The sequence below is a fragment of the Sebastes umbrosus genome, chromosome 8 (genome assembly GCF_015220745.1).
Source record: "Sebastes umbrosus isolate fSebUmb1 chromosome 8, fSebUmb1.pri, whole genome shotgun sequence".
Classification (NCBI taxonomy): domain Eukaryota; kingdom Metazoa; phylum Chordata; class Actinopteri; order Perciformes; family Sebastidae; genus Sebastes; species Sebastes umbrosus.
The window spans coordinates 22271652-22413361 of NC_051276.1; the positions used below are offsets into that span (position 1 = coordinate 22271652).

A 141710-nucleotide genomic window follows, 5' to 3' on the forward strand; every position below is an offset into this window, starting at 1 on the left:
AATTACCTTTTTTGTCCATCTGCCACTGTGGCTGGTGGATTCCTAAACCTACCAGCCACTCAATAGATGACCATTGTCTTTTTGGCCGGTGCAGCAAATCTAGCAGCCACTTGCATATTTTACCAGCATTTGGCTGGTGCTAATTTCCAACCCTGCTACAAAGTGACAATGGTATATATGAACAGAGTGTCATTATATGTGAACTAGAATGTCACGACTCACTGTCTAATGAGACAAAAGGAAGGGGGTTGTCTATTTTGAATCGGCAGTAGCAGGAAGGCAACACATTTTTTTCTTCTTTTTGTTAATTAACAGGATGGTTGAGGCTCACCACACCAGAAAACTACAGGTGGTGTCAAGTAAGTTCATCATGCAAAAGTAAACTACAGTTTCATGTACAGCTCTGTGACTTACTTTATTGATTCCTGAGTTTAAAGGTCAAAGTTCATTGCAAAACACAAGTATTACAAGTTTTTAACTGCTGTTTCAGCCTCCTACTGCTGATCTCGGTACCGATCCACGCCATGTCAGCAGTGTGTGACGCAGTTGACCTGTAAAGATGAAACCCAAACAGAAACGGCATGCAGAGAAAGTCTGGTTTGTAAACAAATAGCTGTGTTAATGGAAGTGGACTGAAACTGTTTAGGCTTGCATAATAACCAAACAGTTGCAGCGTGTGTGTGCCAGATTAGTGCAGTGAAGAGAGCCAGGTTATATCATTATACTTTGTGTCGCTTTGGTTGAATAATTGCTCAGTACAAACCAAACATCTATGCAAAAAGTTAAAGAATAAAGTCAGAGAAATGACAGTGGTAAAATAAATAAAGTAGCTTATAGTTGAGTCTCCTAATAAACTGCAAAATGTCAAAACATCCTGCTGTTAGATGATTTATCAACTGATAAGAGAGAATCTGATGATATTTGAGGATCGATCTTTCTATCTCAACTGAATTTTATTTAGCACTTTTCATACAAACATGCAGCCCAAAGTGCTTCACATAAAAAACAATAAAGTAAATAAAACATTTTTTTCTTTTACAATTTTTGCAAGACAAAAAAAGTACATCAATACAATTTAAAAAATCAGTAAATAAAAACCAAGAAAATAAAATAAAATAAACACCAGGGGTAAAAAAAAGAAGGTAAAAAACGATTAAAACTTAAAAACTAAGGCTACAACATTACTCCAAATTAAAAGTCACTAAATATTTATTTTTGAGTTTGCCATTCAAATATCGAGAGGCAGTGCGTTTCACAGTTTCAGGGCATAAAAACAGAAGGCACTCGCCGGTAGCTACTTTTATAAGAAACATAAGGAACATTTAAAAGAAAAGCGGTGGAGCTGCAACAAAAAAAATGAAAGAAAATCAATTCTAATAAGATACAGGTAACCGGTACAGTGTCTTAATCTCCATCATGCAAAGGTTCAGGCAGTTTTCAGCTCAAGGCCTTACTGAGAAAAAACTACCTTTCACCCGTATCGGAGTCCAAAAAGTCAAGACCGTCCAGCCAGCACAATAAGAGCTCCATAAATGATGATTGATAAGGAGTCAATCATAAAGAGGGGAAAGTGTGTATTATCTGGAGGTGAGATCAGCAAGCTCTCCGAGAAAAACTGGTCTAGAGAAGTACTTTTTTAGACACGCTGTACGTTGGAGGATAGACAGCAAGAGATTGTCTACAGCTCTCTCTGAAAAAGAGAGATTTCTCTTTTTATATCGATCATGAAACTGAGGCTCTTGAGCCTGAACCCAAAGCACAATGATGCAGTTCATATTTGTCACCAATTATTCCTGCATAAGCCTGCATGATTATATAAAGACTATATTAAATACATCAGACCATGCAGCATAGTAATGACAGTGTTTGTAACTTCAGTCAGCATTTTTTAATTTTCAAGATCTTTTTTTAGATGAAGTAGTATAGTTTATATAATATTAGATGTTATGTTTCAATCTTTTTCATTTGCAGGTCACCACAGAAGGAAAACGTTACACCCATATTCATATTCATCCTTTATGCAATTTGACAAAAGAAAATGCTAAACAGTATCAGCACTTATTGTGTGAAGTGATCTCTTTCCCTTTCAGTTATAAAAAAACGCACACACACAACAATAAACAAATACAAACTGTAATATTTACTGTAATGATGCTGGTGATGGTAGCTTAAATTAACAACGGTATCATGTTTTATGAAATATAAGTTTTCCATTTAAAACCTTATTCTATTCAATTTTAGCTATAAGATAAATATAGAGCAGTATATAAGTATAACGGTTTCCAAAAAATGGAAATATTCCTCCAAACATGATCAATTAATTAAAACTGTACTGTCTTTAATCCATTTACAACACACACAAAGGGAGAGCGACTTCATTCTCTGCTCAGGTAGACATTACTCCTCTATATCTTTATATAGTAAATAGTTGTTTGCTGCTGTTGTCTGTTGTTGAATACTTAATTATTCTTCATAAAATGTAGACTTATTTATGTACATTTAAAACCATTGCATAGAGTGGTCGGGAATGAGTCCTAGCATTAGTTTATAGCACTTCATGTTCCCTCATCTGGAAGTCAATGTGTTTTTAGTCAGATGCCTAAAATAAGGTCTGTGGTTAACACAAGCTTTTAAGAGATTTTAACGTTTTGTTCTACTGTTATACTGAAGCCTAAAATATAGCCGCACACATTCAAATCCAGCCGCCGTCCTTTGAATTTTTAGATTTTCAAGGAAGTAACGTCTTCCAGAAATGCAGATGCTTATTGAATTTCTTAAAAAGACTTTATGAATGGGCAGAGTCCCTTGTGTAGGTGGAGATAGGCACTCATAAAGAATGGGTACCAGTACACTGTGCACCTCTCAAGGCGATAATAACACAGTGGGAATAAAATAGTTCCGATTCCAATAAGCGATAACGAATATAAATGAATTAAAACACTGTAAATGGTAAAATAATTTTTCAGATGAATGTGACTTGTAATAATTTCAGCGCTGCACAGCAACTGTTACAGTAGATAAATAGTCACATGAATTTACCTTTTGATTTGAATAGTGGGCTATTTTTTGGTATGTTGGCAAAGTTACAAAATCCTACGTGTTGTCGTGACTTGTCAGCATAAGAAAGAACAAAGAACATCACCCTATCTGCCCCATTTCTCCTTGTCTTTTTAACCATCTCTGTTTATCACAAATTGAAATGCTTATGCACCTTCGCCCTGATAGCTCCGATGCACCTGTGGCATGATCGCGCAGCCTTGGTTGAAGGTCTTATCTCAGCCACAACCTTGACATGCGATAACAATGTAATTACAAAGTGGATCTGATATTGTAGGATGTGATCCAGAAAGTGATTAGTCATGGGTGTCACTGGGTTTGATGTAAGACTGTTATACAAAAAGTGATTTAAAAAAAAAAAAGATTTTGTTGGGACATTAGCAGATATAGTGCTCTCTCTCTGTACAATACAGATCAGTTAGCCTGCACACAGCAGTGTCACTTAGTTGATGGTCTAAAGGTCATGTTCAAGAATGGCATGTGATCTGTTTTAGTTCAACCAATGTGTTTATGTGTCTTCAATAGGATCACCATATGATTCGAAGAACTGGGTGCAGTTGTTATTTCGGATTCTCCTAGTTTCTACTAGCCAGCCTATCGAAAACTCCCCCATGGCACTTATCAGACAGAGGAATTGGTCATCCACGGCTGCGATTGGCCAGCCGCTACATCAGACCAGATAAGAAAGGTGTGACATCACAGGAGTGGTGACACTGTACATGTCATGATGTTTCTCCTACTCCAACCCTCACACTGTCAGACGGACGGACAGACAATACGAGAGACTGTCTCTCACTCTCTTACTTTGTCTAATGTATATTACAATTGGGCAGCAGTGAATAACACACACTCCATTACATACTGTGCCCGAGGACCCCGTCTCTTCTGTTGCTTGATCGACTCTCAGGAATCATGGTCCGCCTCGCAGCCCTGATCACTTTTCTGGCTTGTATGGTAAGTTGATGTGGTACATTTTCTTTGTTAAGGAACCTGTATCTGAGTTTTGTAACTCTAATCTGAACTCTGTACACTTGTTTCAGCCAACAGCATAATAACCTCACTGTGCTTTATCCTCCAGCGAGGGTAGGATCTTTGACCAGGATTGAAAAGTAGAGGAATTCATGTTACTGCTTTTGTAATTTTAACACTTAAAAAAATATAATCACTTACAGATATAAGGAAGTGTTGTGATTAAACTGTAAAGACTGATCCAGATGTTGGTAATCATAAAAGGACTACAGTGAAATTTGTTTTCGGCAGTAAAGCAACATAAATGTCAAAGCAAAAGTGAAATGCCAGTGCTTTGTAACGTATTTGCATCCAAGGTTATAGAGAAGTGTTCATGCATTAGTAAGTTTTACGACCGGTAAACCCACAGAGCAAAAACAGGACGATTTGCAAAAATAGGTTTTGTACACAGGTGAGCAGTCAGATAAGGGCAACCAGAGCCGACAAGGATAAGGGAAAAACAGGCTGAGTTCAGAAAAACCAGGAACACTAACAGTATAAATGGCTGGGACGCTTGACTCGGGGGGACAAACACGAACTGGTACAGAGACAAGGAAACACCCATACTACACCGGGAAGGTGAGGCTAATTACTGTAGAAGCAGGTGAGGCTGATTAGGAGCAGGTGAGGCTAATTAGGTGCAGGTGAGGATGATTAGTTGCAGGTGAAACTTATCAGGGAGGGGTCGGTAATCACACAGGTGGGAGACACACAAGGGCAGGAAGTGAAGTATTTGAAACGAGAGGAGAGTTAAGTTACACAAAATAAAATTGAAAGTAACACAGGAAATAATAACTGCATATTGTAGAAAATAAAACACATAACCCTAAGGAGCGGGACGAGACATGACAGTAAGTCTCTTAGATAAATGTCTCCTCAGATAAAACGTCTTCTGTGGTTGTTAGTTCAATGTATGGAAGATATTAAATGCCTAAATAAAAACAATACAATACACATTGTAATATGTAATTATTTTGTATGTATACATACAATTTAATTATATAATATGTCCCTGTATATGTGTGTTTATTTAGGTATTTAAAATCTTCCATACAAAATATACAAATAAAATCAATTTATTTATATTAAGTTATCTAATATATACTGGTGGGAATCTTTAAAAGATGACGCTCTTAAACATGTTTTCATTTTTTCCTAGTAAATAATTATGAAATTTACAGTTGAAGGGTCCAGGGATTTATTTTTAGTCTTTTTGGTTTTGGTTGATGTCACACCTGGATAAATGAACGCACTTTGTCATAATTTTGAAATTAAAATAGAATACATTTTACAAGAGTCTGCATTGTGTCTGGCTAACCAGTTTTGTTTTTTTTCCTCAAGTTATGTATGTGTGTAATGTATTTATAGAGCATGATTGAACAATTGTCCAAATAGTCCTGTTACAAAGACGTAAAATAAATTGTATACATTAATGAATAGTTATGCGAACATACAAAAAAAATAAAGTAAACATACCAGGCTTTAGACGGATTTTAAAAATACTAATGGACGGAGAAGGTCTAACAGTGAAGGCCATATGAGGGGTCCATTTTACTAGTATATAAAGTTTAGTTAAATATGGAAAGATAATAATTAAAGACTTACTTTAATATGAAAAAAAAGTATCAATTCTAATTGATTTTTGGATGTGGTTATCATCTTCTGTAGCCACGGATGTGGACTGTTGAACATGCAGCATATTTTAATTTGAACATACTTGAACATTTTATTTGTCTTGCAAGGTGGCAGTAAGTAGCTGACAAGGCAGGAGACAGTAGCCATTACAGCCCTTAAGTCATGAGTCAAGTTATGACACACTAAACTTTTTATTCATTGTAATTATTATATTATTGTATTTATGTTGACCACAGTGTTCCTCAGTAAACGATATGGAGAAACATGCAAAGTAGTGCCAAAAACTGTCCATTATATACTTAAGAAGTATGATATAGCATGTAAAGAGTCTTCTTCTCCACTTACAGTATCTGCAGTATTATGTGATTTTCCCTACTGTGATTATTTTTGACAACTCCTTCCGTGCAGGTGCTGTCAGAGGCCCAACATGAGCCGGGCTACTGCACTTTCTATGAGGAGTGTGGTCGTAACCCCTCGGTAGAAACACCTCTCCTCCCTCCTTTGGTCCCCTGTTTGAACTACAGCCCTGCCAGAGCCCTCACAGGGGAACATTACAAGAAACTCCAACAGGTCTGTAGATCCTTATCCCTAGCTCAGTGTTTAAAGGTGCTCTTTATGATATCCAGATCATTAATATAGCAGCAAACAACTATTTGCTATGTCAAGATATAGAGGTGCATTGGAGCTATCAGGGCGAAGGTGCATAAGCATTTCAATTTGTGATAAACAGAGATGGTTAAAAAGACAAGAAGAAATGGGGCAGATAGGGTGATGTTCTTTGTTCGTTCTTATGCTGACAAGTCACGACAACACGTAGGATTTTGTAACTTTGCCAACATACCAAAAAATAGCCCACTATTCAAATCAAAAGGTAAATTCATGTGACTATTTATCTACTGTAACAGTTGCTGTGCAGCGCTGAAATTATTACAAGTCACATTCATCTGAAAAATTATTTTACCATTTACAGTGTTTTAATTCATTTATATTCGTTATCGCTTAACTATTTTATTCCCACTGTGTTATTATCGCCTTGAGAGGTGCACAGTATACTGGCACCCATTCTTTATGAGTGCCTATCTCCACATACACAAGGGACTCTGCCCATTCATAAAGTCTTTTTAAGAAATTCAATAAGCATCTGCATTTCTGGAAGACGTTACTTCCTTGAAAATCTAAAAATTCAAAGGACGGCGGCTGGATTTGAATGTGTGCGGCTATATTTTAGGCTTCAGTATAACAGTAGAACAAAACGTTAAAATCTCTTAAAAGCTTGTGTTAACCACAGACCTTATTTTAGGCATCTAACTAAAAACACATTGACTTCCAGATGAGGGAACAGGAAGTGCTAAAAACTAATGCTAGGACTCATTCCCGACCACTCTATGCAATGGTTTTAAATGTACATAAATAAGTCTACATTTTATGAAGAATAATTAAGTATTCAACAACAGACAACAGCAGCAAACAACTATTTACTATATAAAGATATAGAGGAGTAATGTCTACCTGAGCAGAGAATGAAGTCGCTCTCCCTCTGTGCGTGTTGTAATCCAAGCTTCTCCATGCTTTGTTGACATAGCCGGGTGGGCGTGCCTTTTCGTGCATGTGAGCGTGCCCCACTGGCTAGCTCATGGCCGTCGCTCTGCATGGTTGCTGATAATGCTGTCACGACCGCGTAGCGTAGCACCCCCCCTCCGGCTCCCCCCCTAGATTTACACTGTTAGCTCTGTCAGCACTGTTGCTGTTATTTTCACAGTTAGCACTGTTAGCACCGTTAGCTGGCCGCCGGTGTTATGTCGATGTCTGATCCCCGTCGAAGAGTGTTAGAATGATAGCGCCCCCCTCGGAAGTTAGGATTAGGGATAAGGGTTGGTTCACATATCGATGAGGAAACAGTTTTTGACACAACACCGGATCAGCTGTCGCCATGTTGAGAGCCGTGCGGAGGCAATAGAAATGCTCCCAATCTCACATTTAGCACCTTTAAGTGAAGCAGAGATCAGACTGAATAAAGCATATGTTTATTCTTATGATTGTCTATTCTTAAGAATTAATTTAAAAAGTATTCATTGGCAAGAAGTCAGCTTGTGTTTGAGTCCTCCAGTTTATAAAACAGCACCTGTTCTTGCTGCAGGTGTGTCCCATGTTGGACCGTGGAGAGGGCAACACGTTCGCCTGCTGCTCCTTAAAACAGCTGAAATCCCTGGATTTGAGTCTGAGCCTGTCCAAGGCGGTGCTGATCCGCTGCCCCTCCTGCTCTGACAACTTTGGCCACCTGCATTGCATCAACACCTGCAGCCCCAACCAGAGCCAGACAGTAAAAGTCACAAAGGTCATGAACATCACCAACATCATTACGAACAAGACAAGGGAGGCCGTGGTAGCTTACCAGGCATTCCTCAGCACCACCTTCTCAGACGCCTCCTTCCAGTCATGCAAAAATGTCAGGATCCCCGCCACTGGAGGCTTCGCCATTGCCACCATGTGCGGTCGCTATGGCGCCAAGCTGTGCAACCCTCAACGCTGGTACGACTTCCAGGGAAACTCCGGTAACGGCCTGGCACCACTGGACATCGACTTCCGCCTGATAAAAAAGGGAGACACTGAGGGACTACCCAAGGGTGTGATTCCGTACAGTGGACGTGCTCTGATGTGTAACGAGACCACACCATCCGGAGGTCAGGTCTGCTCCTGCCAGGACTGCCAAGAGTCGTGCCCGAGGGTGCCGCCTCCCCAACTGCCCCCCGGTCCCTTCAGACTATTGGGGACAGACGGCTTTCTCGTGATATCCGTCATCTTACTCTGTCTACTGTTATTTGCCTTCCTTTTCTACCTCTTCGTGTCTTACTTGGTGAGGTCTCAGAAAAGAGAGGATGTAGAGAAAAGGAAGAGAATGGGGAAAGGCAAAGACCAGAACAGTAATGATGTGACTCAGCGGGTTGTTGATCCGTCAGAGGTGACGTGCGTCGACAGGAACAGCATGGCTGCTCAAGCTTTCCTAAGCAAGGAGTTTCGACATTGGGGAACCTTCATGGCCACTTATCCTCTCACGGTTAGTTTCACCAAAGAATTTTTTTACCAGCAAAAGAATAATACATAATAGCAGACATTGATACAGACCTCTGCTTTGTTGTTTTACTTGAAAAGTCTAACTTTTGCTGAACAGCGGCTGTCATATGAAGGTTGTCATATGAAGAAGACATGTTTCAGTTGTTAAAATGTTATCTCCATTCAAGGTGCTCCTGTTGTCGGCTGTAGTCGTGGCTGTTTTCTCTGCTGGCCTCAAGGACATTGAGCTCACTACAGACCCAGTCGAGCTGTGGTCTGCTCCCAACAGCCGCGCCCGCCAGGAGAAAGACTTCCACGACTCACACTTCGACCCCTTCTTCAGGACGAACCAGCTGATCTTGACCGCACCGGGCAGAAAAAGCCACATTTACGACTCTTCAGTGTTTGGACCGCAGAACTTCAGCGGGATTATATCTAAAGATCTCGTCATTGAGCTCCTGGAGCTCCAGACACGAATCCAGGTAAAGAGCCCAGAATCAAAGTTGACAGTCGACATTAAATGTTCACCATATGATTTTGACTTCTCTTTGACTTTGCCTCTTCTATGCCATTTTTAGAACATTGAGTTCTGGTCAGAGGATCTGAACCGCACAGCGAGCCTGAAGGATGTGTGTTTCGCACCGCTGAACCCATCCGACCCTTCCCTGACGGACTGTGCAGTCAACAGCTTGCCGCAGTACTTCCAGAACAGCCTGGAGAACATTAACGCTATGCTGAACACGACAAACCTGGAAGTGGTGGACTGGAGAGACCACTTGATCTACTGCCTCAAGTAAGGATTCATCAAATGGACTTTCAAAAAAAAACTTTGATCGATTTCTCAGGAACTTTAACATAACTTTTCCTTCTCTTCTCCCATCTCTTCTCAAGCTCTCCCCTGTCTTTTCAAGACATCACTGGTTTACGCATGAGCTGCATGGCTGATTACGGAGGTCCAGTCTTCTCCTTTCTGGCTGTGGGAGGCTACCAGAGTGAGTAGCTTTCAGCACCATCTTCTACGCGTGAAATATCTGCATAATGAACACAAAAAGGGATGACTCACTTGAACATTATACGCTTGCTTTCCCCAGATGATGACTTTACCAATGCTGAGGCTCTCATCATGACCTTCTCCCTCAACAACTACGCTCGCAGCAACCCCAAGTTCAAAGTGGCTTTGCAGTGGGAGACAGAGTTTCTTAAGATCGTCCAGGACTACCAGAAGAACCCGGCCGCTAAATTCACCTTTGCATACATGGCAGAGGTACAGTGAAATATGGAATCTGTCACAGCTTTTTCGAGAGGCGTGTTGAGTTAACTCCTCTTTCTTCTATCCCCTCACTATTTTAACTTGCAATCCTTTTCTTGTCTCTCGTCCCCCCCCTCCCCCCTCTCGGTCTACAGAGGTCCCTGGAAGATGAGATTAATCGGACAACAGCAGAGGACATCCCCATCTTCATGATCAGCTATGCTGTAATCTTTTTGTACATTGCTGTGGCACTGGGGGAGTACTCTTCATGGAAACGCATACTGGTAAGACTTCAGAGAGTAAAGTCTACCTTTATTATAATGCAGTATTTCACATGACTCAGCTTTTTTTATCCACCTGCGGTTGGTCAGTCCACTACTTTGGTCCAGACCATAGACTGTATATAAAGATGGACGACATGATGACTCCCCAAAAGTGAAGCCAAAACATCTTGATCGCCCCCTGGTGGCTGGCTGCAGTATAGGTCATAAATCCCGCCCCCTCCATGTTAATGGATGGGACAAGGGCCAAACTAAAAAGTCAAAGTACACATCAAATACATTTTTCCCAGAGATGGTTTCTGTCATTTTAAGTAGTTCTTATCACGCTGATGTATGTTCAAGTGTTCCTTTTCTTGATAAGTTTGGTTTTAAATAATTGATACATGATAAGGAGAGGCCGCATTAGTATGGCTACGTCAGCGCTTATCTCTACACAGGTTTATTGGCCATGAAGTGACAATGCAGAAGAGGTGATACAGTAAAAGATATGGTACAGAGAAAAGCATCACTGAATTGAATGTTCATCTGGATTCTCATCTCTGCGTCCTGCAGGTGGACTCCAAGTTTCTGGTGGGTCTGGGTGGGATCCTGGTGGTCGGCTGCTCTGTCCTGGCCTCCATGGGCTTGTACTCCTGGATCGGCATCCCCTCCTCGCTGGTCATTCTGCAGGTCGTACCTTTCCTGGTGCTCGCTGTCGGAGCTGACAACATCTTCATCTTTGTTCTGGAGTACCAGGTGTGTATACTCGCATGTATTTTGTGATTTTTGTAAGATATGCATCATCTTTAGTCATGTTAACCTACTCTTCCTTCCTCGCAGAGAGATGTGCGGAGGCCCGGAGAGAAGAGAGAGGAGCACATTGGTCGTGTCCTTGGAAACGTAGCTCCCAGCATGCTCCTGTGCAGTCTCTCTGAGTCTATCTGCTTCTTTCTAGGTAGGAACTTGTTTGCGAAAAATACATGAGCAAAGCAATACAATTCTGTGCACATACAGTGTCTAAGAAGCGACCATTATGTTTCTATACGATACATTAATCTGTAACTGTGTCTGCTCTGCTACCCAAGGTGCCCTGTCCACCATGCCAGCAGTGAAGTCCTTTGCTCTGTACGCTGCTCTAGCCGTGCTCATGGACTTCATCCTCCAGATGACAGCCTTCGTGGCGCTGCTGTCCCTGGATGCCCGGCGCCAAGACAACAACCGCTGTGAACTGCTCTGCTGCGTTACAGTGTCGACTCAGCCTCCCGACAAGCCAAACGAGGGCTTCCTGCTGCCCCTCATGAGGAAATACTACGCCCCTGTTCTATTGAACCGCTACACCAGGATCATAGTGGTAAAGCTACTCACCCTTTAGCTTTAACACAAAACATCGACCTCTGGTGTACCTTTAATGTGAAATCCAAGATAAGCAGTGACATTCATACTTGTTGAATACATTCTGTCCTGTGTCCTCTTCAGATGGTGGTTTTCATCTTCATGCTCTGTGCATCCTTATTCTTCATGTTTAATGTGACCGTGGGTCTGGATCAGGAGCTGGCTATGCCTCGGGTCAGTAAGCACTGCAGTATATAAATATATAGAAATGAACGCGTGCCCACTCCTCTTTCAGTGTAACCTTACAAAGATGATTCTGTTTTTGGTGCAGGGCTCTTATATGCTGGACTATTTCCAGTACCTGTACAAATACTTTGAGGTTGGAGTCCCTGTTTATTTTGTAACAAAAGGGGGCTTCAACTTCAACACCGTGGCGGGCATGAATGCAACCTGCTCCAGCGTGGGCTGCGATCAGTTCTCGCTAACCCAGAAGATCCAGTACGCCACCAACCACCCTGAACTGTGAGTTTGTTAATTTTCATAATCTGGACAGGAGAAACTATAAGGCCTTTAGACAAGCTGTGCACGTTTTACTAGACATGTGGTTGCTCAGCTAAACTCAGTGCAGGCTGGTTCTCTGCCTTTGTCCTTCACATTATTATTTATACACTGAGATATCCTTGAACCTGCTGATATCATAGAAGCAACCTCTTACATACTCGCCAATCAGATCAGTTAATGATGAACTTGGTTACATGAACGCCTCATGAGCAGATAAAGGGTGCCTCTAACTGATCGGCATAGAGAGCAAACACCCAAAACATCCCCTTTAATTACTAGCTGTGTTCTATTCAAACCATTGTGTTATGGTTACGACCACCAGGATGATTAATAGCAGTATCCTAACATTTACAGTAAATAATTATATTACCTATTGATCACTGTGACGCATCAGACATGTCATTATGATAGTATCCCTATCAGCTAGGGGATAGTGACGGTTAGAGGGATTTTCTTTTACAACACACGTTTGTTTCCTGGAGATAAGAAGAATTATGGAGCAAATTTATCATTTGCATTATCAGTTACTTACTGATACCTGGCAAACAGCAAAGCTCTTCTCATAAAGGGGGGATTTGTCAGGATGAAAAGTGAAAGATGTAAGACTAAAAAAACAATGATGCTGGATAAGAAATGATTAAATTGTAAATTTCCCCTCTGTGGGAGTAATAAAGGAATATCTTATCTTATCTTATCTTAAACTTACTGGAAAAGTTTAGTTTCCAAATGCTTGCTAAAATGAGCTCAAATGGTCTTCTGTGTGAGTGTCACTGTCAAAAGTTACAAGTGTAGTTTGACATTTTTGGAAATACGCTTATTTGCTTTCTTGCCGAGACGAGAGTTAGATGAAAAGATCATATCTGTGCGGCTAGTTGCTTCCCCCTGTTTCTGGTCTTTAGAGAGTGGTATAAATCTTTTCATCTAACTGTCAAGAAAGTCATCATGCTAATGTTGTCACTGGGTGCATGCACAGCCTTGCAGAGCCACTAGCATGACTGTAGACTGTTGAAAAGCTGTGCAAAGCAAGAACATGTAATAAACGTATTTCCCAAAAGGTCAAATCATCCCTTTAAGGCTGATTCTATATTTTCATATTGTCAGTAAATCCCATGAAAAGGCCAAACTCAACAAGTCAGCTATTGTCTGTGTAGCCAAAGTATAGTAAAGCTTATTCCACTGTGCCATAGAGCTCCAATGTTGTCCAAAAACTGGCCTATTAATGACACATCAATGAGTCTCTGATATTTTTCTTTGTGACAATTAACATGGGCATTGTATTTTCTTTTGAGTCTATCCCACACACACCATCCTGCTGCCGTAAATAATCAGAGCACCAAACCAAATGTGTGTGAATGCACGGCTGAAAATAGTCCCCGACAAATGCATTTGCTCCTGTTGAGTAATATTCGCTAAAAAACAGTGCCCAGCTAGAAATTACTGAGACTTCTAAAGAAATGAAACTTTATATTTGTGACCTGTTTTTAAAGATTTACATCTCAGTCTCAGTAAGCATTAATGGACGGACTAACGCATTGTTGTTTTTGGTCTTTTAATGGGCTTTAATGACTATAGGAAAGATATAAAATAACACTAGTCCTATCCTTTAAGACAGACATTTATATTCCTGCCTTCCTTTAACCCACTGACGATGTGATCTGTAGATCCTACTTGGCTATTCCTGCTAACTCGTGGGTAGATGATTTCATTGACTGGCTGAACCCCGGATCCAGATGTTGCCGTCTGTACGCCTTCGGTCCAAACGCTGGAAAGTTCTGTCCTGCAAGCGAATGTGAGAATCACCACATTAACGCACATCCTTTAAGACATTATCCTTCTTTTATTAACACCTACTCCGCTCCATGTCTCAACAGCTGGTTTCCTCTGCCCCCGGAAGTGTATGGCGATTCCTGCAGACGGCGTCCTCAGGCCCACTGTGGAACAATTCAACCGCTTCCTCCCTGACTTCCTGGGTAACAGGCCAGACCTGCAGTGCCCCAAAGGGTGTGTATCGTAGCGTGAACATACACACAAAAACATCACATGAAAACAACATTCTCACTACTTATTTTCTCTTTTAACAGCGGTCTTGGAGCCTATGACAAAGCTGTGGTGAAAGATAACAGTGGAGAAATTATAGGTAAAGTCATCTCAAATCATCAGTCAAAGATCTCTTTTAATAGTAACAGTACAGTAACTGAACCTTTTCCTCCCGGCATTCACAGCCACTCGGTTCATGGCTTACCACACACCTTTAAGCAACTCTCAGGAGTTCACTGCTGCGCTGCAGATGGCCAGAGAGCTGGCCCACAACATCACAATGGGCATGAGGGAAATACCAGGCACCTCACCTGACTTTGAAGTATTTCCTTACACGTATGTACTCCATATCATACTGGAACTATTCTTGCTCCTACAACTCTGTGAGCTTTTTTCATTATTTATATGCAGTCTCTCTTATCTCTGACCGTTATTTTTCCTCCCTCCTTCCTTCCTGCAGGGTGACTAATGTATTTTATGAGCAGTACCTGACCATTGTGCCAGAGGGCCTCTTCAACATCTCCTTGTGTCTGCTGCCGACCTTCGTGGTGTGCTGCCTGCTGCTGGGCTTGGATCTGCGCTCCGGTCTGCTCAACCTAATCACCATAATCATGATCACCGTGGACACTGTCGGCATCATGACGCTGTGGGGCATCGATTACAACGCGGTTGCCCTCATCAATCTGGTCACGGTAAGAACACGTCTGTGGTGGAGCTCCCTCCACCGATTTTACAAATGAAGTTTAGATGAGCACTACTCATCCTGTGAAGACAAGATGTATAATGTCTTCTGTTGCTCTAGAGGGAGCTTTTTAAAGTTGGAAAAAAACATAACCCTGATGATGTCATGGTGATGTCATCAGGGTTATCTTGACTTGGGTTTAGAGACTTTATAACAGAAAGCCTGCGTTCAAAACTGGAGGCGAGGAGTTTGAAAGATGTGGGTGCTCCTGCTTACTGAAAGATGCTATGGAGTTGCATTATGGGAAATGTAGGATGCATCGGTTTTAAATATATTAGCCTCTGATGCTCCAATTTTAACCGTTTTTTTTTAAATCTTTATTCTCCTTTGAGTCCCTCAACTTTATGCAAGTGCAATACTAAATGCTGGAATGTTCCTTTTTATATTTTTTTCCCATGTCCTGTAGACAATCTGTGATGTAATACTTTGTTTTCAGTAGGGCAAGATGTTTACAATCCACATCATCACCACCATTAAACTCTATGGTCATTTTTTACTTTACTAATTTACATTCTCTGTGTTGTTTGCAGGCGGTGGGCATCTCTGTGGAGTTTGTGTCTCATATGACCAGATCCTTTGCACTCAGCACTAAGCCCACACATATAGAAAGAGCTAAGGAGGCTACGGCCAACATGGGCAGCGCGGTAAGTGAACTAAAAGGCAATCCAAAGCAGACATTTAAAGCAGGAATCTGAGAAATAAACATTCACAGTTGATTGATTAAATATACACACACGGTAAGAGCTGTTAAATATGTTTGTTTGTACCCTGCAGGTGTTTGCCGGCGTTGCTATGACCAACCTGCCAGGCATCCTTGTCCTGGCCTTTGCCAAAGCACAACTCATCCAGATCTTCTTCTTCCGATTAAACCTGGTCATTACGCTTTTGGGGATGGCTCATGGACTCATATTCCTCCCTGTGCTGCTCAGCTACTTTGGTATGTACTTTATAGGTGCTGGTTTATGTATGCAACAAAGAGGTTTAAAGAGTTATATTAAAACAGAATATATTTGTTAAGGAGACCAAATCGGCGAGGGCTGAAGCATTTAGACATCGGACATGAGGCTACCAGAATCAGGGACAGAGAGCCAGGAAGTTCGTCCAAAAAGGGACTTTATTTAGATGAAAATCATCAAATAGTGGGTTTTAGACACACTGGATGAAGGCAGGGGATGTTCTTCCTCCTCCCCTCCTGATTATAGGAGCACTGATTGTGTGCAGATGGGTTTACCTATGCCTAGTTGCCTCTAAACAGCACAGGTGAGCCTGTAGCTCTTCTCTGAGCTCATTAGGGTGATGGCAGACATGAAACAGTTTCTAACAACATTTTTGTATATTTTCAGGTCCTGGTGTGAATAAAGCAGTGCTGCTGCAGCTCCAGCAGGACAAAGCCAAGGAGCTGGAGCTGAGAAACAACATCAGACAAGTGTATGACAACATGAGCTTTGATTGCTATGACATAAGACAGGACACAGACACAGACTCAAACTCCGCAAAGGACCCAACAGACGCCAGCGGACCTTCACACATTATAGAGAAGCAACAGGAGGAGAAAGAGGAGAGAATAGACCGTTTCTGAGCATCAACAACAAAGCTTGTTTTTTAAGCTCTGATGAGTGAATACCTCTATAACAAACTGAAAAGTATGGACACAGGAAAGGACAGAGAGAGCAAACAAGGAGTCAAGTATTTGGCTCCGTATGGAAATCATTAACTTAACTATGTACCTCAATCAGAAATGGGCCGGTGGGACTGAAGACAACAATATGCAGCTGTGCAATATTTCTGAGCAATGCAAGAGTGGACTATTGTATTAAGCCTTTCCTGTCTGGACATGTGAAAAACTACACAAGCACTGAAACTTTCTTGTTCAACTGCGGACAGGAAGTCGACCAATATTCTTGAATAAGTCAATTTGTATTTTTTTTGTATTGAATGTGAATATTTCACATTAGCACTGTTTTGACTGATTTAAAGGAACACACACTCCAGCTTTTCATATTATTCAATAGCAGTATGGTGGCATGGCTGTAAAATGTGCAATCAGTGAAAAATATTAAATGTGTTTAAACATTTGGTATCATAATTTTACATAATTCTTTTTGTACCATAAATAACTTTGTGTGTAATTAAATAAATTATGCAGATTTTAGTTTGTGGATGTTTTTATTTGTACCACCTGTTGTTTGCCATTGCGGCATCCAATAAAGCCTTCAAGCTAATTCAGCGGTGGACACTTTAATGCAATTGTTTCTATTTATGTAATTATTAAAAGCATATTTTTTTTTCCCCCTATTCGCTCCATTTTATGTGACACAAAGTATCATGAGAAATACTGTGTCCCAATATACATGCCAGAGGTTCTTCATTGTCATATCTGAATGAAATATTTTTTTTTTTTAGACATGCCCAGTGTATGAGTAAATTCAGATATAAGTTACAAATGAAAAATAAATGAACAAAGTGTCAAACATTTTGGGTATTTCAAATTTTGTTTTATTAACAATGCATCCCTTTGATAGGATTGTATGTTTCTTTAGGTCATCAATGCCCCCAAAAACATACTGTACACATTATACAAGGGAAACCACGATTCAGGCAAAAAAAAAAAAAAAGAAAGAAAAAAAAAAACTTTTTAAATTATAATACAGTCTTGAGGAAAAAATATAAATAACTTTTTTTTTCTTCTCTGGTTGAGCTCACTCTATGGTACAGACATATAATAAATAGATCGAATCTGACATCACTCAGCTGATCTATGAATCATCTCTCTATGAGTCCATTTGTGTGTAGCAGCATTATAGCAAAAAAACAAGCCAATGGAAACAGAGATCCCCCGTTTCCCTGGAAACCTTTTACAAATCCTTTAAGTCATCACACCGCCCCCCCCTCTGTCTCAGCCAATGACAGACAGTGATATTGCATTGTGGAAACAGATTCAGGGGGAATTTTATTCCTACAATGTAATGGCAGCATGTAATGGCAACCTATTATTTTTTTTTATAAGTTTTACAAGCAAGAAACACGTTTAAGGTGACGATACAACTTTGCCATGCTTGTTGCACATGCAGTGGAGGTGAAGCACAGAGGTAAGAAGGGATAGAGTCGGGTAGCTGCTGGGCTTATGCAGGTTTGTGAGCAGAGTTAGGTACTAAATCTGTAATGAATCATTCTACAGATAACTTGTACAATTGAGCATCTTTCCAAAAAGATCAACCCACCTCCTGAGGAGCTTACTAATAATGCGATGGCTGAAGAAAAAACATTAAAAAGGTCCTAAGCGAGTAAAGGATGGCATAAACTAGCATTAAATTACATGCTATTCTCATCATGTACTGTGTAAGGGTGGCATATTATTATATAGTGCTTTAGAAAATACAATACTAGTGATGTTTGATTGTCTGAGATACAAGAAATAGAAAAAGTAATTGGCTGTCTGTGCTGACAAGAGGCTACAGGTTGTAGGAAGTGGTGAGGCAAAGAGAAGCAAAAGCACGTTATCTGGCTAGAACAGATCACAAGTCGGGGTGGGATATGAACCGGGAAGGCTCCAGATACGTTTTTAAAAACAGCAGGACCCTTCTGTAGTGTTTTTGTTTCATAAAGGAGAAAAAGAACGCGGGGGTCTGAGGAATCACTGGGTAGACACAACAACATGCCTTATTCATTTCATTACAGAAAAACACCACCTCTGGAAAGAGAGAAAATGTTGATAGAATCTTTTTTTTTTTTTCTTTTAAACACAACGTGAGTCTTTGTCTTAATGATCCAACTTGTCCTTTAGCATTATGTCGATGTGTTATTGAGTGTTGCTCGAGATTGCCGACCCATCTGAAAACAGTATTTGGTTAAACTGCTCCCCCTTTTTCCTGTTAAAAAAAGTCTTAAACAGCATTAGGCGTGTCGGGTGAAATTTTGTTTACAGATACCGACATCCTTCGTTTTCCAATAGAGGCGAGCGACGACCGCCTCCTCCTTCTTCTTCCTTGGCTATTGGGCTCTGTTTTTAGCAACAGAAACATGCCAGGCGCCTCCCCAACTTTATATTTTTTCAGTCGTTTTTTTTAATTTTTCCATGTTTGTAGGGTGACAGGACCGGGGAGGCTGTGCGAGGAACACGAGGGGGAGGATGATCAGGATTCTGCAGGAGGGTCACCATCTTCTTCAACGGGTTTTGGTAGCTTCGTCAGGATTGCCTCGGCCTCCTCATACATCTGGGGGGGAAAAAAGGAAAGAGGAATGTAATGCATGGGATAGCAAAGACAAAGAGTTTCAGAAAATGTATGGGAACGGGGGGGAGGAGAGATAATGTCTTACCGCCATGAATTGCACGTCCTGGAAGAGTTCCTGTATGAAACGCCTTGAGGTCAGGCGAAACATACAGTGGGCTAAGAGGTGGGAAACCTCGGAGTACAGGCAGATGTCGTCAAACGCGTAGGGAAACTTCTCCTTTATCCTGCAGGAAAAAGAGAAATTTAACAGACCATAAAAAAGAAAAAAAACTTCTGAAATTGAACATGCATCTCAAAAACTGTACATAGAATAAAGAGCGGAGCTTTACGTCAGTAGTCCCGTTTCGTGGCCTTTGGTTCCTACGGAGGAGCTGAGGTTGATGATGAGGCGGAGCACCTCCTTCCTAAGCAAGACTCGGCAGGCGGGGCCGTCTTCTGATATCGCCTTGCTGCCTATAAATATTCGACATTCACCACAATAAATACAACATACAGCAGTACCACTGAGCAAAATACTTTTGTTGCGGAACTAATGTAATATTGAAATTTTGTTGTCATGACAAAACTGTGACAGTAAGAATGAAATACATTTTACAGCAGTTTCATTGAAACGATAAGGGAACAAAAAAAGTCATTTTACAAATGCAATGTGTATTTTGTTGTTGTGTAAAACATGAAATCCTGACACAGTCTTGGAAAAAACACACATGGTTACTCATGGTCTTACCTATGACAATGTCAGCAGGTGTGGGCGTGCTACAGACCGAGCCTTGTGACACGGCGGCGTCGCTGCAGCCCGACACCCCAGAGAACTTGGACTGAGGCATCACCTCCAGCCGATGGCCGCTCTGCCCTCCCCATGACGGGAAGTCGACAAAGTCTGGGAGGAAAAAAAACACGCTTGTTATATTCTGCGCTGAGTTTAAAGTCATGTGAATAACCGATTGTATGTGTGTGCGTGTGTGTATGTGTATGTGTGTGTGGGCTTACCTGTCCGAGGGTGTGTGCTGTTGATCTGTGGCTGTGTGGGATATCCGAGGACGCTGGCTCCTACACAGTAGAGGCAGTTTTCTTCGGTGTGTTCCTGCAGTCCCGTCTCGTCTAAACCTACCGTGTGGTTCTGGCTGTCACCTCGGTTCACAATCAGCTCGGAGATGCTGAACTGTTGCTTCAGTGCTGGGAGAGCAGGGCGATCGCCTGCAGAGGGGAAAAACCACAGTGAGCACAAACACCACAATCTTTTTTTCTTCTACACATTTCTGTGATTTCATTTAATAATTTAAATTCACCATCTCCGTCGCCAAAGAGGAAGCGCTTCCGCTCTTCCGACGGCGGGCTGATTCTCTGCTGAAAGTAGGCCGAGTCTCTGATGTGGAACATGTCGTTGATGTCCATGGGCAGCGCTAGGCCGACATAGTCGTCGTTGCACCCGTAGGTGGCACTAGAGACCATGGAGCGCACTGAGGAGCAGCGGTGCAGAGTGCTTTGGTTGATGGGACTGAGTAGCTCCTCTTTATCCAGGGAGGCAAAGCTAAGAGCCTTCAGGAACCTAGGGAGGGCAAGAGGAGAGGCGCGTGAGAGGAACCGGGGGGAGAGACTGGGACAGAAAAAGGAACATGAGGAATAAATGTTGGATAAAAGCACAGAGACAGAGACTTAGTGAGCAGAGAGTGAGAAGGAAGTTGGGTCACAGTGGGCTCTAAAGCCCGACACACTGCAGCAAGCTATCAGGACAGCAGCTACAGGTAAACTCACAGTAGAGTGCATCCAAAGTGTGATATCAACGTCTTAAAAGCAAAGTACCTATTGGCATAGCTTTAAAATACACTAAAGCACCCAAGGATCAGTATTCTAAAGCTTCACACACACAAAAAAACCCAATGAGAGTTTAAATGGAGGCAGAAGTTCATTAGAAGAAAAAGAGGTTAGAGCTGGTCAGTATGACCTAATATTTTATACTACTACTAATTAACTGCATAGTTCTACTGGACAATAACAATATATATCAAAGTATGTAGGTTTGCAGCTCTAAGAGGAGGGAACAACCAATCTACATGGGACTTATTCACACTATGTGGGCTACAGGAGTCGAAGCAATGGCTAAACAACTGCAGGCATAGAGCTAGAGCAAGGACACATTTGTCTGGATCGGTGCTAGGAGATCCATCTCTACTGAGGAGGACACTGGGTAGGTCCACCCACCGCGGTATGAATGTTCTGGACAGCCTGCGGTATGGCCCTAAGACGTTGGGCTCTGGACAGGTGTCCCTCCTATCGGAGAGCCTGACAGACATAGAAGGTGCACGAAAAACACACTCACACCTGTCATTACCAACGTAGACAGATGACAAAACCCCGCTACTTGCTACTTTATTAATATTTCTATTTATTTATTTTTAAAGAATTCTATCAAAAATTTGCTGGTTCAAGCTTCTACATGATTTGCTGCTTATCTCTGTTTCACATAATTGTTTAAACAAACAATTCAAACCATGGGCTCTGGGAAGTTGTGATACACATTTTTCATTATTTTCTCTCCTTTCATAGACCAAACCATCCATAGGTTAATCATGAAATTAATTCCCTGATCAAAGGCGGAGTCAGCGATTCTAATCCAATACGCTTTTTGTCAAATTAGGCGATTATCTCCTCACGGTCCGCTGGTTGCCGTTCTGTGTCCGGTATTCATACACAGCCCCTTTTCGACATACTATACTATGACTTTTTTCGAAATACTATACTATGACTTTTTTTCAACATACTATACTATGACTTTTTTTATGACTTTTTTAGACATTCTATACTATAACTTTTTATGACTTTTTTTAGATTTGTTTTGGTGTTGAGTTCAAATATCAGTCTTTCTCCAGAATCACTGACTCCATCTTTAATTGATGAATTTTTCCTCACATAAATTTCAATAGAAGGAGATTTAAATGCTCTGCAAGACTGTTAATCTATCACCTGAAATTTAAAGTTATTATCAATTAACTTTCATCACCCATCTTTATTTTAACATGCATGAGCAACTTGACAATCAAAAAACATTTCATGCCATAGCAAACAGTACAGCCACATCTATATGGCACCTGTATCTACCTGTGTGCTATTTACACAGTATCTCTAAGAGGAGGGAACAACCAACAACTGACCAATCTACATGGGGCTTATTCACACTACGGGGCTACGGGGAGTCAAAGCAATGAAGAAGCTACATCTCTACTCTTCTCTAGGAGGACACTGGGTAGGTCCACCCACCGCGGTGCGAATGTTCTGGACACCCTGCGGTACGGATCTAAGACGTCGGGCTCCGGACAGGTACCCCTCCTATCTGATAGCCTGACAGACAGATAGAAGGTGTACAGGAAACACACTCAAACCTGTCATTGCCAAAGTAGACAGAAGACAAAAACCTACCCCAGGCACATAGCTGCTTAAGCTACAGTAGCACAAATGGAGACGATGAGTAAATCTTTTCATTAATGCAACAACAAACATATAATTAAAAAAAAGTAATAAACACACCCATGTAGACAAAAGAACAATAGATACAGATGCTTTCTGCCGTATCGTTCCTGTAGTGATGGCTGATTTACCTGCGAGGCGTTAATCTGGAGTCCAGGCTGCCGGTCTTCATGCAGATGGTGTCGGTGAACAGCACGTCTTTGGCTGGTGAAGCCAACGCTTCGCTGTGAGACAAAGACGGGTGTATCCTCTGCTGCTGCAGCCTCTTCAGCGTTGCGTAGCCCAGCGCGTCTCGCGGGCTGGTGTACATGAAGCTACAGTCGGCCAGGCTCTTGATGGTGGTCACCGAGGGAGACTTGAGAGACTGGGCTCGGCGGGGGAGAGTGTGCGAGGAGCCGGGCGGTACCAGAGAGACGGTGGAGGACTTCGACGTGGACATGTGGTTGGTCTGAGCCTGGGGCGTGAGAGAGGAGAGCGTTTTGACAGTCTTGGCTGACACCACTGTGTTGAGGCTCACACAGTCAGAGGAGTCCGGCTCGGGTTCGGGATTCTCGGGGTTTCCAACGGTCTCCCTGGAGGGGCTGGAGCTCATGGAGCTGATGCCGCTGGTTGTGGTGTCCGTGTTAAAGCTCTGGCTGCGGCTTTTAAACTGAGTACCTCCGCCGCCTCCTACCACATTGCCTCCACTAGACGAGGAGCCGCCGTCTCCCGCTAGACGCTCTCGGCTGCTCTGCTCCCTCTCCCGGCTGGGGTGCTCCACGACCCCGTGCCCTGCTAGACCACTTAGTCCGAGGCCTGAGCCTCCTCCCCTGGCCAGCCTGCCATCCACGAGCTGCTCCTCTGAGCCCCCCCTGGTCCCGACAAAGGACGTCTCCAGGCTGACTGTGGGACTCTTGGGCATTCCTCTGCCATTGAACACAGGGGTGAAGACGTCCTGGTTTGGGCTGTACACAGACGGCTCCGTCACCGTCCTGTTCCGCCTCATACTCCCCGTCTTGAGGTCAGTAGGGGTGCGAGAGCCCGATGGGTTCTTGGGGTCGCTGGTGGAGCGCAGCTTCTTGCTGGGGAGGGACAGGGAATTGAGGAAGCGAGTGCGAACGAAGCGTGTGGAGGCCAGGATGGTGAAGGGGCTGCGGTCCTTGACTGGTTTGGAGTGTAGATAGAAAGAGGGCTCGTCTGACTGGTCCAGAATGTCACACTTGTCATCGTCCAGGATGTACATGTCTGAGAGCACGAGGAAGAACACAATAGGAACATAAGGGGGCTAATTAAAAACACCTGGTTACTATGATGGTGGAACATCATAAATACAACTAATGGAGACTTTACTGACGGTCTACAAATCCTGGCATAGACAAAGTAAGTCCTACGTACTTGGTTGAGACTCGCTCTCGCTGTTGTGGCGCGAGCTGGTGGATTCAGAGTTCAGACTGAGCGTGCTCGGTACTGAGGAGAGTTCAGAGGTCAGTTGTGTGTCGACCTCTTCTGGAGTGACAGGCCACAGCGTCCTGCGACTGTGTCTGACTGCATCCCAACCGTACTGCTTCAACAGCTCACAACCCTGCCTGGTCTTGGAGATGACGCCCAGCACATAAACACATGTCCTGTTGGTATGGGAGAGGACGGTTAGTAAACACGCTAAGATGTTTCAGCTAAGATGTTTCAGCTAAGATGTTTTAAAAGTAGCTGAATAAAAGACAGGGCAGCTGAAGGCAAATCCTAAAACATATCCTTAAGACTGAGGGACCAGAGTAGTTCCCACATCAGCAACGTTGATGCTAAAACAGTAGAAAATGCTTATTTACAAAAAACACCTAATTATTTATAGGGTTCCGTTTATCTGTCAATTATTTTTTTAAATTAGAAACAATTTATTTAAAAAATCTAATAAGGGCTTGCTGATCTGCAGCATCATAAGTAGCTAATTTTAATGTTTTGCGTTTTTACTCCTCACTGTTTATTAAAGCTACTACCACGCTACTAGGAACTTTCATTTTGTGTTGATTTTGGTGCTCTCTGTGGACAAAAGCGGTATGGTTTCCGAGCACCAGAGTCCTTTTAGGAAACCTCTAATTTTACTGCGGCAGAGTCTGACAGTCTGCCCCACTCCTGATTCTGGTTCTCTTGTGACTCCTTTCCTACGGCGGGCCCAGCGATACGGCCTGGGCCTCCAGCAGCGTAGTGTCGGTGTTGGCTCCCACATCCACCTCCCGCAGGAGGTCCGACTGCAGGTCGAAGGCGGCAGCGAAGCCAGATCTGGGTCTTTCTGCGGTGGGCTGGTCGCTGCCGGAGGCCCTGCCGGAGGCCCTGCCGGAGGCCCAGCTGGAGTCTGAGCTGAAGGAGTTTCTGGTGAACTTGCATGATTACGTCTGATTGCGCGGAATCGGATCCGGTGGCACCGATGACAAGTATTAAGAATAACCACATAGGAATAGCCAATCTTCTCGCTGATGGTCTCGTTTACTTATGTAGGTCATAAAGAGGCATCAGTATAAAATTTAGACTTTTTCTTAACCAGTTAAAAGTTCCTCAGTAATTTAATGCAATTATATTCTGATTTCTCACCACCAGAAAACATTGTGTTCTTGCAGGCAAAACAAAACAATTTTTTTGGGACATAAAGTCTATGTGAACATCAGTTTAAAGTTTTGTTTTTTTTGGTAAAAACTGGAAATGATAAGCTTACCCTCGTACTGACAGCACGTCACAATGCTGAGCCAATGCGAGGATGTCAGGAATGACGTTCTCCTCCTGCAGGAGATTCAGACCCCAGTTTGAAGAGCCAATGTTGCCCTGCATGGAAAACAACATCACAGCCATTAGAGCCATCTCTTTGGAACTATTATTATTATTATTATTATTATTACTATTATTATTATTATTATTATTATTATAGCGACAGAGTAACTGAGGTGACATGAAGTGATAGCAAATGATACTGACCAGGGCCCAGAGAGCAGCCTTCAGTTGTTTAATGCCCTCCCAGGTGTCCAGCATCGGGGAGCGAACCGTATAGCTGAGGTCAGGAACCACACTCTGGAGACAAACGGGAAAAGACAGACATTAGGAAGAAAGGCCTATAAATCTGCATGACCCACTGCTCCTCAGAGACATGACTGTAGAAAATGAAACAGATAAGCTGAAGCAGTTACCTGAGCCTCCAATAGATGGCAGCCCGTCTTATCGTGGACCAGCTGACCATACAAGTGCACAGGGAGATAGACATTTGGTCTTTGTAACCTGGAGACACAAACCAGAGAAATTAGGCACACACACACACACACTCTTCAGCGTGTCCTGTTATTCGTTGTGAGGTGCCGACAGACTTCAGCATCTCACCTTTGGTTGCTGCGTCTGACGTAGTTGTCTCCATCAACAGGTTTGCGGTAGGTTGTTAGCGCTTCGTTGAGCTGCTCCTCTATCAGGTCCACGTACTTCAGGTTGTATTCCTGCCATCAAAGAGGCATTTAGGTCAAAGAGTATAACAAAAAGCTCTGTTAGCGTGTTGTCTTGTCTACTATAATATAGTAGCCAATATCCTGATCATACCTTCTGCCATTTGTCCAGCTGTTTGCTGACGTAACCCCTCTCATTGAGGTAGGAGAAACCTTTAGGAATGGACAGGAACCTAAACAGCAGAAACAAGACGTACAGTTTATTCAAGAAGGACTACATAAAAGACTGAGACATATCATATACTGTAAGCCACGTGTGGTAAGCAGTGCTGTTGAAGTAAACACCCACCTGAGGAGCAGCAGGAGGCCCTTGTCTCCCAGGTGGGACAGAGCTGGTTTCAGCTGGATTAGAGCGTGGAGGTTGGCCTGTGAACCAGCACAACATACCGAGTCAGACAGCAGAAAGCGTGGACATACAACGCCACTGTCTGTTTAGTGTATGAGTATTGGGCGAAGGTAAATTCTAACGTTATTATGATGTGTTCAAATGTAATCTTGTAAAATACAGTTTTTGGTGAGAAAGCAATATTTTTTCACAGCAATATAAAATAGATAATAGAGAGGGAAATATGACCTGTTTAACTTCCTAAAAAAGCAGTATGCAACCAGTAATAAAGTGTGTATGTGGAATGGGATTTACTTTTTTATTGTGGGATCAAATTGGTAACGAGAATCGTGGAATTTCACTGGTATTGGTATCGACTGCTACGTTTCTGGTATCATGACATCCCTACATCCTAATCCGACAAACACCACTTCGGTTCTACTGTACTGACGGTACTTCCAAGCAGTCACCTTGTCCTCGCAGGCCTCGTCCAGTATGTCCAGGGCCTCCATGGACACGGCCTTGCTGTGGTCGTGAAGCTGCGTGACCAGCAGCTCCATGCCCCAGCTGCTGAAGAACTCCACGCTCGCACGCAGCAGCACACGGAGGTGTTTGGTGGCATACAACCTGCACACCTGCTCAGAGAGACGAGAAGCATTGTGGAAGACAGACGAGACATTACGACGCAGAATTGACAACAGCTTTTCCAATCACTGCTTTATATGTATTTTTCTTGCTTGTCTTGTTGTTGTGGCTGTCTTACATCAGTAGCAGCAGTGAGGATCTTGGAGAGGATCACTCTGGCCAGACCGTCTCTGCTGTAGTCCAGTGTGGACACAGCGAGTTTCAACACAGCATCCTGGTTCTTCACAGAGCACAGATTCAGCAGGCTGCAAAAACAGAAAAGTTGTCACAGAACATTAATAAAATATGTCAATTTATCGAACAAACATTTCTGAAAGTCTTATATTCTATGTCTACACACTCACCACTGAAACAGGCCACATTTCTCCAGCAGTTTGACTCCCTGTGGGTGCGCAGAGAGCGTCCCCAGGAAGAGGAAGTAGTGTTGGCTGAGTGTGGTGAGCAGGCCGTTGCTCTGCAGACAGCGCTCAGGCTTCAGCCCGGAGGACGAGGAGAGCCACGACACCATGTCCTTCACCAGGTCCTCCAGGTAGCCCTGGCCGTCCTGGTGACAGCGGGAGGGGGAGAGAGAGAGAGAGGAGGCAGACAGGAGAGGCAAGTTAGAAAGTGACAAAAGGTAAAAAAAGTGTTTTTTTGTGTGTACGTGTACGCTTCTCTAACCTCGTCTGACTCCATGAGGAACTCAATAAACTGACAGCCAACCACAGTGAGTTGTCTGGCCTTTGGGTGATCCAACGCCAGCCCTGCGTACAGTTTACTACTGGGCTTATAAAAGTACAGCAGCCTCCGCACAAACCTGCATCACACAGAAGACAAAGAAGTGGTTAAAACAATACAGCAAACTCTTTCTAATGTTGCACTGATGATATGAAGGAGTCGTACCTGTGCATTTGTTCATCTTTGTTGTTCCTGAGGTTTACATGTGGCCACTGGGAGAGAAAACACAACATTTAAACATCATACAGGAAAAGAAATATTGGCATACAGGTGCTTTAACTTGACTGGTCTCTTCTCTTTGTCACATGCATTGAGCCGGTTTGTGACGGGTGCAACATGAGAACATCCTGACCTTAAGGATGGTGGCGATCAACAACCAGTTCCACTCCAGGTTCTGCTTATGGTTGAGAATGTGACTGTCTCTCAGGTTCAGCATCAGTGCTTCTTCCGTGTCCTGAACACAAACACAGAAAACATTGATTTGACAATGTAAAAAAAAACAGTAATACAAAGATGTTTATTTTAACAGTGGAAAATGAGAAGCACTAATAATAATAATAATAATGTTCAACTCTGATGGCTTTGCACCAATTCCATTCATTTCTTTGTCTTTGTCTCATCTGTTTTAATAGCCGTTTCCCCTTAAACACATACCAGACCTTTGTACCTTTGAACGCAAAAAAATGAATTTGATATCAACTGTGGGTAAGATGGAAAATAAATGTATTTCCCAAAATGCATTCCTTCGAACTACTTTAATATGTTGCTGTGTCCAGAGGGTAGTATCTGAAAAGCATGTTCACATTTACCTTAATGACATAGATGTCCCGGTGGACCCGTGAGTGTGTCTCTCTGCGGTTGTGTGAAGACACAGACTTGCGGATGATGTGGTCCAGGTAAAGACTGTGTGGTTTCAAGCCTTTCTTCTTCTTCTCATGGAAACGCTTCAGATTGTTGACTGCTGCACTTGCCCGACTGGAACAACAATGAAATTGGGGGATGATTAACATACATTAATAATATGTAATGTACGTAGTTCACTTCTGTACTGTGTTCACTGTTACGAGAGCACTACTGTATCAGTGTACCTTTATGAGATATAAATATACAGTAGTCCTGGTAAATACACTTGGTAGGACTGACAGTGATTTTTGTAAGCCATGTCTCTGAGTGTACTCACAGTCGTTTCTGCTGTGCGATGTCAAAGGAGGCGGCCATGTTGATGAGGGTGGGGAGGCAGTGCAGGTGGTGGCTATGGGAATGTGGAAGGATGGTGTTTGCCTAAACAAGAGATGAGCACGTGGAGTAAAAAGAGAAGGTGCATTTAGTGTTAGAATCACAATCACTCGGTTGTAGCAGGCAGCTTTTCAAAATACAGAAATCCTCCAGACTGATGCAATGTTGTTGTTTTTTTGCAGGGACACACAAGCACAAATACCGGTTTCTTCTACAGTGTTAAAGAAATTCAGCTTTTCAAAATAAAAGTGTCGGAGATACTTTTCCCCATTTTAATATTACCATGTGTAGAAGTTCTCCCAAGAGGATGGTGGCTCTCACAGCGAGCTGATCATCACTACTGGTCACAACTTCGACAAGGCCCTATAGAGACAAAGGTGGCGATAGAAGGGAGGATATGAGTTAATAGCAACATGGTGTCAAATTGTAACACGATACAATCAGAGAGCAAAACAAACAACTTAGTATCAGCTCACCTCTAACAGCCCACTGGAGATGAAGGCAGAAAGAACAAATGCCAGGTAGTTGTCCATCAGATCAGGCCTAATGAAGCAAACAGAAAACAAATCATTGCATGGCTCATGTAAACACCAGACTATTTTAACCATCTCTATTCTCTCATATCATCTCCCACCTAGAGCGGGCCCGATGGGGTAGGATGACTTTGGCCTCAGCAGCAAGAAACCCATCAGAAAGTCTCCAGGTGTCCTGGAACCTGGCTGGGTCTGAGGAAGACCAGAGCGAACATTAGCTTTTACACCGTGTGTCTAAAATATGGACTTATCTGGGTTGAAATAGCACCAAAGCATTTTAGTATAAAAATATGGAGTATACTTTCTGTCATGATGATACAAGGCCACATAGAAGATACAAAAGATGTTTCTCTCACCAACACTTAGAAGAGCTTCCGTGAAGTCTTCAGTTACGATGGGTACGGGGAGCCTGAATATCTCATATAACACCTCCAGCAAGCCTTTCTGCAGGGCACATTACATTAGAGCGATCAGACACACATTTGATATGGTACAAACTACATTTGCAAGCGCTCAAAAGAGCACTTCTAATATCTAAATGCTGTGGCTGCGTAGTAGCAAAATACTCAAATTACTTGGGCAGCCCTAATCTGTCTCTGAATCCACAGGAAACAGAGTGATAATATGTGATTTGATCTATCTGTGCCACGGATGCCTTTGGGTGTATCTCACTCTGTGCTCTGATACTCCAACCAAACTCCACCCAAAAAGTAGGCGAAAGCCTTGCTTTGTTTTTATTTGAAGTACTCCATAGAAATCAGTGCTAGCATAACACTAGAGCTGTGAAACTGAGATCGGCGGGTCAACATCTTTACTATCTATCAATTAGGTCTTCACTGCCAAGTTAACTAACAAAAGTTATTCGCTGGTTTTGCATCCATAAACTTCATTGTTTTTGTATGCAGTTGTTTCAATACTCACCCTAACTTCCATATTTGGTATGCAAAGTAAGCCAATTAAAGATTGGATTCCAGAGTTTCCAGCCTTGCATAGGTTGATAATCCCTGATTAAAGATAGAGACAAAAGGAGACATTATGTTACATTCAACAGCAAAGCACAAGTAATATAAAACTAGTCTAGTCTATTTATTTACAAGTCTCACTCTACGGTCTTATTGATAAGTTTATTATGCAGACAAATATCTTTTTAAAAATAATACATTTACATAGCCTTTAGAAAGGTGCCAAATAAAAGTATGACTTTTCCTGAAAAAAAAAATATATTATTGTGAATTAATCATTTAAAAATTTTTGGCTGCTCCAAAATAAATGTTTTGTTTATCTCTGTGGAAGATATCGAATGTCTGGTTCCCACTTCTAACAAGGCTTGTGAGCCAATAGTATAATGACCGTGGTATCAAGTGGTATCTCTGGGTCGCCAGTTAGTGTGGACAAAATGGCTGAGATTGACCTTAAGTGCCTGGCAACGACTTATTGTGAAGTAAATGCAACGGGACGGCGGAGGGAGAATGCGTCATCTAGTGGCTGAATGTTATCAATAGCACCTTTAAATAACTACATGTATTACTACATCCATGTCCTTACCAGACCAGGAGCGAAAGGCTGCCACTATGGCCATTCTACTCGACAGGAAACGGGACTCTCTGTCCTCCCTGTGGACATTAAAAAACACACATTAAAAACAGGACACCACAAGGAAATGGATCAAACCACACCACCACAAAACAAAAACAAAAAAGCTAAACATTGAAAAGAGTTAAGGAGAAAGATCTTTTTATATAAAAGCAAATCATTCAGAGTGATTTAACGGATAATCGTGACTTCCTCAGGCGAGTCATGCTGGAGTCAAGCAGCCCTGATAACAAGGAGGGGTCATATATTACAAAAAACACTGCATCACATACCCTCAACTTTCTCAATGCATGGTGTTGCCAATATGGGAACACAGCAAAGGGTAAACAGAGGGAAATGTCAGAACACTATCTTTTTGTTTCTACTGTAACAGTGACACTCTTCATACCCCCCCACACACTCACTTGAGCTGCCCTTCAGCCGTGTCTGCGTTGTGACGGTAGTGGAAATCTGTGAAAGGCGCGAGGATTTGCTGGAGGACCAAACACACAACACAAGAGAGGGATGAGTACAAAATACAACAGACTTTAGAGCCCTTCATTAGTTCTTGAAAATTAATTTGTAAATATTCCCACGAAACATCTCGCGGTAATAATGAGCCTGCTTCAGATCTCATATGACATCCGTGTGGATATTATGACTGCGGTGATGAGATGCTTTGGTCCCAGGTGTCTGTTTACAGACAATGAGGCTTTAGAGAGTCGCTGTAACTGATTACTGTAAGCTCCATGGGAAAGAAACGGGCAACCTTACGACTCATAATCCTGACTGGAATGACTCCCAGCACACTGGCTCATTTATAAAACAGCAGCTTCCTCTGAATTCGTATCTGTGTGTGTGTTTGTGTGTGTGTGTACCTCCAGTTCGACGTCAACGCGCACATACTGACGAGTACGTGGGTGGTTGAGTAGATGGAGGATGGTGGTGATCAGAGCTTCGTTGATGCGACTCAGCTGACAGTCAATCACGCTCTTCAGGATGGTGCTGAGGCCTCCGCGTTTAGCCACCACCTCTGGGTTCTTCAGGGCTGCACAGTCAGCAACAAAGAAATATTAGAGGCTTTTCACATGTCTTCATAACAAATTAGGTATTTTATGGGGGTGTATATCACAAGTTTCTTCATGATACACTATTATATCGATGCAATTTCGATCCGATTCAATTCAGGGGCCTGCGATCGATATGAGACGATATCACATTTTATATGTATTTAACGCAATGAGTTGCATTTATGTCAACCTGCAAAAAGAAACTAAATTATGATTTGACAATTAGACTGTTGTTCACTATAAAGTGCCAAATTTCTCATGTTTAAGTGCAAATGTTTTTTTTATCAGTTAATAATTTCAGAATAAAGACGTATCTTAAAAATTAAGATATGTGTCGATGTCTTCACTTTGCATCGATCCAGATCGATGTATCATTACACCCCTAGTATTTTATGAGGTATTTCTGTCCACTAACGTCGTAACCTCCCGAGAGCTCCTCACAAAGCCTCTGTGTGTGTGTGCAGAATTAACGGTTCTTTTGCATCTGCGTTGTGTATCTCCGTCTCAAACGGCCAGGTAGCGCACTCACCTAGCTCACACACGATGGCGATGGCTGCACGGACCATGCGGTCTCTCTCCTGTAGTCCATCTGTGCCCACGGCAATTAGAGAGTTTGCAACAGAGGAGGGGAACAGCATCGCATTGACAGTGATAATCTACAGAGAGGAGGAAAGCAAGAGTCATTAAACAAGTCCGGACAAACCGAGGCAGAAGAATAACCACAATCTTTTTTTTATGGCCACTTTTTCTAGGACTCCAGGACTAACATGCAAAAACAGTACCTGAAATTATTCTGAGAGGGTTGCATATCTCAGAACTTACAGTCCAATATGTAATAACAGAAATATATTTTATGATAAGAGGCTATATGTCATGGAATGAACACTGGGTTTGTATTACTGTCTGGATTGCCAATAGTCCCTTTCTGAAACCAGACCCTGAGTGGTGTGTGTATGTGTGAAGAGAGTTTACAGTAAACTACAGAAAGGGCTATAAATAACCACGCCTGCAGACTCGTGCAAACTCGTCCACACACTGACACTGCTGCTCACCACATCTTAGCAGTGAGTGCAGAGGGCACATTTCTCCAGCGACATGACAATGACTGAATCAATTAGTGGAAGGCAATTAAAATATGATCTTACCTTTCGGACTAGTCTCAGAGCCTGAGTCCTCTCCCCCTCATTGCTCTGCTGGATGTCAATGCATCTAAACAAGCACACAAGCATATTAGTCACGTCCCTTTCAAGTAGGAGAACAACAAATATTTCAAGAAGAGAAAAACAAGTGTGACTGAAGCACAACATTTCTAAGAAACTGGCAAACTTTTGAACAAAATGACGTGACTTCCTGTAAAAAGTAATATTATTTGACCCACAAACTGAAAAGCCAGCCAGGCAGCATTTTTTCCACATGACTGGTTGTGGTCAGAGCAGGATCTCACCTTGCTATCAAATAGTCCACCTGTAGTCTGAGGACCTTCTGCAGCACAGTGGTGTCTCTAATGAGGTAGCGGAGTGCCCGCAACCCTGCTGCACGCACTTCCTTAGCCTCATTCAGTAGAGCTAGTCGCAGACTAGAGGTGGAAAAAGCACACTTAGAAACATTGCAAATTGGACATGATGTGAGATTTAGTGACACTTTACAAACTATTGTTATTTCAGTATGACGATCTCTGATTCCTGCTGTTTTTCAATGAAAAACTCATCAGATCAGTGTTTCAAATGCAAAACATTCCAGCTGATTAGCCACAGGACCTGACTTACAAACAAGCCAATGAATTGGAAATAGAGCACATGACGGTAAAAAAGTACACGGTGTACAATTTGGAACTACTGGTTGCTAACAACACTTACCAAATGATGATTTCTTCGTATGTAAACCCAAAGTTTTCCTCGCGGTGGCTAATGCTGCATAGCAGCTGTAACACAGAGACAGAACAAAAAATGAATGAACTGATTCATACAAGGAATGCATTAGCACGGCTTCGGTCAAGGATAAAAGTAAAAGCCTAGCGCGGGCATTGTGGTTCAGCAACTCCAAAGTGACACCATCCTTCACCGGAGAAAATCTTCCATGAACCCCCTCATAATCATAACACAGATTAAGTTTATGCTTACTACCATTTGTACTTTCAGATGCCATTGGAACTATTTATATTCTAAAACTTTTCAACCTAAATACTTCAGACCTGATTGATAGTGATAAACAGAAACACATTTCAATTTGAATCACGTTAACACCGCTTTGTTTTGCCCTGATATTCTGGGTGCTTTGTTATCAGATGTCACTTTAGCTTGGCCAGCTTCATGGCTTCGTTCTCTAGCACCTGAAGAGACACATGACGGATTTTGGTCTCCTGTCGCTGTTGCTAAATATAACTGTCGTCATATTTTCTCAATTTAGCTAGTTTGGGCTGAGCGTCTCTTGACGATATGGACTGACTCAAATATTTCCCCATGCTCGCCAGCTAGCTGGCTGGCTAATAAGTTAAGCAGCAGCAGGAACGGTTTGTTACGCCCCGAGTGAAGTGACTGAATCGAGACAGGTTGACTTTATGTGTCACAATCATATCAGAGTTTCTATTGGTTAACGTGGGGGATAGTAATGGACACAATATGCTTGTTTTAATGGCGCAAATTGTCCCCATCTGTAGATATGTACTTTTTAATGATACAGCCCCTCAAGGTGTTTATAAGGGAGTTCGGCAAATCCAAAATGACACCATCCTTCACTTGAGAAGCTCTCTGTTTAACAGTGTCTGAATCAAATAAGCATCAAACTAACTCCAATCTAACAAACAGCACGACACAATCCTGCAGGGTGCCGCAGGAGCCATGCAGGTGTGTTTGTTGTATTTTTCCAATTGTCCGTTACATGTTGACTCGTTTGGAGTAGATGACTCGTGACTGGATGATGTTGTGCTTTCACTGGGGGTAGATGGAGGTTATAATCACGCCAGCGTTGGGGCAACACATTCACAGGTCCGGTAGTGGGTGTCGGCTTGCGTCACCTCCACCACTTGTTGTTTATGTTTATATATGTGTATGGATATATGAAAACAGAAGGTGATAACAGAAAGTAAGCAATAGGTCCTGCTGTATTCTTCCGCCCATAGCCTGAGTATTTGTTCCTGTTCTCTGTACCCTACCAGGCCTGGCAGTGGACCCTGTTTTTAGCATGAATTGCCACTTTTAGCTGTTCCCTCACCGCAGGTCCTCCATCATTAACAGAGGCCCACACGCAGCTGCTGTATACAAGACTCAAATCCTATGTACACAAAAGCAGTTCATTATAAAAACAATAAGCCTTCAGCGACAGTCTGTGTCAACTGGCGGGCCAAAGCTAACAGCACAGTCGGAAAACTCATTAGATGCACAGAGCAATGAGCTCCTTGGGCAAAGGATGCTGCCATTTTGGAGCTGCCACCTTTCTTATAGGCACCCTGAGGCACCCTAGTGTTCCCAACAAGTCACTGCTACTCCCTCACAGTGGTTCAGTCTGTCCCGATGCAGCAGCGGGGGGAGCCGACGAGTGAGTTAAACAGGTAATTTTTGAGTGGTTTCTTCCTTAAAGCTGGACGTAAATCTCCTCTCTCCTTCGTCGTAAACCACAGAGGAAAGCAGGAGGAGAGACGGAGCGTGATGGGTGATGATGAGAGGCACGGTGAGCAGGGGGTTGTTTTTAACCAGCTGTGATGTCAGAGCTCAAGCAGGCAGGAGGAGGGGAGAGGAGACGTGGAGAGGGGCATGTGACACTCTCTGGGGGGATTAGGTCACCCTCACTGTCCTGGAACCCTTATAAGGAATTAGAGGCTCTCACAGACGTATACACACAGAGACACACGTCATGGCTATTACCCTCCTGTCAGTTGTAAACAAGAGATTTAGGTGTACGGCAGCCAGGCCCACACTCAGCCTTCAGCCTGCTACAGTGCAAGCTGTAGTTTTCTGAAGGCCACCAACAATTGGTCAAAATATGTCCGTGACTGACTGTCAGACCTGGTTTGAGGCGGCGGGTTGCTCAGCAGAAATCAGCGGCCAGGGTTGCGTAAATGGCTTTGACATTTCTCAGTGAGGTGACGTGAGCAAAAATAATGTCTACAAGTTTCCCCCTTATACTTAGCTTTCAGTTTTGCAAGTCATTTATTTTCTACACCCTGTTATTCCTGTTCGAAATAACAGGAAGGCTCGAGACTATGCAAGCATGTGTTGGGTGGAAGGCAGAAAAACAACCTGGAGAGGTCACTATCGTCCATCACGGGGCTGACACAGGCCATGTCCACACTAAGAAAAACACGACAATCTAAAACCACTGTTTACTTCCATCTGCGCTTGTTTTTAAAAAACTTCTCTATTCACACTAAAACTCCAAAACAATAAGAATATAACAAAATCTCCAATTCTTCATTGTTCATAAGAACAATAACTAAAGATCAGGAATCTCAGGTTCCAAAGTCAAAGTGCTGCTCTTGATGCATATTAGAGCCAGAGTGCTTTCCCATCCCTAAAGCTCCTGTTACATTCACTGTCAGCGTCACAATGACAGGCACAGCTAGGCCTGCTGGCAGCAACACCCAAGAGGAGAGGATCAAGGAGAGGTTAGTGGTGACACTACAGACAGAGGAGGGGGAGCACAGCTAGTCAATCTTTACAGATATCTGAACAAGTGAGTCAGCCTCCTTGAAAAGCTGCATGCTTGTATCCACAGCTTCAATGGGGTCTTTATGTTGGTTTAGGGAGATAATTCACTAACTCTCAGTGTTGTCAACACTGCCCAGATTAACAAATAAAACACTGGGGTAAAAGCGTCATAACTTGGCAGCGTTACCTTTATGAAGTTGTTCAGGTGGCCCAGTTTTCGCATGTTACTGACTCCGTGCGGTTTGGCCACATTTTGAAGGATTTCACGGAAGTTTTCTGATGGTTCTGCCGGAGAAAGGAAAGGAAATACAATGTAACCAAGACAAGCGTTAAGCCATATTGCCATAATATGGGTCGATGAACCGTAATTTATTTGTTGCAGGAAGGAAGTTGGTTTAGCTGGTCAAACTAATTTAGTGTGTACAGTCAAAACAACGTCTAGACAGCGAAAGCAAGACTTGAGCCGGGAAGTGTTCTTTTGTTTTCAGTTCCTTTCAACAATTATGTGTTTCTGTAATGCTAAATGTTCTCCACAAGAGAACAGATGGTTTTTAAAATGGAGTATTCTCTTGGCAAGAATCAGTGCCTTAACTGTAGTTTAGATTGCATGGAAACCAGTTCCAGAAAACTGCATTTCAACAAAAAGATAAATGCAGCAGAAACTATGACTACACCAGCTTAATGGATTGCATACTCTCCTCAGCAACAAAGTTCACCAGAGGATGAGCCACAATTAGGTTCAATCCTCCAAATAGTATAAGCTATCAGTATTAGTCATCAGTCAAAACAATAACTTAAACACATGAAAATACAATTAAGAGCTTTTGGACTATTCCAAACTACTTTGCTAGCATTGAAAAAAGTCTACTTAATTGAGTACAAAATGTTATTTTATCCATAAAACTAAATTACTAAACCAACTACTCTGTGATCTTACATTTGAATAAATTAAACAAGGGTCTTCATCAGGGTCACTGTGGCACAGTGGTCACAGTGACCCTGATGAAGACCTATGTTGGTCATTTTAAACAGTTATTGCCGTGTAAAATAAAGGCATTTTAATTTTGTTCAAACACTACAGTGTGCCTTGGATTACTTTTGAGGGAGACTTGCATTTTGTACTTTTCTCCACCCATGCAATGAGCCCTTCACAAGACTGAATGAGCCCAATACACCTGAAGGATCCAAAGAGCACCTGTATGTGATTACCACAGAGACCCAGCAGCGCTTCTACTCCATTGTCTTCAAGCATTGATAAGTATTTGCAGCCAATCAGATATAACCAGATGCAACAGTCTCTTGCAAATTGATTTGGACTAGTTTGAGCCAGGTTAAGAATATGTATGCTAGAAAAACAATCGACATCAACTTTTGCATACAAATGTTGGGCTTCATGATCTTGGACCCTTGGGCACAGACATGGTTTAATCTTCAGCTTTAGGATTGTACGAAACTCTTGTGACACACCACCATAATGTTATGCGCACACACACACACACACACACACACACACACACACACACACACAGCCTGACCTGAATGAAAAACACTGAGGTTGACCAACACTTTGCAAATCCATGATGAAACAGCTCACAGATTAAGCGTACCCCCATACGAGAACTATGAGGACTTTAAGAACTTTAAACACGCACTATCTGCAACCATCTTGGACTCTAACCACTGGCGCACTTTACACTTACTTTACACTATACATCCTATATACCACTTTATAGACTGCACATATGTACATATTACATTTATTTATAGTTCATACTACATTTATTTATTTATTGACGGACTGTACTATACACTGTGTTCACCCATTCACTCTGTATCTTTTATATCTCTATTATTGTTTTTATAATTTTTGTATTCCTGTACCTCTCCTGTGTTTCACTCTGTTTGCTGATGTTGCTGCTTTGACACCTGAATTTCCCTCCGGGGATTAATAAAGGTTCATCTTATCTTATCTTATCTTATCTTATCTTATCTTATGTAGGGGGGGCTCGTATCACGTCAATGGGCCTAAAATATTGTTGGCTTCTTATGCTGCATTCATCTACAAATTCGTATTTGCATTTATCACAGTCCCTGTAAAATCCAACATCATAGCACTACTTTGAGAGGGCACATTTCTTTGCAAATAAAAGTATTGACTTTACACAACACAAATACAAAAAATACATGTTTGTGGATAGTGAGATATTTGCAGATCATGGTACACATTTGTGTAATGTCTTCTGTGGGTTACAACTAATAAAGTCCAATAAAAACGTCCATAGCAATGACCAAATGCATGACTACAACAGCACTTAAATAACAGGCGATCATGATACATTAAATGTGAGTAAAAATGTTTTTTATGCCATCAGATCTGTATTTGCATTTATCACAGTCCTTGTAAAATCATAGCTACTACTTTGAGAGGACACATCTCCTTGCAAATAAAAGTATTGACTGAGTTAATCTTTGCATTTAAACTATTAATGTGACTAATAATGTGACTTAACACAACACAAAAATACATGTTTGTGGATAGTGAACTATTTGCAGATCATGGTACAACATTTGTGTAATGTCTTCTGTGGGTTACAACTAATAAAGTCCAATTAAAAACGTCCATAGCAATGACCAAATGCATGACTACAACAGCACTTATGGTTGGTTGGCTTAAAGAACAGGCTATCTCTGCAGACTCAATCACAACAACAGGAGCGTCGTCATGGCTGGTTTAGCTTAACGCTGCTAACTCAGCTAGCTAGTTATTATGATATCGCAGTGTTATTACACGAAACAGAAAGGGGGGAAACTGACAGCAGCAATGACAGGACAAGTGCACGGAGACAAAACTGTCTTTTCACTTCACTAGGCTAGTGTTTGCAGTAAGAGCTCCTCATCCATTTTGATGATGTGATGAAGCTCTCTCTGCTTACCTCTGCTCAGATCCAGCGGTACGTTTTCCTCTCCGCTGTCATTCCGACCTGGTAAATAAACACACAGAGCGGACACGCAGAGGGGTCAACCCGGGGTCAAAACGTGCCTGTGAAACTCTATTTTTAGAATATGCGGTTATTAAACGTGTCAGCGTGTCGAGTTTTTCACGCTTACCTCGCATCCGAAGACTCCGGATAGGACGGCCGCGGAAGCTGGCCGCCATGTTTCCAGGAACATACACAACACCGGAAACTTCGCGGATTCTCGCGAGAATAGAGGGGGGGACGAGACAACAGAGGGGTTGTCGCGACATAGCTGCTGCAGCAGCAGCAGACCTCTCACATTCACAATAATGTCATTTTGAAATAATAATAATAAAAAAACGTGGGTTCTGAGAACTATAGTAGAGTTAAATTAGCCTAATCTGCTACTTTTTTTTTTTTTAATACTTTATTTTTTCTTTTTTTTTCAAGGTTGTTTTCATATATGCAATTTACAGTTCGTAATTACAATAGATTATAAACAATTTTTTTTAAGTAATTGAGCTTATAGACAAACTCATTAAGTACACTAGAGAAAACAACTTCAACATTCAAAATTGAAATAAAATTAAGAAAAGAAATAATAATAATAATAATAATAATAATAATGATAATGATAAAAAGAAAGAATAGAGTTAAAAAAACAAAACAATAATAATACAAAAATACGAGAGTAATAATCAGTTAAGCTTTTTTCTTATTCATTTAATTTTAATTCTTCTCTTAAATTCCACATTCACAAGTGTAAATTTATTAAAAAAAAAGCCTAATTTATTTGTATTTATTAAAGAAATGGAATAATATCTGTCAACGATTTCTCCCTCACAAAACAAAAAAGCAATGAAAACAATGAATGTATGCAATATGTTTAATGTTTTTAAGTGAAATTATTGTCATACTCTCGCGCGTTTTTTAAAAATTACTATTTATTATTATCATTAAATTATTTTTTTATTATTATCTACTTATTTATTTATTTATATTGTATTTTTTATTTTATGTTTTTTATTTTTATGTTTTCGCTATGCTTCTTTTGTATGTAAATGTTTTCTGCTGTTACTATGTATACTGTAATTTTGAAATAAAATTTAAAAAAATAAATAAATAAAAATAAAAAAACTCCCACAGAGACTGAGATCAGATGGATCCTCCTTAATCCCCCCTCTAATCTTATCAGAGATAAAAACAAATCTGACCTGGAGACTGTTTTATGGTTCTGTGAAGAAGAAGGAGCTGTTTTAGCACTGTTTCCATCTATATATACATATATATAACATTGCCATTTAAAATAGAGGTCAAAATGAACTTCACCACACCCCAATCATGATTTTATGGATATTTATTGCTGATCAAAAAAAGTCAGAGTAATTCTAAGAGTAAATTTATATATCAACAATTAATAAACCATTCACAATGTATTTATCATAGTTACAGTCCGTAGAAAAATGGAAACCATTTAAATTAGGTTCATTTTTTTTTTTTTTACATTGAATCCCAATGAATATCTGGACTGCAGTGGGAGATGTACTCAGATCCTTTACTTAAGTAAAAGTATAACTACCACATTGTAAAATATACTCCATTCAAGAAAAAGTAAAAGTCCTGTATTAAAAATTGTAGTTGTGTAAAAGTACAGAAGTATTATATAAGTTTCCCATCATTTTTTAAATGTAAAATCTCTATGTGCAGAGTTACTATAGCGGTCAAATAAAATATAATGGAATAAAAAGTACAATACACGTTTCCAGGAACATACACAACACCGGAAACTTCGCGGATTCTCGCGAGAATAGAGAACGAGACAACGGGGTTGTCGCGACATAGCTGCAGCAGCAGACCTCTCACACAAACCTGAGATCAGATGGATCCTCCTTAATCCCCCTCTAATTTTATCAGAGATAAAATATAAATCTGACCTGGAGACTGTTTTATGGTCTGTGAAGAAGAAGGAGCTGTTTTAGCACTGTTTTCATCTATATATATATAAAAGTATATATAAAACATTGTCATTTAAAATAGAGGTCAAAATTAACTTCATCACACCCCAATCATGATTTTATGGATATTTTTTTTTTTTATAAGATAAGATAAGATAAAATAGAACTTTATTAATCCCGAAGGAAATTCTTGTGCCAGATATTGCTCAAAAATACAACAAAATTACAACAAGTTCAAGAGTATAAAATACAAGTGTATAAAATAAAAAAGTACTATTTCTAGCACCATTGCCTAATAGAATAACAATCAAGTAAGATACATTTAGTTAAATGAGTAAATAAGATAAGATAAGTAAAATAAAAAAAGTAAAGTAAGCTAACAAACAGAAAAATAAGTAATAAGGATGTGAGAGATGTTTTCTTTTGGAAAATTCTTTTTATTCCTTTTTTCCAAACATAGCATAACAAACATAACAAAACATAACACACAAAAAAATGATATCTTACATTTAACATTTAACCATGCTCTTTAATCAAGAAAATGCACCATGATTTAAATGACAGATACAGGTAATGGATTCATCAACAATGTGCAAACACTGTATATGGCATTAAAATATCCAGGGTTCAGATCCGTGTCCTTCACATTGTCACAGTCATTATAGTAGATTAGGCGATTTCATAGGTACAGTCTGTAGAAAAATGGCAACCATTTAAAGTAGGTTAATTTTTTTTTTTTTACATTGAATCCCAATGAATATCTGGTCTGCAGAGGAAGGTGTACTCAGTTCCTTTACTTAAGTAAAAGTATAAATACCACATTGTAAAATATACTCCATTCAAGTAAAAGTAAAAGTCCTGTATTCAAAATTTTAGTTGTGTAAAAGTTCAGAAGTATTAGTATAAGTTTCCCATGATTTTTTTAAATGTAAAATCTCTATGTGCAGAGTTACTATAGCGGTCAAATAAAATGTAATGGAATAAAAAGTACAATACCTCCCTCCCTCAAAATTGTATTCAAGTAGGCTACAGCAGCAGTAAATGCTAGTTATTTTCCACCGCAGACCACTGGTCTGTTAATATTATATTTTGAGTTACCAGAACATACCTGCTTTGATGTCATCCTAATCAAAACTATCATAATCATCATCATCATCACCATAGTCAACAGTGTCATAAACTTCATCTGTGGGCACAAAGACAATTCAAGTTTTGTATGTTATATTGCCATGACCTCCAAAATGCCATAAATATTAGGAGAAATGCAGATATATTTACCTCCATCTGTGTTTGGTTGTGGCAGAGGAGAAACTCTGAAGGGAAAGGAGAAAAACTATTATGAAGGCCCAGTGTGGTGTGTGTAAAAGGTGTACACTATAAGATTCAGAAGCTAGTACTTGTAGAGAGGTATTATGTTGGATTTAATTAGTTTACACATGTTTGAGATTTGATGTCAACCACTAGGTGTCGCCCATACATAACAATCCACATTGAGTCAAACAGTGAACTGGAAAGTATTGAAAGTATTTCTCTAGTGTGAATGACATTTCTTTCTGTGTATGTATTCATTTTTACCACGTGATTCCTTTAAAGAAAATGACTTTCATTTTTTTTGGTTAAACACTGACCCTTTGTCTCACATATCATTATTACCATCTACATTAAATGCACCCAGTGCAATTTCTAGAGTAATGAATGACCAAATCTGACCCATCCATTCAAAATGAATATAAAAAGAGTGCAACCTTGCATCTGGATCATCCACCATATCATAAATATCATCCTCCTCGACTGTTTCAAAAACAAGAAACAGAAAACAATGACTGTGTAGAGAGCTTGTTATCATATTGTCATATTTAAACAAAAAGCAATACAAACTGCTTACTGTTTTGCACGTTGAGCCCACTATAAAGGAGAGAAAAAGTAAAATCAGCAAGAGAGCATATGTGTGACTGAAAAACGGTGCAATGATTTATGTCTTTCATGGAGTATTTTAGAGGTATTGTGCACCTGCAAACCTCAGCTGGTGCCCCAAGGTCATCGTAGATGTCTTGCTCTGCTTCAAACTCATAAATAATAGGCCAGGCCTCCTCCTCCTGTTTTAAATCATCACGGCCTGTATTGACAGACATATAAGCATAGATTACTGCTTGGACATTATGTTAGCGTGTATCACCCTCTTTTCTTCTTTCTCCTCTACATTGTGTAGCTGTTAGCGAGCCCAGTTGTCCCTCTGGGTTACCTGTCTTGTGGATGACCTCTATGACCTCTCATACCAATCATTCTGCTATCACATTTTTGAACATGATAGTATTTGAAGAAGCAATAATCACATGAAATGCATTTAAAACTGTTTCTCACCATCATTGACACAGGTTAGACTCCCTCGGAATCGATGAATGTCAACACTTGGAGGCCTTTGAGGCTTCGGAGGAGGGCTCCCCAGAAGCAGCACATCAGGAAGCCTCTTCTTAGGAACAGAGGGGTCAAAGCTCACTCTTTGGACTTTAGTTTGGGTTCTACATATTCTTATGTAGTTCTGCATTTCTGGAAGTTTGGGGGGTTTAGCACGGATGATGTTTTCCACCCCATCATCTCTGTTAGTCAAACGTTGTGCCAGAGGTGGTTTGATGCGTTGGCGCACTTTGGGAAAGGATGGCACATGTGATTCCTTGGTTTCTGGTTTCAGAACTGTGGTTGACCCCAGTCTGTTGTAATTCATCCGTGCTGCCTTGATTGAAGCGACAGAGACATGATGAGAAGGCCGAGAGGATCCAGAGGAGTCCGTGTCACTCTGTGTCTCAGCAGGTTTAAATGGTTGAGCCCTGAGTGATGATGGTTTCACATTCTGTGTGAGAGTAGCCGCCAATTGTTGCTTAAAGTCAGGGATAGGCTTTTGTGAACGAACTCCTTTGAAGGCAGACATTTTTGCTTGAACAGAGAATACAGCGCACACGTTTTGTCAGACTGCTAGTTTATTATAGGAAGCATCTGGCACAGAGCAGCAACTTGTGTTTAACTGAGTCCCCAGGTGTCTTTCCTTTAAAGAGAGGAAAATGACTGTTTAGTCTAGAACATCTTTGTGCTTGTCTTCACTTTTTAATTTTGCCACACATAAGTCAATTCAGAGCAGGAACATAAATAACATTACATGCACACTTCAGGAGGCAAAAACATGAGAGAAGTATGACTGAGGATTTCACAAAGAGCAGAATTGCTTGAAACAAATTGCCAGCACTCACCTGATTCTGGTATGAAGTGCTGTGTATGTCTGTGTGACACAGCTGTTCACCACAGAAACATGCTCCACCTATGGAGGAAGTACTTGATTTGATAAGAGGCCAGCTTGGTGTGACTGAAAAAACTGTGACACCCACCTGCTGATTAGTATTTAAACATGATTCAATAGTTTAAGACATTAAAGTTGCTGAGTTTGAGCCTGCATCTTGAAAATATTCAAACCTTTGATATTCATCAACAACAACCATTAAGAAAGACATCCTGTTTATGGGAATATTAAGAACCAGATATAGAGAATAAAAGTCATAAAATATAAAATTATATACTAGATTATTAAAGCCCTGTGTCCCTTGTTATTGTCTTGACTTGGGACTTGACTCTGGACTTTTATTATTATTATTTTATATCTATTATAAACATAATTTAATAATTATATTCCGCTATTTCCCAATAAGCAGTAATAAAAAGCTGGTAATTTATTTAATACATTTCCAGGAAAAAAACACAAAGTTAATTGATATGCTTTATTTCCATGTCTGCTGGTAAATAGATGATAATTAGCAAACAACTTCTTTGAAATTTCTTTTAAAAAACTCCCTGAATCATTAAATTAGCTACCAGGTTATACCAGGTTGTGTAGACAATAATAATAATATACTGTGCCATATAATTTTTCCACTTGTACAATTGTGTTAATAGACTGGTAATAGTAAATACTGTATACATTGTTCCTATTTTTAACATTTCCCCTTGTTTATATTGTTCCTATTTCTATATTTCCTTCTATTTAAACTGTTCATATTTTGTTTCACTTTTTGCACCGTGTTGTATGTTGCTTTTTACCGATGCTTCTCGTTTTTACCGATGCTTCCCCACTGTGGGACTAATAAAGGAATATTTTACCTTATCTTATCTTAATAAGTAAGACAATGGTGAGATTTGTGCCTGATCAGAAGTGTCTTCTTTTAGTTTTGGTTTTCCACCTCCAATGAAGAGCAGCGCACAGACGCTTCTCAAGCCTGAGGGCCCTATTTTAACGATTATATGCTATTTCAGCATATAATTATTGAATAATGTCTATAATAAAGTAATTTTCAATTAATTAAGAGGTGAATATTGGGGTAAACTTTGGCAGTAATTTCAAAGAAATATCAAATAGGTTACTTGCTAATTATCACATAAATACCATGAAATATGCGGACCTGTAAAATGAAATGTTACCGAACATTCTAGTTCTTTCTGGGCTGTCAACACTGCCCTGATATACATATTGCATCACTGGCATATGGTGAAATGTAAGACCACAGCTCGTTTCGACCTACATTAACACCTGTGCACTTCAGTTTATAACCCAGAAATTGTTAAAATCGTATCATATTGAGGCCTTTTTTTTTTTTAAATCAGCCACACCGTGTACATTACAACCACAATATGTCATAGTTGTAGTGTGGAAACATCAAGGTGTTAAAGCCATTTTGCATCACTGCAAGTTCTCTGAGCCAGACAGGAAGGAACAATTAGCAACTGGAAAAATACTTTCTTTCAGTCTCCACACATTGCAGCAAAACGGCTTTACATATTTGTAAGTACCGAGCTCGTACGTTGGGGGTTTCTTCTTCTTAAAACATGTCTCTCAATCAGGACTCTCTCAAATCAGTGTGGCTGCTGATATGAGAGCATCAATGTCCTGTATGGCTTTGGATGTTCTCTGAAGAGCCTCAGCGATGTTCACTGGTTCATGAGTCGCCTCTTCTGCAGAGCTACCTTCCAGTTTCGCGCATCCTATCTCACTTCTCAGCAGGTGGTTGTTCTCCAGCAGAACTGGACACACAGGATGTTAAAGAACATGCACGATCTTCCCCAGCATTATCTGCCAGCTGATATTATAATATAACCTGGGTGATTTGCAATATACTGGTGTCCACGGCCCCTTAATGCAAAGGATACAGTTGAATCGTTGTATCTTCTCCAGTTCTGCAGCTACAAGATCTGACCTAAATGGAATGGAAAGTAATACAACATTACATACAAATATAACATTTATTAATTACATACCAAAGGAGGGATCAGAAAAATATAACTCACCGACTTTCTACTGTCTGTGTAACATTCACATGCTGCTGAACAGATACGAGATTGAACAGATCTTCTTCAATCCTTGCTGGTCTAGAGAAATGTCTCCCCTGGAAACAAAATCACATCACATTTAGAAGCTTGAATACTGTGTTAATACAGTAGAAATCAACATTATTATTAGTAGTAATATCAGCAGGGAGTACTTCTTTGACCTCTTGCAAGCAGCTGGGTGTGGCAGGGAGCTTCAGTGACTGCTTGGCCTCGTTGTAGCAAGCGAGGATCCTGTAACACAGCGACGTGATCGGTCACGGACTGATGCAATAATCAAATTCATCAGACGGGGGGAGGAAGCAGCGGCTCACCTGCTGGCACGACTCACAATGGAGCACACGGAGTACAGCTGTCCGGGTACGTCAGGTGGGAGGTTGTTCAAGTGGTACGTTACCTCTTTCACCTGTGAGACAGACAAAGTCAATCGATGCCGGAATGGTTTTGCATTTTAGCTCCAAAGAAAAGGATAGAATAGCATGCTATTTTAAATATAGTAGATTCAGCTTTGTGACAGTTAAATGATGAGAGACGGAAATTTACCCGCCCTGACAGGAGCTCAGGTTTGTGATGGGTAAAATAAGTGTTAAGGACACCGTTAGACCGGATGACTGATCCATCTCCTGGGGAAACCTCTATGACCGAGACCGCCCCGCTCAGTATCCTACACAGGAGACATACACACAGTTACAATACAGCTGTATATATATCATGTATCCCTTTATTTAAAGGACCAGTGTGTAGCATTTCAGGGGATCTATTAGTAGAAATGCAATATAATATTTCAGAACTATGTTTTCATTAGTGTATAATCACCTGAAACTAAGAATTGTTGTGTTTTCGTTAGCTTAGAATGAGCCTCTGAGCGAGGTGAACAGCGTTACCACTTGGCGGTTCACGTTACTGCAGTCTTGGAAAGGGAGGAGTGAGCGGAGGGGTACTCAGTTGGTTGCAATCTGCAACCACACCACTAGATGCTACTAAATCCTACACACTGTACCTTTAATGAAATATATTGGCATGTTTTGACATAATCAGCTTATAAAATCTGAATCAGAGGTGTTTTGCTTTTGGAGTCTTGTACTCAAACACAAACTGTCAACGATCTTTAAGGTCCTTGTTAAATACCCTGAAAACCTGCATTACCTACCTGTAGGTGACTCCTTGACACCACATCACTTTTACCAACTCTGTTGGAAGATCTTGGTCTGAATGTTCTGTTTTAGCCAGGGGGTCTCTCACCTTCCACCTTAAAATACACAAGTAAGGAAGCTTCAGTCAGTCAGTGAACGTTGTTAAATAGTGCTCTACATGTCACTCAAATAAATTGATCGTTCAACCTGTGCCAGTGAGGTGATGGGCATGCGAGAGGCAGCGCCTGAGGAAGGTGAGACCTTCTCTTTACGATGGATACGTCTGACATATTTATTCTCCCATGTGCCTGGGTGAGATCGCTGGTTCCCTCTTCAGGTTTAGAGAGACGAGCCGTCCAGAGGTGGTGAGCCAAGGAGAGAGGGTAGCACCAGATGGGGGCAACGGCACAGCAGGAGTGATGCTGGACCACCGTGGTGGATTGGTACATCTCCTCTGGCTGGGAAGGGAAGTTAAATGTTTAGTGAAAGCTATGATATAAGCAGAGAAATATTACTAAAAAGAAGCATTACCTGTGGCTGAGCAGTGCCGATAATCCGTGGAGAACAAGACCTCGATCTAATAGACTCGTTCCTTCTGCTTCCTCTTCCCTGATGATCAATCTCATCACTGGTAGTCTGACAGATCTGCTGACTGCCTGGGCTGCTGTCAGGGTCTCCGCTGAAGCCCTGCATGCTGCGGCGCTGATTTTGAGTCCGACTGAGGCTGCACGTGAACTCTACGGAGAATTCTTCACCCGAGGGCGACAGCGTCAACGCAGCTCGTCCCCCCTCTGACCCGATGATGGTCTCGCCTCCAGGTCCGAGCTCAGCATCACAGGAAGAACACTGAGGCCACTGCACGTCTGAGTCAATGCTGACAAAAGGCTGCAGGAGGAAATGCAAAAAAACACAGGTATCATTGCCTAAACATAATTTGAGGGACTAATAGTGGGCTAGGAAATAGCTCTTGGTACCTTCTTGTGGTCAGCTGGGATGAGCTCCTCTGGCAGATAGGGTCGACTTGCATATTTATTCCTAAATGCCAATGCAGCTACCATGAACTCCTGTAAAATGACAGCATAACTTTGAATAACTTTGCATGCATACTGCAGAAGAAAATCAAACTGTGTACATTTATCCCAGCAGACAACAGCCTGATACTTTTTTTATTGCCTTTATTTCAGAAACTGGTCATACAGGTTCAATTACAAAGACATGTGCAAAACTGTAAAAGGAACAACAAAACAAAATAACAGATGCCAGGGGATAAACAGCTTACAAGTACAAAGCCAGGGAAAATAAACATTTAGATAAAGGAGGTGCATAAAGTTACCGTCTTAATAGCTTTTTTTGTTTTCGGAGGAGAGAATCAATTTAATGTGCTGTTTGGTTTCATGTTCAAATACAAAAAATGAAGGTATCGATAAATTTGGATTTATGTATATGAAATATAGCTAAGAGAATAATCAGACTAATAATATAATGTTCTTTGATTTTACTGTTACCTTTATGGAAACCAAACAAAACCTTCTCTAGACATAGAATAAAATCAGGGTCAATATTATCAATAATGAATCTACTCAAGTCCTTCCACAGCCTTTTTGCTATATGGTCACAGTGCAAGAATAAATGAAGAAGAGTTTCTGGGAGTACATCACAGAATGAACAGTTTACATTGATGTCCTGTTTAAACTTAACAAGATAATGACTTGCTGGATAATATCTGTGAAGGATTTTAAAGGATACTTCTTTTATTTTGTTTGTCAAAAGATACTTATAGGGTAGAGTCCAGATGTTCTTTCACTTGAGGTATTTTACAAGGTTGTTTCAGTAACTGACAACATAAGGCACACAAACAATATCATTCTGAAACTAGAAAAGCAATTTCTGAAGAAATTGCGGTGTGAATGCTGGTTGCTGAAGAGCTGACGCTACGCTGTAAAGCAGGCTTAAATTATGTGGGAAGAAGGTGAAGTAGTAGGAATAGTTGGAAAAGTGCTAATGGGTTTAATTTGTATGAATATCAGGAAGTAAATGTGGAATATTTGAAGGTTTTTTGAATAGCTGCCGCTACACTGCATTGCTGGCTTTAATCTGTACGAAGAAGGATACAGAATCAGAATCAAAAGATTATGAATCAGTAAATAAAAGTTGTAATTGCATGAAAAGCAGCTGAAGCATTATAAATAGTTAGTTCTGAGTTCCCTGTTAAGAAAGTTACCTTCTGGGGCTTTTATTTTGAAAAACTAGGTGAATCCCTAGTTTCCTGTTAACATACAAAAAGGGGAATTTTACCAAGCTCCAAACAAAGTTAAATATTTCAAAAAGTACAAATGGAATGAATGAAAGTTGAACAATAGCCAGAATCTATGGAAGAGGTGGAACATTTTACAGTTTGAATGGAGTTTCTAGGTGAAAGTATGAATGAGCAGTGAAGAGTTGAAAATGCTTGAAAATGTTTAAATTCTGAACATGTCTTCCATTCATTTCAATGGAGAATTTTTGATGAATCATGGTTAATAATTCTGAAAATATGAAAGTTATGAATGAGAAAAGTAATATCCATCATGTCCTAATTGAGCTGCACGTTTTGATGTTTGAATGGAGTTTCTATGTTGACAAATGTGGATATGTGAATAAATGTTTTGCACCTTATAAGAGCTGATGGTGAACCTGGTCCTCTGTCGGACTGTCTCAGTGGGCTGTAGAGGATGTCCAGAGGGCTCTGTGGGTTTCACCAGGATGAACTCACAGCCACACGGTGACAGCTGTAACCGGGCTCCGTTACCGTACCGAACATCCACCGACTCGTCCTCATACATGATCATCGAGCTGACACTGGCGCTGGTTTCCATCGTTAAACTGCGAAATGAGGACTCAGTCCACCGTGGATGTATAAAGAGAGAACAGACTAGAGAGCTTGTTGGTAGACGCGCTGAAAATCAAAACACGGTGACGCGTCGGTCAACGTCATCAAGTGGCAGCCGGAAACGTTTGGAGCGCCGCACCGGAAGTTACGTATTGTTAGCATTTATTTTTTATTTTTTAATTAAATACTTTTATACTTTATTACCAACACAGTAATATTACAGATTAATGTGCAGGGGGGGTTATTTTATTTCATTTTTTATTATTTTTTTTTTTTTTAATTTTTCAATTTTTTATTATTTTTTCAATTTTCAATTTTTTAAATTGTATTTATATTTTTCCTGCCAATCTACTCCTCCACACTCCAGTCCAGTAGGTGGCGGTAATACCTCAAAGCTAAAGAAGAAGAAATGGTGGTCAATATTATTATTACTATTATTATTATTATTATTATTATTATTATTATTATTATTATTATTATTATTATTATTAGTTATTAATTTGAATTTTATTTAATTTTTAATTTTTTATCTTTTATCTTTTATATTTTATTTTTATTTTTATTTTTATTTTTATTTTTATTTTTATTTTTATTTTTATTTTTATTTTTATTTTTATTTTATTATTATTTTAATTTCAAATTTTTTTAATTTAAATTTTTTAAATTTCATTTATATTTTTCCTGCCAATCTACTGCTCCACACTCCAGTCCAGTAGGTGGCGGTAGTACCTCAAAGCTGAAGAAGAAGAAATGGTGGTCAATATTATTATTATTAGTTATTAATTTGAATTTTATTTAATTTAATTTTTTATCTTTTATCTTTGAAATTTTATTTTTATTTTTATTTTTATTTTTATTTTATTATTATTTTAATTTCAAATTTATTTTTATTTAAATTTTTATTTTATTTTATTATTATTTTAATTTCAAATTTTTTTTGATTTAAATTTTTTAAATTTTATCTTTTATCTTTTATCTTTTATTTTTATTTTTATTTTTATTTTATTTTATTATTATTTTAATTTCAAATTCTTTTTGATTTAAATTTTTAAATTTTATCTTTTATCTTTTATTTTTATTTTTATCTTTTATTTTTATTTTTATTTTTATTTTTATTTTTATTTTTATTTTATTTTTATTTTATTTTTATTTTTATTTTTATTTTTATTTTATTTTATTATTATTTTAATTTCAAATTTTTTTTAATTTAAATTTTTTAAATTTTATCTTTTATCTTTTATTTTTATTTTTATCTTTTATTTTTATTTTTATTTTTATTTTTATTTTATTTTTATTTTTATTTTTATTTTTATTTTTATTTTTATTTTTATTTTATTATTATTTTAATTTCAAATTTTTTTTAATTTAAATTTTTTAAATTTTATTTATATTTTTCCTGCCAATCTATTGCTCCACACTCCAGTCCAGTAGGTGGCGGTCATACCTGAAAGCTAAAGAAGAAGAAGAAGAAGGAGAAGAAGTGGTGGTCAATATTATTATTATTATTATTAGTTATTAATTTTATTTTATTTTATTTTATTTTATTTTATTTTATTTTATTTTTTTTATTTTTTATTTTTTATTTTTTATTTTTTATTTTTTATTTTTTATTTTTTATTTTTTATTTTTATTTTTTAAGTTTTTATTATTTTATTAATTATTATTTCTTTTTTTTCTTTTCTTTTTTTATAAAACAGTCCCTTTAAAATATATATATATATATTTTAATAATAATAATTAAATTATAATAATTTAAGTACTAATAATATATTAATCAAAATATTTTAATTATAATAATTACAAATAATAATCTTTTATTCAATTATCATAAAACATGAGGAAAACACTAAATCTTCCTCAGTTCTGCATGTGAGCTGTGGAGGGCAGCACCGTGCAGGCTGCTGCTGCAGAAGAGAGAGAAGCAGCAGCAGGAACAGCAGCAGTAGTAGGAGGGTCTGGTCTGATCTGGTCTGGTCTCCACCGTCGCTCTCATCACATCAAGACGCAAATAAAGAAGTGATGCTCCATATTGCAATGTCCACGCCGTCAATCTCCTCTTTCCCAGTAGACACGCCGGAGCTGCAATGAAGGTGCTGTTTTGTTTCCATAACCTCCTAAACAATGTTCAGCTCTGCTTTCACCAACAGCAAGCTAGTTAGCTGTTAGCTCATGCTAGCTAACAGCTAACTAACTGTCATAACGGTCGTTCAGGCAGCAACTCTTCACAGCTGTCACTAAACACTGAGTTGACTTTAATGTTAACATTATTTGGGTACCTTTTATTAGACAATATGTTTTTGTTATTCTCTGCTTTAACGTTAAAGTCAGTCCAGAAATATCTGAGCTAACGTTAATGCAGCTAACTAGCTTAGCATTGTGTTGTTGGTGCTGTGGCAGTGTTTTGACAGTTCTAACGTTCAGCTCAGTGTCTGCACAGGTTGTGCTTTATTATTGTGTTAAAATAGCACTGTGGGAAGCTATTTATAATATAATAAGCACCCATATTTTAGCTTCTATCCTAGCTTTTATTTTTAGCTTGTTTTTATTTTCTAATCTTTAATGTTTTTATAACTGTTTTAATTATGTCTTAATGTTCTTTTGCACTTTGTCGCAATGTTTCCTTACTCCTGCTGGCTTACAAAGGGGGCCAGGGGCCAGAATACATGTCTGATCTTCTGCTATATGTTATGAACCATCCAGACCTCTCAGGTAATCTGGATCAGGTCTGCTTATTGTCCCCAGAGTCACAACTAAACATGCAGAAGCAGCGTTCAGTTTTTATGCACCAAATATCTGGAACAAGCTCCCAGAAACCTGCAGGACCAACTCTGAGTTCTTTTAAATCAAAGCTTAAAACTTTCCTGTTTGCTGCTGCCTTTTATTAAACCAGATAATGATCTTATACTGCACTACAGCTTTTTACTCTTGTGTGTTATATTCTAGTAGTAGTAATAGTAGTATTAGCAGTAGTATTAGTAGTAGTAGTAGTAGTAGTAGTAGTAGCATTAGCAGTAGTATTAGTAGTAGTAGTTGTTGTAGTAGTAGTAGTAGTAGTAGTAGCAGTAGCAGTAGTAGTAGTTGTTGTAGTAGTAGTAGTAGTAGCAGTAGCAGTAGTAGTAGTTGTTGTAGTTGTATTATCAGAAGGAGTAGGAGCAGTTGAATAAAGATTCAAAGAACAATACTGTAATCAATAATAATCAATAATCAAAAGATTTTGTATTCTACAAATACTCTATTACGGATACAACTCTGAGTTCTATTAAATCAAAGCTTAAAACCTTCCTGTTTGCTGCTGCTGCCTTTTATTAAACTAGATAATGATCTTATATACTGCACTACAGCTTTTACTCATGTGTGTTATATTCTAGTAGTAGTAGCAGTAGTAGTAGTAGTTGTTGTAGTAGCAGTAGTAGTAGTAGTAGTAGTAGTAGTAGTAGTAGTAGTAGTAGTAGTAGTAGTAGTAGTAGTAGTTGTTGTAGTTGTATTATCAGAAGGAGTAGGAGCAGTTGAATAAAGATTCAAAGAACAATACTGTAATCAATAATAATCAATAATCAAAAGATTTTGTATTCTACAAATACTCTATTATGGATACAACTCTGAGTTCTATTAAATCAAAGCTTAAAACCTTCCTGTTTGCTGCTGCTGCCTTTTATTAAACCAGATAATGATCTTATATACTGCACTAGAGCTTTTACTCATGTGTGTTATACTCTATTTTAGCTTCTATCCTAACTTTTATTTTTAGCTTGTTTTTATTTTCTAATCTTTAATGTTTTTATAACTGTTTTAATCATGTCTTAATGTTCTTTTGCACTTTGTCGCAATGTTCTTGAATGTTTATGTAAAGCACTTTGAATTGCCCTTTTGCTGAAATGTGCTATACAAATAAAGCTGCCTTGCCTTGCCTCTTTCTGTCTGCACAGTTTGTGCTTTATTATTGTGTTAAAATAGCACTGTGGGTAGTTATTTATAAAATAATAAGCACCAATATTTGTCCTCTATACAAAGAAAAGGAGTTGTTTGTGTGATAACCATATGCATTAATGATGCTTAGCAACCATTCATGTAACATTCTGACTTTATCAGGCAGGGGCCTCGTCCATGTGGGCTTCATGCTGTGGTCTGCTGAATGAAGTCATGGGTACTGGGGCCGTCAGAGGCCAGCAGCCAGGGTTTGGAGCCGGTGCTGGACCCTTCAGATTTGCCCCCAGTGCGGGATACTCCACATACCCGCCCACCAGCTCAGGGAGTCCCAGTCTTGTATGCAAGGCCTGTGGTCAGGTCTTCTCAGTATTCAGGAGGAAGGTAGGTATCTGTGTTTTTCTGTGTGGTGATGCCAGTGTGTAATGTTAATTAGTCTACTGACTTAATGAGAAGGGAAAGGTGCATGTGTAGAAGCAGAGGGAGTTATTAGATGAATATTTTAGACAAGAGGTGCTAATTACTTGCTGTACTTGGCTGTGGAAAATGGAGTCATCTAGTTTTTGACATGTAGATAGAGTGCATGTTTTTAAGCTCATTTGTAGTCTACATTTGTAATGGGTCTTCATGTTTTTAATGCTGTCCAGTCAGTGGACTTAAAAGTTAAATAAATTAAGCTTGTAGAAGCATAAAATCCTAATTATTACTTAGTTCAAATTGTAAAGCACTTATAGAGCAGAGCACAACTAACTGACCACTGTCTTCTAAAGAGCTGAAACAATATCTTGCTGTGTGGGGGGAAAAAGGCTAAACTTAATTTAATTCACACCCAGAGGCTACTCATTTCTAATGAAAATGCTGAACCGTTCTAGCTGATTGCAGAGACAGATGGACACCATACTTGCTCTGTAATATCTTCACTGAGTGCTCATGTTCATGCATGGCTCAGGGAGGGTCTCATTCTGTCTGAACCCTGTGCTTACTCGCTCACTGTGCCAGTCTAATCCCACGTCTTGCATTTATTACTGTTTGATGTTTGTCACTTAAAAGAAATGAGCTGACTCTTGCCTCTGTGCCAGGAGAGGTAGAGCAGATGTGAGTGATTGAAAATGCAGGAATTAAAGGTCTACTGACATTGATATGCTTTCCAGTAATTTGATAAGTATCGTCTCTCCACTTTTCCTGTTTTCCTCATTTTTATGGCATATCACAATTTAATGTTGAAATTTGAAAGTAAGGGTTGGATACAAACATTTAGCCACACTTGTATGTCAAATGCTGCATTCTTTTATGAGGGAGTGTTGGTAGAAGTTGGCCCTAAATTTCGTCACTTCCATCATCTTGTTTTTTTTCTACTCTCTGTTTCTGCAGTATATTTGCTGCGACTGCAGGAAGAGCTTCTGCTCTCTGTGCTCCGTGCTGCAAGAGAATCTGCGCATTTGTGCCACATGTCACTTGCTGAAGGCAACAGCCTTTCAGCGGCCGCGACTCATGCGCCTACGAGTGAGGGACCTGCGTCAGTACTTGCTGCTCCGTAACATCCCCACCGATACCTGCAGGGAAAAAGAGGACCTGGTGGACTTGGTGCTCTGTCACCAAGGCATCGAGGAGGAGGAGGACCCCGACACGGGCAGTCTCCACTCGCGCTCCCTGTATACACCGACCCCTTCTACCACGCAGTCGGCCTCGGAGCTGTCTACTTTTGTCGCCTCTCAGGAGGAGCAGCTCAGCAGGAGTGATAGCTCTGATACCAACCAGGTCAGGACATGTAAAATTGAATGAGTTGGCACGTAAAATTATTAACCTAAAAGTTAGAATTTTCAATGATGATGGCCTGTAGGCACAATGCTTACATCTCTAAAGATTCCACATGTTTTTTTTTTACAGGTCTTTAGGTTATTTGTGCAGATCTCATCCATCATGTCATCACTTCAGGCTGACTATTTGTTGAGCTGTCACAAATGAGTCTATGGTAACCACTTGACATGTCACCAAAGACAAATATAGAAACAAAGGGAGGGTTATTGTTGATTCTTTCATTTCGGCTTTACTACAATTTCTAAGCCAGCTAAAAAGAAAAGTGATCCGGATTTTAGAAAGCAGAGAGGCAAAACAGTAAAAGAGGGAATATGAACAACTGACACTGAAAAGGGAGCTTGGCTCCAAGCAGCCAGGATCCACTATAAATACTTGTACTTGGCCTGCTTAGGGAGCAGTAAGCTTTTCTATGAATGGAAGGTATGAGACATTGTTCTTCCCAAGGTGTCAATGAGCTGTCTGAAGACTACAGGGGCTAATCCTGATCCTCAGTTAACTGGCTTGTTCCTTGCGCGTAGCGCTCACTAATGCTTGTTATTGCTGCTGTTGTGTTGCAGGATATTGGTGATGCCACATCTGTGTCTCTCCTCAACCTGGACCCCAGTGAACACACTCCTGAGGTGATCAAATTTCCTGCTGTCATTATGAGATGATTCATGCATTTCATTTCTGTTGCTGAATGTTGATACTGGAGCATATGTAGAAATAATTGGTGACACAGCTATATATATCATTTTGTGTTGCGACTTTTAGAGTGCAAGGAAAGCAATATAAGGGTTGAAAATTAGATGCTTAAAACTTGGATGAAATGAAAAAAACAATAAAACGCAATTTATATGAGATTCTGCTGCATGCCAGGGAGTTTTGCTAAGCATGCTTTCTGAAATAGCCTTCCCCCGTGCTGCAAAAATGTGCAACGTCTTGCAGATTGCACCGCTCAATATACTTCAATTTTCAGATTTAAGTCAGAAAGTCCTTTTTGCACAAAAGTAGCAGTAATAAACCCCTTTATGATGCATCTTGGAAAAAAGGAGATTTTAAATTACATAACTATGAAGTGGTGGTGCATTATTACTGTTGGTGCCTTCAAATGGGGTCGTGTTTACCATGTTCACGAGAAGAGTGCATATGAACGACCCCCCCCCCCCCCCCCCCCCCCTCATGTCGTATTCACGACCTTGTAAGTGGAAAGTTTCTGAAAGATCAGAGTTCACGAGTTTGTTGATGTTGTCAGAAATGGCGGAGGCCATGAAGTAAATTTTTCGGTGCATAATAAGTGAATATATTGTCATTTTAGTCATTTATTTTTTTTCTACGTAATTTTATAATATGTCTGAGGAAATTCTTGATATTCCCAACGGCCTCATCTTTTTCCTTTCTCATTATGCCTTTGCATTTCCTGCATTATGTTACCCACTTGCAAGTTTGCTAAATTGTTAGCGTCTGTGACTTCTAGATGCCGACAGTAACGTAAATATTGCCGTTGCTTTGCAGCGGTGTTCTCACGACTTGAACGCCGAGCATATTGTGTACACGACTTCCCATGTTGTAATCACGAGCTCACAAGTTTCATTTGAAGGCATCAAATTAAACACAACACATGAACAATTCTGGGAAATATGAGCTGTATATAAATCTAACCTTCATACTGACTACTGGAATTTTTAATGATCCTGAGTACAATTTTTTTTGCTGCGTGTCATTGTTGCTACCCCATTTCATGGTTTTGCATGAGACTAAGTTTGTCATGAGAATCTCAACGTCCGGTTTTATTTCATCCCTAACGTCTCGATTCCCGCTCCCTCAGGTGAGTCCTCAAACGCGACGTCGGGCCAGAGCTTCTCTCTCGGACATCGCCAGCTTGAGGGACATCGAGGGCCTGTCCGTCAGACAGCTGAAGGAGATCCTCGCCAGGAACTTCGTCAACTATTCGGGGTGCTGCGAGAAGTGGGAGCTGGTGGAGCGCGTCAGCAGACTGTACAGAGAGACGGAGGAGAACAGGAAATCATGTGGGTATTAACTTTGTCAGTCTGAGTTAATGCTGTATGCTTTAGTTTGGCAGTATAAAAATGTCATAATTAATTAGATTTACTATAGAATGTATCTACTAAACAGAGTTTAGCCTGTATTCTAATATAGCTTTTTTCTAAGTTGCTATAGTAATTTAAATTTCTTTTTCTTGCAGTGGAAAATGTGAGCAGTACTGTAACCACAGGTAAGCTGTCACTCAACTGTGTGCGCAATGTCCTAGATGTCAGTATTTTATACCACATCCTGTTTTTAACCATAGAAACCTAATATCTCTGCTTCCTCTGACAATGTGATACACTGTAGGTAATAATAATATGTTGCAATAAGTTGCACTGATCACAAGCAGAGAAATGAGTTTTCTCATTCAGAATCATGATGAAATGTCTCTTGCTTGCTTTACTCCTTCCACGCTAAAGTGGTGGCCCTCCCCCCTCCTATCTGCAACGGGGCCATCGGAGGTAAGGCTTATAGATTCCTCACCACTGTTGCCGTGGTCACACGCACCACCTGTGACTTGCCTCTCCATCGTACGAACAGTGTCGCCACCACATCTGTATTCACCGTGAACCCATTTCTCATTCCTTATCCAACTTTTCCTCTTTGTGAAATCCCTCCATGTTGTCCTCCCTGTGGGATAGCATTTATTGTGAGGGTCTGTTTTTAATTGAGGATGAAAATGAATTAATCATTTATCCCACAACTCAAGAACAGAAATTTGAATATTTCAGTTTTGTCATGCTCCAGGAAAATTGATCCACCATGAGATCAATCTCGTCGTCGTCATCTATTCATGTGCTTCAATGTGTGAAGCGAATCATACTGAGAGAAGTGCAGTATGTTGACCGTGTGTATTCACTCTCTTACCAGCACGCTCCCAGTGATAACGACTATGTGGTCGTCATAGAAACACCTTGACACGTAGTCATAGCAGGCATTGACAATTTTGAGGAGATTGCGAGCATGACCTTACCGAGATAAGGCACACTGGAGGTGTTTTATTAAGCTTCTGAGTATGTTGCTGGCCGCTTGTCCCTCCTCAGTGCATGAAAAAACTCTGTTTTTGTTTTTTAGCACGTTTGTGTTTAAAGTAGTTTCCTAACATTTCCAGTCACCACTCTGTGTCTTTTGTCAGATGGCGAGAAGGGTCTTCTGACGATCGCCGACGACAACCTCTGCAGGATCTGCATGGACGCCACGATCGACTGCGTTCTCCTGGAGTGCGGCCACATGGTCACCTGCACCAAGTGCGGCAAGAGGATGAACGAGTGCCCGATCTGCAGGCAGTACGTCGTGAGGGCCGTGCACGTCTTCAAGTCCTAATGCGCCACTGCGATGCCGCGGCACCTGCAGCTCAGACTGAGACTGTACATTAAATCAACCATGCAGCTCATAACCTTTGAATCCCCAAAAGACTTATTTTGTGAATGTTCCATGTTTGTATTCCCTACAACTCACATTATTTGCACATTGAAATATTCTGAGAAATGTGTTTTTCTGAAGAATTTGACTTCACCAGTGGGCAGACTAGCGAAGGATCATGCCCTCCTCCTCCGAGGGTAAACATATCTCTAATCTGTGTTCATTCCTAAGTGTCTGTTTTGCTTTTCTTACAATTTTTCAAAAGCAAAGAATGTGTGGCACTCAGCCACGTACAGTCTCGTTAAACACAACTCTTCACCCTCAGACCTGCCTATAAACTGTAGCTTAAAAGCACCTCTCTTTACAACTGCTGCAAGTGACTACATATCTTAGTAACACCAGGAGAACAGACGCATACTGAACCTCACCACAGGAGAGAGGGCGAGTGAAAAAGGTGCCAAATAATGGGTCATCATGCCCTTATGCTTCTCACCCATTCCCCCCCCCCCCCCTCGACTGTGTGGGTCGGTGTGTGGCTGTTGATTTTTCAGCACGTTTTAAACATAGACGGTATTTATAGATGGACGTAGCGTCTCCACTTCCTCCCACTGTACAAAAGTGAAGCCAAAATATCCCGGATAAGGGAACTGCCATCTTGAGATTTTAACGCCTTTTGCGCAGCAGTGATCGGTTAGCACCACGGCAGCTGTTTGACTAGAAAGACACAACAACTAACCATAATACGGTATCTCTAGAACCACATTTATGATCAAACTGACACATGTTCTATTTCAGACCCGTGACTTATGGAAAGTTTAAGTTACATCTCCTCTGTCGTACAATTCCCTAGTACTACTTCAACTACTTCACTCAGAGCAGCTGTCAATCACAGCTGTCAATCATGACGTCTCACCCCCTTTTTATAGCATCAAATAACTCATTTTAAACCAAACTTATCAGAAAAATGTATTTGACTTTTTAAGTTTGGCCCATGGCCCATCCGCTATCATGGATTGGGCGGGATTTATGACCTATACTGCAGCCAGCCACCAAGGAGCAATCAAGATGTTTTGGCTTCACTTCTGGGGAGCTGTCATATCGTCCATCTTTATGTACAGTCTATGGTTTTAACAGAGAGCACTTTGTTCACACTGTGTGTTAACGCACCACTGCTCACAACCCACTGCAAACTATGACCAGTAACGGTGGCTGAGGTAGCACGCGTACTGATTCTTGAATACTTGTCTAGACTTCAGCTAGACGGGTGAAGTTCAGAAGGCTACTAACTTTGTTATGTCAGTGGAAAAAAAAAAGCTAATCATAAATCACTGAGTTTGTGTTTTTTCTTTCCAAGTTAAACTCAGTGTTACTGCAGGTGCTCTGCCGTTGTTACTGCAGGTGCTCTGCCGTTGTGACTCAAGGATTTTGCTGATGGTGATTTTACGATGAAGTCGATGCATTATTCATCATATTCACTTGTTTTGTTATAGAAGCATATTGCATATTGTAATGCATTACACATTTAAATGCTCACACAAAGTCTGTCATTGCAGCAATAGCTAACCTCCGCTGTCACCTCTGTCTCGACACGTCAGTGCAGACAAAAGACAAAAACCGGTGCTAACTCATCCAACCATCTTCCCCGTTTTCCAGCTGAACTGTGGATGTGAAACTCTGAATGTTTCATTTTTTGTTGTCGGTGTATATTGTTGGGAGTGGAATGAAGTGTCTTAAGTTGCTTTTCTCTCATGTAGGAGTAATGTATTGAACTAATAACTATTCAAAGATATAGCTACGAGTTTACTGACACCTGTGGTATAGAAAGTATATAGAAATAATGACTTGCTAATGTACATTTGCATATAATGATCCATATGAGATGTATATATCTATATTTTTTTTCCATTTGATTTAAATTGTGTAATATCAGATTAATTGAAATGTCCCCGGGATTGGGTTAGTTTATTATTACAGAGTTGCGTTTTCCTGTCAAGTGGTTTGAAATGTGTTTTAATCTGCATTGGTTTGCCTGAACTATCTGTTCCTTTTGAACAAGAGCATGACGACAACAACCTGTATGACACTGGTTATGTTATTCCCCCCCATCTTCTCCACCTATAAAACTCAGTTTACTCCCAATCCCCCCCCACCCAACCCCCTTAATCCTGCTCATTTAGCTCTGTACCAACACAAAGTCAACATTGCTGCTATTAGAGTAAAGATGTCCCCTACAATCATGAACAGTAGCGGAGCAGGTTGCACTTTTCCTTTAGAGAGGGTGTAATTGTGTGCAAGGTTCGGTCTTTGTATTTGGGAATGTTGAACTTTTTATTTTGGTAATTAAAGATTTTAATTAAAGTCTGTTTTTGTATACTCACACATCTAAAGCAGTGTCCCTGTATGACCTATAGCACCTAGTGCTAATCTGTTGATTAATACAACAGATTAACACAAGATGATCAACAATTTTGAAAGTTGAGTCATATAAAGGAAGGCAAAAACAACAAACGTTCAGTGGTTTTAGCTTGTCAAATGTGAGGACTTGCAGGATTTCTGTTTTATATTATTGTAATTGTAAATGTATAATAGTAAAACACTGACAGGGAACATTTTAGTTCCCTCTTTTCATACTTTAAATACATTTAGCTGATAATACTTTTACTTAAGTAAGGATTTGAATGCAGGACTGTTACTTGTAGTGGAGTATTTTCACAGTGTGGTACCTTTACTGAAGTAAAGGATCTGAATACTTCTCCCACCACTGAGGCTGATGAGAATGTCACTAGTTTTGCAGGGATTTAGTCCAAAGGGTATTTTCCAAAGTACTGCACAAATTAAAATTTGGACCTGACGATGGCACTCAGGATCAGGTTAAAGGATCAGGTTAAAGGATCAGGTTGAAGGATCACCAAAGTGATGACAATCCATCAAGTAATTGTAGAGACAATTCAATAGGACATTATCACGGAAGAGAAAAACCACAGGTGTAATGAAATATGAAATGAATTATTAATGAAATGAGGAATGGCTGAATTCTGTTTCGCTGCTTAGCCTATCAAAACCACAAATGTCAACCTCACAGTAGTGCGAGAGGAAAAAGTCAGAGTCTGCAGCATTTAGTCTCTGGGGAGCAGGAATGTCTTTATGAAAAGTCACGATATTCTATCAGGTATATCAGTCGGGAGCAAAGGGCTGGACGGACTGACCTGGCATTCCTAGAGCCAAGGCCGCTATAAATCACTCTCATACCCACATATTTATCTCCTGGCAAACTGACAAGACTCAGTGATGGTACAAATGAAATTCTTTTAATGCATATTAGCACTTAATTTTTGGATTTACAAATATAAACATTATCACATTCACCTGACCAGCACAACACACCCTGAAATACACACAACACCTACTGTATGGAGTTATTATTCAAACGTAATGCAAATGAGTTACAGTATTTGCAAAAGTCTTTCTTAAACCTGTATGGAGAACCAGATGTGTGGGGTTGACTGCATCATAGAAAGCCAGTGTCAGGTAACTGACTGTTAGGGGGTTAAACTCCACCGACTGGACGCTGCAACAGGCTCAAAACCACCCCGATAAATTATTTGAAAGCATTATTTGACCCAGCTCTGAGACATCCATGTCAAGTTACTGAATAAATGAATAAATACAAAAACTGTAATAAAAAAAAAAATCAATAAATTAATGTTGAAATGTTGGAGAAAAGCCCGTCAAACACAACACTCAACAATTTATAAAAGTATTAAGGAAAGTGAAGACATGAGGGTGTAACAGGAATATGAAATCTGTTTTTATCATTCTTGAAATACATTCTAAATATTTGGGAAGTAGTTATGATAATTTAGTCTTTCTGTACAGGTTATTTTTTTTTTATCTGATACTGAAGTTACATTAATGTCAAATACAGATGTTGGCACATAGACGACATTGTTGTATGAAGGCAAACGGAGGAAGGGGACGGTTCACATGCCATGCAGTCTCTCTGTGATATTTAGCTCCTGAGACACTGTAAACACATGAAGTTATGCTTGTATAAAAATACTGTGTTTTCAAATATTTAAAGAATAAAAATAAACAACCCAACAGTCAAATACAAGCACGTCTTTATAAAAGTACAATCGCAACACAAATACATGCATGCTGTTTTTCTCTTTGTCTGTCCAGTGAGTGTTTGTCACCTCAGTCCAGGAAATCCGTCTCTCGTTTCAGTTCGTTCACTGTGACATTGATTCAGAGACCAGTTTCAAAAAGAAAAAAAAAACTTGTTCCAATAAGTGCAAAGACAGTCTTTCAATCGTTTTATGTCCCGTTTAGGAGCTAGCTGGTCTTCTGCAGCAGTTTGTCCTCTTTCAGTCTGAACGGTACGCTTACAGACATCTCTGCGATGAACCTTTCGCAGGCCGTTTTGGTCACCTGCTTGCAGAAGCGAAGGTCGATCTGACAGATGCTTCCGCAGCGCTTGAAAAAGTTTAGGGAATGGTCCGTGACCCGGTTACAAACTGAAGGGAAACAGAGAGGAAAAATAAGCTTGATATTTGCGTAGAAAATTCACTGAATATCACATCATTAACGGAGATCTCAAAATGCATGTATATTATGTAAATTGGACAAATTATCTAGCAAACGCAAAACTCTAACATGATCCTGTGTTTTCCTATGTGCTCTATTTAAACTGGACCCAGCAGGCAGACTCAATTTACAGTGATGTCAAGATGCTACAACATTCACCTTTAACTATATTTCATTTCACGTAGTGGTACTTTTGTGGCTTTTGGTAAAGGTACAGTGTTTAGGCTTTGATGGCATCTAGCTGTGTGGTTGCTCTGAGGCCATCCTACCATAATAACACAACTTTAAGAGCAACCGAAGTCAGATGGCGGCTCACATTACCGCAGTTTCACAAGCGTGTCGAAGAACTACGATGGCCTTATTCTGATGTTTTTGGATTGTAGTTTGGCATAACCTGCCATTAACTTATTTTCTGTTTAGATACATAGGAGGGGAAATCCAAGTTGAAGCATCTAACTTCCTGCTACATCACGCCTGTAAGTCAGCCCCCAGGAACCCCTGCACTAGTGCCTGTGTGTTACTACGCTCTCACCTGACAGGTTGATGTCTGTGAGGGAGTCTCTGGTCGTGGTCCCTGCTGCTGTCAGCAGGTTGACCGACTGGTCGTTGATGTGGTTGCAGTAGCTCAGGTCCAGCGTGGACAGAGAGGGCATCTGACGACTGATGAGACGCAAAGACGTGTCGGTGATGTCGAGCCCTGCCAGCCGCAGGTCCTCCACGTTTCGTAGCTTGCAGCGGTTGTCCAGCTGACCTGTCAGTCGGTCACATGAAGAACATCACCGATCAATTTATGGATTTTTATCAACAGGTGCATGACAGTCAGTGCATGAATAAAACCCCCATCCATGGCAGTGCTTGCTCTTTGTTGACCCACGTTGAGTTACCTGGTCTGTTGTCTGTGGGGGGCGAGAGGAGGTCCCTCATCTGTGCGTCTTTGAGTCCCTCCACCCACTGGACATCCAAGGTGCGCAGCAGAGGGCAGCTGGAGGTGCAGAGCGCCGATACGGCAGCCCAAGAACACCCCGATAGCCTTAACACTCGCAGACCTGAAAGACACAGGAGGAGCACTTTAAAATACTGATGCAGAACAAGAGAAACAAATAAAAAGAGAGAGAATTTCCTTTGTCTAGACAGATCAAGAATCACTCATACCTGGCAATCTATTAATAAGCCAGCTTAATTGTTTCTTGGAAATGTTGGTCCAACTGAGGTCCAGGGAAAGTGGCTGCCGGCGGATAATCCCACTTAGCATGAGTGGAGTGATGGAGGTGCAGCGGTTCAGATCGATCTTTGTCCAAAGTCTCTTATCACAACACCTACACATCACAAAGAAAGGTTTGTTTCAAAGATTTGTAGATTCTGTGCAGCAATACTTGAAAATGTAAACATGCTATGTTTAAGCCGTGTTCTTACCATCTGTTCCACGTCTTGCAGACTCTCATGCAGACACACAGCTCCTGGTGTGTGAGATAGCCAAAGATCTTCATCCACACCTCGCGCTGTATGACGTGCGTTTTGCCGTCTTTTAGCGGCAGTCTGTCGGGGGGCGGGCTTATCGGAGGGGGCCGGATGACGTGCCGCTCCATTTGGACGCACTTGGGCGGGGAGTGTGGGGGCACCGGCCGGTTGGTCGGGGTGCTCCTGTTGAAGCCCAGCGGAGTGATCTGGCTCGGGTAGAAGTGGCGCAGCTCCCAGGGCGTCCCGTTCATCTCTCTGGTCTTGAGGTGGGGCCTCTGGTCCCCGAGTTCGTTGCCGTTGCGGAACAACCTCTTGGGTTCCTCGTTTTCCGTCTCCGGCTCCACCTTGAGGGGTTGGCGGTTCTCGTTGGCCAGGCAGTCCTCAGTCTTCTGGATTTCCTGGTTCAGCGCTTTGCTCAGCTCTCGGCTCAGCTCCCTGTTAGGTAAACGGCGCTTGCGGCGAGCTTTCGGACGCGGCCCCTTTTCCTGGGTCTCGCTTCCGCCCTCGCTGCTGGGGCCGGCCTGCGGAGAGCTGCAGTGAGACTGATCGCTGTCGCCGACGGGCGTTTTGATGCAGGGATTCAAATGTGCATTCTTAGAGTCCTTTTCCTCCCCTTCTTCTTCTGCGTCTCCGAAACGCCCTTTCCTCTCTACGCTGCCCCGGAAGAGAGGCTCCCTTCCTTCGTCATCCTCCTCGTCATACGCGTCTTCGTCCTCCTCTTCTGTCTTGATTTGATGTAGAAGTTTGGAAAAATAAGGATCATCTGACTTTTCCTGCAAGAAAAAAATATGAGAATTACTAACATTGCTTTGGTTTGGCACAACAAACACTTGCATCTAAAATGAAATCAGTCTGTAAATGATAACAAACCTTCTTCCTCAAACCGAGATCCTCTTCCTCATCATCATCAAACAGCTTCCTCTTCTTCCTCAGCTTGTCCTCAGGCCTGGGCCGGGGGGGCAGGTTGCTGGGGGAGAGCAGCGGCGGCTGTCGGTGGAGGGACTCCTCGGGTCTGTACCTCGGCGTCTCCTCTCTGTCCGGTCTCCTCTTGGCTGCAGCAGCAGAAACGTCTCCCTCCTCCTTCACAGACTTCTGCTCCCTCAGCAGAGAGCCCGGGAGGTTGGAGGCGTACTTGAACCCTGGACCCCTTTTTTGCTTCAATGCCAGAGGGGACAAAAAGGTGCGAGACGACTTTATACCTTTAGCCTATAGCGACCAGGAAAACCAAACTGTTCTACGGTTTAATAAAGTGTGTCACTGCGATCAAAACACAAAACATGTGTTGTGTCGGTGGTATCCTGCTTCTGTGACAAACAGAGTCACATGTGGGTGACTTTCACAAAAGTATAAACAGGAAGTGGTGAGCTGATCAACACACATAAACTGAATCACTCAAAGCAATACTCATCAAGGAAAGCAACTGTTAACTATGAGTAATACCCAAACTCAGAAAATCTCAGAAATCTTTAGCAGTAATTCTTTTCAGAGCAAACACACTTCAAAACACACCCTTAAGTAAAGCGGTTACATAACCCAACTCCTCACTGACTCACACATATTTGTACTCACTTTTCCACTTTTCCCAGCGTGGTTGCATTTAGGACATTCCCAGCAGTTGGGGAGTTCATCGTTCACCACTCCCGAGGCGTCGCTCACCTGATGAACAGACAAGAAAATGAGCCGGATTCCAACAAGAACAACAAGTTTTAACGGCGTCCTGTGTACAGCTTGGTTTTTTTTTTAAAAACACAAACAAGAAGACAAGGGAAGTGAAAGTGACTGTTGTGACGTGCGTCTGCTAGGGCAGGTCAGCACGGTTCAACCTCAGCTAACATGCAGACTCTTGCTTTGTGCATTAAACAGAGAAGAGGAGGTAATGACAGCTACTTGAGGAGCTTAAATAAGCACTTCTGTGTAAATTGATGTATAAAAGTGAAAGAGGAACATATTTAAATACTTTAGTTGTTGCATGTTACAAAGCAACTAGACAGCGCTTGTCTGAAAAACTGGTTTGACCAAGCCTGAGCTCGCCTGACATACAGTTGCAAACAGGGTGTGTGCTGCTTTACATTTAGTTTTGGCTTTTACTTCGCAATATGCATGTCACTCAGATAAGTGTTCTAATCCCTGATCACTTGTATTCTTGAGCATGTGGCGGGAGTCAAATCCTCAAACATACTTGAGTCATAAAAACTTGTGAACCACATAATAATGACGAGTGAGTTCTGTGTTATATAAACAACACCACATCCAATTACCTTCAGCGACTACAGTCCAAACGTCTGAGTCACTCACATTATGTTATGATGACCTGGCTGGGATTCCTGGCACACTACTTTAACAGAAATGAGTCACCCGGTGAATGACTCGACTAAGGTGGAGCTGTTCAACCGTTCCCAGGCTGGCCCTCTGCATACCTTGAGACAGTTGGGATGCACAATCTCGTTGCAGATGGAGCACTCCATGAGCATGAAGTTGAACTTTTCCTCCTCTTCCTCCAGTGTGTCCTCTTTCCCCGCTTCTTTGCACACCACGCACACCGCCGTGTGAGGAAGAACCGGCTGCGAAACACAGAGAACATGCAGGAGTTAACACATTTAGCTCTAACAAACCATATTGACTTCCTTTTTCAGAGGAGAAACGGTGACAGTGCACATTGAGTTTGATACACAGCTGTTTTAAATATAAAAATGAGTGCTGTCAAAGTTAACGTGACAATAAAGCGTTGACACAAATTCGTTTTAACGCCACTAATTTCTTATAATGCATTGTGATTTTTAGGTTGTAGCATAAGATGAAGATACTGGCATCATATGAAACTAGAAAAATCTAAGGAATCCACCAGTACTCCCTCAGATATCGTGGTGTACAAATATGGAACACCAAAATACATGTTATCAAGAGCTCGTTATCTTTAGAACATTTTAAAAGGAATTTATCATCACATTTTTCTTTTTTTCTGTACTGTTTTTTGTATGTATTTCATTGTTTTTATTGGATTGTTTTCCACTGTTTGGTTAGTTTTTTCTGCACATCTTGTGTACTTCTTGTTGTTGTTTAACTTTTGTTGCATTTTTTAAATTATGATAGTTTAGATCTTTCTTCCTTTTTTGTTATTGTTTTTTTTCTCCTTGGGTTGGGGGGAGGTCCTTTGTATAAGCCTGTAAGGCTTCTTGAACTCTACGGACACATTTCTTTTTCTTTTTTTTCATTGACTGGATTTTGTGCAGTTTTATATATGTGTAAATAAATAAATAAATAAAATAAAATAAAATAAGTATCACGTCTACTTTGTCAAGAAGGAGGCTTAATAACGCTCCAAATTTACGATAAATTTTAGAGACGAAAAAATGGCATGGCCATTTTCAAAGGTGTCCCCTTGACATCTGACTTCAAGATATGTGAATGAAAATGGGTTCTATGGGTACCCACGAGTCTCCCCTTTACAGGCATGCCCACTTTATGATAATCACATGCAGTTTGGGGCAAGTCATAGTCAAGTCAGCACACTGACACACTGACAGCTGTTGTTGCCTGTTAGACTTGAGTTTGCCATGTTATGATTTGAGCATATTGTTTTTTGCTAAATGAAGTACCTGTGAGGGTTTCTGGACAATATCTGTCATTGTTTTGTGTTGTTAATTGATTTCCAGTAATACATATATACATACATTTGCATAAAGCAGCATTTTTGCCCACTCCCATGTTGATAAGAGTAATAAATAATTGACAAATCTCCCTTTAAGGTTAATTTTGAACATTGATCGTGTTTAAATATTTGAATCGACTGACAGCCCTAATAAAAATATTTGTAGAAAATGTGCGTGTGAATGCTTTATAAAAAAATAATGCTACTTTTTTTAATGTGCCGACCAACTTACCGCAATGCACTGTCTCATGATGCAAGACTGCTTCATGCGCCCCGGCCCCCCAAACTTCTTCATGTCCTTGCAGAAGTGACACTCTCCACACTCCGTCCGGAGGCACGCTTCGCACTTTCGGCATCGCGTCCTCCTGCGCCTGGCTCCGGACGAGCTGCGGTTGGACGGCAGCTTGACGGCTGACGACGTCCCCACCTTGGGCTTCGGCCTGTTGGCCGCCCGCTGCTGGAGGACAAACGGAGAGAGACGAGAGGTTAGATGAAGGCAACAAAATTAAAAACTTTCTGTCAGTTGAGGGTGACAAGTTTGTACCAGGCAGGAAACAACAAATGTGTCAGCCACTGTGATGAGGGTTTTTAAGCAAGATAATGGGAGAAGCATGCTGTATAGTCGACAGCTTATCTGTACTGAGCTGCTGAAGCTGAGCATCAGGACAGATATCAACATGATATGTTGCACCCACACGATATAAGGTTGATTCACTTGTTTGTTTTAGTTATAACGGGCTGTTCCTGCTGCTTTTTGACAATTACACAAGTCAGACATCTGCACACAGCTTTACTGTAACAGTATAATAACAGGTTAACTATTGGGCACCAGACGTATGCTGGCATTTAAGTGAAACAAATGATTACCTATTGTTCTGTTGGTTACATTTACATTTATTCATTTGGCTTTTGTCTAAAGCAACAGAAAAATAAGATAACAGTTTTTATATTTAGGCTATAAAATGTCACAAAATTGTGAAAAATAGCCCATCACAATTTCGCAGAGCCGATGAGGGACACCTTCAAATTGCATTTTTTTTGTTGGATCGACAGTCTAAAACTCAAAAATGTTCACGTTACAAAGAAATAAACAGGAGAATGGCTGCAAATCTTCATAATTGAAAAGCTGGAACCAGCGAATGCTTGAATGATGATTATCAAAATAGTTGATGGACTAATCAATTAACTGACTAATTGTTTCAGCACCAGATCTGAGAATCGTCTGAAATGGTGTCAAATGAAACGATCGCTGAAGTTATCAGATCAAAAGCATGCGTTTATATACAGTAATCAAAAGTGCATCCCCAGCTCTGACCTTTCTGCTAAACTGCACACATACAGCATACTGTGTGTGTGACTCACGAGAGTGAATGAAAGGAGATGTAACATGGTGATTAAACTCATCTTACACTTGTGAGGGCACACACACCACTCAGCTTTGAATCTATGATCCCAATTTCACGTTTGTGAATCTCGCACATTTATTTTTAGTCTCTTCCTTGTTGCCATGGCAGGACTGTAAAGCGCTATGAAAATAAGACAAATCACAGACCGTTACAGTGATTCTTGTTCTAGCAGGAGGGGTTACCTTGGCAACACGTTTGCCTTGCTGGTGGCGACTGTTTGAATAGACGACTGCTAGGGATGGATAAAAATAAGCTCACAGGAGGAGGTTATGATTTAGTGTGAAGCCGCGAGCACTTCTCTGATGTCATGTATTCTTATTCTATTACTACTACTACTACTGCATAGCATTCCAGCACATTTTGATCTCTAGATAACAACGCTAGAGTGCTACTACGGACAGGTCAAACAGGTAACACGAGACGGAAATAGAACAAGACGTTCCAGGCTAACGACAATTGAGACTTCCTTCTTCTGAGTAAACTGTATGTTTTTCAAGCACATTAGCTTGTGTCTTGCCTGCTGTTACTGATGGAGAACGTAGTGTGTAGATAGGGAATAAGCCATCTGACAGCTTTCCATAAATCCATCTGACTACTGTGGAAATATGGGAAGGACACATCAAAAGGACGGGCTGCATGCTGCTGCAGGGTGGCTGTGACTGTCAACATCACACTATGTTTTTGTTGTTCAGCGGCCTCATTATTTTCCTAACCTTGTCTGATACAACTGTTTTTGTAATATCATATCTAAAGTCTGAAAAAAGCAATTTGAAAATAAAGTGCGAATGCCAAATGTCAACCTGACCACAACAAATGATTGACATTTCTTCCAAGATCTCTCTCTGACATCCACATGCCTACTTTACTATCAATACAATAAATTAAATTGTGACTACAAACAAAAATCAGAGCACTTTTGCAGAGCGTGGTCTCCAAAGCAACCATCAGCTGATGCGTCTTTACTGTAACTCTTGAGCAGTAATATGTCAGGAATTTGGGATTGGTCCCAAAGGTCTTGCGAACAAAAACATGGCCTATATTCTGAGCACAGTGTTCTGACTCAGCTTCAGCGTAGATTTTCAGCGGGAGGAAGTCACAAGGCTCATCATTTGTTGTTGCTCATGTACTGTAACAGTGGTCCCCTCAACAGAAACCGTCTTCCCAATGTGTCACTGCAGCAGAAGAGGTCAAAAACACCCTCTCTGTTGAAGTGTTATAGTCGGCGTTGTGGGTGTAAACATTGTGTAAGCGGCACAAGGTGTAAGCACTCTTATGTCAGCACCTCTCATGTTTCTCCAGAATGTCTAATGGAGACTTGTGCAATATCCCATAAGCCCTGTTATGAAGCATTCACTGGAAAGGCACGTCACACCACAAATCAAAACTTTGTAGACTACAGAGAGAAAAAAAAACAAACATGCAGTATGTTCCTCCTTCTCCTGGTGCAAAACAAGTGGACACAAAATACTACTGAAATCAAGCCAACCATTATTGCAATATCCCATAAACCCTGTTACAAAGAATTCACTGGAAATGCACTTCCTACCACAAATCAAAACTTTGTCTTAAAGAACTAGACACACAAAAAAAACAACAGTGCTGTATGTTCCTCCTCCTGGTGCAAAACAAGTGTACACAACAAACTGCTGAAATCAAGCCAACCATTATTGCAATATCCTATTAGCCCTGTTACAAAGCATTCACTGGAAATGCACTTCATACCACAAATCAAAACTTTGTCTTAAGGAACTACAGAGACAAAAAGAAACATGCTGTATGTTCCTCCTTCTCCTGGTGCAAAACAAGTGACACAAAACACTGTTGAAATCATGCCAACCATTATAGCAATATCCCATATATATCCCAATATCCAGAATGTCTAATGGAGGCTTGTGCAATATCTCATAAGCCCTGTTACGAAGCATTCCCTTGAAGTGCACTTCTTACCACAAATCAAAACTTTGTAGACTACAGAGATAAAAAAACAACAACAGTGCTGTATGTTCCTCCTCCTGGTGCAAAACAAGTGACACAAAACACTGTTGAAATCAAGCCAAACATTATTGCAATATCCCATAAGACCTGTTAGAAAGCATTCACTGGAAATGCACGTTATACCACAAATCAAAACTTTGTCTTAAAGAACTAGACACACAAAAAAAACAACAGTGCTGTATGTTCCTCCTCCTGGTGCAAAACAAGTGACACAAAACACTGATGAAATCAAGCCAACCATTATATATCCTATAAGCCCTGTTACAAAGCATTCACTGGAAATGCACTTCATACCACAAATCAAAACTTTGTCTTAAGGAACTACAGAGACAAAAAGAAACATGCTGTATGTTCCTCCTTCTCCTGGTGCAAAACAAGTGACACAAAACACTGTTGAAATCAAGCCAACCATTAAGGCAATATTCACTTGAAATGCACTTCATACCACAAATCAAAACTTTGTCTACTACAGAGACAAACATGCTGTATGTTCCTCCTCCTGACACAAAAATACTGTTGAAATCAAGCCAAACATTATTGCAATATCCCATAAGCCCTGTTAGAAAGCATTCACTGGAAATGCACGTTATACCACAAATCAAAACTTTGTCTTAAAGAACTAGAGACACAAAAAAACACACTAGTGCTGTATGTTCCTCCTCCTGGTGCAAAACAAGTGGACACAAAACACTGATGAAATCAAGCCAACCATTAAAGCAATATTCACTTGAAATGCACTTCATACCACAAATCAAAACTGTGTCTACTACAGAGACAAACATGCTGTATGTTCCTCCTCCTGGTGCAAAACCCTGTTGAAATCCAGCCAACCATTATATATGACCAGGTTGTTTTGAGGGGTCACTGGACCCCAGTTTGGGACAAACCAAGCACCAGAAGTAGAGTCATTGTTCCTTCACCCCCATCCCCCCAGGTCCCAGCCTAGACAACATTTAGCCTAAAGCCTTCTTAAAGGCACAGAGAGTGGAAGGGGGCAAGTTTAGGAAGTGTGAGGAAATGAATCACAACTATGCAGCAGGACAGGAGGAGAGGTTAACATCCATGTGTACATCACAGCAAGCAGCATGGCAGCTAATGAGGAGGGGAAAGAAAGTGAGGTTCTGGTCACAACCTGGCAACATACACAGGATGAGAGGTGCATTAAGAGGTGGTCAGTACAACATGGATCAGTGATCATGATGTCCCAGGAAGAGAGGGCACGGTGTGTTCACGGACATGCTGTATCATTTCTCTGATGAGTCAGTCTAACTGTGTGAACACAACATCTAGCTTCACCTCTCTAACCTGGTTAACTGGAGGAGGAGGTTTCTTAAAAGACACACCGAGAAGAAGAAGAAGAAGAAGAAGAAGACACCGAAAAACAACCATTCCGCTCATAAAAGGCTTTCTATCACAGACATTAACAAACATAAACACAGAGGTCAACATATTGAAATGAAGAGAGAGCTCTGACCTGCTCTGACTCTGACTCATATTCCTCATCGTCTCCGCTCAGTGACAAGGCCATGGCTCCTCTCTCTCATCGTTCGTGGTGAACAGCAGAGAAAACTAACATGGCTGAACAAGCCTCCAGCTCAGAGCTCAGATCATTCACCCTCCTCCTCCTTCTCCTCCTCTTCCTCCTCCTTCTCCTTCTTCTTCTTTCAGGTTTATTGGTGGTTGGTAAACAACGATTTGGTGCTTTACTGCCACCAACTGGTCTGGAGAGTGTGGATCATTCTGGCTGATAATTACTATGTCCCTAATAAATAAATAAATACAATAAATAAATAAATAAATAAATAAATAAATAAATAAATAAATAAATAAATAAATAAATAAATAAATAAATAAATAAATAAATGAATAAATAAATAAATAAATAAATAAATAAATAAAAGAAAGAAAGAAAAAGAAAACAAACAACCTGGTTCCCTGAACACAGCACAGTGAACTACTAGCAGCGGCCTGTGTGAAGGAGGAGGAAGAGGAAGAGGAGGAGGAGGTGGAGGTGGAGGGGTCAAAGGAAATGAAATGGTAGATAAGATTGCAAAGAAGGCTACAAAAAATAACTGCATTGATTTGACAGTTAGCTTCTGCAAAACAGAAATGAAGAGCATTATCAAACAGAGACAGGGAAAGGTGGCAGAAGCAATGTGAGGAAGAGAGGAAAGGGCGGTGGTTTTTCAGAGGAAAGTCTATATCTAGTCTAAGTCGATATTCACATTTTAACAGTCTCTTCTGCACTATATTCACATTTTAACAGTCTCTTCTGCACTATATTCACTTTTTAACAGTCTCTTCTGCACTATTCACTTTTTAACAGTCTCTTCTGCACTATATTCATTTTTTAACAGTCTCTTCTGCACTATATTCATTTTTTAACAGTCTCTTCTGCACTATATTCACTTTTTAACAGTCTCTTCTGCACTATATTCATTTTTTAACAGTCTCTTCTGCACTATATTCACATTTTAACAGTCTCTCCTGCACTATATTCATTTTTAACAGTCTCTTCTGCACTATATTTACTTTTTAACAGTCTCTTCTGCACTATATTCACTTTTTAACAGCCTCTTCTGCACTATATTCATTTTAAACAGTCTCTTCTGCACTATATTCACTTTTTAACAGTCTCTTCTGCACTATATTCACTTTTTAACAGTCTCTTCTGCACTATACTCACTTTTTAACAGTCTCTTCTGCACTATACTCACTTTTTAACAGTCTCTTCTGCACTATACTCACTTTTTAACAGTCTCTTCTGCACTATACTCACTTTTTAACAGTCTCTTCTGCACTATACTCACTATTTTAATAGTCGTGTATCACAGCTGTTACCCTGCACTATATTCAGTTTTAACAGTTTTCTTCATCTCCTTGTATTTTTATATCTGGTATATTTTGTTGTACTTTGTACTTTGCACTACTAACTCTTTTACTGCCTTTTGCACTATAGAACTGTGATGCTGGAAACTTGAATTTCCCTCAGGATCAATAAAGTTACTATCTATCTATCTATCTATCAGTAAAGTAGTGCAAATATACAAATATTGGCGTTGCATAGCGACGCAAGAACCTTGGCAACACATTGTAACGATTATTAACGTTCGACTTGATTGCAGCATCCAATGCAACCGGAAATGAAGAACAAGCAGGCAACACGAGATGTGTCACTCCTACACACGTCCGTCTTCGCTTCTTGCTGGTTGTTTTTGTGGGGATGTATGAGTCAGCGTGAGTTGGGTTGAACTCAGGCCTTTGAGTTCATTTACTTAACATCATGTGTCATAGGTTTGGTGTCAGTAATGATTATTCAAAGCTTATAGTCATTGTTGCTTAATGTCTAAACTATTTAATGGTTTTGACTGACTAATAAGTCAGCAACCTGACTTTCTCTCTGAAACAAGGTGTTTCAGATAGAATAGGATGATGACTGAATTGTACACTGATTTTTTTTAATTGATTATATGTGTTTTTGTATGTGTATATACTGCATATGCGTATATGTATGTATATATGTATACAGTATATATATGTATATATAAATAGATTTTATTTAATTTTATTATTATTATTATTATTTTTTTACTGGTGTATATTCTTTTTACTTATTTATCTATTTTTTTGTATATAATATGTTTTTCCTGTATCTATACTGGCTTATATTAATATTAGGTTTGTTAAGTTTCTTTATACCGAGAATGTTATTATTGGGGACGTTTGTGAATGTTTGTTCTGTTGTTTCAAAATGAACAAAAAAATAATAAATATATGAAAAAAAGCCATCGAAATAAAGACTTGAAGTACAGTATCACTAATATTTCAAGCGTCTACTGATGTCTATGAGTCACAAATCGCATCAATAATTGCATGAAAGTTGCTACCAAACATTAAATATGATGACTTTGTTCATTTGCCAATACATTTTGTTCCTCAAAAATATCTATGTATTAAACGTTTACAAGTACCACACTCACATTGTTAATCTGATATTGATAATCAAATAAAGGTGAGAGATAGCACTTTGACCTAAAAAATATTGCTTCATTTTAGATCCAATGTACTTGTGTGTATAGAGCCACCACAACAACACATGTGTCACTGGCTTACTCAAGGCTGGACTGTGTGATATAATGATGATGATATAATAATGAATCATATAAAGCCACAATGTTTGAGCTTTTAAAATGGCTTACTTTGGCGTCGCCCAGTGGTAGTCTGAAGAATTAGTCTATGGCAACAGACAGTTTGGGAAAGCAGCCTGTACTGTGACAAATAAAAATACAGCCTTGTGGCGGTACTGAGTTCCCCAGACTTTAAGACTGAAAAACAGTTCCCATCCACATAATAATATAAAATAAAATGCCTTCTTAATAATAATAATGAACAAATGCCTCTTCAATAATGAACAAATGCCTCTATATTAACAAACAATTAAGGAAACTGAAATATTGGTTTGTGTTTTTCCTTTTACCCTCCTTTAAAGTTCTCCCAAATAAAATACACTAAAAGAAATGGGTATAAAGGGTTTCATTGAAAATCAACAAATGAATAGAATACAAAAATACAGCCTGCAGGCATTAGGCTATTGTAAGGCAAGCCAGATCGTTGCACAAATAGCACCTAATCGTCCCAGTGCAGGTAACCTAATTGGTTGGCACTTAACTTGTTTCCCCAACTAGGAGAGTCAACACTCTCAACAAACAAAACACAAAGATCACAGAATCCCAAAAGGGCCCAAAACAGACCAGAGTTTATGATAAAGCTGATAACACATGTTGCATTGAGTGAAGGAGAGATCAGAATGACACTGGGTGTGCAGTTTCCCTCCTCTTTTAAGCCCTACAGAAAGGGCGTCGTTACACCCTGATTGGCCAAGAGGGGAATGCACCAAGCTGCTCTCAACTATCATTTAAGAGCCAGTCCCCACACCCTGCGCAACAGGTGAACTGAATAACCCTCTAATCACTCAGCAACTCAACCAAAAAAACACCAGGGAAAAGGGAAACAACAGCAAGCACCAGAGAATTGGCAGCTGCCACAGCCTATATGCCCAACAGAATTCAGTTGTATGACAACCATATCAAGGAAGACTATTAAAGCTGAATTATGATGTATTTCAGAAATTCGTATACCTTATTTATTTATATACTTTATTTTACAGGGTAGGTTGACTAAGCATGCACACTCTACCCATTCATTTGTTCTGGCTACGACCCCTTCAGTTTCTAGAATTACCTCTTGTGATAACGAGACTTCAAATTAAAATTTCTGACTTTGCAGGGACAGATTCATATACGTGTCCCTTATAAATCTACAACTTGATTGATGTGAGATCAGATTTCATTGTGCTAAAATCAGGATATCACTAAAAACTAATTATGTGCCAGTGCAAATAACTAACTTCCCAACTGTGACGTTGTTGTTTACAGAACAGGAACAGTTTACACTGCATCATTAAGATCAGAGTGCACCTCAGAGAACAACACAAACAGATGCAGCATCTGCAGGAGGTGATAGTACATCCAGTGTCCAGTCATTGACTGAGGGCTTTCAAGAGCACCTTACTGACCTGGGCAGACCAACTACAAAAAAAACTTGATACCACTGCACCAAGGTTGCAGACCCCTGCTTTAGGTTAATGGGAAGCACACACACACTATCTATGTTTGAACACACAGAAAATCACACACACAAAACTGCTTTTTCTTACTTATTCTCAATCAACTGTCAATTTCTGATTCTCTCCCTGTCAGAGATGTCTTGTGCTGGTCTGCCCTCAGGTGGTGGAGGACTGCTATGATGTATGATGTTACAGTATTTACTGCTAAAGAAGGACACAGGCATGCTGTGTTTTTACTCACTCCACAGTGGTTACCAAAAGAAGTGATTAGAATTGTTGACTCACATAGATACGCCTGATAACCTCCTCACTAAACCTACAAGAGACGAAAGACAGTTTAGATTCTTCAAACTTTCTCCTGTGCTGTGAAATAAGCTTACTAGGAGTTAACCTTTAGTATTGTCAAATAAATCTATCGAACTACTGTAGACTTTTCTGGAGACAGTTAATAATGAATGTGAAAGGTTGTACTGCAACGATTAATCGATTAGCCTTGTTGTCAACTATTAAATTAATTGCCAAATATTTTGATAATCAGTTAATTGGTTTGAGTAATTTTTTAAAGAAAAAAAAAGTCAATATTCTCTGATTCCAGCTTCTTGAATGTGAATATTTTCTGGTTTCTTTACTCCTCTATGACAGTAAACTGAATATCTTTGAGTTGTGGGCCAAACAACACATTAGAGGACGTCATGTAGGGTTTTGGGGGACACTGATCGGTATTTTTCAACATTTTTCTGACATTTTATAGACCAAAGAACTAATTAATTAATCAAGAAAATAATCGACAGATTAATCGACAATGAAAATAATAGTTAGTTGCAGCTCTAATAAAGGGGATACAGCAATAAAAAAAAATGTATGATGTCATTTTTTGTAATTTTTTCTTTTTAGATGGTAGTGACAATTGTAAGAAACTTTAATGGCTGTTTAAAATAAATGACAAGAACAGACTTCTGTTAGATTCCTGTATATTTTGGCGTAATTGCTCAGATTTTGGGTCTGAGAGAAATTTCACCATATTATATTTGATTATTTTATGATATCCTTGTTTTTATGATCATTTTATCTGTGTAAAGTGTCTTTGAGTATCCAGAAAAGCGCTATATAAATAAAATGTATTATTATTATTATTATTATTATATACCAAGTACTTCCTTTATTATTATACTGTATATTACTTATAAATACACTATTATTTTTTATTTTAATTTTATTATTTTTCCTCCTTAACTTGCTAACTGGTGTGACAATAAACATCTTGTATCTTGAATCATGAAATATCTTGCCACAGTTTAGTGTCTTATTTCCCTTCATGTGTAATATCAGTCACCAGGAGGCGGCCTGCTGCTGCTGCTGCCCGTGAGGAGCGTTGGATTGTGGGTATCTGGTGTTTCCTGGTAGGCTCTCTGACAGAGTCGGTCAGCTGTTGCAGGAAAGTTCTGACATAGTTTGATATCTTTCTGTATATCTAGTGTTTTATTAGATGTTCATCGTAACCACATTTCCTGCGTGCGTCATTTCATCTGTCTACTCCATCGAGCTCCGTCCTGTAAACTAGCTGCATAACTATATATATATATATATATATATATTTATTTATAACTTAGTCCAAAGTAACTTGGAGCAACTTTCCGGAATGAGTTTGAACGAGCACTCTCTGCAGGCTCTGTCCTGGAGAAAACTGTACCTGAGCAGAGCCAAGTTAAAAGCAACCAGCCGCACTTCAGCTCTGCTGTCCGGGTTCGCGATGGTAAGTCTGACTTCTCTGGTTCCTCTTAACACTGAAACACAGACAGCAGCTTGTTTACTACATGGATGCAAACTCTGGTTTATTTAGGCCCATCTGCATGGACAGCAAGATATGTGACGCAGATGATTGTTATGAAGGGATGTGACACTTTACAGGCCCAATAAATGCTCTTGTGTTAATATTTACCATGAATAACCTGTTGATTTCCCTGAGGACTTAATGAACTGAGTAAAACAAAAGGTCATGATATCAAAAAATAAACCTCCGTTGTGTCATGTGTGACTTTGCACGAGTGCAACAGGTGCAACAGTGGAATGATAACAGATAAAAGAAAATAAACTGTTGATGTAAACTTCTTAAGGCTTATATATACACACCCTCAAGTCTGGGGTAACCTTCCGCCATGAGAAATAGACCGCACAGCAGCACTGCTGAAGCATCCACCCTGTTTTTACTTTCTTTTTTCTTTTTTTTCCTTTATTTGGTTTTACTCAGACATGATATGGGACCTTTATTATATATATATATATATTTATATATATATTGCTTCTATAGTTACCATATACCAAATACTTCCTTTATTTTTATACTGTATATTACTTGTAAATACACTATTATTTGTTTTTTATTATTTTATTATTTTTTGCTACTTAACTTACTGTTTTCTTAATGGAAAGGCAACATCAGGCTTGACTTGAACATTGCCTTCCTAACTTTGTAAAACAAAATGTAACAAATAATACATAGATATAAATGTATTTAATTGTTCTTTATTATTAAAACATACTTAATTATATACAAATATGAAGTGAACCAACTTTTCCACTTTTTATAATGAAATGATAGAACACACAAATAGAACATGGGGGTACTTTTCATGTGAAATAAGATAAAATAAATCGTAATTTTAAAAAACAATTACATTTAGAAAAAAAGAATAATGAAACAAAAGAAGGGCGTTTTAGGGAAATGTACTTTTTCTACTCCTTCCAAATTTCCTCAAATTTAGTTTCTTGAAGCCTCATTGAGAAAGTAATTCTTTCCATTACAAATATTTCATAAATTACATCATACCAGTTGTCTAATGATGGGGTATCTGGTTTAAGCCATTTCTTAGTAATTGCTTTTCTAGCAGCTACACTCAATATTCCAAATAAGTATTTTGTTTTAATATTTGTAGATATTAAAAGTAGAAGACCAAACAGGACTTCGTCCCACTTAAAAACTATGTTTGTACCAAATATAGTAACTAATTATGTGTAAATCGTACACCAAAAAGAATTTACTTTTGGACAGGCCCAAAACAGGTGATATTGGTTAGCTTCCTGAGAGCCACAGTTCCTCCAGCAGCATGAAGAGCCTGAATGATGAGATTTCTGAGCAGTTGTAATAAAAAATCTACTAACAGTCTTCCAGCCAAACGCTCTCCATAAGGTTGAGCTTGATATCTACATTTCGGAAATGTAGTATTAAACGGTTATGAACATTAAAGAGTAAAAAACAACAACAACGACTATAGCCTATTATAATAACCGATGCAGCTCTTTCCATAGTCAAATATATAGTAATATCATTTACATGGGCACACATATGCTTCCTCCTTCATGTCAGGTCACCTCCAAGCATTTGTATATGTGCATGCGTGTTAATCCATGTAGCTATATTTGTCCTTCTGTTAGACTCAATCTCAACACTTTAGAGTGACAACCACTTGTGAAAAAGTCTTGTCTTTTGGCTAATATGCATATAATGCATATGTGTATAATTGATGTACAAATCTGTATGTAAGCAATGCAGCTGCTCTGCTCTTATTACAAAATCCAGGGGCCCTTAAATCTCTTTATGATATTATGATACGTTGCTGCTATTTGGTAAGATTTAGAAGAGAAGATTTTTATTGTGTCTTTACTAGGGATGCACCGATCCAACTTTTTCAGTCCTGATAGCGATACCGATACCGATTACCTGGGCTTTGGGAATCGGCCGATGCTGAGTACCGATCTGATACCAGTGTTGAATTAATAAGCTGTATGGCTCACTGTGTGGAAGTGACTGAGATCACCCTTTAATGTGTAAGGCAACATCAGACTTGACTTAAACATTGCTTTCCTAACTTTGTAAAACAAAATGTAACAAATAATACATAGATATAAATGTATTTAATTGTTCTTTATTATTAAAATAATAAATCCTACTCCAACAACTTGGTAAGAAATCTTCAAAATTAACAGAAATTACAATTCAAGTGTAAACTCTTTTAATGCAGCAACAAATTGGTCAAAACTTAAACAGGAATTGAAATTACAGTGTATAATATATATAGTATATAAACATAGAATTGAACTGAATAGATCGGCCCCTTTAGTCACCGATATTTGAGTGAGTATCGGCCCGATATCCGATCCAGTATCAGTATCGGTGCATCCCTAGTCTTAGACTTTTTATGTACAAACACGTACAGTAATATAAATGACAGCCATGTTCATTGTGATATTTACTGATGCTGAAGAAGATTAATTATACGCACATCACGTATGTGCGAGGCTGTCAGAACAGCATCAGTAAAGAAAAAGGTAACGTCTGCACACTACTCCATGCCACAATATTTGTATTGACTACGTTTCGATCCTGCTTGGATCTTCATCAGGTCAAAATGTTTGAAAAAAGTGGAAACCACTCCCACATTTATACATAAAGCACACCAATAGGCAAACAAGCTCTATGATGGCAGGTGATGTTCATCCAAAACACCAGCGTGATTAAAAACCTCTACAAACAACTCACAATTTGATAAAGTACATAAAAACAGTAATGCAAAAGCCATACTTCTAAATTTCAAACATGTTATTTTATGTCATATTCATCATGTCATATATCAGAAAATCCATTAACTATGTTCAAAAATATTACATTACATTGATGTAGAGGAAAAAGGAAATTCTTGTAAAATAAATTGGGTTTAAAACACCCTTGTAAATAAGTAATATATCAAATCCCAATATCTAATTTTTACATTTTTACAAATATGTGTGTCAGAATATATAAATGTAACTGTATATATAGGAACAGCCATCATAGTACAACCATTATTATTTGTTTTAGAGAAAATGTTTGACCTCCTACTCTTGATTCAGACCTCTGGAGAGTGAAAATATAATATCTTTTTCTTTGGAGTAAATTGCCTATTTACTGATGCAGTCTGGTTTAAAAGTGTTTCGGTAGGTGCATAGTCACATGTTGATATTCATTCATCTTTGTGGGGAAGAGACATTTTTCTTGTATGGTTTTCCCAGGTTGCCATGGTGGAGGTGCAGCTGGAGCGGGATCACGAGTATCCTCCCGGGCTGCTGATCGCTTTCAGCGCCTGCACCACAGTTCTGGTGGCAGTGCACCTCTTCGCCCTCATGATCAGCACCTGCATCCTCCCCAATCTAGAGGCTGTCAGCAACGTTCACAACCTCAACTCCGTCCACGAGTCTCCCCACGAGCGCATGCACCGCTACATAGAGCTGGCCTGGGCTTTCTCCACGGTCATCGGCACCCTCCTCTTCCTGACCGAGGTGATGCTCTTGTGCTGGGTGAAGTTCCTGCCCCTCAAAAGCAAATACGACGTCGACAGCAAAATAACCTCCGGTCAGGCGGCCGCCATCGCTTCCACCTGCATCATGGTGCCGTTCGGAATCGTTTTCATCCTGTTCGCCGTCCACTTTTACCGCACGCTCGTCAGTCACAAAACGGACCGGCAGATCCGAGAGCTGGAGCAGGTCATTCAGCTCCAGAACCAGCTGGACCACCGGGCTGAGAATGACGAACTGAAGGCCGTCATCAATTTTCCTTGATTATAGCCAGTTAGCACACGACAGCAGCGGACATTCAACAGTGCCTTTTATTGTGAAATCTCTTATAAAAGCTTTATTTTTTATGTTTATGAACTGTGCTCAGATGCTTTTTTTTATCGAGTATTGTAGGTTTCGACTCAGTCCACTTTTGGATAATGCATGTTCACATACTTCTACGCAATGTATATGAGGAAAATACCTTTACCTTTGACCTGAAGGTAAATCTTTTGTTCTCAACATTTCAGTGGCTTGCATAATGACATATCAAATCATATTGCAACATTACGTATTTCAGGGTTAATGCCACTTAAGGACTTCAGACGTTCACATGAGTGTACTATCATAGGAATTGGAGGGATATCCACACAGATGTACTGTACAGTAATGAAAACATGCTGTTGTTAATAACAATAGAGAACAGGACTTAGTATCAGCAACACTAGGAACATCTGGGTTGAATTGTTGACCCGAGGAAGATCCACATCACATCAAAACAATGACTAAGTTAACAAGGCTAGAACTTCTTCTCAATATTCATATTAATGAAATCAGCGGTAAAGCCTGTTTTTAGTTCAGGTCAACACATTCTCATGCCAACTCGTCATATACTGACGCTTTGTCAGACCCCTCGGCGTCACTTTTTCCGTCGCACTAAACACGTGCTTAATGTTGTGACTTAAACAAAAACACTTGCTTGGGATTAGGCAACAAAACCACTTAGTTAGGTTTAGGAAAAAACAACATGATTGGGCTTAAAATGACGTTTTTACACTAAAAATGTGACTTGACGTTGTGAACACGGGACACGAACGAACAGCTGATCTTAAAGTGAAAGTGAAATTTAACGCACGGGACACAAACAGCGGTCTCCTGGATGAAAGCATTGTGTATGTTGGGCCTCCCGCCAACCCTGTGTGTCTCTTTCGCTCTTCATAATATAATGCGTCACCAAAGCAGTGCGTTTACTGTTGCCGCGGATGGTTTTACATTGTAGTTAATGGAAAGCCCGGTGCGTCTCCTACCACTGTGAAAGGTGCCTTGAACGGCAGTATCGAACGCCGATGGCCGTGACAACGCCCTGGGAATGAGAACGGGCAGTTCAGGTAGACAGATTGTTGTGCTGCTCTGTCTGCACTTTTCCATGTGTAGTTTACTGGTCTACTCACAGTTTATTCTGTGCTGCTGATGGCACACTGTTATAACTCAGGCTTTGTAGGGAGCATTACCAAGACCTTTATTATCAATACAGATGTTCATATATGTTCATATCAAGGAGTGAAGTTATCAGTTATATTAGAATCACTGTCTGCATGCGTTAAAACCAAAATGATGGAACAAGTTGCATCCTTTTAAAACATTTACAAGGTCTTATTGCTTTTGTTTTTTTATATATATACACAAGTTCATACTCACCGGACTGAGTGGTTGCTTGTAGGAACTTTTTATTTTCCCCTAGTTACCATTTGTTTTAGGTTGTGTTTCCTTTCCCATACCTACTGTAGGATTTTTCAGTCTTCTGAACAATTTCCAATTGTACTATTTGCTATTTTGATGAGCTCCAAAAATCTGTATGCATAGGGAAATTAAGATTTGAGCAAAACATTGTTTAAGTTTTCCAAAAAGACAAATGGAACGTATCAATCCAACAGTATTTGTGTGCAATCTGAGGCAAAAGACCACTTCTTAAAAATAAATGGGGAGTGCTTTTAACCAAAGTGTGTTACTGCAGTGCACATATTTCTATAGCAGTAGTTTAGTGACAACCAAAGCAAGGTATTAAGGGAAAGCATTTTGAGTCTGTGCACTCTTATAATTTCGGGTAAAAAAAAATTAGAAATTTGCTTGATTTCACTTTGCTTTTGTGAATATACCATAAAAATGGCTTCTGGCTTTGAAGAAGTATTGTTGAATGTATTATAACAAAGCATGCGCGTATTGGAAATGCTGTGTTTTAGTTTGTATGTTCTGTTCCTGTCATAGTTTACAAGCGTGAGCGTGTTCACACATTGTTGAGGTTAGAGAATAAGTGTGAAAAATAGGGTGTGTTCTTTTTGTCCTGTGGCACATTGTTGAATAGTTTTTCTTTTAGTTTGAACGTTTTCTTTACTTTATCGTCTTTACTGTAATGTCGGTACCATAACTCTGTTCAAGCTCAAATGAGGAAATGGGCACATTTGTCTCGTGATGGTATTGTGATAAAATTGTCATTATATATTATATGGCATAGTTGTAAACATACTGTAATTATATCAAGGTATGCTGTGGTCATTATTGCAATATCAATTTTGTCTTTAGTACAGCCCAACACGCTTTATGCTGAGTCATGGTAATGTACAAGCTTGCAAAGATTGCATCCAAATTGTCCTGTCCAGATGATAACATCTGTGTGACATGTAGCAGAGAACAAGGAGCCATAAAGGGTTAGTCAGTCGCTTACGTTTTTATTAAAATGGTTGTTACGCTGCTTCTCCAAAGCACTGTTGTTGGTGTTTCTTAAAGACTTTGAATGAATGAAATGAAGACAGGTGCATTCATGTCAGCTCTGGGACACTACTGATAGGAATTGACACACGTACCTTGTTTAGAAACAGATCAATGCAAACAAAGGCATGTTTCTGTGGTTCATTTTTGTGGTTTATTTATTTAACCCAGTGTATGTTACTGTATATAGAGAGGTTTCACTGCTTGTGTCAATGCATTGCTTTAAAGTGATTTTTATTTTTAGTAAATATTGTATTGTGAGTTTTGCTTATGTGTGGTGTTTTCACCTGGCAAGAGTCGCCAGGACTTTTTGTTTTTTGTTTGAGAATAAAACACATCTGAGATAATTGGTGAGATCTGTATTATTTTTTTATTAGTATTTTTTTTACATGTATAAAAAAGGGAAAACAAACAAGGAAACACTATCGTATAAAATGTATTTTAGACCAAGATGTCAAAAGGAAAACCACACAGGAAATGTGTCCGGACGTGCAGCTTGAGTCTGTCATGAGCATGCATCACAACAAAGCACACAAACGCCTCCGCTCTCTGGCTTTTTGTGGCCTTCTTGTCGCCATTAGCGCTTGTTTTGTTGCTTGTCTGAATAAGTCATCCACATTATCTCTGTATTTGGCTGAGCACTCTAAGTACAGCACAGCTTTGATTTTCCTTCTGGCCTCTTCTCCCTGTCAGAATAGAGAGTTTTATTCCCACAAATTAATTGTTAATAAAATGCACGACTCTTCATTTAGTTCTATCCAGTGATCATACACAATAATATTAATTTACATACGACAATGTCAGCTGGGATCGGCTCCAGCACCCCCGCGACCCTGAATAGGATAAGTGGTTACAGATAATGGATGGAGAAAGTGTGATTTCTCTTATTTGTCGACTTAAAGAGATCAGAGACCATCAGAGGCAATCCTTACCGTAATATCACTACTTCAGGAGCAACGGAAGTCAGACGGCGGCTGGCGGTACCACGGTTTTGCACTCTGTGGCTCACGTTACTGCAGATTCACAAGCGTGTATAAGAACTACGATGGCCTTCAGGTAACGTAAAAACGCAGAAGGCTCTCTTTAGAGCCAGTGTTTAATGCCATTAATAAATCCACCTAAATCCTTCACACTGGACCTTTAATACATAAAGAAATGAATTTGGAGTAATTGAGGTGAAAACCCTGATATCGATCCTCCAACCACAACAACAAACATTGAAGACACAACTCACAAATACCTTAATGAAGACATTATCATAGCTTGAACGACACATGACGTTGTAGCAGATCAGCACTACGTTAACACCTTGGTAGGAGAGAGGCCGCAGGCGATCATAGTCCTCTTGACCTGATGGTGACAACATCAAAACCTGCATTTGAAATTACAAAGTCCACCGCTGTCAGAACCAGCATCATGACTGCCAAAGTATATATTAATAAAATAACAATTGAAAGTAACATAATTATGGTGTTTATTATTTGGAATATCAAAAGGAAGTAAAGACAAAAGAACATGCGATTGTATTTCTCTAAATGCTGTTGAGGAATGACACCACACCTTCCACAGACTTGGGCTACCTGTGAGTTCAGTAAAGAATGAAACCTTACCTGCGGTGTCGTAGAGATGTAGCCGACAATGTTGCCCTCTGTACCTCATATTTACAACACTTTTGTCATACACAGATGGGACATGTTCCTGAAATTAAATGGGGGTTTTTGTCTCTCATTATAAACATTTTATTCTGTTTAGTCTTTACATTTCAATGGATTTAATCTAATTTGAGGCAAAAATACAGATAATACTGCAGATCCAGTGACAGCCGAGTATAATTGAGTCATAATGTGTATTTCTGCCCTTACCTCTGGAAAGACTCCTGTAGTGTAAACTGAAAGTAGTGAGGTTTTCCCACAGCCCCTGTCTCCTACAATAACAACCCTGAATTCCTCTTGCTGGCTGGTGTTTCCTCTCTTTGCTCCTCCTGATCCTTTCTGGGTCATGTTTTGTGAAAAGATAGACGAGGAAGGATGCTGGCAGAGACTGCTGGTCCTGGCGGTGTATATATATACTGTACAGATAACCCAGAGATAAACAGAAGCTGTGACTGCAGTAGAAGCTAGTAGGCAAATGTCTTACAAGTCATTTGTGCACCAGCGTGGAGGCGACGGTATGAACAGATTAAAGTATTTGGAAACTCATACCTTGAACACCTAAAAATAGTCCAGCCTTCCCTTAATGCATTGCTCCACCTTCAGTCTGAATACCTCAAGTATTTAAACAGCCTCAAATATAACTTCTATTGGCTGCAATACTCCATTGAATATCTAATCAATATATCTGTATATTAAATTATCATCTTTATCTAGTATTATTACATATACAGTATTATTATACATAAACACTACACTGTATGATCAGATCAGATAAGATAAGTTAAGATAAAGAGGTAATAGATAAGCAAGTAAATAATAAAGATATAGTCAGTAAGTAAACAGTAAAAAACAAGATATAAAAAATAGACTGAATGAGTGGTTTATTGCACATATTTGTCGATATTGCAATCATAGTGTACAATAAAATAATATACTATCCGTCAAATGTATTCCATAGTATTCTGTCATTTCTTATTTATTTATATATATTATACTATACATATAATTTATATGTTTATAAACACATGTCACATACTCATATTTTTTTATATATTTGTATGTATTGTTCATATTATATTTTTCATATTATGCTTTATTGTATTCAATATGCAGCATACATACTTATCTATATATAAATATATGTTCCAAATATACTGTAAATGCTAACACATTTTTTTTTCAATATTATATTTATTGTTTTTTTGTTCATTCTAAAACAACAAAACAAACATTCACAAACGTCCCCAATAATAACATTCTTGGTACAAAGAAACTTAACAAACCTAATATTAATATAAAATAAGCCAGTATAGATACAGGAAAAACATACTATATACGAAAAAATAGATAAATAAATAAAAAGAATAAAATAAAATAAAATCTATTTGTATATGCATACTGTATACATATACCGCACATGCAGTATATACACATACAAAAACACATATACATATAATCAATTAAAAAAAAAAGTTTACAATTCAGTCAATGCTAACACATTTTTAAATGATTTATTTTATTTGTAAAGGACCATGTACAACATATAAATATATAAATAAATATAGATCTACTTGTTGCCATTAGATGCACCAGAGTCATAGTCTAGTCATAGCTTAAACATGACATAATGTAATTATTATATATATGTACTGTACATGATTTTCTATATATATTTTTATTTTTATTTATGAGTTAACATATTATTGTACTATAAAGCTGCATAGAAACACACCTGTCACCTGTTTACCCACCTGTTCCTCCAGCTTCTTGTGTTCTTCCGCCTCATGGAAGGATCTACATTCCGTCTCTGTCTCCCTGGCGGAGGGATCTATTTATCCAACCTGGGGCGAAGAACTGTAAAAAAACAAAAAAACACCGAAAATCACCACCGCTTTTCCACAATGTTGCTCCACCAAAGGACACAACTTTTGTACAGGTAAGCGAGATAAAACTGTTTCTGTTCGACTTAACTTGAAGTATTTTGACATGTTTCGTGTGACAACCTGTTATTCTATCTTTAGAGAAGAGTAAACAGGTAACAACAGGTGATGCTCTCCATCACCTGTTGGGGCGTGTTACAGCTACATATTGTCGTGCTATAAATAAGCATTATGTATTGTGTTGTATTTGCAGGTTTTGACGAATGTAATGGAAAGCGAAAAACAGACTACAGAGAGAGAGACACCACCTCAGCACTGGAGAAGTTGCAAGTTGATAATTGACCCTGCATTGACAAAAGGACTGTATAAAGTGTACCGTTATGATGGACAACAATTTAACTTACAGGTGAGCATCTTCAGATATCTGTTTATTGTCTGTGTTTCATAAGATAACCGCCCAGCAACATATTTCCCCTGCTATAATATAATATATAGCACCAAACAGGGAATTAGCACCTGCCACCAAAATTTCAGGTCACCAGATTTTCCTTATATTAAGAAATATTATTTTTACAAAGCAATTCTAAAGCCTAAATTAAATATATGGTAACACTTCATTTACAGGTCCACAAATTTCATGCTTATTTATTTATTTATTTATTTATTTATGTATTTGTTTATTTATTTATTTATTTGTTTATTTATTTATTTATTTAAAAAGGATCCCCATTAGCTGATACCAATGGCACCAGCTAGTCTTCCTGGGGTCCGAAATCAAGTACATTAAATTGATCACATACATAATATATACAACATCATATTTGTGTTACACTAATAACATTGAAATTTCTCCAAACATATATAAATTTCACATTCATACACATCTTCCACAACCATCTAGCCCCAAGGCCCATCATCAGGGAAAAGGAACAAAAGAAAAAACATACATGACCAACAATGACTGTCAATCAGCTGCTTAAGTAATGTATCGTTAGATGGTATTTGAATGAGGATTTGTTAGAGGATTGATGGATGTAAAGAGGGCAGCTATTCCAGTGATTGATGGCAAGATAAATGACCGTCTTTTTTAAGGCATTAGATTTTGAGTGAGGTAACATGATTTGGCCATCACCTGCTGTTCTAGTGAAATGACTGTGAACGTCCCTGCATTTAGTAATTTGTATACAGTAATTAGATGACAATTAGCAAGTATTTGAAATTTCTTTGGAAATACTGCCAAATTACCCATAATATTTACCTATAAATTTATTGAAAATTACTGTAAACATCATTTAATAATTATATTTCCCCAATAGCTGGTAATTTATTTAATACATTTCCAGGAAAAGGATACAAAGTTAATTGATATGCTTTATTTACATGTCTGCTGGTAAATAAATGATAATTAGCAAATAACTTCTTTGAAATTTTTTGGGAATTACTGCCAAATTACCCCAATATTTACCTCAAAATTGATCAGAAATTACTTTATTATAAACATTATTTAATAATTTTATTCTACTTTTTCCCCAGTAGCTGGTAATTTATTTAATACATCTCAAGGAAAAGAATACAAAATGTAATTGATATGCTTTATTTCCATGTCTGCTGGTAAATAGATGATAATTAGCAAATAACTTCTTTGAAATTTCTTTAAAAAACTCCCTGAATCATGACATTAGCTACCAGGTTATATCTGTGTAGACAATAAGTCACACAATGGTGAGATTTTTTTCTTTAAGCTGATCAGAAGTGTCTTCTATTAGTTTTGGTATTGGAGGTAAATATTGGGGTAATTTGGCAGTAATTCCAAAGAAATTTAAAATAGGTTACTTGCTAATTATCACCTAATTACCGTGAAATTTGCGGACCTGTAAAATGAAGTGTTACCAAATATAGTCATGCATTAAGGTTAAATGATATATTCCATAATTCTACCGTCTGGTACCACTGACTCAGTGTTTATAATTTTAAAGCGTTCTACCTAGATTTCAGAAGTGGCAGACAAAAAAATTGAGTGGCCGGTAGAAATGTTCAGTGACCTGCCACAGTGGCAGGTTTGGAAAAAGGTTAATTTCAGACTCTGGCACCAAACAAGCATATGTTTTGCATGATAATGGTGGGTGTTGTTTACCTCAACAGGTTGAGGACTTAGGTCTGTTTCCTGTGGAGACAGTCAGAGATCCCCGCGTCTGCCGCCTGTGGAGCAAAAGCAACAAGACTGACCTTTTGACTTCTAAATTTAAGGTAAAGTCACCATAATAATAATAATAACAATACTGATAATGAATAATAATGATAATAATAGTTGTTGTTGTCCTTTCAGGTTGATGAATGGTATGTTGGCCCTGTTCCTCCCAAAGAAGTGACATTTTCCAGGTTGAACGACAATGTGAGGGAGGCGTTCTTGACTAATATGTGCAATAAATATGGCAGCGTTGAAGAAGCGGAAATATTTTACAATCCCAAGAACAAGAAGCATTTAGGGATCGCGAAGGTCGTCTTCGACACGGTGAGGGCGGCGAAAGACGCTGTCCAGCACCTCCATCAGACGTCAGTGATGGGAAATATTATTCATGTGGAAATTGATCCTAAAGGTAACACTGATTTTTTAGAAAACCTCACATTTTTTATGTACTGAAAGTAAAAAATCTTGTTGAATTTGTTGATTAATGTGCAACCTTCCTCAGGTGACAACAGGGCGCGATATCTCCAGCTCCTCTTACGTGGCCTTTATACTCCTTGGACGCTACCAGTGGTTAGCAATGAGCAAGCTATTCAAAGCTTAATCGACAGTTTGCTGGTAAATACTTTAAAGCTGCTTATAATGGGGAAATAATCGTGTAGTCAATATTTATAAACCAACTTTATTTGAAAGATAATATTTCTCAGCTGTTTTGTATATATTATTCATCTCTTGCAGGGCAGCGCTGCCTTGCAGCGACAGGGGAGTATCTCCAGCCCCATCAGCATCGCCACACCCCTCTCTCTCGACACAGCCTACTCCAGTATTTGGCAGGATACGCCTTGCAGCTTTGGGCTTACACCACATTCTCAGGGAACCCCCCGCACTCCTTGCCTGTCTGCGACTCCTCTCTCCCAGGACTCTTGCTACTCCAGTCTTCAGGCGACTCCAGTCCTCCAGGGCGAGCCCTCCACCTATAGTGTTCACAAACCTTTAAGACGAGAGCTCTGCCATCGTAAACCTGCGAGGTATCACAGGGGATCCGGCGAAGTCTCAGATGTCAACTTGATTTTGAAGCATTGCCAACCACAGGCACCACACCCCCTCTCTTCTCAAATACCAACTAGCAGCCAGCAGCTTGCACTATGGGGTCGCAATGCACAATCATCTACTTACAATAACGCAGAACCTTCCTTTACCTCCCCGGGTCAGGAGTCCAGAGACGTGGTCACCGCTGACTCTAAGGCTTTACATCGGAACTGCAGCTCTTTCAGCATCCTGAGCATTAATTTCACAGCTGAGCGGCAGACAGCAGCATCCTCCCCACCTCATGACCACGCATGCATAACAGAACTATCTCCATCTGCTGGTAACTGTTCCTCTAGCAGCCCCCAGCCAGAGGTAGAGAGTTTGGACTCCCGCATTGAAAGTTTGCTGATAAACAGCCAGAGTACTGACCCCTCGTACTTTGTTAGAAAGACTTTAGAGGCTGATGTGCGCTCTCAGGACAGCCCAACTTCACCTTACGCGGCTAATACCTCCCCTTTCTCAGACGACTCACTTGTTTGCACCCCGACTTTGTGTGACTTCACAACCAGCCACCAGCGCTCCTACAATGACCACAAAGATGTCAGTCCAACATCGCTCATTGAAAACGAAGAGGATGAAACTACTCAAGCTGTTTTGTTTCTAACAAGGAGCTCCCAGTCTCCATCTGATTTCACACATTTTGAAAGGAGGGCTCAAGTAAACAATGAAAAAGAGGCAGAAAGGTTCCAGTCGTTCTCATGTCCAAAGGTAATTCAGATCTCTACACACACACCTAGTTATTATGTTGGTATAAAAGTATTTATGTTGTGCTGTGAGTCATTCATATTCTTTTGTGTCTTACTCAGGAGCATCATGGAGCAAATGAGGATAAGGAGCACTCAAATAACAGACTGTTTTTGACACCCGCAAAACAGAACTGTCTTCCTCAGCCTCCATCCTTTTCTTTCAATAGCACAACTCAACTCCCTACCTCCATAGCTCCTCCTGGCATTAAATCTGGATGTTCCCATCCACCGATCACCCCTTTCCCTTTCCCCATTCCTCCCTTTCCCCCATCTATTCCACCTCATCCACCTCGCCTGCCAAATGGCACCATCCCCATCCCACCTCCAGGTTGGATCCCACCTCCAGGCCATCACACCGGCATTCCCATTCCTCCTCCCCGTTTTCCACCTCCTCCGTCTATTCCTCCCCCACCAGCGTTTCTTGGACCCCCTCCGGCTTTGATAGTGCCGCCTTCTGTTCCACCCCCTGTGCACACGTACCCCTTACCCATGCAGCCTGTGGGCCCTTTAGATAAGGGGAATCCTCCAAGTCATGGCAGTGCACCTTTACCATTCCTTCGACCACCCTGGCCCGCTCCGCCTTTTCCCAGGTTTAACCGCTTTGTGCCACCACCGGACTACCAGCTTGTGCGGGAAAACCCTCATAAGCTCACAGTAGAGAAAGTTTTAGAAGTAATCATAGATGAACTGAAGTCAATCATTAAGAAGGACATCATGCGTAGAATGATTGAAGGGATCGCTTTCAAGGCATTTGAAGACTGGTGGGACTGTCAAGAGAAGAAAACAAAGGTAAGTTCTTTATTGTCTCATAAATGGATGAAGAAACACATTTCTGTGTCCTTTTGGAGCCAGTAGGTTCATTGTTATTGTTGTTTTTATTCATAAGATACAAGTTCCTCCTTTGAAAAGTGGAGCAGGGAATGTTGAAGAGAGGAACAAACAAATAAATCCCCGCAGTAACATCAGTGGCCAGGGCAAAAAACCTCCACTGCCGTCCTTCAAGGTAAACTATTCTGCTTATATGAAACACACCAACATCTGACCTCTGAGCGATTTATAACTTAATTTAATATAACTTATTGTTATGCAGGTAAAAAGGAAAAGAGACGATGATACTGCTACATCAGAAGAGATAGTAAATGTGTCGTGTTCCACTCATGACAGCTCTGGTCAGTGCTTTTCATACAATTATTAAATTAACCCTCATTTACTTTATATATTAACTCATTTGTCTATTCTAGACTGTAGCTTGATCAACTGTGTTGCTCTCTTTCCATGTAGATGTGAAACAGGGGGATGACAAAGCATCTGAGAGAGCCAAACGCAGACATGCAAGACCACATGCTCTTGACAGTGATGATGATGATGATGATGATGAGGGGAGAGAAGAAGATAGCACACTTCAAGATGAAGAGACAACATCAGATAAAGTGGAGGCTATTGTGCCAGTTGATGATGATCTTCAAATCCTGGTAAATAGAGATTTTGCATGAAAAGTAATTGTTACGTTGAATGAGAAGGACTGTATGAGTTTACTGGTTCATAAAAGTTGTGGCCACCAGGGGGCATCGGTTTGAAGGCAGTCCAGACAAGATTTTCCTTTTTGGTATTTATTGAAATAGACAAATAAGGGTGTGTGTGGTTCTGGAAAAGAGATAAATGACAATAATTAGTATAATGTACATATATTTCAACACGTTTTAACATACATTACAGGTATGCAGAGCAACACCTACTTTTCGAGGTTATATCACATCAAAACAAATGAACATCTTCTACAGTAATTGTAAGCTACAGAATCCCTCCTTTTTTCTTTATGGCATAAATTATCTAACAAACACCAGATTCTGTACTCTATGCATCCATCCAATATCAGCAATCTCACACAGAAATGAACTTTGCCTACATTGTGCAGAGCACAGCAAACTAATAAATTGCCTAATTAAGGCACTTAAGGCTTGTAAAGCAACACCGACATTAATATACATCGTTGGTATACATTAATAACATGCACGGACAGAATATAGGCAATAATAAACATTTTGGAGACTATTATGCTCGCCATTACACAAACAACAATGAACGAGCAGCAATATATATCGGACTAGATTGCTGTGAAAATGAACACAATGTAAACGTTATCATGAGATAAAACTAACAAACATCAGGTTTACTTACTGGTTGTTTGCACGCACACAATCTTGAAAAAGGAAACCCGAAACGGAGCACAGAAAACACCATTTAACCTTCTTAATACACAATCTCATTACAAACACTGCAGTCTTTTCGTGCCGGCACTCTTCTCCCAAACCTTTTCACAAAACTCAATGACGGCCGTCTTATTCTGTGAGTGAATATCGTCTGTCCTCTTCCGCGAGCAAGTTAGTGGCGTGGCTTCTTCTCAGACAGGAGTCTTCCTTCGTCACAGTAATAGTGAAATTACAAAAAAAAACATAGTTCAGAGCCAGTACTTTGTTTTCAGTTTTTAATACAAATCTTTCCTTTCAAATTCATTAAATCTTGTCTTGAAATAAAAGTCTTACATATACTGTATTTCTGTAAGTAGCTCTCAATCGGCTGTGATTTGTTACAAAAAGTTGAAAATGGTTATACAACTTTTCCAGAATCTATACAAAGTATTAATGTGATAAACTGTCTATAAATTGAAAGTATGACATTCTTAAGACTGCATAATATAACTTGTACTCTAATTAGTGTGACAGAGATGATCGTGATGATGATGACGACAGTAATCATCCTGAGGAAGAAAAGGAGTTGGTACAAAAACACACAGAGGATGAAGATGCTGTCATCTTCCAAACTAGTGATGGAGTGCAGTGCTTAGATAGCGGTACGTTAAAAAGGTCATACATACAACATTGAACATTTGTGAATAATCACATACCTATGAATAAATATCTTTGTTTCTTTTTTTTCCAATTGTAGAGACTTCTTCCGGGAGCAGCTCTTCAGAGGAAAGCGAGTACTCGTCAGACTTCGACTCCTCTGACTCCTCGTTCTCCTCAGAGAGCTCGTCCTACTCTGACCTCAGTCTGGAAGATGAAGACATGGAGGAGGACGACGGCAGGAGTGACGAGTGTATAGTCATATCGTCAGATGAAGAGTCAATGGAGCTTGAGTCCCCCGTCACCCTCTCAGCCCCGCTAACCCCTGGTGCTCAGCTGGAGCTGGACTTGCAGGACTGGTCAGACTCATTTCATAGGGAGGAAACCGAAGAGAACCAGTACACGTTCTGTCAACAAGACACCTGTGACTTGGATGTCATGATGGAGCTCCAAACCAGCGAACCCCAGGACCATCTACAGCCCCTGTCACCTATAGGACTTCCAGGTTATATGTCCAGCATGCTATGTAGCAGTAGATGGAAATAGTTTATAGCATTAGGACAGTTCAAATAATGTTTGGTGTCAGACGAAAATTTGCATGCTGAATTGGCATTCAAAAAGTTTCCATTAGATCTCAATTTTCTGGCCCCTTAACGGGGACAAAATCAACAATAAAAGCATTCAAAGACATTGTTTGACACATGTATAATGCATTAATCCTCAACATGCATGATTGTCATGTATTGATAGAAAACGGTGGTGAAAATATGATTTGTAATATTTTCTTGTTATTTATCCATGTAGCAGCGGAGCCGCACCTTGATGTAGAGATGGAGAGCCCTGACTGGATGGAGGAGTCACTCGGGAACGTAGAAAACCTGAGGCCACTCACTCCCACTGGCTGCTTGCTGGACAGTGACCCTGACCTTCTGATAAGAAGCAAACCCGCATCCCCAGCTGTAGAAGAGGTGGAACGACCACAAACACCAGGCAAGGGGATAGTGGCTGAACTGGAGAGTGAAGACTCTGCCAATGAAGTCCTCTCCCTCTCTCCAACGGGCACCGAGCTTGTTCTAGCTCCCTCTTATCCCCCGTCCTCGTACCCATCATACCAGGATATGCCCAAAACTCCTGGTAGAGAGGATAGACGTGGATGGACTCGGTACAACTCTGGGAGAGCTCCAGCAACACCAGGCAGAGAGACGACCATGTCAGAAGGTAGCACAGTGATGTGCCTGACTCTTAGCAGCCCACCTCCTGTGCCATGCCTGTCTAGCACTCCATATATCACAGCCCCAAAGACTCCTGGAAGAGACATCATCCTACCCCGAAGAGCCATAGTCCACAGGAGGAAAACGCAAATGGTGACGACCTTACAGCCCCTGTTGTATGATTCTCTCGGAGGCTCCCCCATCTCAGTGTCCTCTTCATGCAGCCTATCTGAGTCTTCATCTGAGGGCATGTGGATCAGTTCAGGTGTGAGAATGAAGCCGTTGCAGGGACTGGAGAATATGCCCGGGCTTCTGGATGAGGAGAATAGGAGAGAGACAGAGAAATCCTTATTAAGGAGAAAACAGCGGAGGAGACTAAAGAGGCGATGGAGAAACCGTCATAGGCGGAGATCACTTAAAAGAATCACTGGTTGTCTCTCCTCTCACAGTCGTCCTCGCGGGTGGCGTTCACTCTGTGAGGAGAGGAGGATACTTCATAGTGTTTGGAAGGAGGGCCTGGATGAAGAAGATGCAAAGCTGCTGCAGAGTACATATGACAGGCTGCAAGCACGGGATAATGGCATTGGGTGGATCAGTGACACCCTGTGGATACCTCACCCTCATATCCTTTTTTAACAGAGTTCCATGTTGAAATTAAATTAAATCAAAGTGAGTTTCCAGTAAGTGAACTCAGTAACTGATAATGTATGAATAAAGAGGCGAAATACCTCCCCCTCCGGTGGAAAAAATATGTACGGTAGTTCGCTGAGCGGTTTCACACAAAACTAAATGATACTACAAGAAAGCTACGACAAACAATGACTTTGTTGACTTGCAAAATTATGTTTTGAATTGGCAAACATCATGTGTGTGATTCATGGCGCAATTCAAACAGGATAAAAAATTATTTGTCTCTCACCGTTGACTACTGTTCATATTTTTTTTTTAAATAAGGTCCCATGGTGGTCCACCAGACGGGGCGAGCCTTAGCCTCTCTATTGTGATTATCTTCAAGGTTGTACTGAGCCATGCACAAATGACTGAGATGAATCCATAATGTTACATATGTTATATTTAAATACTAATATTTTTAAAAGAAGTCAAAACCCTAACAATTAAAGGGACTGTTTGTAACTTCTTACACGTATAAATCACCCGGGTCGATGTCCCATGCACGCTCGCATATGTGCGCTCGCGTGTGGCTACGCTGTTCAGACTCAGACTCAAACACAAACTACACAGAAGCACCAAAACCGCAAAGTTATATCTAGTGAAGCCCGTCTTGCAAAACAGTGCTGGCCGCGGTCGGAGGACGCGGTCGGACGGATTACACGGCTTTGGTGAGTACTCGATTCTGATTGGTCAATCACGACGTTCTATGGTCTGTTATTTCTTTATATGCTGTCCGTTGCTATGTATAACAGACCGTTGCTATGGGCGCAGCTCTGCTGTTGGAATCTGGCAAACCGTTTTTGTGTCAAATTATTAATTTCCTTAAGGAAGTAGCCGTGTAATAAGCGGGACAATGTACAGCTAGCGGATCATTGTTGTGAAATAAACCCTGACAGGGCGATGCGGCACCCCGACCGGCTCGCTGTACATTATCCCTTACTTATTTGCTTGATACACAGTATTGTAAATCAAAATCTGGGCTTGACGTCTTTAACTGCTGCTCACTGACTAAAGTCCTCACAGAGAAGAGTGAGGAGCACAAATCCTGGCAGCCATATCACAGGACCGGCTCTGCTCGCTGCGAAGGATTCTACAAAATCAGCAGGAAAGATAAAATGAAATACCTCAACAACACAAAGCTGGCCACTGAGCTTCCGTCAACAAGTACTCAGGTATGAACGAGGGGGAATTGTAATGATCTCAGTGCCCAGTTTATTCCATCCAGTGCTTGATGTCAACATATGTTTCAGCAGGGAAGGTGCATCCCAGCCCAGCAACCGACCTCACTGCGTGCTGGATCTGACTTCAGGTCTGAACAGCGTCGCCTGCTGTCCTCTTTCAGCTGTGATAGTGACCTGGTCAAGTTCAACCAGCTGAAGGTAAGCAAATTATGAGTAAAGATCATAGACTGTATATAAAGATGGACGACATGACAGCTCCTCAAAAGTGAAACCAAAACATTTTGATCGCCCCCTGGTGGCTGGCTGCAGTATAGCTCATAAAGCCCGCCTCCTCCATGTTAGTGGATGGGACATGGGCCAAACTAAAAAGTCAAAGTACACATCAAATACATTTTTCCCAAAGATGGTTTCTGTCATTTAAGGTAGTTCTTATCATGCTGATGTATGTTCAAGTGTTCGTTTTTCTGATAAGTTTGGTTTTAATTAGTTATTTAATGCTATAAAAAGGGGTTGAGACGTCATGATTGTCATGATGTATCTCATCGGCTACTGTTTGTGTGTTTGTATGTAACTTTGTTATTACAACTGCACATCCCCACATGCTTATATGGGCAAAGAACAGTTGTGTGAGCAAGGTCATATGAATACCACTAACTTGGGTCAATCTACCCAAATCACAAAAATAGTCCTGGTGGTATCTAGCCATTCAGATCGTTTTCATTTTTCTGCTGAGATGGCTGCTACCACACCAATAGTGGTGAATGTGATCTGTTTGTTTTGCTCAAAACACTGAAAAGGCTACATGTGAGACATTTAAAAAGCTCAACAGTAACCCGTCTGTCCAGATGCACAGACCTTGTCAGAGTTTTCTACCCGAGGACGAACACAGTAATTTGAATGATTACCTGGAAGGAGTAAACTGTCATGTCAGTGTCTGCAGCAGTTGGGAGCCTGTCTTAACAAATGTCTCATTTTGTCATGATGTATATCAGTTTCGAAAGAAGAGGATTCGTTTCAGCCCGAGTCATATTCATGAGTGGGGCCTGTTTGCGATGGAGCCAATAGCAGCAGATGAGATGGTGATTGAGTACGTGGGCCAAATCATCAGACAGGTAAGACAAACTCAAACTAATGACAAGACTTGGAAATATATTCATAATGCACCAACACTTGGTAACAAATGTCTCTGATGAGCTTTTAAACAAGCCACTTTTCCCCTGTTTGTTTTCTCTGAATTGGCCCAGTGGCCCACTGGGACCCACTGGTTACTCTGGGTAATTTCCAGGAGTGTGAGTCGGGTGACAGTGATAAACAACACTCACATGATGAATAGGCACATCTGTTTTCTTTCTTCTTAGGTCATCGCTGACATGAGGGAGCAGAGATATGAGGAAGAGGGCATTGGAAGCAGCTATTTGTTCCGGGTTGATCAGGACACCATCATTGATGCTACTAAATGTGGGAATTTAGCCAGGTTTATCAACCACAGCTGCAATGTGAGTAGTGGTTAAAAGGTTGATTCTAAATAAGATCAAGATTTTTTAATAGGATCCTTAATGCAAAATAACTTTTTTTTGTCTTGCAGCCAAACTGTTATGCAAAGATCATCACTGTGGAGTCCCAGAAGAAGATAGTGATATACTCCCGGCAGCCGATAAGCATCAATGAAGAGATCACATACGACTACAAGTTTCCCATTGAGGAGACAAAGATTCCTTGCTTGTGTGGAGCAGATAGCTGCCGGGGCTCCTTGAACTAAGCTGATTATGTCAAGATCCAAAGTTGCCTGAGGTACTGCACTATATAAACACAAACCCTGAAGATGTGCAAACAACAGAGAGAAAAAACACACGCAGAACTAAAATAAAATTACATAAAATAAAAATCCCACCCCATCTAACAACAGAAGCTGCTAAGACTGTTAACATACACATTATAAGTAAATATTACAAATAAATATGTACCTGTACACACTGCACCCGCACGCATGAGCAAGCATATAGACATTGTACAATAATATGGCAAAGAATAAATGAATTGCACGGACAGAGTAAGCAGTTAAGACAGTTGGACAATTGGCTTCCTGGGAAAATGCATCAAAGTCTCTGAAGGAAAGAGTGCAAAGGCTCCACATCCTCCAGAATTTGTCTGATTTATGAATGAGGTCATGAGTCAGTTTCTCCAAAGGGAGGAGAGCTGTGATCTGTGATAGCCACATGTGGACCGTTGGGACCTGCGTAGCAAACCATCGCAGCAAGATACACTTTTTTGGCAAAAGTAAAAGAAGTGTTAATGAAGATTTAATGACTGTATCAGAAAGATCATTAGTGGTGTGGTTCAACAGGTAAAACGAAGGAGACGTGTATTGTTTACCCGTAACCTGCTGGATCACAGAATGAACCTCTTTCCACAAGGTTTGGATGCGATCACATGACCAAAACAAATGGATAAATGTACCTTTTTGTATCTTACATTTAAAACAAAGGAACATTTTCTGGAGGCAAATAGGTGGAAACATTTATGAACACATGGCAACCACTGTTTCTGACATTGCAATTGTCAAACATGGAGGGAAAAATGGGCACTCCAACCGTCATTTGAAGGGTTACAATGAGATGTCTGCTGACTTTATCGTCCAAATGATAACAAAAGTGTATAGTTAAATGTTTTCATTTATGAGAGCTTAAATGGTGTTTTGCTTGAGTCAAGCTTATATCAATAATATTGGTTGTCTTGTTAACATTTTATAAAAAGAAAGCGTTGCATTATGATGAAGTTGTGATGAACTCTTCCTGATAACTGTTACAAACTCATAAGATGATCTTTCATGGACATCAGGAGAGATTATAATGAAGTACTTTTCAACATAAAATAAATATTACATTGTAATAAAACATGCAAGTCACAAAAAGATCAAAGAAGAACAAGTTTAATAAACATGATTTGTGCAATTTTATTGTATATCTCACAATATTAGAGCATTGATGCACATTATTAGTATACAACTTAAAGGATAAACGGGACCCTCAACAGAAAGTGTCTTTTCATAGTTAATTGATAATAACACTGACTTTTCATAACTGTAAAGCAAGTATAACACTTGGATCACATGTTCTTTGAAACTCCATTTGGTGTCAGGATAGTCAGGTTTCCTCTAGCGTGTTGTTCTGCTTCGATGGCTTCAAAAAGAGACTTGAAGTTTCCTGCACCGAAGCCCTGTGGATAAATCATGTCTTTAAGATACTGATTTTGCAGCAAAGTCAGTCCTATCCCCCAGCCCAGATGTTATGTTGAGATATAGAATAATGTGCTGTATGTTTCCCTTTTCCCTGTAAAAGTTGTCATCTGTGCAGTGGCGCCCTCACCTGGTGGTTATTTCTCTGAATGACTTCCAAGAACACAGTGGGGCGATCCTGAACTGGCTTGGTGAAGATCTGAAGTAAATAGCCATTGTCGTCGTAGTCCACCAAGATCTTCAGCTCCTGGATATGAGTAAGATCACGAGATAACATTTGTCATATGTAATGAATTGCTCTATTTGGTTGTGGTGAGGCTGAATCGTTGACTCTGTATGTTATCTTTTTTTCCACTCATACAGCAAATTATGTTCTCAGACTAAAACTAGTACAGTAGTTTCTAGATATGGACACAGATATAGTTATTGCTTTGACCAAACATAATAACATGAGGCTCATAGATGCATCAGACCTTGTTAATATATGATCTTAGTTCTGACCTGCAGAACATCCAGGTCCTCTGAGATTTTGACCTTTGAGGTCTTCAAGTTCTCCCTCAGCTGTTTGAAGTAGGCGTCTGGCACAGACATGAACTCCATCCCACGCTCCTTTAGGTTGCGAATCTGCAAACAAGGGATTCATCGGAGATTTATTGTTGCTGCTTTTCGGATGAATCCACATACAAAGCTAAAGAGTTTTGTAGACTTACTGCAGTGATGATATCTGATGTGTTCATGGCTACATGCTGCACTCCTGGGCCCCCATAGTACTCCACATACTCCTGTGAGTGAAAATGTAAGGTAAGGATACCTGTTACATTATTGTGCAAGTAAATTGTTTGTAGTCCACGTATGAAAGTGTGAAGAACATACCTGGATTTGAGACTTTCTCTTCCCCATTGCAGGCTCGTTGATAGGCATCTTCACGGTCTCCTCGTAGTTTGCCACAACAATGGAGCGCAGGGCACTGAACTCTGTCTGAAGCTGCTTGTCATCCACTGACCAGAAGCGGTGAAAGAGAAGGTTTCTTTGATACCTGTTAGATCGAGAGCCACAGTGGCGTAAGTTCAAACACCATATGGTGGGTCGAACAGTCCTGACGTGCCACTTGTAGTGTTAACATACCCTATGTTGAATAATTTTACATGTTTAGTGTTTGTGTTTTTCCTGCATAGCCAGCACAAGTTGTAGTTTAATTGTTTACATGCCCAGAACTGCTGCTAAACATGAATGAGTGGCTTTTTGGAGTTATGCTGGTTCAATGAGGCTTTTCACATCTAAAAACCTCCAGCCTGTGTTACACCTTCTTTCCAGTATCAACCAATGAGCTTGCTTTGAACTGCCTTTCCCCACCTTTTCATGCCTTTATGATGGGGTCAAAACAAGATCCAGATGTGGGGAAACTACTGGAGGATCACTAAAGAAAATGCAAAGTCATGCTGACCACTGACTCGTGCCAAAAAAACAACAGGGTTATGCAAGAATCAGACATGCTTTGACTCCTCCTCTCATCCACCCCTCTGAAGAGCAGATATGTTATGTGTCACACTGCATGCTTTCAAACTCTCTACAAGAAATAGCCATTACCAGTCCACCACTGGGACCATCTCAGCATCTGGTTGGTTTCCCACAACGTGATCAATGAAGTTCAGTTTTCCACTTGGTCTGTGTGAAAAGAATGAAAGCAAAATCATACAAACATTGTAGTACATTTGCTGCTATTCTGACTTCATCGTCTTATAAGCATTATAATGACTTATGTACACTCACAGTTTGGCTAATAAAGGGTCCTTGAACAGAGGGGGTTGGAAGCCTGGCAGAAACAACCCACTGTATCCGGTCCTCTCCACAAACGTGTGTGTGGTGTCACCATACTGCAGCAAACAAAAGCAAGTATACTATTCTGAATTTTTTTTTTTTTTTAGGACATTTTCAACTTGGTGACTAAATACTCGATGTAAATTCATGCTTAGTGAATTGTCTTACCGTTTGAAGCACGGCCATCCTGACTTTACCACACTTGTCCTCCAGGGTGCAGGGCTCCTTTACAATAACTGCGCCTCGCTCTCTAGCTTTCTGTGAACGAGGATATATGGTAAGTGAAAATATAAATCTAATAGCATTCATTAACAGCAATTAAATTTAAGTTCAAAAGCTTAGAAAAATAGCTAAGAATGCACATTGAAATGAAAACCTGTAGCGTTACCTCCACAAGGAAGTCACAGTCCTGCACTGTAAAGGCAACATCCTTCACTCCATCCCCATGTTTGACTAAATGATCTCCCATCTCTGACAAAAGATGAGGAAAATGTATTCAGCCACACAGAGTCAACCATTCTGTTAATATTATTGTGCATCTTCAACCCTTTAAGTGTCTAAAAATATGATTTAAATGCATTTTTGTATGTTTTATTAACTGACTTTTGCCAAATGTATAGGGATGATTCGTAAACAATAATAGATCTGTGATGAACTCTAGTCTTGTGCACACTAAAATTGATTATTTGGAGTTAATTTGACAAAAGCAAGTCAGGATATATCAGGAAATGTTTTGCATAATTATTTCTTGTTTTGTTGTTTTTACTGATAATAAGGGTATAATTATGGGAGCCAGCAGGCCATTTTAAGGTATCAAAATGTATTTGAGACATAAAACGTTTTTTTTGAAAGGATGAATAAAATAGTGAGGAATAAAATCATGACATAGTAAGTACAATTAATGAAAATCCAGTGTTTTGTTTCCTTAAATATGTGCAATAATCAAATAGAGTGATCTGTATTGTGACAACTCCTCTTTTTGCTGTCTCAAATAAATGTGTTTTATATTCCTGGAAATTGTAACATCTTAAAGATGATTTTCCTCGTGAATGCCAGATACGTTGTTGAAGAAAAAATCCCAATAGAACTTAAACATTATAGCCATATGTAGATATTATTAATAATGACATTTTCCACAAACATAAATAACTACTTCAGCTATGCGCACACTGAAAACCCAGATCAGGATCAGCGCTGTACCTTTGTTTCCAGGATTGAGGGCAGATGAAAACACATAAACGATCTGTGAAATACAAAGTGAAAACATTAACTTCTCCTTCCTCTATCATTTGATTTACACTGTACAAAGTTACCAGTTGAGTCCAATATAGCTATTTATTGAAAGCTAGTGTTTCAATCCACCTTACTCAAGAAAACTATACATTATGCAATCAGTTGTGTAATTCTACTAAACAAACACCTGCACAGAACAGTATTTGTAATTTTTGTTTAATTGCACTAAACAAAATCTTGCTGTTCCCAGTGTTGTAGTGTGCTGTACCTTCAGGCACTAAAGATCCTTTACCTTGTTTTGTTTGACTGCATGGGACACCACTTCACGGCTGCCTGTCTCCAAACCCTGGTAAGCAAAAGGTTCAAATCCCAGCTTGTTGCAGTAATATGATGCAGCCTGTTGAAGACAGCGATTTTTACTCAACAGAAAATTACAGGGAAGTCTCTTATTAAATGTAACAGTGAACTGAAATCGTGCATGATTGCAACAGGTTGGCCTTAAACTTTCTGATAGTGCCATCTCCTGGTGGCTAGTGAGGCTTGACTCAGTTTGTGCTGCTGGAAATTTAGTATGTGTTCTGGGGGTTTACATGCTTCATCCCCTCCACCCCTCAGGAGAACCAATAGCCTCGCTGAGTGTATAGTCTACCCCTCAGTCTGTGTGAAAACTTGGTCAGAAAAAAAATAATGAATGTGTCCAAAAATCTTATGAGTTAACATACCTGTTTTGCATTTCCAACCCAGAAGGTCAGATGATCAAAGCAGAGGAACCTGCCCTGCTCATGCTGGGGACAAGAACAAATATTTATTTTTTAAATTGTGTCGTGTGAACCGATACAGAGCCCCTAAGGGGACATGGAGGAGAAATTCAAATAGATGGTATAAGTAAAAAGCCTCTGTTCAGCATTATGTTACATACCTTTTCACCTTTATCTGTGTATGTTGTCTGTAATCAGAAAAGCACGTCATAGCGTAATTACATAACAAAGAAAAAGAACAACCATGCTGAAGTACACTGACAGATGCTACATCCAAATACAAGGTGTCTTTATCACAGGTAATAATAGAAAGAAGCCATCTGAAATTATTCAACAGTGAAAGGTTACTCACCATCTTGCTCCCGGTGACCTGACTGTCAGAATGAAATCAACAATGAACCTCTGAATTTAAAAGCTGAGAGGGAAGTTTCTAAATCCACACCCACCGGTGAGGAGGAGGAGGGAGAGTGTTGATGTTCGGTGCACTTTTGCTGTTACACAATGATAACTTAGGAAAACAAGTCAACATACCTCAGGTCTGTTGACCTGTAGACCTCATTATCACTTAATTCATTGTCAGTTTGATGCTACTGACTATGCTTACAATAGATGTTGTATCAAGAAATGTAACTGCTTAGAGACTTGGAGTAAATTTTGTTTTGCAAATTGAATGACTTCCCTGCTTCATAATGCATCCTTAATATCAAACAATATTTTTATCTGCAAAGAAGATACATGAAAAACGAGTTTGTCCACACAGATGTAGAATTACAGCTGACCATATGTTAGTGTTTAGGGCCGAGAGGAGGCTCACTCATGCTTGACTCTCATTGGCTCACAGGGGTTGAGCTCAGTGAACACTTGAAAATGCCCCCATCCCACTGATCCTCCACTGCATATGGTATTCCAATAATTGTGATTATTTCAGTTAAAGAGTTACAGAAAAGGATGCAAAGCTACTTTATACTATCTTTGTAAAAATGTGATACATCTAAAATCCATCCGTCGTGGTTGTACTCTGTTTTTGGGAAATTTTAGGTTGAATTTATGGGTTTCAGCTGGTGCCAAAGTCCCGCTGACGGGTTTAATTTGTGCACATTGTTGCAGATTGCAACCAACTGAGTACCTCTCCGCTCACTCCTCCCTTTCCAAGACTTTGTCAACGGGGGCCAACGAGTGCAAAGCCATGGTAACGCCACTCGCCTCGCTCAGAGGTCATCCTTACCATAATAATACTACTTTAGGAGCAACGGAAGTCAGACGGCGGCTGGCGGTATACCACGGTATTGCCCTCTGCTGCTCATGTTTCACAAGTGTGTCAGAGACGGTAGCCTTCAGGTGATGTAAAAACGTGAAAGTCCTTCTCTAGAGCCAGTGTTTGGTTTGGCCGTTCTTGGCTACTGTAGAAATATGGTGGAGCAACGTGGTGGACTCCATGAAGAGGACCCGCTCCCTATGTAGATATACAGGGCTCATTCTAAGCTAACAAAAACACAGCGATTCTTTGTTTCAGGTGGTTAAACACTAATGAAAAAATAGTTCAAAATATTATATTCCATTTCTGCTGATAAATCCCCCGAAATGTTACATGCTGTTCCTTTAAAGGCAACAGTGCAGCATCTGAAAAATGTACAGAATCAGACTACATCAATTTATTATACTATATACCTTATGACATAAGAGAACAAAAGACAATATGAAAAGATATGTTGAATTTTAACTTGAAAACGAGACCATACCGTCGTACAGAAGGTGCATCAAATAAATATACAACTACAGCTTCTAGTTGCAGTATTATATAGCAGTCCTCAGTGTGAAGAGCAGACTTCAGAGCCGCTCGGAAAGGCACCACTGCAACACCAACCACAATCCAAGCAGGACCAATCTCCACATCAATCCCAACACCAGCAACTCCTGCAACAATGATTACCCCTAAATCAATGAAGCACGCAAGGACAGACCATTCACCAATCACCTCTGCACTAAACTTTAACTTTATGGTCCAAGGAAACAAACAGAACAACCTTGAATCTAGCTGAGTTAAGCTGCACTGAGTGAGCACCTCTATATGGTAACCCCCCTGTATGACAGACACAGAGCTAAGAAACACCCCTAACTTGCAGACTCAAAGACAAGATTGCTATTATTTTCCGTCTAAACTCATTGTTTTATATGTTATGACAATATGACTGTATGTCACAACTTATGTGACAGATGTGCGTGCTTTTTTTTTATATGTGCCACGTACCTTTCATCCCATCACTTCCAAATTCACCATTAAAACGGCTTGGACGTCTGACCTTTGCACAAGATATTTTTAATGGGAGGGGCCAGAGGGTCAAGGGGGATCAAGGGAGGCTTGGGGTGAAAGCAAAGAGGGATGGGATACAGAGGCTAAAGTCTCAGGGATCATGGGAGGGTCAAGGACAAAGGTTGTATCATCCAAAGGTGCGCTTTGTTCTACAGTAACCATGGTCTATTTGTGCGTCTCACATGGAAAAGCAGAGAGTAAAAAGAAGATTGAGCAACAAGTATTACACTTAACAATGCTCTTAAATGAACAGTGTGTAACATTTAGGGATATCTATAGAGTAATGCAGGGATGACGTATTTTTGTAGGCCAAGTTAGAATCGCACGGGTTCCCTCGACAAAAAGCCAATAGGATCTTTTCCATTAGGCTTTGGATTAATGAAACAATTAGCTCTGTGGCAAACAAACGTTTACGATATTTAGACGTTTTGTTCCGTAAGATATTCTCCACCAATGAACACCATTTTCATGATTTTTGAAGTGTAAATGCGATCGCCAGAAGTAAAAAGCTAACGTTATACGGCTATACACGAACAGTTGACTTTCTGTCACCACCACTAAGCTAAAGGCGGACTAGTGTTTGGCGTGATGACTTTTAGGTGCCTCATTTAGCCACTTGTCAGCAACTGCCTTATTGAAGACACATAAAGGCTATTTAGGGGTATTTACTGATGCATTTTATGTCTAGAACAAAACGTTAAAATCTCTAAAGCATGTGGTAACCACACACCTCAGGTATCTAACTAAAAACCCATTCAAAAAACCCATTGACTTCCAGACGAGGGAACAGGCAGTGCTAAAATGCTAACTCATTTCTGTGTTTTAGGACTCATTCCTGCAGCACTCTATTGGCACAAATGGAATATAATATTATTAAGTATGTTTTCTTTAGTGTATAATCAGCTGAAACTAAGAACCGTTGTGTTTTCGTTAGCTTAGAATGAGCCGTTTATATCTACATAGGGAGGGAGTCCGCTTCACAGAGCTGGCTTGACTCTCTCGCCTACAGTAGCCCAGAACCGACAAACCAAACACTGGTAACTTTTCCTGCTTGGGCCCGGAGTCGCCATCACTTAACTCAGCCACCGGGAATCAAGTTACTAGAAACCTGTGTTGGTCTTGAGGAGCTGCCGTATTTATTTCTGCACAAACTGCAACTTCCACTGAACATTCACTTGATATTCTCAACGCTAAACTAACTCTGTTTTCTGCTCCACTAGCTCAGCCGGTCCATGGAATCAGAAGTGGAAGTTTCAATAAATAATGGCTGGACAGGATGGTGGAAGGACCAGAAGGAGAAAACAATAAATGTTTTCTAAGGCAGACATCCACTGGCGCCCCTGACAGGATTGTTGGTGAGTTTATTGTCTTCTAATGACCTATGTGGCCATTGTTCTTTTTTTTAATTGGTCTTAACTTTCTCTAAACTGTAAGTGCAATTGTCACAACTGTTTGATGTGACATCAACATCTATGACATGTGTGCACAAGGTATTAACTCACCCAAAACACTTCATTCATGCTCGAAAACCTAGTTATTGGCCAGTGTCACCAAAATGAAAAGTTGTTTTGTCATCGTGTGAGTCGTACTGGTCAAAATGTTTAGATGTTTTTCAGCATGGCAGTCAACCCTGGAAATGTTTATTATATACAAATCTTAGTTTTGTTCTACTTTTTGTTGACACTGACTGCTTACTGTACTACAGAACGTCAGTTTTGTCTAGCTGAATGCTGTTGTCTATCGTACAGAGACTTTTAAATTCACATTTCAACAGTGGATCAAATGTTACTGGGAAACACTGTACAATACTGTAGTACACAGAAACAGGATATGTGTGTTTATACAGTAAATGTATTTGTGTAATGTGTAAACAGAAAATGCACCTATGAGCTTTAATGTAAAGTAATACACAGTGAACAGCAAATATGCCATTAAATGAAAAAAACTGCAGCAGTTCAGTAAAAAACAACAAGTTGTACCTCCTCGGTATGTAACAACATGTCATAGATATTTATGGAACATACCTACATGTATTTCTGACAGATTTTGATAATTGCATGGATCATTTTGCATGTGATGGCGCAAACAGAGTTTGACAATTTCAGTCAACTCATCAGTTTTAATCAGCAAGGTGTGCCAGTGGTTATTGTGCAAATTAAATAGACTTAATCTTTTGCACACACATGTCAAAACACGTTTCATTTGCTTGAATGAATATTCAAAGAAATTAAAATCTGTTGTGAACAACAAACTAACTGTTGAGCATATTGTTTTGAAAAATATAATTTTTATTCAAGAATTGAGCCAAAGTGAATGAGAAAACCTGTAACATGGGAGTCTTTGGGCGATTGACTCGCTTTTGGAGCCAGCCTTGAGTGGCCATTTGTGGAACTGCAGTTTTTGGCAATTCCGTGTTGGCTTCATTTTTCAGCATCGGAGCTTGCCACTTGTAATCATCTCAGCTTTCGTTCTTCCCAAGTGCATCTTCTTTACAACATTTGAGTCATGAAACAAAGCACCATTGAGCTTAAAAAAGACAGTCGGTGCTGTTGTAGCTGTATGGTACACATACAAGGCTTCACTTGCTGCAATTTTGTCATTTTCCGTAGTAGATGTCACAAAGATTGCACTGATATTACTGGCACCTTTAGCTAGTGTGGTCTTCTTGTTGCATCTCTGTGGAAGCATGTTGCGTTAGGCCATTCATAAAGTACAGAAGGCTTTCCTCAAGTCATTGCTGACGGGCTTATCCCGCGTCTTTTTCCTTCTCATTGTCTGTTGTAGCTGCACAGTCCTCTATCTTTTTTGCAGGTTTATCCATATTTGCACGTCATACCAAATGGGGTGGGGTGGGGGTGCGGGGTGCAGGAATTGCCGCATTTACGCTATACACAACTGATGCACATAAGGAAGCCTGAGATTGGATGACAGGTGGTGACGTGATGAGCTCATGATCTGCTACTGCTGTTGTATCAGAGCTGGGATCTGAGTGTCGTTTGTTGACCAGAGGAGTAATAAAAAGTTTGTTGTTTGCTAACAAGCATATTTATTAACCTGCTCCTCCCCGAGGCCTACTGTTGGATTTTACGACCTGTCAGCCACAAGAAAGAGAAAAAAAGTTCAGAGACAAAGCTTGTACAGGCAGACATGCGGGTCACAAATGTCCTTAATTCTCACCCTTAGCAGGTTTCTTTGAATAAACACAAAGTTTACTGTATGTTTACTGTAAACCGAAAGTAGAAGTTGAATCAAACAACTGTTTTAACCAAAAGGTTAAAGGGAGTCAGTGTATTACTTACAGTAAAGGGCCTTTCACACAGAATGCGACAACAGCACTGCATGTGCTCTGAAACTCACTATTATTTCCAATGGCGGGCGCCGTGCCATGACGGCTTTTCACTGCGTCGTGACCACTAACCATAATGATGATTCAACAGTCTTTCACCCATGAACCCAAGTCCTCTCAGTTTCTTTTTTTTCTTTGACAACTTGACCGCTAGCTCCTATAATTGACATTGTCCTCACGCTCATTTTTGGAGCTGGAGTTAGATCACATTTATTACTGACTCTGTTGCCCCTGAGTCAACATTTTGGTCTGTGACTTGTAGTGTGATGTGCTTGTGAGTACATTTCATTGGTGAGTCTGTCTTTTTTGTCATTGTTGTTTTTCTGTTTTCTTTCTAATTTCTCAAGAGCTTCTTGTATTAACTGACAAATGTCTGTGTGTCTGTGTCTGGGTGTCTGTGTTCTCACGGTTTCTTTGGTTTCCTGGGTCCCGGCCTCTCCTCGACCCCGCGTACCGTCATTGTCCACCTCTTTCTCTATTTTCTGTGTTTCGTCTGCAGTCATCGGCAAAATGTCAAATCTTTTTACAGATGTAACATTTCTTGTCATCCTTGCCGTTCCCTCTGCCTCCTCCTCCTCGCCCGTAGTTCTGTCCCCTGCCACGGCCCTGGGTATGACTACATCCTTGGTACATGGTCTTCACTTGACTATGCTTTTAGCACTTTATTTGAAAAACAAAAAAGTGTATCATCAGCTGCACAAAAGATTTATCAGGCTAGCAGAACACAGTTTTCGAGATGATTTACTGATTTCAAATGCAGGCTAAAAGAATGGATTTTTACTCTGAAGAGCATGTGAGGGCTGTAGTTTACTAAAAGTTTAAATTTACCCTCAACAAATCATACAATTGAGCTAAAAATCCCCACTACAGTAAATCACATAATCTGAGTTTGACATTTGTTATTGTTTTTTTTAAATTGGTCCAATCAGCCGGAATCTCTAAAGTGATACATCATACTGAGTAGTTACTAAGTAGTCCCTTCATGATTATGTGTGAATCAGCTTAAAGAAGACATGGAGCTGTGTGGAAGAGGCAATATCTCCAAACACAAACATATTTACGTCTCAACAACTAGCAAATCAATATATAGTCTAAAATAAATTGAAACTTGTAGAGAAACTGAATTGTAAAGTGTTGCCAGTAGCCTTTTACTTTAAACATATTTAGTCAGGTAAACATGTTAAAGAGCTTTACTAGAGTAATACATATTTGTTAGTTGTTGTTACAGCTCCACATTCCAGTAACAGCTCACTAATGAGAATTTCGAGCCCTCCCCTCAGTGCTCCCACTGCGACTGTCCCTGAAGATCTTTGTTTTTCATGCTGTCACCAGGAGGTTCGCTGTTGTCATGGGATGCAACTACACACACACACGCAGACAGAGGAACACAATGTGCCGGATTAAATAATATCAGCTGCTTTACATAACTGTTGCTATTTAATTTAATGATGTGACATGGGAGGTGTTGTTTGTTGTAATTGAAGTGCCATTGGAGAGAGTTGCAGTTACATTTAAGTACGGCTTTATCAGAGCAGAAGCAGTTTTTTTTTCCGACTTTTGCTTGTCTCATCTACCCTGGTTTTTGATAGATTTGATATTTGAACTGGTTTAAATTGCATTGCTGGTGTCTCACCACAATGTTTTAAACATTATGTCATACATCATGTTGCATTACACTAGATTGTATAGGCCTAAATCCCCTGGTATTCAGTCTCTCTAAGGACAAACACCTCAGTGAATCAGGTCCTTCCCACGGCAGCACTCCCCACATAATTGTAGTAGCTCAGTCCAACAGAGCAAAACCGCTGTCAAGACAAGAATTGAAAATGAGCGCGTTATCATCTGAAAAAAATCCACAAATACTGGTGAATGGTGAACGACAGGAGCAACAGCAGGGCGAAGGGCAGATCTCCTCTATCGGTCTGTATGATTTGGAGGATGGCGTCACTGCAGAGAAGGAGACACAAGCAAAGGTGCAGTCTGTTTTCCAACAGGTGCGTAACCAGATCAGATCACAAGTGGGTATGAAGGCCCCGAAGAGCAGCATACTGGAGCTGGTGCAAAGAGTCAAAGACAGAGAAACGGAGATTGCGCAGGTGAACGGTGAACCTGAGGGCAAGGATGTCAGCAGTGAGGAGAAGAAACCAGCAGAGATGCTGATGGATGAGAGCAAAGATGAGATGGATCTAAAGGAAGAGGAGCTGTGTGCAATTTTTGAGAAAAAGCTCGAAGCTAGCGGAAAGGCCTTAAAGGATGAATTTGAAGTGCAGATTTCTCAGGTGCGTAACGAAATGCAGGCCTACACTGACAAGGCTCTGAAAGACTTGGAGTGTAAGATGCAGAGCTGGCAGTCCCACAATCTACAACATCCCAAAGAGCAGCAAGAGAGCAAAGGTCCAAACAAGATACAGAAGACTTCAGCTGCTCCTTCTCTGGTGTCCAGAAGAGGAAGAGTCCTGACTCGGACCATGACCACCATCATCCCTAAGACCTGTGCCCCCGTCATCATTGGCCCGCGAGCCAAATCAGAGACACTGAGCTCCTCGAAGGGTGCAAGCTCTCGACCCCTACTGAGAGATCCAGTGCTCTTCCTACCAGGCAACAAGCCATGCCAGAGCCGCAAGCCGCTACTCCCAGCCTGCCCACCACTGCATCAGAACAAAAAGCCTGTCTGGCCGAAAGGTAAAGCAGGAAACTGAGTCACCTTGGGAGACAAAGGAAATCTTGATTGTTTATGCAACCGTCCGGGACCAGGACCAAAAGCATTCAGGTTGTAATTGTTCCATTTATGAATGAAACCTCTGTTATTGCTTCTTCTTACCTATGACCATTACTGTACTGTACCTGCTGCTACACTACTGTCCAGTTTATGATTTGCTGAAGGGGCTGTTACAACAGCACTTTCAGCCATATTGCTACTGTTTTGTTGAAATAAAAAGTAAGGAAAAAAAGTTTGGAAATTGCGATTATAATGGTCAAAAATAATAAAGCATCTTGTGAGATTTTGAAAGGACATTTCCCATTCACTTCCATACAGTCAATGCATTTTTGTCCCTTCAAACAAGTTCGATTGGGAGGATTGTGATCAGCTCTGGGGTCAGTATTCCTCAGGCCTCAACAAAAATTATCTTAATATAAAATCCAGGCTCTGTAAATCATTTTAAGATTATTATAACGCAAAAGGACTGAAAAATATTCTTAAAGGGGACCTCAATTCCAGGTGCATATTTGTATTTTCAGAGCATGTTTACATGTTTAGAAAACAGATTATTTTTCTTATATGGACTGTCTGAATATACCTGCATTCACTTAGTAAAACGCTCCGTTTTAACTCTTGTCTCTTTAAGCCCCCCTCCCGAAAAAAGACCCATCGTCTCCTCTGATTGGCTTGCGAGAAAAATATGGTGCACCTTTCTAAATGTAGTTCTCAAACTGTGGGTAATATATTCTAATGAGGCTGCGAATGACATAGGAACTGGGTTGTCTTTTTTTACAGTGTGCCCAGATACCCAAATGAATGTGCACAAGCACTGAAAAAGTGAGTTTTTCATGATATGTCCCCTTTGAATGTGTTAAACTGGCCCGTTTAAATTATGTAACAATAATCTCATTGCCATATACCAGTAAACAAGTATGCAACAAAACCTTGACAATATTAATAATAATAAGTATTTTATTAAATATGAATAAAATAAAATAAATAATTATGTATTAAATTTAAAATATAATATCAATTGAAAACTTGTTTTAAATGAAAACCTTTACTTTAGTACACGGTGTAACTTGCCAATTTACCATTGAGGAAAAATATTTTTGGTAATTGTACAATCTGACCAACAGATGGCAGCAGTTCATTTATATGGGCTCACAATAATCCCATCTAGATTAATAAAACTCCTGTGTCACCTTCCTTGCAGAGAGTGATGAAGCAGTTTTATAACTGAAGGACTGTTGTAGCGTAGCTGCAGTAGAGCAACATGAAACTATTTTTTTAATTCATGTTTTGTCCTGTGCAGCAGTCATTTAAAAAGTAGATATGTAGCTATGTATGACTCTGATTGGAAAGGCTCTTATCATTGAGCAAACTGTATAATATCAAAATTGTGATGGGGCAGTAAAGAGTACCTGACCCATAAAGTCACCGATTTGAAGTTAGAGACCAGCTGGAAGGTGAAATAACCTCCTCCATTACTACGTTCTGCAGTCTGCTGCTGCTCCCCAGTGACTGCAGTGAGGACTGCTGCTGTACCGATCAGCTCCCAGGAAAGAAGACAACTAACTATGATGAAAAGATGAAGGGGGGCATCATGCAAAGTGTGCAAAACCATTTGACTCCATTTCGACTTTGATGTAACTTCCTAAAGGCAGATTCGAGATTTAAATTTCTTTGAGTAAATTATCTTTTTTTTTTCAAAGGTTTTCCATTTACACTTGCACCCTGTTTATGAGGGTGGAACTTGAGCAAGAAAGGTGATCTGAACCTTGTCGTTTACCTCTGATTTTTTACTCGTGGAGACCTGAGCACCTGAGTGCTTCCAGCAGCTGAACTGGCACCGATACCAGCCAGTGACAGGAGATGCATTTAGCCCTGAAGAAGGCACAGGAGCCGTGTGCCTCTAGGCGGGCCCTTCACAATGGACGGGATAGAGAAGGATGTGAAGAGGATCTTTGTGTCTAAGGGATGATGGGCCCTGAGCGACCATATCCGGAGGGGACGAGAGCCCAGCACATTCAGGTCTGGCCAAGCCACGCTGTCCTCGGAAGCAGCATCTCTCGCCTAACGATATCCACCAGCAGCGGGGCTCATTACTATGCACCAGGCAGCCAAGTTCATGGTTTTCCTAGACAGATGGACACATATGTTATAAGTTTAACCCCAGTCTTTGCAGTGTACTGTACATCCTCTTATATATTTTCTCAGCTGACTACAATCCTCTCAGCCACCCAATCAGGTCTAGTCAGTGTTGTAACGGGTGGAGTGGACATGACCCTGAACAGCAGTGAATAACAATGACAGGGAGGCGACGTTGGGGGAGATCCATTTGAAAGCCCAGATTTCCTAATCACCTCCCGAAACGTGCCAAAAGATAACGACATTACCATGAAAACACTGATGTCATGTAAATGCTGTATTTTTCTAGGCCGTTGTTCCCAAGGTCTGAACAATTACAGCGAGAGGCCACTTCCAGGTCAAACCAGGCAGATTAACTGAGACAAGCTGATTTCAATAGTGATTCCTGAGCAGACGTGGTAGCAATTTACAGCCGTCATAATGAGCGAGAAGTCAAGGAGGGAGACTGTAGTGTTGGTGTGTATTGGATACTCAAGTGGCCACTTTGGTGAGGCATGATTAGACGTGTAATGTAATGCCTCTGATATTTCTGGGACCTTATTGATAAGATTTGTGGTGATTTGGCTCTGTTTCCAAATGCTGTGGAATGCCATTGATCAATATCAGCACAACAAAAAGGGGAAGGGATATGAGTAGAAATGTTGCTGTGAATAGGGCTGTCGTGGTGAAGGAATTACCCCTCCGGTGATAGTGATTGGCTAAACTGCACGATATGCAATATTATTTCAACTGCAAATGCAAATGCAATTAAAAACGAATTAAATACTTGTTTATTGTTAAATGCAGGACATAGAAGGACAATGAGGCGCAGCGTTTTTTCAGTTGAGGCACTTTGGTTGCGTCTGGTTGCTATGATATGGGATATCAAAATGTGCACTAGGTAGAGAACTTGCTCTGGATGAAGGGAAGGCTGATGCACGTAGGGAGAGAGGATGGACCAGCTGGTCTATGTGGGTTCATTCCTCCTCCATTGTTTTTGTTGATCAGCACTTGTAGTCTACATGTAGGATGTTACGGTTGGTCATTTTGGAGTTTTACCCTAAAGTTGAACATCTTTCAACTCTCAGCGACCAGAAAAAAAAACACCATATGTGCAGCACTCAGGGCAGAATAGACGCTCAGCACCTTTGTCACGCTGCTGCTGTTTGTAGCAAAGCGTAAAAATGAGGCACTCCCATTGCAAAGAATTCAAAAAGGTAAACTTTGCCTGGCATCCCCTGCAATTGGCTTGTCAATATCGCGGTATTGCAATATTGCGGTTATTGCGACAGCCCTAGCTGTGAATGCAGTAAAAATTAGCTTTTACTTGTTTGTATTTACATCCAGATGTTCAAATGTCAAAAAGATGGCAAGACAGGCTCTATGGAAAGGTGGAAAAACAAAAAGTACAAGTATTGGAGTATTATTTTGTTTTACTCCCCTTAATTTCTACACATATAAATATAAATATAAATATAAATATATACAGAAGGAAACTGATACTTTCCAGGTTTCTGCGTCAGATTGGCCTGACATGTTTTGGTGGATCAGACGCTCTGCTGTCTAGACTGGTCCTGGATTCATAGTCCAGACCACCACCGTCTCAGACGCTTTGTGTTATTAACAGTACAGTGTGAGCCTTAATCCTGTGGACAGTTTCTCATCACAAAGCTGTCAATCTGGAGCTTAAAAGACGGTTCCTCATACAAAATCCTACCTGTTCACTTATGTTTCATTTTCTACTGAGGAGAACTGGATTTGTGGAGGGAATTGGCATTTAAACAGTATCAGATGGATGTTACTTGTTAAATACCTATTTTTAACAAACCCAAAAGGGTGAGCAAACACTATCATGCAAGTAATGAGGTGGTTAAAATGGGAATGGCTTCATCCTCTGTTACATACTACTACTGGAGCCACATACACACGTGGACAGGCTTGAGAACGTATATAGTTTTACAAATAAAACAAAAAAACTTTAGAGCCAAAGAAAAGTATTTTTTCTAACATTAAATATTCAATTCTTAAAGTTATAATTTCAAGGAAAGAACATTCTTTGTATATTAATTAAGAGTTTAACAATCAAGCATTCAGATGATCAGCTAATTGAGGACTGCCTAGGTGTGGTGATCCTGCCCAGTTAGACAGCAGTTTGTGAAATAGTCATTTAATTTAACGTATTGATTCATGTGCATAGACACGAATTTCCTTCTTTTTTTTTCGTGATGGTCAACATGAAATCAATTCTTATGTAATCCACGTAATTGTAAACCGGTAAGTATAAAGAGTGGCGAACACCACATGGGGAGGAGGTTGAGATGGATGGGTGGATCAAAAAATCACAGGACATTTGCCCAGGAGACCAGTGTTCGTGTTCCGTGTGAAACCAGAAGTCAAACTTGATTTATTTGTAATGTAACTTCCGTTATTAAGTTACAGCACTTCCGGTGTTATTTTAACCCCAAAGTTAGGTCTTTTCCAAAACCTAACTAAGTAGCTTTATTTTGAAAAAACTGGAGCTGAAATTGACATGTGCGTCACGTGTTGCTGGACATTCGTAGCAAATTTCATGGCTATTTCACAAACTGCCGTGAGACTGTGCTGTTTGATCAGAACTGAAATTATATTTTGATTCAAATGCTGCCAAACTCTGATTGGTGCATGGACATACTGTATGTGACATCACCTTTTTCCAATTGAGCCCCGCCCACTTCAAACCAGTGAGAGAAGCGTAGAGAAAAAAAACAAAAACATAAATAACATGAAAATCCTCTCAAGAGAAATAACCAAAACTGGTCAAACGTTGGCAGAAAATTGTCTTCATGACCGACTCTCATCACAAAAAGCTGATTGAGAAAATGTATTTGCAGGGCCTTTAAACAAATAACAGATACTTCCTGAAAAGGGGAGAGGATCAAAACAAGAACACACACCACACTTACCCAACCACCCACTCACACACGCACGCACGCACGTGCACGCACACGCACACGCACACGCACACGCACACACACACACACACACACACACACACACACACATAGGAACAAATGTAGCCCACACTTCAACACCCTTACCCCCCTCCACCTTCGAGTCTCTTTACTGGTTTTTGGGCTCCAGTAGACCCCTTTGTGCTCCAGATTCACAGGTAAAGAACAGGCAGGCACGGAGAGGGACACCCAAAGGTCCTTTTGATCTTTCAGACAAAGGTTTTGGGCGGATAATAAGTGATGCTCTTAGCCCCTTCCCCCCTCTCACCTCCCACCTCCCCCTCCTCACTCTGCTCTGTGTTAAACCAACTAATGGATGGATTGTATGGAGAGATACTTTCCTTAACTGCATCTTTTGTGATACGTTTCCCCGAGCTAATGCTGTTTGCATTGGGGGTGATTATAGGAATGAGGAGCTGATCGTGTGTCTGCGTGTGTGTGTGTGTGTGTGTGTTATGGTCTGGCAACAGGTGGACGATTGCTACATAGAAAGTAGGGTTAGCGTTGACAGGCCATGGAATGTGTCAGATCTCTGTTTACGTGTGCATATGAACACACACACACACTGCAGAGTGCATTTGTTGCTGCTTGGGTGGGATGTGAACAGCAGGGAGATCTGAGGAGAGGCGAGCAGTTGTGTTTTGGTTCAGATGTCCCATTTGGGTGTGGCAGCTCACACTGACGACAACACTCAGAGCGGGCACCTGTGTCTGCTGCTTTAAAGGGGACCTATCATGCTCATTTTCAGGTTTATATTTGTATTTTGGGTTTCTACTAGAACATATTTACATGCTTTAATGTTAAAAAAACACATTATTTTTCTCATACTGTCTGCTTGAATATACCTACATTCACGTTCTGTCTGAAACGCTCCGTTTTAGAGCATTTCAACGGAATGGAAAATAAATTGGGTTGCTAGGAAACAGCTTATGTCCATATTTACATCCTGTCAGCTGATTAAATTCACATCCATTGCAACAAGAAATAAACTGGGACACATTTAGAATGTTTACGTTTAAAACTGAAATAACCTAAATATTGTATATTTGTGACATCACAAATGGACAGAAATCCTAACGGCTTGTTTCAAACGCACAGTTTCTGAATACAGGCTGTGTGTATTTCTCCATGGATTGAGTGTTTTGATACTTTCACAGTATTTATATATCACTTAAACCTGCTTTATTTAATAAGAGACATGAAAATCTCACTTTTTACAATATGGGACCTTTAATGTGTGTTCACTTATTAGTCCTGGAGATGCCGAGTGATGGTGATACCAGTGAGATTAGTCTGGGGATATTCTATATTTGATTTACTATCAACAAATCCAAAAATGATCTGATCCTACTAACAAGTACTGTCTGTGCAGCACACGCCTGATATAGCTTATTCCTCTGTGCCATAGAGCTCTATTGTTGTCCAAAAAGCAATTAAAACACATTAATGAATGACACTGTGACACTGGGTGACATGCTCCTTTATTACCATGAACATGTGTACTATAGTTTATTTTTAGTCAAACCCCCATACACACTGTCCATGCTGCTGTAAATACTCACTAGAACACCAAACGTGTATTCATACCCAGCTGAAAATAGTCCCTACAGATTCACTATTTACTCCCTTTTGAGTAACGTTTGCTAAAAACTACAGTGCCTAGCACTTTTGGGAAATTATCTGGCACATTTTTTAAATAAAACTATACATATTTGAGACCAGGGGCCAGTTGCATAAACTTAGTTTAGAACTATAGTCTTGGCTTTAGACTCGTCTTAGATTGTCAGGTTAGACTAAATATTAAGACTGACTTAATTTCAGGTAGGACAGTTATCCACCTCTCCTCCTGGCTTAGCCTGAGGTGAGAGCTTTGTTGCTATGACAACAATCTGTTAGAAAGTCAGTTAGCAAACTATTTCAACTATTTATCCATTACTTTTAGTTAACGTTAACTATTTCAACTGTTTATCCATTACTTTCAGCTAACGTTAACTATTTCAACTGTTTATCCATCAGTTTAGCTAACGGTAACTATTTCAACTGTTTATCCATTATTTTTAGTTAACGTTAACTATTTCCACTGTTTATCCATTACTTTCAGCTAACGTTAACTATTTCAACTGTTTATACATTACTTTCAGCTAACGTTAACTATTTCAACTGTTTATCCATTACTTTCAGCTAACGCTAACTATTTCAACTGTTTATCCATTACTTATAGCTAACGTTAACTATTTCATCTGTTTATCCATTACTTTCAGCTAACGTTAACTATTTCAACTGTTTATACATTACTTTCAGCTAACGCTAACTATTTCAACTGTTTATACATTACTTATAACTAACGTTAACTATTTTAACTGTTTATCCATTACTTATAGCTAACGTTAACTATTTCATCTGTTTATCCATTACTTTTAGCTAACGTTAACTATTTCAACTGTTTATCCATCAGTTTAGCTAACGGTAACTATTTCAACTGTTTATCCATCAGTTTAGCTAACGGTAACTATTTCAACTGTTTATCCATTATTTTTAGTTAACGTTAACTATTTTAACTATTTATCCATTACTTATAGCTAACGTTAACTATTTCCACTGTTTATACATTACTTCCAGCTAACGTTAACTATTTGAACTTTTTATCCATTACTTTCAGCTAACGTTAACTTTCAGCTAACTATTTCAACTGTTTATCCATTATTTTTAGTTAACGTTAACTATTTTAACTATTTATCCATTACTTTCAGCTAACGTTAACTATTTCCACTGTTTATACATTACTTCCAGCTAACGTTAACTATTTGAACTTTTTATCCATTACTTTCAGCTAACGTTAACTTTCAGCTAACTATTTCAGCTGTTTATCCATTACTTTTAGTTAACGTTAACTATTTGAACTATTTATCCATTACTTTCAGCTAACGTTAACTTTCAGCTAACTATTTCAGCTGTTTATCCATTACTTTTAGTTAACGTTAACTATTTGAACTGTTTATACATTACTTCCAGCTAACGTTAACTATTTGAACTTTTTATCCATTACTTTTAGCTAACGTTAACTTTCAGCTAACTATTTCAGCTGTTTATACATTACTTTTAGCTAACGTTAACTTTTAGCTACCTATTTCAACTGTCAAGAGACAGACGCTGGTTGTTTTTTGTCTTTTCGTGGTTTTAACTGTGGACAATAACAAAAAGATCAAATTGTCATTTGATCTTTAGATATGTCAGGAAGTCCATAAAATAAAAGACAGTAGCTTAGCTTAAAAAATCAAATTACTTTATTTTCATTTTAGAAGAATTCAATTGTGAATGCACCTCATTAATGAAATTACTAGTTCAATGTGTAGTATGTAGTATTTTTGTAGTAGAGGTAGCAGCTGTTGGTCAGTATCAGTACATTAATGTGTTCATGTTCATGCCTTACTGTCCTAATGAGGAGAAAATAACATTTTAAGGGGGTTGGTGGGTTAACATGGTTGAACTCCCTCTAAGAATACTTTGGGAGCACTGTAAAGCCCACACACCCAAACATCCCATACACGCAAACAGGTCACACAGGCCACACACGAGCACGGACAACATTTATGTGCATTCAGAGGACCTACGCAACTGTTGTTTTTGTGTTGGCGGTGTCCCCCGTGCACCCCCGGTGCTTTGCTCAGCTGGTATTCTGGGTGAGTTATCCCAAAGTGGACTTGCTGGCTAACAGCATCAGACAAGCTGTCAGCCCAGCTCATCTCAATAACAACAACAAGTCTGGCCAGTCCGGCATGCATGATTGACTCCACCCTGATTCCACTGTCTTGATTGCCAAACTGATATGTGTAAAGATGAACCAGATTGAAGGCTGCATGCTTTTTTGTCATGGCCCTTATAATGATGCTGTAAAAGCCTGTTGTAAATCCTTCCCAAATGGCATCTGACTCCAACTATATGAAGAAGAATAACTATGTGTTTTAGCAATCCTGTTCCTGTCTGCGTGTGATGAACACGCCGAGGCCCTCACATCCATCATGCGATTTGCCTCGACCTCCGCCGCTGTCAAACCTGCTGCATTTTGCCAGGATGGACAATAAGGAACATATGATCTCTCACACACAAAAGTTGAGATGAATCATGCGGCTTCACATTCTCGTCGTTTCACACATGTTGTTACTTTAAAGTGGGATGCGAGACGAACTCGCATAGCTGGGATTTTTTCCTCTACCTTCCTCACCTCGTTCACTATTTTTCCTCTCCACTCAGTGTGTTGGAGCATCTGCAGTCAGACGCCTTCCTCCCATCACCCCCCATCACCCCACTCAGCCCCACCCCGCACCAACCGCTCTAACTGCAATCACTTGTCAGCGGGGACAAATATTGACTTGTTCGGTGGCCCTGTCTTCTGCCAGGATTAGAGCCCCACTTCCCCCCCGCCGCCGCCATCTCTAAACGGTGATTATGTCCAACAGAGCTCATTACTGTCAAATCAAAGGATCCCTCAGAAGAGTCACTCATTGGTAATGACCCTATTATTCAGTGAACATGCGGGGTTCGGTTGGCTTTACCTCCTGCGGATAGAGAGTCTTTTTGTGACATTGTTTTACATGAACTGCAAGTACTTTAAAATTTACTTTAACTTGAACTAAAAACACAAAATACTCGGATAGGCCCCCATCTGCTGGTTATAAACAAACACTTTTAAATAATTTTGTGACCCACAAGACTGTGTCATCAAATAGTTAAAGCACCATATCTGATAGAAGTCACAATTGAGTGAGTATCGAATACACACTCAGGATGACGGCCGCTTTGCATAATCCGGTTACAGTCTGGATACTGGCTGTGAATCAATAGAGATTAGAGATCTATTAGTCTGAAGGTGTAAACCAAATGCAAAGCATTCATAACAAAGCTTTAACCCTCTGGAGGTACTTAACACTGAAATAACAGAATGCTGTAATGAAACTGATGTGAAACTAAAGGAGTTTCAAAAGAGACCCCGCTTTTGTGCAAATATTTATATTTAGTATTAGAACTTTCTCCTCTCCCACCTTTAAAATTACATTTTCAAACAAAAGTATAACTTTTTCACACACACACAATGAATCTAAGAGATCAAAGTTCATAGAACACATCTTTAATACAGTAGTTAGTTACAGTGATGTCGAAAAATAAAACATATACATCAAACTGGAACATTTATTTACAGAGTTCCTTTGTCCCCTTTTAGTGCTGCGACCACACTGCGAAACCCCTCCATCTCCACCTCCACCTCCACCTCCACCCCACCCCGCTCCTGTTGCCCAACATTTGTCAACTGCCATCTGCCTGTCTGCCCCCCCGTCTCCTCTCAACAAACTATATAATTAAGCCGCAACACCTTTGCTCCTCTTACACCCCTCCTCCCTCCCTCCCTCCTGCAGACTTCTACCTTCACAAACAACAGGCTTTTAAGAGGACACACCGCTCTGTTTGATTTCCCTGCTCACACATCTTTTTAACAAGTGCTTCTAAAACAAAACAGCAATAGATCTGAACAAGAAAAACAAAATGCTATGGTATGAAAATACTGTACAGCTTTATGTTTCATCCAGTGTAAACAGAGTTCTGCGTAAATTGAATTCATCATCAACATCAGTGTGTGTTTCTAAAATCATAATTCTGCCCTCTTTTCGTGATAGAAATGAGAATTTTTGCAGAGCAGGACAAAACAAAAAATAGAATATTTTTTCTCTGAGAATTTGAGGAACAAAGCAGCTAAAGGAGCTCAGCCAGCTGGCTCCGGCTTCAGGTCCACACGACATGCAGAGCATCCACATCTCTCACTGTAGAGTAGGAGGAACATATTATGGATTTCATGACGGTGAGCAGTGAAAGTTCATCATCTCAGTTTACCAGCTTTGAATAACGGACACGTAAAGTTTTATTTTTACAAGTGTTCCAGTGGTTGGAGCTGGGACTGACCCGCAGCCCCGCTCCACCTCTCCTTCTACCCTCTACACCTTGGTGGCCAGAGACTGAATCTCTGACTTCTGAGTCTGGGCACTGAGCGTAGAGGACATGGAGCTCATCTGGCCATGCATGGCCTTCTTCAGGTTGAGCAGGCACAGGCACTGGGAGCGAAAGCGCAGGTCAAAGAAGGCATACAAGAACGGGTTGAGGCAGCTGTTGACGTAGGCCAGGCAGGTGGCGTAGGGGTGAGCCAGCAGCAGGAAGCGCAGGAAGCCGCAGGAGCTCGGAGCAAGGTTCAGGTAGGAGAGGGCGTCCATGCTCTTCAGGACGTGGAAGGGAGTCCAGCAGATGGCGAAAACCACCACCAGCGTGGTGATGATCTTCAGCAGCCGCTTCTTCTTCTGGTCCTCCTTGCGCAGGTTGTTGAAGTGGCGCGTTACGGTGCAGCCGATGAAGCAGTAGAAGATGGTCATGGCCAAGAAAGGTAGGAGGAACCCCAAGGCTGAGGAGGACAGGCTGAGCCCGGCGATCCAGAGGTACTCGTGCCTCTGGTTCAAGGTCACCAGGCTGAAGTCCATGGCGCATGTGGTCCGGTTGTTTTGGTCGCTTACAGTGGTGCGGAAGAGCAGCGTGGGCACCGCCAGCAGGCCGGACACGAACCAAATAGCACCCAAGGACGCCAGCATGGTGCTCCGAGAGCGCAGTCTGCTGCTGGACAGAGAGTGCACGATGGCCAGGTAGCGGTCAAAGCTCAGGCAGGTGAGGCAGAAGACGCTGGCGTACATGTTGACCAGAACAACGTAGCTGCTGATCTTACACAGAGCCACGCCGAAGGGCCAGTGGTAGCCCAGCGCTGTGTACACCGCCCAGAGAGGCAGGGTTATCACAAAGGTCAGGTCAGCAATGGCCAGGTTGCCTATGTAGACATCTGCAGCCCGACGCTTGGATTTGGATCTCCAGACGGTGAAGATGACCACGCCGTTACCTGACAGGCCCAGGATGAAGATGAGCATGTAGAGGACCGGGATGAGGGAGTAAGATGGCTCCCACTCTGAGAAGTCACAGGCAGTCTCATTGTCATCATAATAGTCATAGTTATCAACATATTCCCCAGTGGCGGTCTCCATGCTGCAGCGGGGAGAAAAATCCTTTGTTTTCAGAATCAAAAAGATAGAGTCCTGTACAGATCCAAGGCAAAATGAGAGAATCACAGGAGCTGTAGGTTGAGCTGAGTTGGAGGAGAGGGCAGATTGTGTGAGAGAGTGAGTGACTGTTGACGCTGTCTGCCTTTTTAAACTCGGCCCTCCACACCCCTGTTCCCTCCCAGGACGACCCCCTCCTCCTCCTCCTCCTCCTCCTCCAGTAAAACATCTCTCAGCCCTCCCCCCTACTCTTCCTCAGCTCTCTCACCTCTTCTGGAGGGGCCCATCCCTCCAGGGATATGACATCCCACCCGATATGACAGGTCATACCATCATTACGAATGATTTTATACTGTGCAAAATGAATAACCAATCTTTTAGGAATTAGCAGGCCAAATATACAATAACCGATTAAATGCAATAACATCCCAAAATCAAGACTTTGTCACCCCCAAAATAAGTTGCATCTGGCAAATAAAAAACAACTTTTATTTGACACATTTTGTGAGCTGATTGAATAGTTTGTCAAACACTAAACTCAGTAAAGTTTTGCATAATGCAAAATTATTGGAACTTTTCCAAATCTTTTTGTAGTGGAGTGTTTTATTGTGGGACTTATAATATATATAATATATAAAACATAATTATCTTATTTCCTCAATCAATTATTCAGTCAATAAAGGTTTTTTCTTACAACTTAGCTTGTTTTTTTGTACTGAAAAGCCAATATTTTTTTATTTACACCATTTTAATTGTCGATCGTGAGCATGTTCTTATTCTAATAATAATAATTACTATTATATCACTAATAGCCTATAATGATGATGTCATCCAATAGTTGATTTAATCAGTTTTTTGTCAGTTACTGAAGAGAATAAAAGGCATTAAGTGAACAAAGAGGACCTGTTGGTCAGGTTGCACCACCCTGCTTCACTTTTCTCCTTTTCTTTCTTCTCTTTTAATCATGAAAACGGACTTTTTTCGGCGTCACACAAGTTTACCAGCGATTTTGTTAAAAAAAAAAAAAAAAAAAAAAGGTGGATTTTGCGCACATAGTGTGGAACAAGTCTGGACATTTAACCTCACCTCGTTTGCATCACAATCACAATTAAACGCCTGTTAAATGCAAAAATGCGCCACACGTTCGTCTCTTTTTTTTTATGTCGCACAATTAATAATAAAAGAAAAGTTTACTGTCAAATTAAAAAAAGAAATATGAGCAGTTTAATGATGAGTTGCCTTGAAGGTATAATTAGATCGACAGTGAATCTCCAACCTGTGTGAAGATTAGATTAAACGTCAGCAGGCAGCTGGAGGGATGTGATGTGTGAATTCAATTCTCAAGTCTGGAGGTTTATTTGCATGAGAAAAGGACGAGCAAACGCACCGGTTTGAAACAAAAACAAAAGGAAACCTCACATTGAGCTAACAATGTCTATTTCTAAATCCTTTTCATTGAGCCTGCTGCTTCATACATGTTCATTTAGCTGCTGAGTGCATCATGTAAGGAGTTTAATGCAGTGTAATTTACAAGGCAAGGAATGAGAGAATTATATTTTATATATTATAAGTCCCACAATAAAACACTCCACTACAAAAAATTAGGAAAAGTTCCAATAATTCTGCATAATGCAAAACTTTACTGAGCACAACCTGCAAAAACAAGAGTTTGAAAAACTATTCAATCAGCTCACAAAATATGTTATTTGTAGACCTGCGGTGAGACTCCAAGCCAGCTCAAATGATTTACCTTCAGTGAAACAAAGAGTGGACAAGTCTGAGCAGTGTTGAACATTATTTACAGCAGGTTTAGTTTGGATAATCTGTCAGAAATAGGCCTCCTAGTGGTGATAACAGAGAGCTACTACATGATTCCTTATTACACTGTAAATACACCGGCTTTGGGAAATGTCTTTGGTGAAAGGAAGGACTCTCTGGATCACAGTTTATCAGCCTGACTGGTTATTGTGCTGTATATGGAGCAAGTTGAAGGGAGTCTTACAGGGCAGAGTCTTCATCCTTCTTTCAAAAAAGAGGAGACGTTGATGCCCAGTTTCTTTTCTGTGTAGAGACACAACTGTAAAAATTAAAAACAAATTCAAAGTTCAAATAAAAAAGTGCTGATCCTCCTCAAATCAGTTATTATAAAAGAAAAATGATTATTCTTCTCGTGCTTGATCTTTGATCTTAGAAAACCACACACAAGCACTCACACAAAGTCACAAACTCACTCACACACACACCAGGTGGGTCCCACCTCTACCTCATTCCCCAGGGAGAGGATTGGCCGCCTGCTGCTCGCAGGCCCGGTATCCCTTAGACAAATAAATTAGAAAATTTAAAAAATAAAGGGCGAGCAGATAAGAAACAGATGGTCAGATTAGAACCATCGTCTTGGATATCTTCAGAGAACCTCCTCACTTGTTAATCGGAGCCTTTTATAGGTGCTGAGATAAAGTCCTGCTGCTGATCCTGAACTCGGTTTCTACGGGGGGGGGGGTTGGGAGGATGATCGTCAGCTGGGAGGGAGGACTTCTTCTTCTTCTTACTTTCAAAAGAAAATACAAGTGAAATATATTAAATGTCAGTTTTGACCAGAAGTTATGGCACGCTTTTATTTTGGGTCATAATCCTTTCCACCCCATATCACCATAGTTACCTTGCCACCTATAGCTGCACTGTGTCACCTGGACCACACGTGTGTGTGTGTGTCTTTGCCACAGCTGTGGCTGCTTTTGATCCGCTGCTGTGATCTGACTGCTTCTGTCTCACTCTGACCCATAGCTTCATTTTCAGTTCATGGATGCTTATGCAGCCCTTCTGTGGAAAGTTGCTGCTTTATTTTCTTTTTTGTAAAGAGAGGAAGGTGTGTGATATTCATCTTTACAGAGTTCACTGGAGTCAATGACAGGCGACTTGAGGGGGTGTGAGGCATTTGCAATGGCCGCATGTCAGCTCCAGTCTGCTCCAACGTGGAGATAAGTGATTGAAGGTGTAATCTGTGACCTGAGGTTTGTTTGAAGTGTAAAAATTGATGGCAGCACACAGATCCCCCTCTCCCTTTCCCTGATTTGTGACCGATACAGCAGACCTCTAGGCCCCACAAATCACGCTGAGGCACCCGGGGATCGGGTCAACAGGGTGTCTGGGGTCACAGAGTGGTGTCATTGGAGAGACAATGTTAGCCCCGAAGCACACGCCATCCCTGCTGAAAACACTTTATGTGGAATAACAATAACTCATACTGGACTGCTGATTTGTGTTTCCATCCAATCTCGACTGTGAGTCACAGCCGCCGCGGACCTTTCACGTCAGCCTGCTAAGTGCTGACTCTGCTGTGTCAGACGACGTCGCACCCCCGTGCCGTGGAGCTAGTGCCACCCCCTCAGATGTGTGAGGGCACTGCTCCTGCTGAGGGGTTTTTGCTGATTGGCAGAGCATCTTGTCAAACTGCAGGTTATCTGAGGATCACTGGCTGTTGGGTGTCTTTCTGCTACTCCTGCATGACATTTTGCTTCTGCATGTCTGCATTTTCAGTGCAATAACAAATTAAATATCAAAACAAAGCACGAGTATGAAACACATTCTCATAGTGTGAAATGGAAAGTTCTGTAAATAACTTGCAGAGGGTATTGTACTGTGTTGTATGTCCCTAATTAAACCCTTAAAGCTCAGCCGTATCACAAACAGCTATCTTTCCCCCACATCTGCCTACTCCTGACTTCAGCACTGAGCGGAACAGAGATCTCCACCCAATCATAAGAAATGTTTGTGCTGATAAGGCTGCTCTATTGTTTCATTTTTGTCGCTCTCAGCACTTTTCTCTTAATGAGCAATGCACCTGTAGTTAGAGTGATTTTTAAAATGTCATCATGTATCCCAGAGTAGGTTGAAACAACGGATGCTAATTTTTTTTTTTTGTTTTCTGGAAGACAGGGATTTTTAATATTTTACTGTCTCCTTGTAGTATTGTTGGGTACATTGTTTGGGGATTGTTGACAAATGAGTGGAGCAGGCAGCGAGGTTGAACATACAAATTCAATTTATAAAAAAAAACAAGGTGCTCCCCCAGTGTCAATACACCTACTCCTTGAGTAAGAGAAAAAGATTCTATATTTCTATTTCTATAATATCTCAAAATAATATAACAGTACAGAATTGGTACAATCATTTTCACCTTTAATAACTAAAAGTAAGAAGTTGTAATACTCCAATAATATGTTACAGGAGTATGACGTCATATGACGTTGGCACAGGTTACCATGGTTAACCGTCTCCAACCGCAAATTACAGTTCAGTGCGTCCGAAAAGATACAAACTAATGTTTATTCACACAAAAGTATGTTGAACGATTGTACACATATTGGGTATGTAGTGCATAGTATGCCATTCTGGATAAAGCCACAGAATTGTCAGCAGTTGATTTGCACCATGTTTTGAAAAGGAAGAAGAACGTGTGGAGTAAAAAAGATGTTATCTTTGATTCTGCTGCATTGATTTTGATGCATTTTTGTCCATCGGTGAGTCCAATAATGCAAAATCAGTGGAGTACTTTAATGCACATGAAGAAGTAAATCCATCCAGATTTCAACATTTATTCTGTGTCAGTGAACTGAACATGTGCGTGCATCGAAGCAAAGTTTTCCTTGGATGGCTCAAATGGAGCGGAGGCTTTATCTGCAGCAGAAGTCGTGCTGTCTGTGTCTGGGAGACAGTTGGGTCTGACATCCATATCAAAACCCAAACATGGCCCAGCCAGAGCCAATCTACGGCCGTGTTTGCAAGCTGATTGCTGTTGTTGCCACGAGACACAAAATCCTGACTGTTTATTTTATGACTTATCTACCTTCCTTATTGCACGTCTGCCAAGAATGAAAAAAAATAAAAGGACAGGATTATCATCCATTTGAGCCTCTTCGTTTAAAAGTGCACTTTTTTTACCCATTGTCCTCCCGATGAGAATGTTTTTAACACTTCACGAATGCAACAGATTAAAGCATGTAATCGTGATGTCAAATGTGAGCCAACAACAACTGATTGACCCGAATCGAGGCAGCTGTCCAGCGGCACTCTCTGCTCGTCCATCCTTGTTGTCTTCTCCAGTAGCTAGGTCAGGAACAAGGGGGTCACAAGGTGTTTCCCCTCTCCCTTCTCAGGACCCTGGACCACCCCCGGACCCATCCTCTCTCTCCCCTCTATACTGTGTTTCAATGGACAAAACAGCAAGCACCACAGGATGTGCTATAATAGGACGGTTTGTCCGCTCCAACTGAGATGCTTCTGTCAGACTTTTGTTTTATAGCTGCTTAAGGAAAGCTATTTATTTAAGAGATGGCGTGATTGAATGATAATATAGATATTCTTGTCTTGCCACTTGATCTTGTTTTTGTCGGACAAGTTATTTTTTGAAGTGTGCAGGTGAACACACTCAAGATTTATGTTTCACCTGCACTCACGGGGAAGATCAGGAAGGATATCCTGTAGAAACCGTAGGAAACAATAACAGGAGAAAATAAAGAAGAGGGAGATGAGTCTAATGAAAGAGAGGATGTGAGGGGAGAAATAAAGGGACAGAGGACGGGGCTGATGAGAGGGTAGTGGCTGGCAGGTCGGCCAGTTCTCTCTGCGTAGCCGAGTTAATGACAGGGATTAAGGAGCCGGGGGGACTGCTGGGATCTCCAGGCTCCGCCAGACTCCAGCCCGGCCCTCCCCATCATCCCAGGAGATCTGCGGGAATCTGACTCCATTTGGTCTAAAATCCCCTGACAAAACAAAGACCCTGTGGCTCAATTAAGGGGGAAATAAGCCTCTCCTTCCACATTCACATTTTACTGGAGTGTTAATTTTCAAAATCAGTTATCTGGCCTGCTTGCTTTTAAGATAACCTGGCTGTTTCTTTAAAATGTAATGCTTATTCTTAATTGTTCAACAAGGAGATTAATTCTGACAGGAAATCAATAAGCAAGAGACACATAAACCTAAATCCTGTCCCTGTTATGAGAAGTCAAAGTGAAAACCCAAACAGCAGCCCATGTAAAAACCAGGTGCAGACTTTTCATTCTCACAACGTCTCAGCTGAACTTTTGTCTGTTATCCGATCATTTCCTTCAGGGCAGGAATGAAAGAGCTGTGCAGACCTGACTGGCACTGAGAAAGACCAGGACGGAGACCAGGACAAAGATGCTTGGTGAGCAAAACCATAAACTCAAATCTCAGACAACCAGTATAGGCTTTAATTGTTAACTTTTTTTTACCACCAAATTACTTGTAAAGGCCTAGAAATATGCTCCATGCAGCATGGCACAAAAAGCACAAACAGGCAGCTAAATGGTAAATGCTTAAAGTCCAACCCAACACTGGAGCCTTTTAGAAAAACTGCTAAAATAAGACGCAAGTTGTGTCCCACAGTATGAGCATGTCAGGGATATCTAGACTATTTACATCTCAGAAGATTTACAGCCAAAATGACGTCCACTGCTGCCATTTCATCACAGACAAGCACTGTGTTACATTTTTGTTCTTATTTCAGGACCATGTTTTTTCAAGAGTTTTAAAAAAAGCCCTTTCAAAAGTGAGCAGCTGTGTTTATTTACAATATATAGATTGGTTTAAATATCCTTTAACGGGATATTTAGCAGGTTCAGTGGTCATCACAGGTACAAAACAATAAAGTGTATGCTCTACTGTTACACTTTTATGATAGCCGTTAACCCTCCCATCAAATTTAAGGAGCGGTCCTCAGCATTCTTGCCACTGGTGAAACGGCAAAAGCATCTGAAGAGTGGCGACAGTGTGGCGGAGGCAGCGCTGTTCTCCCCATCTGTCAGCTGTTTGACAGACAGCAACAAACTGTAAATCAGTCACCTTTAAGTCGAGGCCGGCCCTCTCCCTGCTCAGAGCAAACAAACCATAGGGTGTGTGTGTATGTGTGTATTCGCCTTGACAGTGCATCATCCGCTTCCTTTAACCTTGCCATGTGGTGCTGACGCTATCAGCTGGGTCAAGTGGAGCCAAATTTTAGGAAAATCTTTAGAAGAAATAAAATGCACCCTTAAGTTAAATTTGAAACACTTTCTGGGGTTTTGCCACTATAATTGTACTTGTATGAAATATATACTGCCATTTATTAGTAAGTTTGGTGACTTTAAACAGCCAAACTTTGCTTTAAAGATGCTAAATTTGATATCCAGACTATTAATATAGCATCAAACAACTATTTTCTATGTAAAGATATAGAGGAGCCATGTCTACCTGAGCAGAGAATGAAGTCTCTCTCCCTCTGTGTGTGTTGTAAAAAACTTCTCCGTGCCTTTTAGTGCATGTTCGTGCATGTGAGCGTTGCCCACTGACTAGCTCACGCCTGCCGCTCTGTACTGCTCTCATATGGCAGTTACAGCTGATAACACCGTCCCAACCAACCGTTCCATTGCGGAAAGCACCCAACCGCCGGTTTATCATATTAATACAGAACGCCACCAGCTGTTAATCTTGATGCACGAACTCCTAATATTTGCATAACCTTAGTGGATGGAAACCCGCATTAATTAGTATTTTGTTTTGCAGATTTTCTCGAAATGCTGTTAAAATTGGCATTACATTTGGATGGAAACCTGAATATAAAGGAACTTCAAAGCAACTAAATTAAGAGAATATTGGGAAATGCAGGCAAATTCAATGTGCCATTATCTTGTAATTGCTACTTGTTGCAGTAAAAGTGACATAGTCCACCAAGTACGTAAATATAACGCAGGAATATGAGGCAGGACAATCGTGCAACAAACTTTAGGACCTGAAACTGTGTGCTTTTCTCCCACAACTCGACATTGTGCCTTTGCAGGGACTGGTCTATTCTGAGGCTGTCTGGGCTCTCAGCTGGTCTGCAGCCAGAAGCTCCTTTAATAAAAGCTGACAACTGCTTTAAGGAGTCAAACAATAAAATCAGCTTTAACACTCTGTCGACAACTTTGATGTGCAATCACAAGGCGAGAGGAGGTGAGGGGAGGGGGGGTCAGAGTGGGAGTAAAAACATCCTCCAACTTGCCCTAATTGTTTCAGCATCTGTTTTGCTGTTGTTATCACCCAGACAGGCCGAAAACACCACTGAAAACACACATTCAGAGTTTCCACTCAGTCCATTTCCTTTAATCAAGCTGCCCTCGCGGTGACTGATTGCCAGACCAGACCTTGGCCTCGTCTCGCCTGTCTCTCCATCTCTGCTTACTGTACAACTCAGGTTAAACTCTACAAGGCTTTCCCCTCAATAATACTATTCTATTCCCTTCAGGAGCAGCTGATAATCACATGAACTCATTACAACTGATGATTATTATCATAGAATGGGACTGGGGGGGGAGAAAGGTAGGGATTGGGCCAGCAGGGATAGGTTGTATTTGAATAAGAGCGTGCTAATGAAACGAGACCAACAGGCTGTGGAACGTGGCCTTCCCATTATACACGTACTTCAGGTTTCTAAAAGAGGAAGCGGGACACTGTTAAAACACAAAAGCTCCAGATGTGAGGCCCCCTTGAAACACATCTCACTTTCTGCCCTGTGCTGAATGCTGACAAATTGGGCTTTAACGATCCCAAAACAGGCCTAAAGTCAATGTCAAAGCCATGTGTCACTCTTCTGAGCCCTGTGTGGGAAGCCTAAGTGCCTCCAAAAAGAAGCTGGGACTCTAAGAAAATATTTGGAGAAAAGCCCCGCACTATTTCAGCCTCCAAAATGGGTTGATCCACATACTTGTAACTCAGCACGTGTTGCTGCACTTCATCTCGCTAAAGGATTGAAAGCTTCAAAGCGCGACTGAGGGATTAAATAAGACCTCTTGCGTTATTAATGAATATAGAAGACACTTCTAACCTTGTAAGAAGAACATCTTTTTCAACTCAAAAACAGGTGACAGCGGCAGGATAAGATGCTATGTCCAATTAATCATTTCTATTCACACTCATCATACAGCATGTGGCCTAATCCTTTGAGCTACCAAGCTGTTCCTTGACCTGGGTGTCAGGGTGGCCATGATGCCAGCATATGTGTAGGCTGGCAGCACCATCTCTTATGAAGCCAAATGTTTGCACCCCACGCTCAACCAGTTACAGTATGATTTAGCTGAAACAAACAGCTGCAGACCTCATCCCTCCCGCCCCTACTGCTTACCACCACAAAAAACCCTAGTCAGCATTTAGTTTAAAGGGTAACGTCGGTATTTTTCAACCTGGAGCTTATTTTTCCATGTTTTTGTGTCTAAGTGACTAATGGGGAGAATACTGAGGGATAACGCTGTAACCGGCAGCCGCGAAATGAGCTGCAAGGGCAAGTGAGCAGTGTCAATGAAACGTTACAGCCACTAAAAGTGCTTGTTTTTGCCCCTGACAGGCTCAGATTGTTATTATACAGTAAATGTCTGACAACATTATAGAAAGGAACAAGGTAACACCTGCATACTTGCCACAATATTTTTATTGGCTACGATCCTGCTTGGATCTTTGTCAGGTCACTTTGACTTGTGGCATGGAGTAGTGTGTAGGAGTTACCTTTGTCTTTACTGACGCTGTTCTGATAGCCTCGCAGCTACGTGATGTGTGTATAATTAATCTTCTTCAACATTATGGAAAGGACACTACAGAGAAATAAAATGTTTTTCTTTAACATTAGCTTGATCTGTTATTGATCCGCTTTGATTGTTATTGTGTCCAAGTAGCTCAAGGAGAAGTCTCGTTGCGAAATCATAGAAATATTCAGCCATGACATTGAACATATTTTAGAGAACACTAAACTACGCTTTCTGTACCCCAAAACCAGAAACTCTGTCCGGCTGGCACTCACATTTCCACCATGGATGTATTCCACAGACACTTATAATAACAATCAGAGCCTGTCATGGCAAAAACAAGCACTTTTAATGGACGTAAATGAAGCTGCCAGCTTGCCCCAATAACACCGTATTGCAGCCTGTGAGCAGCTGCCATCTACTGCGTTCTCCCTCAATACTGGACCACTTTCAGAAATTGTTGTCCCTATTAGTCAGTGAGACACAAAAACTTGGGAAAATAGGGTTGAAAAATACAGAAGTTCCCTTTAACATCACTCAAAAGCGACACCCTTCCATATATACAGTACTAATCTATATACAGTATCAAAATATGATATTGCACATGAATCAGTAGTGTATAGTACAGCGTAACGAATAGCTGTGGCTAATGTTGAAATAGGTATGAAATATGATTTGATCTCATGCCTCCCCACAAATCGTTGTCGTTACATGCATGGCTTCCATATGGCCGTAATACTGTTGAACAATCTGGAAGAACCATCTCGAAATATGATCTACTCTGTCCAACTGTGACAGCCGGGCACGTTCACGAAGCAGTGGAGCAATGCTGTTGAGTTTCAGTTATGTTTGCCTGCAACTGATCACGTATACTGTGCCTGTATACTGTGCCTCAATGTGGTTAACCACGTTAGCAACCCTGAGTCGTCAAAAACTGATATTCTGACAAAACAGTCTTCTTCCTGCAGCTGTTGGGTTGTGTGCGGGGTTGAGAGTTAGTATTTGAAGGTCTCATTTAAAGGTGCTATTGATGATATTTATAACATTCAGTTACTTCACAACAGGTCGTTGCCAGGCACTTTCCGTCAATCTCAGCCATATATCCGTCACTTATCCATTTTTTCCATACTAAATGACGACCCAGAGGTACCACGTGATACCCATGTTGTTTTACTATAGGTAATATGGTGATATCTTCCACAGTGATAAACAAAACATTCATTTTGGACCCACCAACATTTTTTAAATGATTAATTCACAATCATAATCATTTTTCTACCTTTCTAAAGGCTCTGTGGATGTTTTTTTTTTTTTTACATAAAAATGTGACCTTTAAGGTCTCTTTTTTAATTTACATTATTTTTCAAATGTGCAAATTTATGAGTGCAGTACTAGGACTTCTTTGTGCACCATTTTGGCTAAAAAACTGTAACCCTCCCTCCTTTATTTATAGCCAAGAGGAACAAAGTGTGTGACAGTCTACTCCATCCAATAAGCCGCCTCCCACAACTGTACAGTCACACCTTCACATTTCTGATGTCCAAACATCCACATCACAGCGAGTGATTATGAGAGTGTTTACGTTGCACTGCAGACCCCAAGTGAGAAACAGGAAAAACATTCAACGGCGTTACCCATCATACTGCACTGACACTATGCATACGATTGATGCAATGGGTGTAGGGTTCAACGGCTCAGCCCTTTCCTGCCTTTGTTGGCCTTTGTTTAAGGTGGTACGCCTTCAACAACGAGGGGTGTCCTTGCGCGTGACCCTTGCTCGACAGGTTCCTCTCAAAAGATCCCACTTTGTGTTGCATTTGAGTAGAAGTTTGAGGTGTTTCATTTGTAAATTGAGGAACTTGGGTGTATGTTTTCTCAAGTATCATGGAAACTGAGTGTTTTTTTTTTTCAAACAGATGGTTAAGGTGGGTACAACCCTGAGGGCCTTTAGGATTAGGGCTGAGAGGGCAAGCCCAAACCTGCTCTCTTACCTTCACTTCAAGAGCCTGTACAGACCACTGACTTTACAACACATGCAAAAATTGTGCTGAAGGAAATACAAGTGATATCTGATTGAACAATTTGCAAATTTCAGTAATGATGAAAAACGGAAACCTTTTAATCGCGGTCGCACTGAAACCTCTGTGATTAAAGGGCCGGAGATTCTCCCCCTCGCATCTGTGCAAGTGTGACTGCATGGGTCCACGCAGAGGGCAGGAGGCTGCTCGACAGCAAGATCAAGGTCAGAGAGTTTGAGAAGGAGGAAGAGAGAGGAGGACACCCAGGCTCTTTTCAGGGATAATCTCTGCTACCACAATACTCAGTGACAGGCTTTCACTGGCCCAAAAGGCAAACAGCGCTCGGCATTCCAACACGGCAGACTGATCGGTCTATTCATACGTTAAGCGAATGGCGACTCATCGCCTTACTCATCCGGACATGCAGGGAATGGGGGGATTTTGGAGGTGGGGGGGATTTGTCTCACAAGAGAGAAGCCTCACCTGTCAGAGGCAGAAAAGCCCTTTGGGTAGGACACAAAGCGCATAACAAAATCCGACAGGTCAGGTGCTTCCTGCAGACACACATGAAGAGGAGGGGCTTAGCAGGGAAGATATAATTACTTAAAGTAACACATGCTACCTGTTCAACCCTCGCTCAGGTTATCATTTTGTAACACTAGGAAGCAAACATGGTATGAATGGAGGCAGGGAACTTCTAAGCACTATTGGAGAACCTCCCCAGGAAGTACGCCGGGCTTTGAAGCAAATTTTCGTAGTGGCCAAACGGTGGTACTACAACTTCCGTGTCCATCACGTCATGCCATTTGGCCGAAAAATACTTTTCCCCATAGACTTACATTGGAAAAGAGACGTCTGTATCTCAGCGGATAATCTTTTTTTAGGTGAATCAACTTCCCAGTACGAACACTTGAATATCCCTTATTTAAATCATTTGGTCCTTAAAGTTGTAAAATGCACTAATAGCTGAATCCAGAGTTATTTCCCTTCCTCCGTTCATGTGAAGGAGCCCCAGACTGAGGCTGGAGCGAGGGCTGGGAGGCGGAGTTAAAGAAACTTCACTGCGTCTGCTCTATGGGCCCAATGGATGTGGAAGATAGCCGGATGATCCGGGTACTTTATGCGAAAGATCGCTGGATGATCCAGGTAATTTATCACTCGGCAATCGTGCCATTTTGGCTTTGTGTGCTAATGAGCAACTCTCATAGGAATGAACGGGAGTCGCCTGCAACGCTGCAACGCTGTATCCAGTTCTCCTTTTACATCCATGGAGAAACTCCCTTAAACATGCTAAAGCCTCTCAATGATCCCTATCTTGGCTTTAACATCCTCCCTGCATAATGCATAAGAACCTGCTGCTTGATTTACAATGACATAGATAATGGACCTTTGTTTCCATTAATCTATAAGATTTAAATGATGAGTTAAACATTTTGGGAAATACGCTTATTTGCTTCCAGCCTTTGTGCAAAGCTAAGCTAACCGGCTGCTGGCTGTGGCCTCATATTTAGCATACAAGGCTGGTATCAATCTTCTCATCTCATTCCTGGCAAGAAAGCAAATTCTGCATATTTCCCAAAATGTTGAACTATTGCTTGAAGAGTTGTCCGAATTCTACACAGAATGCAGTGGGAAATCAACAAGTCACGTATTCCCAAAATAATAATTGTTTCCAAGTTAATCAAGCTCCGTGCTGCTGTATTGTTCAAGGATGCCATTTGGCAGCAGGCCTGTAAATCATATGCTGGTCAGTGAACAGTAGACAGTCTGCTGATTTTCTTTGCAGAAAATGAGGGAGAATCCGATTGTTTTTCGGATTGCCTCCCCCTCTCCCTCCCTCGGTGGCTATCAGCGGGTCTCTGGAGGAGTGCTGGTTTCCGTAAACCTGATGGGGAGATGTTTCCTGTGGCAGGTCTGTCTGCTGCTGATTAGAGCCCATCCATCAGCCGGACCTCCTTGAAGCGGAGAGGAGGGCACTGGTCAAATCTGTCTCCCAGTCCAGACCGACCTCTCATATACTAAACACAAGTTTACACCCTGCGA

At 40.4% G+C, this 141710-nt stretch overlaps 11 protein-coding genes and 1 long non-coding RNA gene across 26 annotated transcripts; 4 read left to right on the top strand and 8 right to left on the bottom strand.

Annotated features, from left to right (window-relative positions):
* Positions 1-3789: 3789 nt before the first annotated feature.
* npc1l1 (NPC1-like 1) lies at positions 3790-17405 on the top strand. Its single transcript, XM_037777386.1, has 21 exons — positions 3790-4011; positions 6109-6270; positions 7838-8755; positions 8940-9233; positions 9330-9544; positions 9643-9743; positions 9843-10015; positions 10156-10284; positions 10834-11016; positions 11101-11215; positions 11346-11611; positions 11737-11826; positions 11924-12114; positions 13815-13942; positions 14025-14154; positions 14235-14290; positions 14376-14526; positions 14651-14882; positions 15463-15576; positions 15707-15869; positions 16276-17405. The coding sequence occupies exons 1-21, from the start codon at positions 3970-3972 to the stop codon at positions 16509-16511; spliced, it is 4089 nt and encodes a 1362-aa protein (XP_037633314.1). The 5' UTR covers positions 3790-3969; the 3' UTR covers positions 16512-17405.
* On the bottom strand, positions 17406-40069 carry LOC119492713 (rapamycin-insensitive companion of mTOR-like). Of its 2 annotated transcripts, XM_037777384.1 has the most exons (37): positions 39934-40062; positions 39759-39806; positions 37013-37110; positions 34039-34103; positions 33627-33758; positions 33328-33391; positions 32712-32838; positions 31991-32160; positions 31538-31605; positions 31086-31153; positions 30462-30544; positions 29897-29984; positions 29642-29732; positions 29484-29550; positions 29290-29370; positions 28952-29052; positions 28581-28746; positions 28124-28225; positions 27937-27983; positions 27715-27850; positions 27399-27598; positions 27173-27299; positions 26880-27044; positions 26374-26450; positions 26179-26257; positions 25969-26078; positions 25782-25869; positions 25573-25665; positions 25316-25422; positions 24004-24233; positions 22761-23853; positions 20454-20713; positions 20155-20361; positions 19892-20044; positions 19494-19617; positions 19250-19388; positions 17406-19146 (listed from the first exon to the last, which is right to left on the bottom strand). In XM_037777384.1, exons 1-37 carry the CDS (start codon positions 39980-39982, stop codon positions 19066-19068), a joined length of 5184 nt encoding a protein of 1727 aa, XP_037633312.1. In that variant the 5' UTR covers positions 39983-40062; the 3' UTR covers positions 17406-19065. The 2 variants fall into 2 exon arrangements, with proteins under 2 accessions (XP_037633312.1, XP_037633313.1); XM_037777385.1 differs by lacking the exons at positions 17406-19146; positions 19250-19388; positions 19494-19617; ... (1 more) ...; positions 20155-20361; positions 20454-20713 and adding exons at positions 20746-21447; positions 22423-22503 and having other exon boundaries at positions 39934-40069.
* A 2139-nt stretch (positions 40070-42208) lies between these two features.
* On the bottom strand, positions 42209-45365 carry LOC119492444 (FYN-binding protein 1-like). 10 transcript variants are annotated; one of them, XM_037776903.1, is made up of 7 exons: positions 44099-45365; positions 43748-43853; positions 43623-43642; positions 43483-43528; positions 43016-43050; positions 42846-42923; positions 42210-42429 (listed from the first exon to the last, which is right to left on the bottom strand). In XM_037776903.1, exons 1-6 carry the CDS (start codon positions 44661-44663, stop codon positions 42862-42864), a joined length of 834 nt encoding a protein of 277 aa, XP_037632831.1. In that variant the 5' UTR covers positions 44664-45365; the 3' UTR covers positions 42210-42429; positions 42846-42861. The 10 variants fall into 10 exon arrangements, 7 of the variants coding, with proteins under 7 accessions (XP_037632831.1, XP_037632829.1, XP_037632827.1 ...); XM_037776901.1 differs by lacking the exon at positions 43483-43528; XR_005207782.1 differs by having other exon boundaries at positions 42392-42923; positions 43756-43853.
* A 953-nt stretch (positions 45366-46318) lies between these two features.
* c8h5orf34 (chromosome 8 C5orf34 homolog) lies at positions 46319-51299 on the bottom strand. The gene is made up of 11 exons (XM_037776597.1): positions 50886-51299; positions 49209-49298; positions 48766-49119; positions 48442-48692; positions 48252-48350; positions 47645-47765; positions 47416-47507; positions 47266-47335; positions 47063-47160; positions 46925-46971; positions 46319-46798 (listed from the first exon to the last, which is right to left on the bottom strand). The coding sequence occupies exons 1-11, from the start codon at positions 51087-51089 to the stop codon at positions 46626-46628; spliced, it is 1599 nt and encodes a 532-aa protein (XP_037632525.1). The 5' UTR covers positions 51090-51299; the 3' UTR covers positions 46319-46625.
* A 1681-nt stretch (positions 51300-52980) lies between these two features.
* Positions 52981-62598, top strand: rnf34a (ring finger protein 34a). Of its 2 annotated transcripts, XM_037777180.1 has the most exons (8): positions 52981-53193; positions 55193-55411; positions 56399-56785; positions 57403-57465; positions 58653-58854; positions 59031-59060; positions 59293-59334; positions 60009-62598. In XM_037777180.1, exons 1-8 carry the CDS (start codon positions 53188-53190, stop codon positions 60194-60196), a joined length of 1137 nt encoding a protein of 378 aa, XP_037633108.1. In that variant the 5' UTR covers positions 52981-53187; the 3' UTR covers positions 60197-62598. The 2 variants fall into 2 exon arrangements, with proteins under 2 accessions (XP_037633108.1, XP_037633109.1); XM_037777181.1 differs by lacking the exon at positions 59293-59334 and having other exon boundaries at positions 52986-53193.
* Positions 62599-63521: 923 nt separating this feature from the next.
* Positions 63522-74988, bottom strand: kdm2ba (lysine (K)-specific demethylase 2Ba). Of its 3 annotated transcripts, none has more exons than XM_037777177.1 (10): positions 74805-74988; positions 70162-70383; positions 68698-68841; positions 67848-67936; positions 67151-67442; positions 66236-67053; positions 65975-66138; positions 65707-65868; positions 65355-65573; positions 63522-64752 (listed from the first exon to the last, which is right to left on the bottom strand). In XM_037777177.1, the coding sequence occupies exons 1-10, from the start codon at positions 74856-74858 to the stop codon at positions 64571-64573; spliced, it is 2346 nt and encodes a 781-aa protein (XP_037633105.1). In that variant the 5' UTR covers positions 74859-74988; the 3' UTR covers positions 63522-64570. The 3 variants fall into 3 exon arrangements, with proteins under 3 accessions (XP_037633105.1, XP_037633106.1, XP_037633104.1); XM_037777178.1 differs by having other exon boundaries at positions 67151-67435; positions 67850-67936; positions 70162-70386; XM_037777176.1 differs by having other exon boundaries at positions 67151-67444; positions 67850-67936; positions 70162-70386; positions 74805-74987.
* Positions 74989-80298: 5310 nt separating this feature from the next.
* On the top strand, positions 80299-85057 carry LOC119493248 (calcium release-activated calcium channel protein 1-like). Its single transcript, XM_037778402.1, has 2 exons — positions 80299-80709; positions 84003-85057. The coding sequence occupies exons 1-2, from the start codon at positions 80596-80598 to the stop codon at positions 84546-84548; spliced, it is 660 nt and encodes a 219-aa protein (XP_037634330.1). The 5' UTR covers positions 80299-80595; the 3' UTR covers positions 84549-85057.
* A 2323-nt stretch (positions 85058-87380) lies between these two features.
* LOC119493249 (rho-related GTP-binding protein RhoF-like) lies at positions 87381-89184 on the bottom strand. Its single transcript, XM_037778403.1, is given in 4 exon segments — positions 87381-87769; positions 88213-88379; positions 88640-88727; positions 88892-89184. Coding segments are annotated over 4 exon segments (615 nt in total). The 5' UTR covers positions 89030-89184; the 3' UTR covers positions 87381-87547.
* A 1188-nt stretch (positions 89185-90372) lies between these two features.
* On the top strand, positions 90373-102376 carry LOC119492308 (histone-lysine N-methyltransferase SETD1B-like). Of its 2 annotated transcripts, none has more exons than XM_037776665.1 (18): positions 90373-90617; positions 90815-90967; positions 92704-92808; positions 92888-93158; positions 93252-93364; positions 93485-94543; positions 94642-95370; positions 95468-95584; positions 95672-95750; positions 95863-96053; positions 97297-97432; positions 97528-97932; positions 98232-99260; positions 100316-100482; positions 100561-100689; positions 101484-101603; positions 101850-101987; positions 102077-102376. In XM_037776665.1, exons 2-18 carry the CDS (start codon positions 90830-90832, stop codon positions 102248-102250), a joined length of 5100 nt encoding a protein of 1699 aa, XP_037632593.1. In that variant the 5' UTR covers positions 90373-90617; positions 90815-90829; the 3' UTR covers positions 102251-102376. The 2 variants fall into 2 exon arrangements, with proteins under 2 accessions (XP_037632593.1, XP_037632594.1); XM_037776666.1 differs by having other exon boundaries at positions 100564-100689.
* Positions 102377-103404: 1028 nt separating this feature from the next.
* hpdb (4-hydroxyphenylpyruvate dioxygenase b) lies at positions 103405-107913 on the bottom strand. The gene is made up of 14 exons (XM_037776667.1): positions 107888-107913; positions 107697-107723; positions 107500-107562; positions 107070-107174; positions 106745-106787; positions 105933-106015; positions 105713-105802; positions 105497-105600; positions 105314-105391; positions 104600-104762; positions 104437-104508; positions 104228-104350; positions 103857-103973; positions 103405-103707 (listed from the first exon to the last, which is right to left on the bottom strand). The coding sequence occupies exons 1-14, from the start codon at positions 107888-107890 to the stop codon at positions 103597-103599; spliced, it is 1182 nt and encodes a 393-aa protein (XP_037632595.1). The 5' UTR covers positions 107891-107913; the 3' UTR covers positions 103405-103596.
* Positions 107914-113696: 5783 nt separating this feature from the next.
* LOC119492520 lies at positions 113697-121916 on the bottom strand. Its single transcript, XR_005207798.1, has 3 exons — positions 121863-121916; positions 117686-118033; positions 113697-114551 (listed from the first exon to the last, which is right to left on the bottom strand). It is a non-coding gene; the product is annotated as an uncharacterized LOC119492520 (long non-coding RNA).
* A 4206-nt stretch (positions 121917-126122) lies between these two features.
* LOC119492286 (apelin receptor A) lies at positions 126123-128686 on the bottom strand. The gene has a single exon (XM_037776632.1). The coding sequence runs from the start codon at positions 128078-128080 to the stop codon at positions 126998-127000; it is 1083 nt and encodes a 360-aa protein (XP_037632560.1). The 5' UTR covers positions 128081-128686; the 3' UTR covers positions 126123-126997.
* Positions 128687-141710: the final 13024 nt, after the last annotated feature.

Excerpts from the sequence above, each read along its gene's own strand:
- rnf34a (XM_037777180.1), top strand. Across the intron at positions 58,855-59,030 it reads GGAGGAGAACAGGAAATCAT|TGGAAAATGTGAGCAGTACT; the intron begins GTGGGTATTAAC and ends TTTTTCTTGCAG. Across the intron at positions 59,061-59,292 it reads GAGCAGTACTGTAACCACAG|TGGTGGCCCTCCCCCCTCCT; the intron begins GTAAGCTGTCAC and ends TCCACGCTAAAG.
- LOC119493248 (XM_037778402.1), top strand. The coding sequence starts at position 80,596 with ATGAGTTTGAACGAGCACTCTCTGCAGGCTCTGTCCTGGAGAAAACTG. Across the intron at positions 80,710-84,002 it reads TGCTGTCCGGGTTCGCGATG|GTTGCCATGGTGGAGGTGCA; the intron begins GTAAGTCTGACT and ends TGGTTTTCCCAG.
- hpdb (XM_037776667.1), bottom strand. Across the intron at positions 107,563-107,696 it reads ACACAGATAAAGGTGAAAAG|CATGAGCAGGGCAGGTTCCT; the intron begins GTATGTAACATA and ends TCTTGTCCCCAG. Across the intron at positions 106,788-107,069 it reads ATGCAGTCAAACAAAACAAG|ATCGTTTATGTGTTTTCATC; the intron begins GTAAAGGATCTT and ends TGTATTTCACAG.
- c8h5orf34 (XM_037776597.1), bottom strand. The coding sequence starts at position 51,089 with ATGGAAACCAGCGCCAGTGTCAGCTCGATGATCATGTATGAGGACGAG. Across the intron at positions 49,299-50,885 it reads TCACCATCAGCTCTTATAAG|GAGTTCATGGTAGCTGCATT; the intron begins GTGCAAAACATT and ends GTCATTTTACAG. Across the intron at positions 47,766-48,251 it reads TGTCAAGGAGTCACCTACAG|GATACTGAGCGGGGCGGTCT; the intron begins GTAGGTAATGCA and ends TCTCCTGTGTAG.
- LOC119492713 (XM_037777384.1), bottom strand. The coding sequence starts at position 39,982 with ATGGCGGCCAGCTTCCGCGGCCGTCCTATCCGGAGTCTTCGGATGCGA. Across the intron at positions 31,606-31,990 it reads GCGTTGACGTCGAACTGGAG|CAAATCCTCGCGCCTTTCAC; the intron begins GTACACACACAC and ends TTGGTCCTCCAG. Across the intron at positions 31,154-31,537 it reads ACGGCTGAAGGGCAGCTCAA|GGAGGACAGAGAGTCCCGTT; the intron begins GTGAGTGTGTGG and ends TAATGTCCACAG.
- LOC119492286 (XM_037776632.1), bottom strand. The coding sequence starts at position 128,080 with ATGGAGACCGCCACTGGGGAATATGTTGATAACTATGACTATTATGAT.
- kdm2ba (XM_037777176.1), bottom strand. The coding sequence starts at position 74,858 with ATGGCCTTGTCACTGAGCGGAGACGATGAGGAATATGAGTCAGAGTCA. Across the intron at positions 67,445-67,849 it reads ACGCTGGGAAAAGTGGAAAA|GCATTGAAGCAAAAAAGGGG; the intron begins GTGAGTACAAAT and ends TTGTCCCCTCTG. Across the intron at positions 65,869-65,974 it reads GCTTATTAATAGATTGCCAG|GTCTGCGAGTGTTAAGGCTA; the intron begins GTATGAGTGATT and ends TGTGTCTTTCAG.
- LOC119492444 (XM_037776899.1), bottom strand. The coding sequence starts at position 44,663 with ATGTCTGCCTTCAAAGGAGTTCGTTCACAAAAGCCTATCCCTGACTTT. Across the intron at positions 43,051-43,622 it reads TGGGCTCAACGTGCAAAACA|AGTTTCTCCTCTGCCACAAC; the intron begins GTAAGCAGTTTG and ends CTTTCCCTTCAG. Across the intron at positions 42,924-43,015 it reads ACAACCAAACACAGATGGAG|ATGAAGTTTATGACACTGTT; the intron begins GTAAATATATCT and ends TTGTGCCCACAG.
- LOC119492308 (XM_037776665.1), top strand. The coding sequence starts at position 90,830 with ATGGAAAGCGAAAAACAGACTACAGAGAGAGAGACACCACCTCAGCAC. Across the intron at positions 93,365-93,484 it reads GCTTAATCGACAGTTTGCTG|GGCAGCGCTGCCTTGCAGCG; the intron begins GTAAATACTTTA and ends CATCTCTTGCAG. Across the intron at positions 99,261-100,315 it reads CCTGTGGATACCTCACCCTC|TGACTAAAGTCCTCACAGAG; the intron begins ATATCCTTTTTT and ends ACTGCTGCTCAC.
- npc1l1 (XM_037777386.1), top strand. The coding sequence starts at position 3,970 with ATGGTCCGCCTCGCAGCCCTGATCACTTTTCTGGCTTGTATG. Across the intron at positions 14,155-14,234 it reads GACCTGCAGTGCCCCAAAGG|CGGTCTTGGAGCCTATGACA; the intron begins GTGTGTATCGTA and ends CTCTTTTAACAG. Across the intron at positions 14,291-14,375 it reads TAACAGTGGAGAAATTATAG|CCACTCGGTTCATGGCTTAC; the intron begins GTAAAGTCATCT and ends CGGCATTCACAG.